Below are 144,179 nucleotides of genomic sequence, written 5' to 3' on the forward strand. Positions count from 1 at the left end.
CTCCCAGCAGAAAGCACAACATGAACAAAGGCCTCCTTGGTAAGACAAAGCTGGGCACACTGAGGAAGGGAAAGCAGGTCAGGGTAGCTGGAACACGGGAGGCGAGGAACAGGATGGCAGAGGGGAGAGGGAGAAACAGGCAGAGCCAGATCACATGGTGCCCTGTGCAAACAAAGATGAGGATTTACACTTTTTTCCTAAGTTCAGTAGAAAGCCACTAAAGAGTTTTAAGCAAGGAGAGACAGAATCTGATTCACGTTATAAAAAGGATGATGAGTTCTTTTAGACTCTTTTAGTATTGAAAAATAGCAGAAAACAGGCTGTTCTGTTCCAGCACCTAGGTTAACTCAGAAGGGAAATGCAGGGAGAAGTAGCCAGAACTCTGCCAGAGTTTCCTCAACTCTTAAGAGCCCAGCCTCTAGGGAGGCTCAGAACATTATGGTAGAGGGCTTTGAAGCACTGGGCAGTGTATTCGTTCTCAACTTGAGAACCTGGAATCTACCCTAATGTCATTTGTGGCCGTCCAGAAGAAATGCAGCTCAGAGTGACTGCCAGAAAACAAGTACAGAGCCACAAGTGGCCTTGAGACTCTACGTGATCTAATTTCTAAAGAGGCAAGCGTTGCACAAAACAAGTGAGAAGTGTCCTTTCTTTCTAGTAATATTTGGAATTGGAGTTGAGGATAAGGTTAGAATTAAGCAAAATAACTAGAATAGAGTTAAGGGAAAAGAGATCTTGCTATAAAATTGAAATTCGATACCAAAAAGGAAATGGGATGAATTAAGAAAATACAAGAAAGGATTAATTACAGGAAGGTCAGCATTAAATAGCTAGACTGAGAGCTAAGCAAGTTTAAGAGGTAATGTGGTGAGGTGTGGAGACGTGGGTCCTACAACTGATAGTATAATAACATTGCAGGCCGTATAGAAAAATGGGAAAAAAGAGAAAAAAGCTACCGATAAGCCTTCCACCTTAATTGGCATTATTATTAATTTTGTGCATGTCTTCTGTTATTTTTCCCTTGCATCTGCTTTTAATATCTTTATTAGATTTTTGTTTAAGTCGTAAGAGCAATACATGTGAATTGCAGAAAATGAAACCTGCTCTGGTCTCCCAACCCAACCTCTCAGAGGTATACAAATGGAATATAGTCTTAAAAGTTAATAGTTTGTTAAAAGAAGTCAAAAGAAGATGAGATATATCTACACACACACACACACACACACACACACACACACACACACACACACACAATGGAATACTACTCAGCCATAAAAATGAATGAAATTTTGCCATTTGCAGCATCATAGATGGACTTGGAGGGCATTATGCTAAGTGAAATAAGTCAGAAAAAGACAAACACTGCCTCATCTCACTTCTATGGAATATAAGAAATAAACTAGTGAATATAACAAACAAGAAGCAGGAAGAAGGAAGAAGAAGGAAGAGGAGGAGAGGGGGGAGGAGGAGGGAGGTGACCGTGCCGTGGCGGAGGAGCAGGAGGGGGGATGGAGAGGAGAAGGCTCCTGGGTGGCATGGCGCACCTGCTCCTCCAGGCGCTGCCCAGCCCCCCATCAGCCAGGGCTGAACCCCTGCAGGATAAGGAAACCCGCATGGGTCCCAACAATCAAAGCTACGTCTGTGACACAGGACACTGCTGTGGACAGTCTCAGTGCTGCAGCTACTACTATGAACTCTGGTGGTTCTGGCTCGTGTGGACCATCATCATCCTCCTGAGCTGCTGCTGCGTGTGCCACCACCGCCGAGCCAAGCACCGCCTTCAGGCCCAACAGCGGCAGCATGAAATCCACCTGATCGCTTACCGGGAAGCCCACAATTACTCAGTGCTGCCATTTTATTTCAGGTTTTTGCCGAACTCTTTACTACCTCCTTATGAGGAAGTGGAACCTACCTCCAACTCCTCCCCCACCATACAGTGCCTTCCAGCTCCAGCAGTAGCAGCTGCCTACACAGTGTGGCCGATCTCACCAGGGGCTCCCAGCGGGGCTCAGAGCAGCCCCTCATCCAGGCCCAGCAGAAGCAGCACGCGACCCCCGAGCATCGCTGACCCTGAGCCCTCCAACATGTCAGCAGACCCAGCAGCCGCCAAAGCCCCTGGGATGGAGCCCAGCGCCTCTGTGGCCGGCCTGGGGGAGGTGGATCCTGGGGCCTTCCTGGACAAGGATTCCAAATGTAAGGAGAAGCTGCTGAAAGGGTGCAGCTCCGAGCAGGGCAGCACCCTCCCTGACAGCAAAGACAAGACACCCAGCAGACGTCGCCGCTTCACAGGTGACTCGGGCACCGAGGTGTGTGTGTGCAACCGGGGCGACCATGATGATGGCCTCAAAGAGTTCAACGTGCTCATCGATGATGCTGACGAGTGCCTGGACTTCTGCCACAGCTGCCACGTGCGGCCCCCTGGCAACGAGGAAGAAGAGCTCTGCCAGACCTCCGAGGAGCAGGCCCGGGAGCCCGGGCACCCCCACCTGCCGCGGCTTCCTGCCTGCCTGCTGCTGAACACCATCAACGAACAGGACTCCTCAAACTCCCAGAGCAGCAGCTCCCCTAGCTAGAGCAGGCCCTGCCTGCACCCGAGAACTTGGCGACGCAACCAGGGTAGGGAACCATGAGAGAAGCATTAAGTGACTGTGTTCCTTTTTTTTTTTAACCCCCCTCTGCTCCTGCATTTTCCTGCATCTCCAGGTACAGTTTGGGGGGTGGGTGCCTCACCCCCCATAGAAACACAGTGTCATGGAGGGCCGAGAAGTTGTTCTGTGACTCATTCCTCATACCCCACCCCGTCCCCCTTTACCTCTTTTCAAGTCACGTCTTCCTATCTGCTTGGGTCAGAGAGATGTGTGTTTCAGAAGCCCACAAGGAGGGGATGAGACTGTGCCCTGAGGTGACTCTTGGTGATGGAGTGGATTCATGTTCTGGTGTGAGATTACAAGAACCTCGCCGTGTCTCAGTCCAAAAGAGGTGGCAGGTCTCAGCCCTGGGTGAAGCCCCCAGAGGTCCGGGAATTGTCGCTTCTCGCTGCCAGTGTCTCTGGAGCTGGAGTTGGGCCCCTCCTGTGGGAGGATGAGAGCTGACCCGTGGTTTCATGGTGGGTTGGTAAAGGGCTTGTGCTCTCAAATTCCAGGTGATGAGATCAAAGTGGCACAATGCATCCTGGAGGGGCCCCTTCCCAGCAGGCCCTGGCTGGCCGCGGACTGGTTCAGTATGGAAGATTACACCTGCCTTCTCTTTGTATTTTTTCTTTTTTAAAAAAACAACAACAACAAAAGCGAGCTGAAAATAAGAACCTGACCAGTGGGCAGGCAAGAATTCTGTTTTAGAAAAGGAAAATTTGTGGCTTTTTCCCAACTTGGCCTTCAAAGAGTCCTGGCTACAGGTGAGCCAGAAGGAGATGTTTTGTGTGCAGGCTTGGCTGGGGGCTATCTCTGGAACTTCTGCGGGTGAGCAGGAGGCCCTGCGCTGTGGCAGCGGATAGAGGTGCAGCTTTCCGCATCTCTGCCCTTTGATCTGTGCCCACAGGTGACCAGAACCCTCCCCCATCCCAAGTACACATCTGCTGGCCTTCATGTCTCACTGTTCTCTACCAACAAATGAGGAAGCTGTGGGTCCTGAGAAAGGGTGGTCCTGTAGCCTGACTCTCACACAGTACTTTCTCTTGATTCTGAATAAGGTGTTTTGTTTGTTTGTTTTTTCAGACTGACCATTTGGAAAAAAATGCCTTGGTTATCTGTGGTTTTCGTGCCCTTTCCCTGCTCCACGCCCTCTTTGAGTGAGGTAACTAATTTTTGTAACCTATGTAAAGTGTCTAAGTGACCCAGGTAAGAGGGTGAAGGCGGCCATCCTGAAGGACCACAGGATCCTTATTACTGTAGTTTGGCTTCAAAAGCCAGTTGAGCTTTGACAGGAATAATCTGAATGGAGAAAGCAAACTGCCGAAACTAACATTCCCTGTCCAGCCCTGTTCATATGAAGAGTTTGGTTCTCCTCCCACTCTTGAATGATGACATTCAGACTAGGCATTGATGTTATGGTAAGAAAGGAAGATATATATATACATATATATGTGTATATATATGAATACACACATATATATGTATATATGTATATATATACACATACACATAATATAGACAAATCCAAGGCTGTGAGGTGAACGAGTGTCTGAGTTTGGAGTCCACAAAACCAAAATCCACGTTGAACAAACTGCAGTCCGTATACAGAGACTTTCTGGATAACCTGTGTGTGTCTGTCCGTTGTGTGTGAGCCCCCAGCCCTGTTTTCCTGTGAATACACTTTGAACAGCAGCCACTCTGCTCACGGTACCCACGCGTTTGGAGCAGGTGCAGCCCTCTCAAGGTAATTTATTTTACACATTTACTGTTTACTGAGCACATGTCTGACTGTGCACTTGGGTGTACTCAGCAGCGCTGTCGGCGGCAGTCCCCACGTTTGCCAGAGAGATGCTGTGCTCCAAGTAGAGGTTTTACTCTACCCATCACTGCCATTTGCACATTGCTCCGTGGACACTCGGAGGCCTGTGTTCTGCTCCCTGTAAACGGAAACGTGCTCTGAGCCTGTCTGCCTCCCTCGGCTGCTCCTGGCCCTCGGCGTCAGCCCCCGGGGGAGGGTGTCCACAACCGCTCGGGACAGAAGGCCAAGGTGGAACCTCAGACAGAAGCTGGACTGGATCTTCAGTGTCCAGCTCGGACTGGTGGTGGCCCAGACGTCAGCCCTGCCCAGAATTGCCAGGAGGGTTTGGCGGCCACCAGAGTGTCGTAGGGCTTACCTCCCTCTGCTGAGGTCCGGCACGTGGCCGGTGTGTGGCGAGAGTGGGCAGGAGTGTGCCAGCAGCCCTCAGGTGCCTTTCCTGCCACTTTGGTTTTTGTTTTTATCCCAAACAACTCACTGAAGTGTCTCAAAGGAGATCAAGTTTTACCAAAATGAACCCTGCTTGAGTTAACTGGTTGAAGGGATGGATTCTGGCCCTCTCAGGATTCCTTCTCCAGCCAGAGTGGGGACCTGGTCCACGTGTTTACTGCTGGGTTTACTGCAGCATCCAATGCGAAAGGCATGAGAAGAAGAAAACCCTGCCGGTGGAGCTGGGCTCCAGTCCAGCATCACAGTCTAGCTCCTGCTATACGAGGCCGCCCTGCATGACGACAGACGGAAGTAGGGAGCTGAAGGACTCGGGAGGGAGTCTGGTGTTCCAGGTGAACGAGAAGAAATGGGTTGGTTGAGGGTTTGGTGCTACAGTCAGAAGATTTGCAAAGGCTAACATATTTCCCTGTGAGGCACATCACCCTTTGTCAGTTACTGCAAATATGTGTATTTTAAGCAATAAGATTCAGCTGGTCAGACTTTTCTGTGCAGTCTCGGTGATGCATTTCCTGTGCTGTGCTTGTTCTGAAGACAGGGGGGCTCTAACCACTGTGAGAAGCCCAAATAATATCGATCCCTGAAAAAAAGAAAAAAGAAGCAGACTCACAGATATAGAGAACAATCTAGGAGTTACCAGTGGAAAGAGGGAAGGGGGAGGGGCAATATAGGGGTAGGGGAGTAAGAGGTACAAACTATTAGGTATAAAATAAGCTACAAGGATATATTGTACAACATGGGGAATATAGCCAATATTTTATAATTACTATAAATAGAGTATAACATTTAAAAATTGTGAATCACTATATTGTACACCTGTAATTTGTATAATATTATTATACATCAACTATACTTCAATTAAAAAGAGTTAATAGTTTGTTGTTAAAAACATTTTTCAAAGGACTATAATTATAGTATATATGCAATTCTATTACTTAACATTCTATAAACATTAACATTATACATTAATATTTCTTTGATCTCCTTGAGTTAATAACAGTTAATGTCAATTTTGCTTAGGTTTTAGTTTAAGTTTCATACAAACCTTTAAAGGAAAAAGCTTTCAAGACCATTATAAAAGAGGAAGATGGTGGCTTATAAGCGCATGAAGAGGAGCTCAACATCAATAGTCATTAGGAAATGCACATTAAAACCAAGCTGAGATATCACTTCGCAGCTGCTAGAATGACTATAATAAAAAAGACAGACAATAACAAGTGTTGGTAAGGATGTGGAGAACCTGGAACCTTTATATGTTGCTCTTGGGAATGTAAAATGGTACAGTCACTTTGGAAAACAGCTGGTAACTCCCTAAAAATTTACACATAAACTTATCACCTGACCAGCAGTTCCTCTTAAGGTATCTATCCAAGAGAAATGAAAAAAAAAAAGTCTATATAAAGACTTGTTAATGTTCATAACAACATGATTCCTAATAAACCCCAAGGGAAAACAATCCAAATATAATGGAATACCATTCAGCAATAAAATGATTGAAACACTGATATACACTACAACACGGATGAACCTCAAAACATTATGCTAGGGCTTCCCTGGTGGCGCAGTGGTTGAGAATCTGCCTGCTAATGCAGGGGACACGGGTTCGAGCCCTGGTCTGGGAAGATCTCACATGCCGCGGAGCAACTAAGCTCGTGTGCCACAACTACTGAGCCTGCGCGTCTGGAGCCTGTGCTCCGCAACAAGACAGGTCGCGATAGTGAGAGGCACCGCGATGAAGAGTGGTCCCCGCTTGCCACAACTAGAGAAAGCCCTCGCACAGAAACGAAGACCCAACACAGCAAAAATAAATAAATTAATAAACTCTTACCCCCAACATCTTCTTAAAAAATTATGCTAAATGAAAGGGGACAAAGGCAATGGACTACATATTGTATACTCCATTTATAAGAAATGTCCCCAAAGGCATACTTATACAGAAAGCAAATCAGTGGTGGCCTTGGTGCTGGGGGTGTTAGTGGGAACTGACTACATACAGATTTGAGGGAAGTTTTGGGGGGTGATGAAAATGTTCTAAAACTAGATTGTGGTGATGCTTGCACAAATTTATAAATTTACTAAAAAAGTATTGAATTGTACGCTTACCAAAAAAGAAAAGTGGATGAAGGAGGGCCTGATTTGCACCATTTTGGGGATAATATTTTAAGACCAGTGACATTTGGAACGTAATACAAAATATGGTACAACCAAAGAATTTGTAAAATCTCTTCACTTTTCCAATTATAACCAGATTTGTCTTTACTATATTCTCATCCTGACTGTGCCTTTATCAAAGTTTAAAATGGTCATATATTTGAAAGGCACAAAATAAAATGAAATCGAATTATCATTACATATCGTTAAATAAAAAGAATGAAAACAGCAGAAAAGGTGGACCTTGTGTTTGGCTTTTATGTTAATGTGCTGCTCCCTAGTGATCATTTATAAAATGGCAGGACTTGGTTTGTTTTTTTATCTTGGATTTGTTGAGCCACGTCTGTATAACAGAAATAGCTGAATGCTTGGCTGTGTGTAGGTTAAATATCTAAATGAATCACTGAATAATTTATGCTTCCTAAAAATACTGTGGTGGCAAGAACTGGATTGGGAGTCCCACCAAAATGGCTGTCAGTCCCTGATCTGTCCAGTGTCAGCTTTCTGACTTTGAGCCAGGAATAGATTAATCTTCTGGTTTCAAAGTTCAAGGAGAAGCTCTGTAAGGAAGTGGCTAATAGCATGGCCTTGGGGCAAGCTCCTTAACTACTCTAAACTTTGGTGTCCTATTTTTAAAATTGGGGATAGAGGAATACCCACTTCCAGGGTACCTGTGAGAACTGCATGTAAGAATGCATATAAAAGCACTTATCTCAAAATATACCTCAGAAGTTAGGCTACAGTGATGTTTCCCTATAGTAATAATGTGCCTCATGGGGACAAAAAATCCTTTATCTACTGTTTAAAATTACTTACCACTCCCCACCCCAAAGCAATTAGCAAAAACCCAGAATGATATAAATTTGAAATATACTTAGATTATCAGCTAATTGGAAAAACATATTTGGACAATTTCATTTTAAAAATAATGAGTAAAGGTAAAGGTTGCATAGAACTTGGAATTTTACAAATAACTTGAAATTTGGACTTGCTGATTATTTTAAAACAATCCAGACAGTGACAGGGATGTCAAGGGGTGACTTCTAGCTGGTACTCTCACCACCAGTACCTTATGGATGCCTGTCGTGTTTGATATATGCCAGCCAGCAGAATTCTGACCAGATAAAATACAATTGTTTCATTTCCACAAGAATTAAAATGAGTGTTTGCTCCACTCTGGATTTTATTCCACAAGTCAGTGAACCATTCTGCTTAAGGATTAATACCATCTAAAACTAAAGAGTTTCTACTATTTACTCCTTCATCCATTAATTTCCTTAGGATGTCAAAACATCTAGGTGATTGATCTTAGGTTTTATTTTCCATACAGATGTTTTGGCATTGCTTATACAGTGTATCTTTGTCTTTAACAGCTTTATTGAAGGATAATTTAGACACCATAGAATTCACCTATTTAAAGTGTACAGTGCCCTGAGTCTTAGGAAATGTATATAGCTGTGCAGCCATTACTACGATCCAGTTTTAGAACAGTTCCATCACATACTTTACGTTTGACCAGCTCCATACAGAAAGAATTTATTGGCTCATTAACCTGTGGATTTAAACCATCTAGCTCTAGGACCTAGCCTAGCCATTCATTAGGAATCAATCAAGTTTTAAAGAAAAACAAACTCAAAGACTCAACTTTACTCAAAATAGGGGTCCATAAAGCACATCGTGTCCAAAGGGCTCTCCAAGAGTCTACAGGCTAGTTACGGATATAAATTTAAAATAAGTTAATATATACATACTAGTGTATGTATTTTGAAAAGTGTATATTGTATAATTCACTATAGTTTATGCCAATATTATGGCCACCTTTCACAAAAAATCTTGTTTGTATTTTCACTCTTATAAATATGATTAAGTGGGACAAACTGTCCAGAGCTTAAACATTTTGTTCTAGCATATCCCAAATTTATGGGAGAAATATTTCCCCTTTCTGTGATTTAGCTGTGCACACTTTCATGGGGTTGGACCTGATACTGGCTTGAATACTTGCAGAAGAAGAGCTTCTTCCTCAATGGGATATTTAAGAGGCCCTAATTTTGTCTTATTTGTTTCAAAAATATATTATTCAAGAAATAATTAAATTATCATCCCCCTTTTCCTGCAAATCCAGTATTCATGGTCCTCTTCTCTTAATACAGCATCTATTAAAAATGTGCATAAAAAACTCTCAATGCAAGAATTACAATCTGGGAATAATGAAAATGCCTCTATTTATTTATTCATTTTTTGCTCCTTTCCTGTCTCTACGTTTATCTATAGGTGTTTCAGAAGGGATAGTTATGTATAAACTAACTCCACTTTGCTTCCAGACACATCTTTATCTAGTCCTACAGAGTTTACTGCTAACTCCACTCATCTTGACATTAAATACTATTTTACATTGTTATTTAAGTGTTCAATATGTGCTAGTTCTGTCTCCTCCAAATACTGAGCGAGCTATTAGTGGTTATAATAGTCATCTTAAACTTTGTGTATGAATAAATGAATTGTATATTTCTCAAGCACCTGGTCCACATTGGGCACACAAAAAGCTATTTAATAAGGACTCATTTAATTAATAAATGATACCTTGGGGCTTCCCTGGTGGCGCAGTGGTTAAGAATCTGACTGCCAGTACAGGGGACATGGGTTTGATCCCTGGTCCGAGAACATTCCACATGCCATGGAGCAACTAGGCCCGTGAGCCACAACTACTGAGCCTGCGCTTCTAGAGCCCGTGCTCCGCAACAAGAGAAGCCAAGAGAAGCCATCGTAATGAGAAGCTGGCGCACCACAAGGAAGAGTAGCTCCCGCTCGCCGAAACTAGAGAAAGCCCGCGTGCAGCAACGAAGACCCAACGCAGCCATAAATAAATAAATAAAATCTATTAAAAAAAAATAAATGATACCTCAGGTTTGTCTCCCCTCCTCTGGAACCCCTAGGGCATTTACGTTTATCATATAGCCCAGATTTCCTAGAATTTGCAGATTTCCTGTCCTACGGTCTCCATAAGTACAGTTGCACATGCCATATGTCTGGACATATGGTCCTCAGTAGTTGTAAGACGAAGCCATCTTTCTTGCAATAAGTCTCTGATTTCTATTCCTCCCTTTTTGTTGACTAAGATCTGATTACGATTTCAAAGTCCCCTTTCTTTTTCTTCACCCTCGATTTTTAATATTACAAAAAGCATACTAGTAGAAAAAGTCTGACAATACAAAGTGTGCAAAATAAAACTCCCTTTCACCAAAGGCAATCTATTTCTCCTGTTGTTTCCACTTTGACATTTCTAACTCAGGTCTCCTACACTGAGCGCCTAGAGAACATTCAGTACACGGAGGAGGCAGCTGCGCTGTCCCCTGGGCACCCGTCGGCAGACGGCCCACTCGCTAATTCTCTGACCTCGGGTGAGTCACTCAAACTTCTATGAGTGTCGGGGGTCCTTAAAATGCTGCCTATGTCACCAGGTTGTCAAGAGAGATATGTATGGGTTAGCGCTTTGTGTTGTGTAGCCCTAGTCTTTATGCCTGCTTTACGATAGATTTGCCAGTTAACCCCGCAGCGTTAAAGGATGCCCCATCGGCCCTCATTCGCGCCCCGCCTCTCTCCCCTAAATTGCAAATCCAGTGCCTCCTCCTGCGGTGGCCGCTTCTCAGGGACTCCTCCCCTCCCCAGTGACCCCTCGCGGAGGCAGAGCGCCCACTAGTGCCAGGCCCCGGCTCGCAGATGACCGCGAAGCTGCAGGCGCTCTTGGCCTCCGGGAGAAGGCAGCTTTCTTTGCAGAGGAGTTTGTAACGTTTGCTTCCTCTAGGGCCGCCTCTAGATCTTAAATGAATAGACGCTAGAGTCGCCCCGCTCACAGTCCCGTTCTTTCGTCTTCCAGGACCTGCAAAACAAAGCTTCCCTCGGCCCGGAAGCCCTGCCAGCCCCCAAGCCTCCCTCTAGCGCCAGCCACGCCCCACCAGCCAGACCTGGTTCCCCCCTCCGCCCCCTCGCCTCATTTTTGATTTCGGCGCGCCGCGAGCCTAGGGCGGCTGTGATTGGTTGGAGGTGAGCACACTTCCCGTCTGATTGACTGATAGTAGGTAGGGTGGGTGGGGCTAAGGCCGCGGCGGTGAATTATGGGGGTTAAGACTACAGGAGGTGGGTGACGATTGGTTCCTGAATGAGGAGGGCGGAGTAAACGGCGGAAGCAGGCGTTGGGGGTGGGGGTGGGGGTGGTTTCGGGGAAGAGGAAAGAAGCAGTGGGATGGAAGTAGTTTGGTGTCCGCAGCACGGTAGGTCGGGGTCCTAGTGTCCTTCGGGATCTGTCAACCTAGCGTGGCGTAATCATTGTCGACCCTTTCTCCTCAGGGACCTTATGTTTTCTGAAGACCGGCGTCCGAGATGGCCCGAATAAAGGAAAGAGCTTCTACGTGTGCCGGGCGGACACATGCAGCTTCGTGCGGGCCGCCGAGTAGGTCTCGAGCTGGGCATGATTCCCTGGGACTGCGTGTGGCCTCCCAGGAGGAGTCTCCGGCTCCCCGCTTCCCACAAGGACTAGGAGAGCTGGGACACCTGGTCTGCGGAGCCAGGGCCCTTTAAGTAGTTGGTAATCCCAGGAAAGCGTGGCATGTTAGGGACACGCTCCGCCACTGCTTCCTATGTGACCCAAGGCTGGTTACTTTCCCTCTCTGGGCCGCCAATTCCCTCACTTATAACATGGAGGATTGGTTACGTCTGTATCCTTCTGGTCCTTTACAGTTCTGTTCACCTGTCAGGCCTTGACCCTCCCTTCTCCTGCTTGAACATTACCCCCTTCCCATTTAAGTGAGGCATACAGGCATAGCAGAAATTAATTGGCGCCAGCTTTGCACTAGTTTTAGGCCAAACTGTTATTTATTTATTTATTTTAAAATTTTTATTTATTTACTTTTTGGCTGCATTGGGTCCTCGTTGCTGCACGTGGGCTTTCTCTAGTTGCGGAGAACGGGGGCTAGTCTTTGTTGCAGTGCGCAGGCTTCTCATTGCGGTGGCTTCTCTTGTTGCGGAGCACGGGCTCTAGGCACGCGGGCTTCAGTAGTTGTGGCGCATAGGCTCAGTAATTGTGGCTCACGGGCTCTAGAGCACAGGCTCAGTAGTTGTGGCACATGGGCTTAGTTGCTCCACGGGATGTGGGATCTTGGCGGACTAGGGCTCGAACCGGTGTTGCCTGCATTGGCAGGCGGATTCTTAACCACTGTGCCACCAGGGAAGCCCTCCAACTGGTTTTTAAATGTTTGAAGTTAAAACACTCTGGTAGTCAGATTAACAGGCCCCTTTAAAAATAGTATTCTCTGCATTTAAGTGGTGAGATTGATATTCCAAAGAAACAAATTACTTTAGGGATTAAAGCTGAAAGAAACATCAGAAATCTGATTCAGCAGTCTAGTTTCTTACAAAGGTGAAAGCTGAGACCCAGAAATATTAAGCATCTTCTTTGAAGTGAGGAAAGTTAATACTGTTCTCATAAATTGTTGTTAATGTTTTCACAGTACCGAGTGTCCACAGTTTCTATGTGAAATTTTAAACTGTCACATCATTATGCGTTTTTCCTGCTTTCTGTTGAACTTGGTTTAGAAAAGGTATTTTTCTACATACGTAAGGCACATAATGGATATCAATACTGGAAAATAAAGTATTTTTTCAACACATATATTGACTTCTCATGTTTCCCCCAAATGATTTAGATGATTTGTGTTTTTGTTATGCTTTGAAACTAAGTGGAAGGTTTTTACACTTTTTCAGATTTAGAAAATAAATTTTTAGAGAAAATATTTTCTTAGCCTTCTAATAAGTTTTTACATTTGAAAGAAATTACTGGGATCCAACTTAATTAAATACAAAGTGACTCTATTTAAATCAGTGTTAAATCTGAAGATAGAAGGGACCAAACAAAAATACTCAAGCTATCAACACCATATCATTATGTCAGAGTTTACTGTTTAATTTCTGATATCTATATGGAGCTTCTTAGGTTCAGTACCTAGCTCAATTTTCATGAGACATGAAAGCACATTCAGATTTATAGGAGTTAAACATTAATAGAAGCATAAGATTTGGTTTTAAGTGAAGAGAAAAATGCCCTTATATATAGCTTACCATTTATAAGAACATATTACTGTACAAACTAGTACAATAATATTTGACATGAAGACGGTTATTTGATAAATTCGACCTCTTTGGAATGTCTGGTAACCAGAATATAAGCAAAAAGACAAAGAAAATGCCACAGGTCATGTGAGACTACTTTAGATCTTCACTCTCAAATGTTATACATAAATTCTTTCATAGTAAGAAGTTGGAAGGGAGGAGTTGAACTTACGCCAACCAAGCATGAAGCAAATTAGTAGAGTGTGTTTGCAGAGTTGGCATGTGAACAACACTGAGTAACAGCTAACAGGTTATCAGGAAAAAGGATGATGGAAGAACCTGGGGAACATTCACAGCTTGGAGGTATCGCAGTATAGTGGTCACATAGCACAGTATCGTTTTAAACTTGAGTCCTCAGGAAAAAGATAGGTATATTTACTGTCATGTTTTATTTGGGGGCATGAGAAAAGATGAAAGCTGTGGGCCTTTTCCCCAGAGGAATGCACATAGACATAAAAATGTGTGGGATTTACAAACCCAGTAGAGGTCATACATGGACCCTTAAGTTTAAAACCCATATTCTGGATTTAATTTTAGGATATTGACCTCTATTCTTTGCCTCCTAAAACAAAATTTCATTTTTTTTTTTCCCTTTAGCATTCCTGTTTCTCATTGTTTATTGCATGAGGACTTTGTGGTAGAGCTTCAGGGTCTGTTTCTATCACAGGGCAAGAATGAATACAGGTAAGTGTCCAAAAGGAACAGCTAAGTGTATTTGTTTTTGTTTTTGTTTTTGTTTTCCTCGGCCTGGTGGGGTTACAGTCAGGTGTTTTCCTAGGATTGACTATTCTTTAAAAGTCATTAAAAAACAAACGGTATTTCAATATATATTGAATATCTTTTGGGCTGTCACTTCCTGACTTCTGAGCTACTGGTTAATGTGAGAAGCCTGACTTCTAGTTAATTTCTGGATAAACTGCTCTACCTCCCTCCTTCTCCAGCTCTCAAGTAGCCAATTTAGCATCAGCCCACCAATGGTCATTAACTTGTACTAACTTGTCAACTTTCTCATTCTGGTAGTACAACGAGGTAATGTGTAAAAATGTCTAATGTATGTTAAGTACTCAATAAATGCTAGTTTCCCTTTTATGGGAACTCAGAGAAAGGGCAGAGAAGTCTATATAGGTGGCAGATATTTGTCATGTGTATTGAAAAATAAGTAGGAATTCTCTAGGGGCAAAAAAGAGGTCATATTTAACCGATCAGTCTCCTGCATTAGTGTACAGGGGCATGAAGTAATTGCAAGCATTTGGTTCAGTGGTAGTTTAGCATATATTTAAGTGGAGACTTCAGAAGATAAGACTGGCCAGAAAGGCAGGGGCCAGATGTAATGTTTTTATATGATATTCCGTGCAGTTTGAAATTTATATATTCTAGATCAAATTTTCCCCCCAAGTATAGGCATTCAAGTACCATCTTCACAATTTTTACATAACTGAAAACTGCCTGTACTACTGTATTTCTTAACTGAGTTTTGCATGCAGTAAGATGCACAGTTCTTTTAAGTGTTCAACCGGTTGAGTTTTGAGAAAGGTGTATACCCATCCTTATAACCAAGATCCCAGTCAAAATATAGAATATTTATTTCTATTACCCCATTAAGTGCCATTGGATCCCTTCTAGTTAATCCCCCCACCCACTGTAGCCAATCATTGTTGTGATTCATACTGTATGTATTCTTTTGTATCTGGCTTTTATGTAACAGTATCTGTAAGATTCATCCATGTGGTTGTGTGTATCAGTAATTCATTTTTTTAAAATAAATTTATTTATTTTTTTATTTTTTTGGCTGCGTTGGGTCTTCGTTGCTACGCACGGGCTTTCTCTAGTTGTGGCGAGTGGAGGCTACTCTTTGTTGCAGAGCATGGACTATAGGGCGTGCAGGCTCAGTAGTTGTGGCATGCAGGCTCAGTAGTTGTGGCTCACGGGCTCTAGAGCACAGGCTCAGCAGTTGTGGCACATGGGCTTAGTTGTTCTACAGCATGTGGGTTGGGATCTTCCCAGACCAGGGATCGAACCCATGTGTCCTGCATTGGCAGGCAGATTCTTAACCATTGCGCCACTCGGGATGTCCCCAGTAATTCATTCTTTATTATTGCCCAGTTGAATTACATTTTATGAATACCATTTATGAAAACCATTTTGTTTCATGTGTTTCTTTGCCATTTCTGTGTATATTCTTTGATGGAGTATCTGTTTAAAATTTTTGCCCATTTTTTAAATTGAAATTTTTAAATGACATAATTGAAGAGTCACAAGCAATTAAAAGAAATATTGATAGTACAGAGAGAGCCTCTGTAGACTTTGCCTAATGGTAACATTTTGCAAAATTTAGTATAATATCATAACTAGGATATTGATATTGATAATCCACTGATCTCATTTGTAAAGATAGTTTTACTTGTACTAATTTGTGTGTGTACGTGTACATTTAGTTCTGTATAACTTTATCAAGTGTAGTTTCGTGTATTCACTACAACAGTCAAGATATTGAGTAGTTCCATTACCAGAGGATCCTTCTTGTTGCCCTTTTATAACCACACCCACCTTCCTCGTTTCCCCCTGTTCACCCCTGCCAATCATGAAGCTGATCTCCAGCTCTAAAATTTTGTCATTTCAAAATGTTACATACATGGAATCATACAGCATAACTTTGGAGGATTTTTGCCTATTTTTAAAATTGAGTTGTCTTTTGTTACTGAGTTGAGAGAGTTCTTTATGTATTCTCTGTAGAAGTCCTTTGGTTGATATATGGATTGTGAATGTTTTCTCCCAATCTGTGGCTTTCATTTTCTTGACTATTTTTTGAGGAGCAGAAGCTTTTCATTTTATGAAGTCCATTTTATCATTTTGTTATGGTTTGTGCTTTTTGTGTTCTCTGAGAAATCTTTGCCTACCTCAAGATCATAAAGTTCTCCAGTGGTTTCTTCTAGAAGTTTTATAGTTGTTTTTTTTTTTTTTAATGGCTTTTTTGTTTAGTCTCTGCTCTCCCTCATATTATCAATAATTTGGGGTACCTCATGAGATTCAAATTGAGGTTCATTTAATTTTTCATATAGTAATGAATGAATGTTATTCAATTGTTTCAGCACCATTTTTTGAAGACTTTCCTTTCCCCATGGAAATGCTTGGCACCTTTGTTGAAAAATGGTTGACCACCACGTGTGGGTCTATTTTTGGACTTGTTAAGCTCTTCCATTGATCTATTTGCCTATCCTGACACTATCAGATAAGATCGTGTGAATCCAACTTTCCTTTTCAAGATTGGCTATTCTAGGTCCTTTACATTTCCATATAAAATGTAGAATTGACTTTTAAAATTTCCTCAGAAAACTCAGTTGGGATTTCATTGAACCTGTATAGATCAGTTTGGGGAGAACTGACATCAATATTGATCTTCCAGTTCATGAGCATGGTATATTATTTATTTATGACTTTTAAAATTTCAGCATTATGGAATAGTTCTCATTATAGAATACTATACCCTTTTGGTTAAATTTAGTCCTCAGTGTTAATGTTTTTTGACACTGTTATAAATGGAAATTTTTTTTTTTGGCTGCACCATGCGGTTTACGGGATCTTAGTTCCCCGACCAGAGATTGAACCCTGGCCCTTGGCAGTGAAAGTGCAGAGTCCTAACCACTCGACCACCAGGGAATTCCCTATATATGGAATTTTTAAAAAATTCACTCTTCTGTTGTTTTCTGCTAGTACAGTGGTGCCAGTAAGCCTCTAGTACGTGAAGTTAGGATGTTCTCCTTTACACACTACTGGGGGCCCTGAATCATACAGAGATATTATTCTATGTGGTAGGAAGATGCCGAAGAATTTTTTATTCAATTTGCATTAAAAGAAGAACTGTGGAAGTTAGATTAGGAAGTGAAGTCAGTGGAGGCACGAAGCCCACTGAACTAATAGCTGCTATTGAATGCCTACTACGTGGCATGTTCTTTACCTCTTATCTTCCTAGAATCTGCTGTGAGAGGTTTCAATATCCCTGTTGTATAGACAGATGAGGAAACATTTAGAAAGGTTAGAAAAGGAATCTGAGGTGCCATGGTTATGATGTGGCATGGCTGGGATTTGAGCCTAGGTCTAACCAACTCCAGGCACACCCACCTTCTCTAAGTAAAAGATGGGTTTGGATTGAAGCCCTGGCAATGGAGTTGGATGCACTTAGACTGGAGAACACTTGCTGAAATGGATATGGCACTTTTCCTGGTAGGGGGTTTAAGCACATTTAAGCATGTTCTTTCCTCGATTTACTCAGCTGGGACAGTGGTCATGGTAGACCCGATTTCACTGGGTTGTGAGGGTTCACTGAGGCCGTGTGTGTGGTGCACTTAGTCTGGCATTTGGCACGTGGTCAGTGCTCAGGAAATGGTTGCCTAGTTGGGTTTATGGATGATGAGTTTACCATTAAGCAAGACAAGGAAGGAAAGGTAACATCAGTAGAGGATGGCTAACACATACAGCTTTGGACTCATTGTGTCTTATGTATGTATGAAACCAGCTAGCAAAGTGAGTGGGCAGCTCTGAAGAAAGGTCTAAGCTGAAGACAGAAGTTTGAGAACTTGTCTCTAATATTCTTCACACTAGGTAGATGAGGCTGAGAGGTGATCATTATTTTAAAAATAGAAAAAGAATGCTTGAATGTATTTCTTTTAGTCCAAATCTAGAACACTTATTAGACGGTACTTACTAGAGCTTTAAAAAGCTTGTTTTAGGACAAATAAAATACGGTTCTACAACACACAACAAATTAAAAGCAAAGCAAGAGAAGCAAAAAATCCAGCAAGTACCCTGATAGGTGGTACAGGCCAGAAATTTAAAAAGAAATAGGTAATGTGTCTGTGGATGATGACTTCCTTAGCAGACAGTAAGGCATTTAGCCAGAACCCCTATACTCTGGAGAACGATGTCAGGGAGTACAGCCTTTCCTTCCCCAAAACTGGGTTTTCTTTTCAGGAACTTAAAGTACTTTACATGCTTGAATTAATACCATTATGTTTAACGCTTAACCTAGCTAGGAAACAGGTGTAGTAGAGTAATGCAGGGGAGGTATAAACCAAAGTAGGACTAAGGTGCCCATTTTTGTTACCTTGGAGTAAAGCCGCTTTTGTGTGTAGTTCTCTAACTAAACACCAGATGGTACCACTCACCAGCGTTTGACTGACCCTTCAGCCATGGGCATTTTTAATGCCCAGTTTATGGGCATTAAAGAAAACTATGGTAGTCCCTAGGTAGAACCAGAAGGAACAACCCTTGCTTTGACGTTAGTGATGTGGCACATGTTGATATACAGATGGTGGACATTGTCATCCAGCTCCTGAGTTCATGTTCTCGCCCCTCTCTCTCTCTCTCTTAGCTTTCATTCTCAAGGATATGGGGTCAAAATGGATGGTAATATTCTTTTGTCTGTAGTTGGATAAAACCAACCAGTTATTTTAGTTCTTTTTTTTTCTTTTTTTTTTGCGGTACACGGGCCTCTCACTGTTGTGGCCTCTCACGTTGCAGAGCACAGGCTCTGGACGCGCAGGCTCATGGCCCGCGGCCATGGCTCACGGGCCCAGCCGCTCCACGGCATGTGGGATCCTCCCAGACTGGGGCACAAACCCGTGTCCCCTGCATCGGAAGGTGGACTCTCAACCACTGCGCCACCAGGGAAGCCCCCACTTGAATCTTTGCATGTCTAGGAAACTCCTTGTATGGTTTGTTACTGGGTAGAATTGACATGCAGGTTATTTAACCCAGTGATGATTACCTAGGCTGATGAAGGAGAGGCATTTGGGCATGAACCAGACCCACGCGGAAGGACCTCAGGTCCAGCAACCCATGAAGAACTCCACTCAATAAAGCCAGGACTTTTACTAGGTGCTGTAGAGTGTCGTGCACTGCACTGTATCATAGAAGTAATCCTTGTATGGAGAGGATATTAACCCTTTTTAATATGTGTAGCAGTTACTTTCCCCAGTTTGCCTTTTGTCGTATAATTTCACCTATAGTATTTTACTATATGGAAGTTTAATACTTTTATGTAGTCAAATTACTAAATCCTTTCTCTCTCAGCTGCAGGATTTTGTCATTCCCTTTTCACTTCAGGATTACAAAAATATTCATCTCCATTTTTTTCCTAGAACATTTACAATTTCATTCTTTTTTTAAAAAAATAAATTTGTTTACTTATTTATTTTTGGCTGCATTGGGTTTTTGTTGCTGCATGCAGGCTTTCTTTAGTTGTGGCAAGTGGGGGCTACTCTTCGTTGTGGTGCGCAGGCTTCTCACTGCAATGATTTCTCTTGTTGCGGAGCACAGGCTCTAGGCGTGCGGGATTCAGTAGTTGTGGCACACGGGCTCTAGAGCGCAGGCTCAGTAGTTGTGGTGCATGGGCTTAGTTGCTCCGCGGCATGTGGGATCTTCCCAGACCAGGGCTCGAACCCGTGTCCCCTGCATTGGCAGGCGGATTCTTAACCACTTCGCCACCAGGGAAGTCCTACAGTTTCGTTCTTTACATTTTTTTATCCATCTTGAATTTTTTTGTAAAAGAATGAGGTAGAAATCCAGCTTTATGTTTCTCCATTGCTGCATATATAGATGTGAACCCATATTTCTAAGGTCCCTGTGACACAATTGGGATAAGAGACACATGGAGGTTGGCGAGCAGTCCAATCTGCACATTAGAGTGCTATATTGGATGTGTTCAAGTGCCAGATGCTTCTGTGACTATAAGACTAACAGTAGGAGATTAAGGCTGATGAAGGTTACTGAGAAAGTGGAGGATCTGAGACTTGGATTTGGCCTTGAATGACCTCTTGTTGGTTTCTTCATCATTATTGTTCATAACCTATGTCCTGGAAAATAATTAATGAATATACTGTAGAAATTATGCTCTTTTTTCATAGTGGAATCAGTATTTGCTTTCTCTATGAGAATATATTTCCACTGCTTTCTCTGTTGATTTACAATTTAATAAATGTAACAAACTTTTTATCCTAAAAGCAGAGAAGCCCACCCAGATTGATTTTAATAAAAATGTAAGTAGAAGCATTTTTTGCACTGTGCCTAGCACATAGTTGATGCTCAGTGTGTGTTGTTTTCTTCCCTCTTTCTCCAAATCTTGCCCTTCTCCTGAAAGTCTTTGAGGCGTGGGCTTTAAAACAGATACTATGAAACATTCTTTCAGTAAAGGTTTCAAGTACTTGATACACTTTCAACAACAGCAGGAATTTGTTCTTGACTTATTTTCATAAGTAGTAGTACTCCCTAATAGTAGCCAGTACTTTGAATTTTTATGCATTCAAGGCATTTCAGAAATTTTCAGAACTATATGTTCAATATAGTATCCTATTGCAGTAAGAAAAATTAGAGACCAATACATGTTTTTTAAAATTGTGAGTTTGAATGGGAAAATTGTGAGTTTGTATGAGAGGGGCTGGTCCTGTTTTCTTTTTAACTTGACGTTTATGGAATACTTGTCCATTTGGGGCATGTTATCTTTGCTTCTATGTCCAAGCAAAGTATGGTGTTGAGGGCTCCTGACCTGCTCAGGATTTGGTTTTGAGTTAGGAATCAGACTGTTGTGATTCCTGTTGTATATCACAGTACTAATTTAAGAAGTTTGAAAAAGAACAAGAAATTAAACGGAAAGAAAGCAGAAAGAATTAGCTCAGGCAAAACTAATATTTAATGAGTTAGAAAACAGCAAAAAGAGAACTAATAAATGAAACCTAGAAGCTAATTGATGAAGAAAAACAGAGAAGGCTCTAATCCACAGTATGAGATATAGATAGTTGGATATATTAAAACACATGTGACATGACATATACAAAAGGTTATTCGTTGTGATATTGCTTTTAATAGGAAAGAATTGGAAACAACCAAACTGTCCCCTTCAAGAGGGTCTGGTTAAATAAATAATGGAACATCCTTATAGTGGAAAACTGTAGCTGGGTAAAAAACTGTGCAGCTGTAGAAAAAAAAAAAAAAATATATATATATATATAAGGAAGTTGTTTATGTATATGTTTTTATAGAAAAATCTCCAAGACATTGTTAAGTTAAAAAAAAAAAAAAGAAGCAAGCAAGGTCTTTAGTACCTTGAGTAGAGAAGGAAGAAATAAAATATTATATTGATCTGCTTTCAAACCGTCTCTGGAAAGGCAAACAAAAAATTAATGAAAATGGTTACTTGGGAGGGATGTGAATGGAACATATGAGGAGGGGGTGCTTTTCACTGCCATTTTACACTTTTTGATTGAGTATATTACCTATTTAAACAATTAAAATATGTATTTTAAAAGCCCTTATTTAACTGATTACATGTTTTTGAGAAGTCATTTGGGGTAAGGAAAAAATCAGTTGGTTCTGTTTAATTCAGCAGTACTTAACTATTATGTACAAAAGGCGAAGCTTAGTTACGAATGAAGAGATCATATATGGTTATAGCCTTCTGGTTGCTGAATATATAGTTGGGCAGACAGGCAGATACAAGTGTAATACAACTATATACAATAAAAATACAGAAGCAGTACAATGAATGAACAGGGAAGGGGATGTGGGAAAACCTTGCAAAGGAGGTATGTCTTGAACTAGGTGTGGAGGGACCTGTGGGACTTTGACAGCTGGTGATGGGGTAATGGTGGGCAAATAGGGATAAGGAGGACATTCGTTGGATGGAGGATGGTACACATGCAAAGTCCAGTAGGATGGAGAGTGTGTGGCTTAGTTGGAGGATGGGACAGAGTAGCCATTTCTGGATAGCTGGAGTATAGGTAGTGTTTGTGTGAGCAGGGACTGTCTTGCACTGGGATGTAAGTCTGTGTTCAGTCTTTTTTTTCTTAAAGGAAGATTGGAAATATATACAAAATTAGGATAGACTAGTACAGCACATGAGCTTCAACAATCACCAATTCATGGCTAATCTTGTTCCATATATCCCCTACCCACTCCACCCCCCAACTCCTGCCATATTTGGAAACAGATCCCAGGTAATGTCATTTCTTCTGTAAATATTTCAGTGTGTAGCTCTAAAAGATATGAATTCTTTTTTTTGTTAACCAGTTGGAGTACAGATTTCCAGTAGATTCATAAATGTTATAAATAGTTTATTTTTTGGTAGTTTTTGTTCATTTGCTTAAGTCAAGATCCAAATAAGGTCCACAGATTGCAGTTGATTGATAGGTTTGTTTAAGTCTCTTAAGTAGGTCCCCCCAATCTTTTTTTCTCCCTTGTGATTTACTTGTTGAAGGAATCAAGTTGTTTATCTTAATAGCATTTCCCACTGTTAAGAGTTTGCAGATTACATCCCCTGGTCGTTTTATGTGTTCCTCTGTTGTTTGTATTTCCTGTAAATCGGTAATTGGATCCAAGTTTGACCAGATTCAGGTTAGTTTTTGTTTGGCTTGTTTTTTTTTTGTTTTTTTTTTTAATTTATTTTTGGCTGTGTTGGGTCTTTGTTGCTGCGTGCAGGCTTTCTATAGTTGCGGAGAGCGGGGGCTACTCTTCATTGCAGTGGCTTCTCTTGTTGTGGAGCACAGGATCTAGGCACACGGGCTTCAGTATTTGTGGCATGTGGGCTCAGTAGTTGTGGCTTGCAGGCTCTAGAGCACAGGCTCCGTAGTTGTGGCGCACGGGCTTCGTTGCTCCACAGCATGTGGGATCTTCCCGGACCAGGGCTCGAACCCGTGTCCCCTGCCTTGGCAGGCAGATTCTTAACCACTGCGCCACCAGGGAAGTCCATGGCTTGGTTTTTTTCTTTGTTTGTTTGTTTTTACTTTATGGGAAGTATTATGGCTTCCCATTCGGGACACATAATGTCTGTTCATCTCCTTTTTTCTGATTTTAGCAGTCCTTGCTGATCAGTGTTCCCATGTCAGTCATTCTGTAGAGTTAAAAGAATAAGTCTATGAATACCCTCTGGTTACCATGACATCTGTATCCTTTCACTTCTCAGCTCTTATAAATATCCTGTGAGATAAAGAATTTTTAAATGTAGTACATATAAGAGAAATTGGTTTCAAGTGACCTTTGAAAGCTGGTATCAAATAATTATAAGGTGTTTTCTTGGGTTAAAAACAAATTTATCTCATGTTTTAATGTATTTTCACAAATTTGATTATTTCCGTTTTATACTTTGTTAGGTTATTCTTCCGATGTGTTAGAAGTAAAACAGAAGGGAAGCAATGGTGTGGAAATGTCCCATGGCAGGTAGGAATTATTCATCTGTTTTCAAATCTGACTATTAAGATTGTTTAATCTGTGGGATCACCTGAAAAGACCCTGAAGTCCAGTATAAACTGGTGTTCATTGTACTATCTCTGAAAGGCAGTTCTTTTCTTTAAACATGGTAGACCTTGTTGGGACTCTCAATTCAAAGGACCATTTGGGTCTTAAATATAGTTAGTATCCTGCTGTTTAGGGAAAAATTTAAATATACTTGACTAACTTCAGCATGTTTTTATAGACTGATATCTATTTGATGTTGGTACAAGCTGAGTATAATTCATAAGTTTCTGGAATGTGAGAATTAGGAGAGACTCTATAGAAATCCAGTACATGAGGAGCTAGACTGTGCAAAGTCATGAAACTTGTTTTTGTAGGGAGATAGCTTGGACTTAAGATTTTGGATTTGCACCGTGAAACCTTCCTAAAGCCAAAATCAAAGCAAGTATACTGTTTAGGTTTGGGGAAAAGTTCATCGTGAGAGAATAGTTTTTCATGAAAAGTATACATTGTGGCTATTGCTATTATCAAAACACTTTGACTTGGTCACTACTGTTCCTTGAGGCCCAGAAAAGCAGTGATCACGGACAGAGAAGGAACCAAGCATTGAAAGTACTGTTAAGAAGCGAATACTTTGTGAGTTTGGCAGTCCTTTCTAGAGGGAGAAATGATCGCAGGAACATTCAGAAAAATTGGACTGCTTTTACTTTGTTTCCATTTCCTCTGAATAAAGGTATTCTAGATGTTAAGGTTGCTTTAATAGTTTATATTAAGATTATTTCCTTTGTCTTTTAGGATCCTACTTCCAGAGAACATTCTGTAACCAGTAAGTCTCAGCATGCCTCTGAGACATCTCGTTATCCTTCCAGCCAGCAGAGAAACCCATTCAAGTTAGTTGACAAGAATCAAGAACCATCCCTCTGGAAGCAGTTCATCAAAGGTGAAGATGAGGAAAAGACAGCTGATAAGAAGCAAAGGGAAAAGAGAGATCCACTCCTGGATCAAAAGAAGGAACAGAAGCCTGAATCTAAGTGCTGCATGGAGAAAGATCTCTCATCTGGCCCGGCGGTAAAGGAAAAACAATCTGCTGTTCAAGAGACGCAGCGAGGGGAGAAGACAGAGTTTCATAGTGCCGCAAAGGAGGTTGAAAGGATGCACAACAGAAAGCTTTTTGAGATGAAATCCAAACAGGTCCGTGGGAATGAGCTGAGAGAACCATCTGCATCTCAGGAGAAGTCAAATGGTGAGAGTCATTCTGTCCAAAAAGAATCAGAACCTCCAAGGGAAAAAGAAACTAAGCCTTTGCCTCGAATTGTTCAGCCCCTGAAAGGGGGACATCTCAGCAAGGAGCACCCCAAGAGCTGGGAGGCTAGAGAAACAAAGTCAAAGAATGACGCAAGCACGCAGACCCTCCAGAAAAGTCTGCTCCAGGGCCATTTGCAGGCAAAGCTGGAGAGCCGGGACATGCCTGCTCCAAAGGGACCGGCTGCTCAGCCTGCACCGCTGGCCGCAGGGCATCCCCAGGGAGAGAGGCGAGATGCCGATACGAGCAGTGGTGACACTGAGGAAGACACTGCTGTTGTTTTTGTTTCCTCTAAGCCAGGGAGGCCCTTGCTCTTTGACTTGACTCTAGACTCGCAGAAGGAAGAGAACCTTAAATTCCCTGGTCAGAGTGTGCAAAGAAAAATTTCTCCTGACTCAGGCGTTTCCAAGAAGGGAGAATCTTCAGACCCAGAAGCCCAACGTGTGTACCTCACAACACAGCTGAAACAAAAGAAGGTACTACTGACCTGTGTTTTGTTTATAAGTTTGGAGCATTGCTTGCTGTGGGCAGATAAGGGACGCCACGAACAAGTTAAATATATTAACGTGAGAAAGGTTTTAGCGGTGTGGATTTTTAGTTTCTGCCTTTTGCTATGTTTATATTTTCAGGCTTGGTAAGTCACCTGGGTTTAGAAAGAAAAAAAGTTTCTGGTTTTCACACATATAGTTAAAAGACCATGATTTCAGAGTTTTAGCATTTTAGGCTATTTTAATCTGAAACTGTCTTTCTAATGACTTGAGAGGAGCGACCCATGTTATAGGATCTGTTTTCCAGAGCACACTGGCATCTGTGAACATCCAGGCTCTTCCAGACAAGGGTCAGAAGTTGTTCAAGCAACTTCAGGAGCTGGAGGATGCGCTCGGTGCCCTGGCCCTCTCCCCAGAGCAAGGTAAAAGGGATTCTGCCCCCAAACCCGCAATTTGCATGAACTTCACGAGACATTGGAGAGGCGTTTCAATAAAGAATAGGTGGACTCATTCACCTGCTCATCTTGTTATCTGTTACTGAGCTTCCTTTATAAGTTACACCTGTGATTTATAAAAACTTCCTCCTATTTCCTGTGGACTCAAGTCTTTTTTCCCCATTGTTTAAGAAACGGTTTAAATGCTGTGCTCTCGCAGAAGTCTTCCCCAGCTCATGGCGATCCCACCTTCTCTTGACCTCACCTCACGCATAGAATTCCTTCACTTTTCTGAAGTGTAATCTGTTCTTCCTTTGTTTTTTGAGCAGGCACGAATGAGAAGGGTAACACTGAAGTACCACAGCAGAGCAACTTCACCAAGACGACCACTGACCCTCCCCATTTGGTGCCTCCCAAACCCCTGCAGGGCCGGGATCTCCAGCCTCATGGTGGTCTAGGACTGAAGGCTGCCCGTCAGGAGGCTGCTGGAGGGATTGATCAGTGCTGTGGAGGTGAGATCCGAGGGCCTGGCCCATGGTGGGAGCCGCTACACCTACGAGTTAAATGCTGCCTCGTAGATAACCTTTGTAACCATGAAAAGGGACAAACCATTCTGAGTTGCCTGTGTGATAAAGCTCGTGATGCTCAGCTAAGTTTATACACAGTGTAATTTAGATCTTTGTGAGGGCAGAGACTGTGTCTGCCCTGTTCACTGACCTTGTTCACGGTCCTTGATCGGTTGGCCCAGTGGTCGCCCTATGGGAGTCATCCACTAAATGTTTGTGAGTGAAAACTTGAACTCATATCATGATGAGGGAGGCAGGCCAGTGGATACGTTTATAGTCCTTCTGTGTGTGTGTGTGTGTGTGTGTGCGTGCGTGCGTGCTGAGGCAGAGCAGGGGACTGTGACCATAACCAGTAGACTCACAGAGAGCAGTACCACCCGATTTAAATGAGTGTTTCCATCCTGAACTCTGCTGAAAACAATGAATTCAGTAGCACCTGCAGAGTGAAGATCCCAGGTAGAGCCTCAACTATGTAATATGATCGGTTGGTTTGCTGACCCAGGACATAGGACCTCGAGTGGGCTGGCAGCGAGGAGAAAAGCTAAAGCCAGTTTTCTCCCAACTGAGAACTGCTCGAGATACAGGGAGGGAAAAGGAGAGAAAAAAGAAAACAGGAGGAAGGGAGGGGAGAAAGGTTGAAGAGCAGTAGTCAACAAGGGGGTAAGGAATAGACGGGGTGCCAGATGAAGCAAAGGTCTCTCTAAAAGGGCCCAGGGAAAACATACTTATATGTATAAAATAGATAAACAACAGGGACCTACTGTATAGCACAGGGAACTATACTCAATGTCTTGTAATAACCTATAATGGAAAAGAATCTATCTGGAAAAGAATATATATATATATAAAGAATATGTATGTATGTAACTGAATTACTTTGCTGTACACTTGAAACTAACACAACATTGTAAATTAACTATACTTCCATTTAAAAAAAAAAAAGAAAAAGTACTTGGTCCAGTGGCACAGCATAGCTGTGCTCCAGACTGTTTGAAGAACATTGCTATGTGACAGTGTCATTCAGTAATCACCATGGTGATGGAGTTGCCTAGAGAAATTAAGTTATGGTGGATTATTAAGGTAAGAAGTTATGTAATATGTTTAGGAAAGAATTCCATTAAAATAGCTTTTCATTTAAAAACATTTTAACATTTAAGTGAGTAATTAATTTTTATCTGTCTTAGAAATCTCTTATTTGGATACTTCATCCCTAAACTTACAACCGACTAAGGTGCTTGTGTTTATTAATGAACTTCAGTAGAAGTTCTCTGTGTAGAATGAGTGGGCTCCAGCACTGAAGGATTATATTCTCAGTGCTGTGCAGGCAGCCTGCGACACACACTGTAGGGGCTGTCTCTCCCTGTCTGCCTAAACTTCCTGTTGCTCAACCTCTTCTATTGCTGGCTTTTCTTTGCATCCAGCCCCAGGGGTCTTCTTTTCTGAAAATTCTCAAGGTATTACCTTCTTCCCTGCCACCTCTTCAAAGCTGAAAGAGAAAAAAATATTATGGGTTATCTTATTTTTTATTATACTTTATTTTGTCCTCTATTAGAACACTTGATAATGTGATTTTAAAAAATAACAGACAAACAAAGACTGGGGATAATGAAGCCTGTGAGTCTAGGAGAATCTGGAGGCAAGAATTTTTAGTCTATACAGATCCATCATCTGGCAAATAATGAACTGCCTTTTTGCAGCTCTGGCCAGGACATAATACTCGCAACACTTTTAGGTAACCTCGATTTGTACGCAGGCCCTAAAGGCCAAGATCGCCTTCGTGCAGTGTGGCAAATCACAAGTGAAGCCATTGATGAGCTGCATCGATCACTTGAGTCACGTCCTGGCGAGACAGCTGTGGCAGAGGATCCAGCTGGGTTGAAGGTGAGCCAGGAAGGCCCACAGGGCAGAGTGTCTTATAACAGTATCCCAGCGCCCACGAGGAGGGGGACCAGCTACTGTGAAAGTGCCCGTCAGAGTGCCATTCTGACATATCTTTTCTACAAATAATGCTCAAGTGGCTTCCCTTGCAGTATTTTCTTTTTTTCTGTTTAGCAGTGAGAAGAAAAAAACAGTGTTTTTTTTCTTAAAGTCATATAGTTATATATGTCTGTAGCAGTAACAGATCCATTTATTGAGCTTCAATAGGTACCACAAGGTTGCAAAGGAATTGCTGCTCTTAGTGGACTAGTTGGGGTGAAAGTGCATGTACAACCTATGTAAGACACCTAGACAATGACTGTAAGACAGAAAATGTGCATTGTTGTGTACTGTGGACTGTAAGCAAAGTACAAAGGGATTCGAAATAAAGGAAAAGTTACTCTAGGTCAGCAGTATTATTTGTGCCTTAAAGAAACTGCAAACCTAGAGATAGGATAGAAACCAAATACTCCAGTTAGAGGGAGTGGTGTTCAAAAGGAAGATACAGAGATTGGTATTCATAAGTGATGGTCAGGTGACATCAGTGCCTGAGCTGGGAGCAGCAGGTGATGTAACTAAGCAGGAAGAGTCCCTTGCTGTGGAGCCTGGCATTGGTGAAGGAACTTAGACTGAAATGGCTCAAGAGATATTATGGAATCACTGTAGAATTTTGAGCAGGGATGTTTTGTGAAGGTTATTTATGTCACAGAGTTCAAGATAAACTGGAGGAAGGAAAGACTAGAAGGTGGGCCCCCAGTTAAAGGGCTATCAATTTATGACCAGCAGTGTGGACTGGGGCATTGCCTACAGAGAGGAGAGGCACATTTAAGAGATAATGAGGAAGAGCCAGTGGAATGGCTGGTAAAAGTCGGGTGACCCGTCAGAGGTCTTGGCTGCAAACAGTAGAAACCTACTTGGGCTGATTAAGCAGACAAAGCAGGACTCTCACTTGAGAGCGAGAGAGGCAGCTCTTGATAGACATGCTGGACAACTGGCATCAATGACAACTGTCCTGGGCAGACCAGGACGTGTGGTGCGAGAGAGTCCAGGACTTCAAGGTGAAACGAGCAGCTGGTCTGACAACTAGAATATTGGGAGGGTCACTTAGAGAAAATAAACAAGTAGAGTATGGAGTCCATGTGGCCAGGCTGCAGCATAGCCGCTTATCAGGAACTGGTACTTAACTTTCTGTTATTACCTTTGTCAGATCCCTTTGCTGCAGCACCAGAAGCAGGCATTAGCCTGGCTGCTATGGCGGGAAAGTCAGAAGCCACGAGGAGGAATTCTGGGTGAGTCTGGTGTTAGGCTAAGAGCCAACAAATGCAGTGCTTCGTTCAGTTCTCTCAACTCTGGGTATGTACTCTAATGCCCCATTGGACAGATGAGGAAACTGCGGTGTGGGAAGTTTAAGCCACGTGCTCCAGACTACACAGCCATAGGATCAGTCAGGTCTTGGTTGCAGGCAGTAGAGAATGACTCTGGCTGATGAAGCAGAGGGAGGGTTTATTCTGTGGTGGCCCACAGAATCTCTGGGAGATGTGGAGGGCTGGGCTGGACTTCTAGGAGCAAGGGCCAAAGCCAAGTCACCAACGGAGTGTCCTGTAAGAACCGTCATGGCTGCTCTGCGCCATCGAGCCGTAGAAGAAAGCACTGCCACCCCAAAATCAAACACTGCCGTCTCCAACCTTTCCTGTAGAAAGTGTTTCACAGGGAGCCTCTTTTCTAAAGTTACTCACATCTGAATCGAAGTCTGGTGTGAGTGTAAGTGCCCTGTAGAGCCAGGTCATGCTGCCGGCGCCTTAGCCGCAGAAGAGGCAGGAAGTGAGTTTTCCAGGCTCTGCTTTGCAGACTAGTCATACTAAAATTTTCCAAGGTGCTCAACTTCCAGAAAGCATGACAGATGTGCACTGTGGCTAGTAAGTGGCTGTGTCTGGGTCTCCAAGACCACCTCCAGGTTGGATGATTTGCTAAGATACACAGCATATAGTCATATTTGTGGGTGTAATTTATTACAGTCAAATAAATTGAATAATAATTGAGCGATTTGATTTGATATAGGTCAAAATTAGCAAAGGAAGAAGGCACTTGGGGCAAAGTCCAGGGGAAACCAGGTTCAAGTTCCAGAGGCCTGTCCCAGTGGAGTCACTCAGTGTGTGCTTAAGTCTTCCACATGTAAAATGTTGCCAACCGGGAAAGCTTGTTAGTGATTCGGTACCCAGGGTTTTTACTGGAGGCTGGTCACATAGGCAGCTTCAGGCTGGCAGGTACTGAAATTTCAGATTCCAGAAGGAAAGCAGGTGTTCAGCATAAACTGTACTGTTGGTACAAGCAGTTTAGGCACAGTGAGACACTCTTACCCAGTCTGGGAATGGGGGGACCCCTCCTGAAATCCAAGTTCCCAGATGCCAGCCAAGGGCCAGCCTTGTAAGCTGGCCTTCCAAAGGAGAGTAGTCAGCTGCTGTGTTAGCTCTGCACAGTGGCAGAACCAGACTGAACCAGAGCCCACGCTGTGACATTTTACTGCTGCTTACGTCTGAACGAGTATTTAAACTGTTAAAAAGGGATAATAATATTTTATAGGGTATAAATAGTAAATTGGATAAGCTCAGTAACCAGCACAATGATGGTACTCAAGAACTGCTAATTTATGACCTTTGATGAATAAATTAAGGGGATGGAGGACTGTCTTGAGTTAACTCTAAATCCAAAAGTGTGGTAGTAAAGTGGGTGGTAGGCTATATCTGCTGGACCTTTTTGCTTTTGCAGGGAAATAAATAAGAAGACTAGGCAACATCATCAAACAGAGGGAGATATCAATGAATGTATTGGATAAGTAACAATATAACACGGAGACTCGAATAAGATCTAAATAATAAGTTTTAAATTTTACAAAAGTCCTAGTAAATGTCTTTGACCTAGATCTCAAAATAAATAGCAAGAGTTAGTGTTCATTTTAATAAGAAAGACAAAGGCTTCAATAGAGGAGACAAAGCATGGTGACTGGAATGGCACTGACAGCAGAGGACCAGGGCTGGTGTCTGCCCGGGGCTGCTTCTCTTGAAGCTGAGCTGATTCTTTGCCCTAAATAATTACCTCTCCTATTTGTGTTTTTATTTTCCAGCGGATGATATGGGGTTAGGAAAAACCCTGACAATGATTGCACTCATCCTGACCCAGAAGAATCAAGAGAAAAACAAAGAAAAAGACAAAACCACGGCTTTGGCTTGGCTCTCCAAAAATGGTATTCAAAAGCCTGCTGTTTCCTAAATGATGTGAGGCAGCGGAGAGTGGAAATTTTTCAGCCATAAAAGGATGCCTTTGGTCATATTTAATTTATTGGAAAACTAGCATTAGACTACTTTCCCATAGTATCATTTCTGACACTGAATATGCTAACTAGAAGTGATCTTTTTTCCTTTTAATATAAGGTTAGCTTGACTTGTGATTAGGAACAATTTTATGGAGAAAGCTAAGGCTCCAGAAAACTTAGTTTAAACCTAATGATTATTTTTGTTAATGTTGAGGATATAACTATAGGATAGATCCAAATTAGTTAATATATGATTTTTTGAAAGAAGATCTGTGACAAATTCAGATTTTAGCCACCATAGCAGACACTGTTTTCCATGTTTCTGAACTTCCAGAAGTTTCCAGATTCTAGACAGTTTCTCTTATTTCAACGTCTGTTTTTAAAATGTAATAACTGTATAAGTACCTTAAAGGTCCTATATATTATGCAGAGCCAACACCACATGTAAATTGCAGTGTACACATGTACATTTCTCAGTTGGTTAGATAGTTAAGGAATCTGTGGCCATCTGCTCTCAGGGCCTCTAGTGACCACTGTTGCAGCTGGACCCTGTGTCCCTGTGCGTAGTAGCAGCATGTGCGCACCTGCACACACACCAAGGATGGGGGGCAGTGGTACAAATACTCCGGCACTAACTGGTTCCAAAGTAATGTTCGCTTGTCCTAGGGAATTTTGTACTTATACTTTAATGTGAATGTAATTAAGTTATGCTTTTCAGAGAAAAGTAATAATACTCCCTTGTAATGAATCCACTCAGGATGAGTTAGGAAATGATCCAGCTTCTACATTCTGGCCACTGTGAAAGCACATTGGGGTTTTTTGGGTTTTTTAAGTGAAGTCATGTGCTACCCAGTTTCCTTGCCCTCTTTAGCCTCTCTCTTCCACTTTTATAGGGGAAAATAAATAATGGTTTTGAGTTAAAAGGTTATTTCTTCCCATTTTCTATTCTACTTCATGCATACTTCATTTTATTGCACTTCACTTTATTGTGCTTCATAGATACTGTTTTTTACAAATTGAGGGTTTGTGTCAACCCTGTGTTGAGCAAGTCTTTTGGCGCCATTGTTCCAATAGCATTTGCTCACTTCGTGTCTCCATGTCACATTTTGGTAATTCTTGGAATACTTCAAACCCTCCACCAGTAAAAAGATTATGACTTGCTGGAGGCTCAGATGATGTTAGCATTTTTAAGCAATGAAGTATTTTTAAATTAAGCTATGCACCTTTTTTAAAAAACGTCATGCTATTGCACACTTAACAGACTATAGTGTAGTGTAAACATACCTTTTATATGCACTGGGAAACCAGAAAGTTTGTGTGACTCACTTTATTGCGATACTCACTTTATTGCTGTGGTCTGGATCCAAACCCGCAACATCTCCAAGGTATAAGCTATGTGTAGAAATAGAAGCAGCAGTTGTTAAAAATATTGATTGAAGGAATAAATGTCAGTCAAGGGAAAGAGGTAATGCCTTTAAGAAGTTAAAACTTTTTAATGAGTGTAACGAGGTGTTGATTTTCTTTTCCCCTCTCAAGACTCCTCTGAGTTCACTTCCCATGGAACACTAATCATCTGTCCTGCTTCCCTGATCCATCATTGGAAAAATGAGGTGGAGAAACATGTGCGCCACAACAAACTAAGAGTCTATCTCTATCATGGGCCAAACCGGGATCAACATGCAAAAGTGTGAGTGCAGAAATATTGCTCTCCCTGACATTTCATTTAATCAGGGCTAGTGGTATTTGTGAAGACCAGAAGCACTCTCACCACCAAACAGACTTCACCTGTGCTAAGAGGTGCATCTTGAGACAGAATGGTGTTCTGCTGCTATATCCTGTCCCTATCCTCCACAAGCTGTCGTGAGAGTCAGCCTGAGATGCCTGTGTTGTCAGCCAGGGAGCAGCAGCGTTCCCCTGGTAAAAGGGGATATGTCACAATTATTTCATGAGTGCTGAATTTCTTTTTTTTTAAATAACTTATTTTATTTTATTTTATTTATTTTATTTTTGGCTGTGTTGGGTCTTTGCTGTGCGCAGGCTTTCTCTACTTGCAGTGAGTGGGGGCTACTCTTCCTTGTGGTGCGTGGGCTTCTCGTGGTGTCTTCTCTTGTTGTGGAGCATGGGCTCTAGGCGCTGCGGGCTCAGTAGTTGTGGCACTCGGGCTTTGGTAGTTGTGGCTCATGGGCTCTAGAGCGCAGGTTCAGTAGTTGTGGTGCATGGGCTTAGTTGCTCTGCGGCATGTGGGAACTTCCTGGGCCAGGGATCGAACCCGTGTCCCCTGCATTGGCAGGCAGATTCCTAACCACTGTGCCACCAAAGAAGCCCATGAGTGCTGAATTTCTGATTCCAAATTCACATTCTTTTTCTGTTAGTGTGAATGGACCCAGCTCAGTGTTGCAGAGCATCTTGATATAATATTAATGATTAGTTGCTATAGCCTAGTTACATTTTTATGGCTGTATTTTTCGTATGTGAACCATCTAAGAAGTTTTAGATTCAAAAGTTTAGGATTAAATGTAAAATAGATAGCTAGTGGGAAGCAGCAGCATAGCACAGGGAGATCAGCTTGGTGTGTTACCTAGAGGGATGAGATAGAGAGGGTGGGAGGGTCACTCAAGAGGGAGGGAATATATGTATGCATATGGCTGATTCACTTTGTACAACAGAAACTAACACGGTATTGTGAAGCAATTATACGCCAATAAAAATCTGTTAAAAAAAAAAGTTTAGGATTAAGCCTAACTGAATTCCTGAAGGGGGATGATCAGGAAGGAGGAAAGAAAATGTTTCTCCAAATGGTGATTATAGTCCTAGTCTTTGTGTTTTGGTTTTAAAGGACTTGTTTTTTGTTCTTAATTGTGATATGATGGTCTGGGTTGAACACTTGCTGATCTAGTCAAGAACTAAGTTGTTTCTGTTTCTAAGTAATCTCTCTCCCCAACCTCTGATACTGGATATTTTATCTTTTAAAGAACAGGGCAGTAGTCTCTCACGGGTAAATTGCCAGCTTGGTGACCCTCAATCTTAAGGGCACACCAGCTCTCATGACTGATAGTCATTTCAGCAGACGAAAGCTATTAGGGCAGCAATGGCTGTCCCACATGCTTTCTTTGGCATGGAGTACTGTAGATTTTTATTTAGAAGTCAATTGCATCTTACATGATTTGCATTTTGATCATACTGGTTTTGATGTTCAGAGTGCACTAGCTGACTGATTGGAATCACTCTCAATTATACATTTTTATATGATGGTAAGGCAACGTGTAGACATCGCTGCCTCTCCAAATACATTTTATTTTTATTTTTATTTTTATTTTTCAGTACGTGGGCCACCCACTGTTGTGGCCTCTCCCGTTGGGGAGCACAGGCTCCGAACGCACAGGCTCTGTGCCATGGTTCACGGGCCCAGCCGCTCCACGGCATGTGGAATCTTCCCGGACCGGGGCACGAACCCGTGTCCCCTGCATCGGCAGGCGGACTCTCAACCACTGTGCCAGCAGGGAAGCCCTCAAAATACATTTTTATCAAAAGTGTTTATTGAGGGGCTTCCCTGGTGGCAGAGTGGTTGAGAGTCCGCCTGCCGATGCGGGGGGACACGGGCTCGTGCCCCGGTCCGGGAGGATCCCACATGCCGCGGAGCGGCTGGGCCCATGAGCCATGGCCGCTGAGCCTGCGCGTCCGGAGCCTGTGCTCCACAAAGGGAGAGGCCACAACAGTGAGAGGCCTGCGTACTGCCAAAAAAAAAAAAAAAAAGTATTTATTGAAGTTCTCTCAGGTACACAATATTAAGCTTCCTTGGAAAAAGAATTGTGCTTTTCATTAAGAATCTTTACATGTAAAGAGTGTAGGTGAGGTAAACTGAAAATGTATGACATGTATTTTTATGCCCAAATGTCAAAGCTAGATGAATGGGTTTTCACAAATCCATTACAGAATGAGGAGGAGAAAACACCATTGCTGTAAGATGAACAGTACTTCGAGGGTTTCTTACTTCCTTGGGACTTTAGTGTCATATATGTCAAATTAACTAAATATTAACTTCCAACCCTATCCGACTTCCTGTTCTTGCCAGATCACTTCAAGCTTAATATGACCCCACCAGAGATGATCTTTTCTGACTTGGCTGGGAAGAGGGAGGCTGTTCTAGTTATAGCGAATAATCTGTAAAAATGACCAGTGGTAGGTAATAAGGAAGTCAGGTGTATAAAATTTACCTCTCCAGAGTCATGTGTGTATGAATTAAGGACATAAATTAATGAGTTCTGCTGTCTGTCCTTCCAGCCATAGGCATTTTTGTGAAGGAATCAACTCTGTCTCTGATTGTCAGAGTCGTGGCGGGATGGTTTAACTTTTGCTCTGTGTTATATCTATGCAGCCTCTCCACATATGACATCGTGGTCACTACCTACAGCCTTCTGGCCAAGGAGATTCCCACAAAGAAGCAAGAGAGAGAGATGCCAGGTGCAAACCTCAGTGTGGAGGTGAGGCGTGGGTGCTGCCAGGGAAGTAGGGTTGGAACCGCGGATCGTTTAATAGGAGTCTTTTCACAGCATTAGAGATGGCAAAGGTACCCTCCCGTAAGGTCATGAACATTCGAACTGTTTCACCTGTGGAAACAGAGTTCTTTCCTCTGTCCCTTCTCTTTTACTCTACTAGACAACCTCCTCAGTAATAAAGGTGGAGATGGTACAGTAGTTTGCTGTGTTTTAGAAACAATAACTACATTGCAGTTGTGGTGGTGGTCATATCACATGAATAAAGGAAAGCTTCAGTTGTTACAGTGTTTATTTGAGAGTTCTGGGGGTATATTCTCAGGATGTGTTTTATATTTCGTGTTAGGACTAGTATTATCATATGAAGCCATTATTCCCTGCATTCCTCCACTTTCCAGGAAAAGGGGTTGCAAATAATAAGGCTACAGTGGGCCAGAGGCTAAATGATAACCAGGGGGAAAAACCTGAATGTTTGTTGCTGTGTCCAGGGTAGTCTCGGTTACATAGAGTAGAGGATTTATTGCACAGATATTGTGGGCTTTTTCCCCCTGAAAATACAGTGTTGTTCCAAGAACTACCCTTTTGCATATGCTTTTATTCTTAGAACAGTAGGATATTCACAGCTATCTGTATTTGGGGAGATCTCTAGAATGCTTCTCCATCTCATGACCAACTCTGCCTTCTCTCGGATGATTAACTTTTTTTTTTGTGCGGTACGCGGGTCTCTCACCGTTGTGGCCTCTCCCGTTGCGGAGCACAGGCTCCGGACGCCCAGGCTCAGCGGCCATGGCTCACGGGCCCAGCCGCTCCGCGGCATGTGGGATCTTCCCGGACCGGGGCACGAACCCGCGTCCCCTGCATCGGCAGGCGGACTCTCAACCACTGCGCCACCAGGGAAGCCCTGGAATGATTAACTTTTCAGATTCCTCAGTAATTCCTCTTAGCTTTGAGGCTAAAAACCCTCATCCCTTTAAATGATATATTAGGCCTGTTACGGTCTTGCCCTGCCTGTGTGGCCTTCTTCCCCCACACCCCAGCCCTCCCAGTGGCACCCCACGCTCAGCTGTACCAAGGAGTGTACTTCCGTCCATGATCTGTCATGCTCTTTTGCCTTTGTTCTCCCTCTGAATGGAATGCTTTGCCACCCCCTCTGGTTAAATGCATCTCCTAGCACCTTGTGCTTGCTTATGTCACCGCACTCCTTTAATTCCCCAAATATTGAGTATCTACTGATGCCAAAATCTTGGCTCTCTGTGCACTGATGTCGAATAGGAGTACGCAGACAGAGTCTGGAGGAGAAAATAAAGGATAGTCTTATTCTTTGCCAGGCAAAGAGGGAACACAGCAGGCCAGCACCTCAGAAACGCTGCCCCCACCCCGCCAATCCCTGGGGAATCAGGAGAAGTCTTATAGGTGGGGCTTGCAGTCTGAGGTAGGTGATAAGGATCAAAGTAGTGAAGGTCTTGCATTTTTCTTCTTCCTGCATTGTTTCAAAACAGTCGCAGCTGGCATCAGTCAACCTGGTAATTGGGTCAGTTCTTCCTCTCCCAACCTGGTAATTGGGTTAGTTCTTCCTCTCTGGGTTATCCCCCTGCAACCTTCTTTCTGAAATGCAGAACTCCAGAAGGGGTGATTTGCTACAAGGGAGTGTAGGGAGTGTGAACACCAGGTGTAGGATGTAATTCACACGGAGATGGAGAGTGTTAGGTGCAGAATGTAATTCACACAGAGTCAGAGTGTTAGGGGCTAGCTTTGTGAAGGACAAATCTAGTTAGAGACACTACAGATTAGTAACAGTTAAAATAAAATTAGGATTGATTAACTCTTTCAGACCAGTTTATGCTCCTTCTCCACTCTGTTCATTGTTCCCTTTATTTTCCTTGTTATCCAGAGAGGAAAAACCTCATTTTTATTTTTGTTGTAACACTACCCCATGCCAGATGCTATTTCAGGTATTAGGGATACAGCAGTGAACAAGACCAACTAGATTCCTACTGTCCTGTATTGAATTATCCAGTGGGATTTACTATATATACATTGTGTGTAATGATCTTTATGCTTATTTTTTCTCCCCTGCTAGATTGTGAGCTCCTTGAGGGTAGGAAATGTTCTTTGTGTCTGGCTTAGTATTTTATATATAAAAGTAGACTTTTATGTGTGCACCATATCTTCTTTATCCATTCATCTGTTGATGGACACTTAGGTGGCTTCCATGTCCTCGCTATTGTAAATAGTGCTGCACTGAACATTGTGGTGCATGTATCTTTTTGAATTATGGTTTTCTCCAGATATATGCCCAGGAGTAGGATTGCTGGATCATATGGCAACTCTATTTTTAGTTTTTTAAGGGGCCTCCATACTGTTCTCCATAGTGGCTGTATCAATTTACATTCCCACCAACAGTGCAGGAGGGTTCCCTTTTCTCCACACCCTCTCCAGCATTTATTGTTTGTAGACTTTTTGATGATGGCCATTCTGACCGGTGTGAGGTGATACCTCATTGTAGTTTTGATTTGCATTTCTCTGATAATTAGTGATGTTGAGCATCTCCCCATGTGCCTCTTGGCCCTCTGTATGTCTTCTTTGGAGAAATGTCTGTTTACATCTTCCAGCCATTTTTTGATTGGGTTGTTTGTTTTCTTGATATTGAGCTGCATGAGCTGTTTGTATATTTTGGAGATTAATCCCTTGTTAGTCACTTTGTGAATATTTTCTCCCATTCTGTGGGTTGTCTTTTCATTTTGTTTACGGTTTCCTTTGCTGTGCAAAAGCTTTTTTAAGTGTCATTAGGTCCCATTTATTTATTTTTGTTTTTATTTTCATTACTCTAGGAGGTGGATCAAAAAAGAGCTTGCTGAGATTTATGTCAGAGAGTGTTCTGCCTACGTTTTCCTCTAAGAGTTTTATAGTGTCCAGTCTTACATTTATGACTTTAATCCATTCTGGGTTTATTTTTGTGTATGGTGTTAGAGAGTGTTCTAATTTCATTCTTTTATATGTAGCTGTCCAACCACTCTTGGTTTCTTAAGCTTAATTCTTATTTCAGTGTACCTGATCTAAGCCCTCAAACTTGAAGGTAAGAGCAGGTCTTTGATACTTGCTTCTTATTTTCCCTTATCTTCTTGATGACATGCACGTTTTCCCGTACTCTTATTGGATTTCACCTGTGTTTCTTCCAGGGTATCTCATCACCTTTGCTTCGAGTAGTCTGGGCTCGAATCATATTGGATGAAGCTCACAATGTTAAGAATCCCCGAGTGCAGACTTCCTTGGCTGTGTGTAAGCTCCAAGCCCAAGCCCGTTGGGCTGTCACTGGAACCCCCATTCAGAACAACTTGTTGGACGTGTATTCACTGCTGAAGTGAGTAAAACTCTTTGGATTATGTAGATGTGAACCCGGTCGGTAACGCTTCATAATTATTTCATATCTCATATCTCCAGTGTGTACCAGACTATCTTGTGTAGCAGATGGCAAGCCTGTCAACCTTTGAAGGGCAGAAGAATTAATATTTATGAGATATAATCTGTGGATTGGCTGATATAGGACTTTGATGTATATGGAAAAATAAGGGACCAATTAAATTAGAGGAAACAACAGTCAACTTTCTTCAGTCCCAGGAATGTTTTGGGCTTCTGCTTTAAAACATATGGCCTGGGGACAGGACTACAATTTATTTGAAGCAAACAGAAAAGAAGGCTGATTTTAAAATACTTGTTTTAATTCAAGTCAGCTCATAAGAGGATACTGAATTTCTTTACTAGCCTTTGAAGTTTTAGGAATGAATGCTAGCTATTGGTTATATGGCCTGTTGTGACGATATAGACGTTGTTAATGGGAAAATTCACATTTTTATAATGTGGTTATTGACTTGGATCCTTTTGTTCTGTCTAGCAGAGTTTTGCTATGAAATTGACGTTTACAAATGATTGGATGACATGTAAAATCTGATTTGCTTTTCACCTTATGTCTGTCTTTGAACCTTTCCTCCATCCTCCCATGCTTCTTTCCCATTCTCTATCCTCCTTCTCCAATGAAAAAGATTTCTCCGTTGTTCACCATTTGATGAACTCAGTCTGTGGAAGAGTCAGGTTGACAATGGTTCAAAGAAAGGAGAAGAACGGTTAAATATTTTAACCAAGAGCCTTTTGCTGAGGAGAACAAAAGACCAGCTGGACCCCACCGGCAAGCCCTTGGTAATCCCATTGACACATGTCCCTGGGGGAGGCCAGGAAGGAGGGCGACCATGTCCTTGACTCGGCTTGAACCACCATCTGCTTTGCTTCAGGAGCCTCTGAGTCTCCCATTTTCCTAGGAGGAGGCCCTCGGGTTGCTGTCCTGCCCCTCGTGTCACAGCAGTCCCGTGTGCAATGTGTGAGAGCAGTCCTGTTTTCAGGGAAGGGTGGGAGCTGCTGTCCAGAGCCTGACGAGATTTCTGGTGCCAGCTCTGGGGAGTGTGCTCCCTAATGTTCAGTTAATTTGTATAACTTCATCCCAGCTGCTTGTTTCTTTTACTCTTCCAGGTGGTGCTCCCCCGGCGTAAATTTCAGTTGCACCATTTAAAGCTTTCTGAAGATGAAGAGAATGTTTATAGTGTCCTTTTTGCAAGATCAAGGTGTGTGCAGTGAAGAAGCACCTTCTCACATCTATTTTATTCTTGTTCTTGCTTGGGAGTGAGTCGAGGGTCAGGGTTCCTCTAACTGTAATTACGATATTGTTGACAAGTTGGATGTCTGTGTTACTTTTTTAAAAAACCTCCCTTTCTCTCTCCTCACCTCTCCTCAGCTCGCCTTTGTCTCATATACACATTGAACCTGTCCTCCATTGGCTTCCTTGCATAGAAGGTCTAGGGCGTGTACACCAGGTCTTTCTGTTCCTCATGGGGCTGTATTAGGAAAGTATATCTCTTTGACCTTTGACCTGTTACCCAGACTCTCATTGGGACTTTTAAAAAACTGCTCAGTTATCCTTCTTGTCATCTGTCCTTTGCACTTGCTCTAAAGCTCTTATCCTTCCCTGAATTCCAGATTTCTACTCTCCTATTTGGTACCTCTCACTTCCAATGTAAATAAGTTTTTTCTCTTTGTATACCTTATATTTATTAATAAATATTATAATAGTATATTAACTTATACTAATATGTTACTGTATTACATGTTAATATTAAATTGATATTAAATATAATGTTTGATATTAATCTTTGTTAATATTTATTAATCATTTTTAAGTGGTTTGGCTTTTAAAGTAATTATTTTTTATTACCTTTGCCCAATGCTTGCTGTGAGCCTACCTTCATTTAACAAGTTCGCTTTTATAATTTTTCAAGGTCCTACCACAAACACAGTTAAACAGTGACCATTGTAAACCTGTTTGGTCTTAGCGACCATTTTATGTGCATTTTCATTTTCAATCTGAGGCAGGTCAGCTCTGCAATCCTATCTAAAAAGACATGAAAGTGGGGGCAGCCAATCTAGAAGAAGCCCTGATAATCCATTCAGTAGAGGTAAGCAGTGGGACACTCATAAATACAGAAAACTCATGAAAATGTGGATGCAGATTTGGTAAACTTAAAGAAATGGGGGGCGGGGGTCATGAAGTCTTGATTGCAGAGACTTGACCTTAGCTTGGAACCTCAAACCGAAGTAAAATCTACTGACGTTCAAGCACCAAACCTGGTGATCTAAACTTCTTTTTAGTTATTTTCAAAATCTGTTTGATTAAAATACAAGTAGGTCTATAAAGAAAACCAGTATTTCGTACTTCTCTAATTGGTAGAGAAGTGAGCTAAAACTATATGATTGAACCTCAGATCAAAGAAGTTTAAAATCTCCTCATTTAGTTCACGGTTCTTCCCCATATTTCTGTTTTAAACCCTGTACTGTCTCCTGTGTCTGTTTTCCTTCTTGGAAGTGGCCCAGGAGTTTGGGTCCAGTGGGCCTGGGCTCTCCGTGGCAGCAGACTCGCAGCCATCTAGCGCCGCCCACATACTGTCACAGTTGCTCAGACTCCGCCAGTGTTGTTGTCATCTTTCTCTACTGAAGTCGGTAAGCAAAGCCACCTGTGTGGGACCCCAGAGGGGCTGTGGAGAAGTCCACCTCAGTCTCCTGAAACTGGGATCCAGTCTGCTGGATCAAGGAAAAACGGGGTTTGAGTGTGTTTTGTTTTCTGGTGGGATAGGAAAGAGAAGACTCTTTATTTTACTTTATTTTATATTAATCTTTATTGATCTTGAGATAATTCCCATGATGTTGAGAACAGTTTTTATTATTTATTTTGTTTATTATTTTTCTTTAATTAATTAATTGGCTGCATTGGGTCTTATTTGCGGCATGTGGGATCTTCGTTGCGGGGTGTGGGATCTTGGCATGCGGGGATCTTTAGTTGCAGCATTTGGGATCTTTAGTTGCGGCAGGCGGGATCTAGTTCCCTGACCAGGGATCAAACCCAGGCCGCCTGCATTGGGAGCATGGAGTCTTAACCGCTGGACCACCAGGGAAGTCCCTGGTTTGTTTAAATAAGCTTTATTTTAGAATAGAAAATGGCATCTTGTTAAAAAGGAAGCCATATATGAATACTTTGGTATTTTAGGATGTCATAAAGCTTATTTAGCTACTAGTGTTAAGTCTAGGTATGAAAACTCAAGTATTTAAAGTTGTCTTGATATTGGATAGAGGCACATCTGTAATTAAGAGGAATATGTTATAGGCAGAACACTGACATAAATTGCAGCAATATTTTTTTGGATCTCTCTCCTAGAGAAATGGAAATAAAAGCAAAAATAAACAAATGGGACCTAATTAAACTTAAAAGCTTTTGCACAGCAAAGGAAACCGTAAACAAAATGAAAAGACAGCCCACAGAATGGAAGAAAATATTTGCAAACAATGCTACCAACAAGGGATTAATTTCCAAAATATACAAACAGCTCATACAGCTTAATATCAGAAAAACAAACAACCCAATCAAAAAATGGGCAGAAGACCTAAATAGATATTTCACCAAAGACATATAGATGGCCAAGAGGCACATGAAAAGATGCTCAGTGTCACTAATTATTAGAGACACAACCATAATGAGGTCCTCACCTCACACCAGTCAGAATGGCCATCATTAAAAAGTTGACAAACAATAAATGCTGGAGAGGGTGTGGAGAAAAAGGAACCCTCCTACACTGTTGGTGGGAGTCTAAATGGGTGCAGCCAATCTGGAGAACAGTATGGAGGATCCTTAAAAAACTAAAAATAGAGTTACCATATAATCCAGCAATCCCACTCCTGGACACGTATCTGGAGAAAACTAATTCAAAAAGATATATACACCCCAATGCTCATATTCATTACAGCATTATCTACAATAGCCAAGACATGGAAGTAACCTAAATGTCTATCAACAGATGAATGAATAAAGAAGATGTGGTGCTTATATGTGTATATATATACATATATATATATATATATGTGCATACATATAATGGAATATTATTATTACTCAGCCATAAAAAGAGAATGAAGTAATGCAATTTGCAGCAACATGGATGGGACTAGAGATTATGATATTAAGTTAAGTAATCAAAGACAAATATCATATGATATCACTTATTTGTGGAATCTAAAAGAATGATACAAATGAACTTATTTACAAAACAGAAATAGACTCACAAACATAGAAGACAAACTTATGGTTACCAAACGGGATAGCAGAGGGTGGTGAGGAAGGGATAAATTAGGAGTTTGGGATTAACATATACATACTACTATATATTGAATAGGTAGACAATAAGGACCTACTGTATAGCACAGGGAACTAAACTCAATATCTTGTAATAACCTGGGAATTCTCTGGCGCTCTAGTGGTTAGGACTTGGTGCTTTCACTTCCAGGGCCTGGGGGTTTGATCTCTGGTCAGGAAACCAAGATCCTGCCAGCCACATAGTGTAGCCAAAATTAAAAAATCTTGTAATAACCTTTAATGGAAAAGAATCTGAAAGAGAATATATATGTGTGTGTGAGTGTATGTATGTATAAGGGAATCACTTTGCTGTACACCAGAAACTAACACAATATTGTAAATATACTTCAATTTTTAAAAAAGGGGGGAATATGTTATTTTTTTTTTCTCTTGGCAGTTAAAATTTATTTTCTCCTTGGTTATCAAGGATTCTTACTTTCTTTATACTCTTCTGAACTTTTCCAGATTTTCTAAAATGAGCATATGTTATTTTATGAACAGAAAAAGAACTACTCCTGGTATTTGAAAATTTTTTCTTTTATTAAAAAAATTTTTATTGAAGTATGTTATTCTTTAGAGGTGCTATAGTAATGTATCTTTTTTTGGTAGTAAATTGCATCTTGATTATCAATAGCTTAATTAACTGTACTATTCTAGCTGGGGAAAATAGAATGATCTTGCAATCTGTCAATTTTCTAAGAAGTTCCATCATTTGATTGATTGATTGATTAAATGGATTCCTTTTTTTTTAAAATTATTTTTGATTGCGTTGGGTCTTCGTTGCTGCGCGTGGGCTTTCTCTAGTTATGGCGAGCGGGGGCTACTCTTCATTGCAGTGCGTGGGTGTCTCATTGCAGTGGCTTCTCTTGTTGTGGAGCATGGGCTCTAGGCTCACGCGGGCTTCAGTAGTTGTGGAGCATGGGCTTAGTTGCTCCGTGGCATGTGGGATCTTCCCAGACCAGGGATTGAACCCGTGTCCCCTGCATTGGCAGGTGGATTCTTAACCACTGCGCCACCAGGGAAGTCCCTTGATTTATTTTTGATCTGGTGAAAAAAGCTTGCAAGATTACATTTTAATCTGGGTTTACCCGAGGACATACTGATGGTAAATTATGAGACATTTTGCCATGTGCTGTGTTAAACAGTTAGCACTTTGGCAGGTCACATGCCTCGCTGCCTCAACCACCCATCTTCTCTGTCCCCTGTCTGATTCTGCTCAGGTCCTGGATCCAAAAGAGCTGAAGAGTGAAGGCCTGGTCCTTTCCCTGGAAGAGCACCTCAGAGACTTGACCTTGTCTGAATTCCATAACTCAGAGCCGCCTGCCTCCGTTTCCCTTAATGGTAAATGCTTCAAGGTGGAGCTTTTTGACGACGAGAGAGAGAGCACCAAGGTAGTATGATCACCTCTATTCTAGCAGAAAGACTTAGACTCCTCATACATTTCCCTGACTGAGAGCGCCACATTTGTCCAAGCGAGTCCAGCCATTTGACAGCAGAGCTGGAGCTGTTAGATGTTGGCTAGTCAAATTCTCCCTCCAGTCTTAAATTCTAGTTTGATTTGACAAATAAAACTGAAGTCTTACTACATAGTGGGCTTTCAGAGCGTGGCTTGGACCGACCTGGCATCAGGGCAGATTTCTGGCATGGATTCCTTGGGGAAGGAGCCTGTCAGGTGTATGCCGGCCACAGGGCCCAGGCAAGTGAGCAGTTTGTTTTGGGAAAACAGTGAAGGCCTGAGCCTCGAGTCTGATCGCCAGTTGCTTTGCTTTGTTGAGAGGCTTCCATCTGCCGGGTTTGTTTCCTACCAGCCTCTCCTCATTAGTCACTCTGTTCTGTTTTCATTGAACGTTTTAAGGACTGAAGGGTTCTATCAGAGGAAGGTGGGGGTGTGTGTCTTGTCTCTCCACTGGCTGGCTTGGAACCTGCCCATTGTCTCGCCTGCCCTGAGGGCTGGGTTCTCTCTCTACTGCTTTCTGAGGCTGCCTCAACCTCTCTTCAAAGGATTTAAAAGATGTAACTGGAAAGGAGGTCACTGCCAGGGGAACGGTTTTACCAAAGAATTACTTTTTCTTTTTTTTTTTTTTTTTTTTTGTGGTATGCGGGCCTCACTGTTGTGGCCTCTCCCGTTGCGGAGCACAGGCTCCGGACGCGCAGGCCCAGCGGCCATGGCTCACGGGCCCAGCCGCTCCGCGGCATGTGGGATCTTCCCAGACCGGGGCACGAACCCGTGTCCCCTGTATCGGCAGGTGGACTCTCAACCACTGCGCCACCAGGGAAGCCCCCAAAGAATTACTTTTAATTAGATTTTTAAAATATTTACCTAGGTCTTCACCATCAGTAACAGAGAGAAACATAAGAATGGCACCACATGTGGCTGGACTTCAGGCCCTAGCACCCTCAGTTAGCTATTGGGTTAAAATTCATGTTCCTAATAATTTGTGCTCCTAACAACTTGTCTGACACTCAGGTCATCGTTCACAAGGTTCTTAATGTGAACCCATTAATCGTAGTTCAAACCACTTAAGGTGGTTTCATGTGAGGAAGGGAGTTTTGTTTGGTAGCACAAACCTAAACTCATACAGAATGTTATTAGAATTTGGCCCCAGCTCACAGCCCATGAATCCTGCTCTCCCACTGCATTTTTTTCAAAATACCTATCGCCGGGTTTTTCATGAGGCAGTTTGATGACTTTCCACAACCTTGAGTTGCCAAGACACCAGGCACTTCGTGTACCTGCTTTTTTCCTTCCTACTAATTCAAAATGGTACAGTCCTGTGACTGTCTTCCTGCCTAGGCATCAGCGTGTTTGTTCAGGTGGGAGCACAGCCTTACCTGGGGCCCTCCACAGGTTGCCACTAGCACCACGACGGCGTAGAATGGAAGAGCTAAGGGCACCTCAGTTCCTCTGGCTCAGCCCCTTTTTACTGATGAGGAAGCTGAGCTCTTAACTGGGAGTTCCAAAGTGATCCAGCCCTGTGATGGAAGAATAAGAACTCTCTTATTAATCTCCTGATTCTTGGTCTAATTTTCATCCTCTTCTGCCATTCTGGGGATGAACTTTAGAGCCTTTGGAAAGGTCATTCACATTAGCAGTCAGGAAGAATGAGCCCAGCTGCTCTCCAGAGTCCTGCCCATGTGTTCTTATCGCCGGGTCCCTCATAGACTTGAATATGCCCTGAGCAGTTATGGTAAATACCCAGAGAGCTTGTCGTGAAGCTTGAGCAAGTAATCCTCAGTCTGCACAGGTTCTCTTCTTCAACACCATTTGCAGCAGGCCTCAAACTGGGTCAAGCTCTTTCACTTTCTTCTTCTGCAAATGTTAGGATAGTATCTTCTCTGGTCCAGCAATATGCTGAGTGCTAGGGGTGCAGAAATGAACCAGACATACTCTGGCTCTGCCTCTTCGGAGCATCTCCGGCCATGAAAGCAAAAGATGACTAATAAGGAATTAATATACAGTATGAAAAAGACCATGATTGGGCTTCCCTGGTGGCGCAGTGGTTGAGAATCCGCCTGCCGATGCAGGAGACGCGGGTTCGTGCCCTGGTCCGGGAAGATCCCACATGCCGCGGAGCAACTAAGCCTGTGAGCCATGGCCGCTAGGCCTGCGCGTCCGGAGCCTGTGCTCCGCAACGGGAGAGGCCACAGCAGTGAGAGGCCCGCATACCGCAAAAAAAAAAAAAAAAAAAAAAAAGACCATGATAATAGAAAGAAAAGGTGGTATAGTAGCGTGTACGCAGTGGGCTCTTGGGATTGGAGAGGACTTCCAAGAAGCTGACACGTAAGGCTGTCCTAGGCAGAGGGAACAGAACGGACAAAGATGAGACAAAGCATGGCTTAGTGGAGGGAGAATGTTGGTATAACCCGAGCATCATTTGAAGAGCACGTAGTGAAGGTTGAGGCTGGAGATGTGCACGGCAGGCAAGGTAGCAAGGATCTGGGAGACCACTGTAAGGAGATTGGGCTTTATTCTCAGAGGGAAGCCACTGCAGGGGCTTCAGCCAGAGGAGGAAAACAAGAAAGTGACATTTTGGAAATAGCACTCTGGCTGCAGAGAGGAAAGGGAACTAGAGAGGATTAAGACCAGAAGCCGAGAGGCTGTGGAGACCGATTCTTTAATTCAGAAAATGGAGAAGAGCAAATCTGCTTAAACCTCCATATGTTAATTCCACCTTTTCCCAGATTTCATCTCTGTTGGCAGAATTGGAGGCAATCCGAAGAAATGCAGGGTCCCAAAAGAGGTAAATGTGTTATTTCATTATCCAAACATTTGCTTATAATTACGCTAGAAAATTTAATGTTGCAGATAGTTATAAATCTTCGCTTTTTATATCAAGGACCTGAGTCATGCTTAGCTGAAAGCACTCAGGTTACAGCACAGATTCCCTTTGATTTCTAATTAAAATATTTGTGGCACTGGTTGAAAAGGCAATCCCTAGAGGATTTGAGTAAACTGAGCATCTGAAGAAGTGTTTAAGAGCAGAGAAGAAGCATCTCAAGAAAAGCAAGAGAGCAATAGGTGGGCGAGGGAGGGGGAAGCATGGAGTCAGACCGGGAGCCCCCATGGTGCTGGGGATGTTCCTAAGCTGGGGACGTGGATATGGGAGGTTCATTCGTTGTTTGACTTTACTGTGTGCTATTCAGTGCATTTGTAGATCAGAAATATTTTCATCTAAACACATAAAACTCTAATGAAAGCACAGCATGGGGGGAAGAGAGAAGCCCTAGCAGCTTATGGTTCTCACTGGCAAAGGGAGGGCCTCTACCCCTTGTGGGAGCGCAGACCTCCTCTGGATAAGCACTAGGCCCCAGATAATCAGAGGCTGCAGCCAGTGCTTTAGCTTAGCCACCGCTTTATTCTGACTTCATTTTGCACAAAATAAGTTGTAGACTGGATCTAGAAATAGCTGGAAATACTGTAATCTTATAATGTCACTGAAGTGTGCATGCTTAGGTAGCAGAAGGCCTTTCCTTGTCCACATATGATAACTGAATTGTAGAATAACGGGCGTTAAAGCCCTGCAGATGAGTTTGTTTCACCTATTCGGGGGCATTAGTTTTCTGTTTTATCCTTCCTTCCAGTGTCATCGTCTCTCAGTGGACCAGCATGCTGAAGGTTGTTACCTTGCACCTGAAGAGGCATGGACTGACTTACTCCACCATCGATGGCTCTGTTAGCCCCAGACAGAGAATGGACTTGGTGGAGGCATTTAACAACTCCAGGGGCCCTCAGGTACAAGCTGATCACAGCAGAGCTCTGTAATCAAGAGCAAATTGTTCCCAATTATACAGAGAAAATTTTAACATAGCTCGATTCAAAAATATTCACGGCTTTGATCCCTCCAGGTGTTTTTGATTCCTTCGACATTTATTGGGGGTACATATCAAAGTGTGCAAATACTCTAAGAGAATAAACTATGAGGGCTGAAAAGAAAGTAAGAACATAACTGGTTAGGATCGAGAGACTCTGTGGAGGAGGCAAGCCTGGAAGGATGGGTGGGATCTTGATATGAGGCAAGACGGAGGGAAGTGGGAGAACAAAGGCATCTAATTATGGATAATGCGAATTTGGAAGGCACTAGTTGAGTGATGGCCGGAGAATCGTGGCAGTGGTTGGGGGACTGATGGAACAGGCAGAATCCAGCTGATGGAAAGTTTATTGAGCTAACCACCCCCGGTGCTCTAAATGGTAGTATTCATATATTTCGGCAGGCGCACAATTAATGTTTTGAGAATGACTCACCAAAAAAAGGTTAAATGAGAACTTTCTCAAAGGTGAGGAGGCATGGGAGATAGGATCTCAGAGTTTCGGAACAGTGCCTTTATGACAGCAGAAGGAAATTTGATAAGAGCATGTTGCTAAGAAGGAGAGGTGATTTATGAGACCAAGTCTGTGTAAAGTTAATGGTGTGCTTCCTTTTGAAGGTTATGCTAATCTCTCTCCTGGCTGGAGGTGTTGGTCTAAACCTGACCGGAGGAAACCATCTTTTTCTTCTGGACATGCACTGGTAATGATTCTGGATTTTTCTTGAGTTGTCACAGCATAGCAGGGAGACCAGAGGGGCAGTAAGGCCTGACTTCTTTTTTTTTTTTTTTTTTTTTTGTGGTACGTGGGCCTCTCACTGTTGTGGCCTCTCCTGTCGCGGAGCACAGGCTCCGGATGCACAGGCTCAGCGGCCATGGCTCACAGGCCCAGCCGTTCTGCGGCATGTGGGATCTTCCCAGACCAGGGCACGAACCCGTGTCCTCTGCATTGGCAGGCGGATTCTCAACCACTGCACCACCAGGGAAGTCCCAGGCCTGACTTCTTATATTGAGTGTGTTCCTTTCATATTATGGAGCTGCCTCTGTGCATACATGTGTATAAGATACAGATCAAAATGGTGTAGGGCTAGGGACTTTCCTGGTGGCGCAGTGGTTAAGAATCCGCCTGCCAATGCAGGGGACATGGGTTCGATCCCTGGTCCGGGAAGATCCCACATGTCACAGAGGAACTAAGCCCGTGCACCACAACTACTGAGCCTGCGCTCTAGAGCCCGTGAGCCACAACTACTTGAGCCCATCTGCCACAACTACTGAAGCCTGCGTGCCTAGAGCCTGTGCTCCGCAACCAGAGAAGCCCCTGCAACGAGAAGCCCACTCACCACAATGAAGAGTAGTCCCCTCTCACTGCAACTAGAGAGAAAGCCCGCTCAGAGCAACGAAGACCCAACACAGCCAAAAATAAATAGAGTAATAAATACATTTTTAAAAAGAGAGAGAGAAAAAAAATTGGTGTAGGGTTAGTTGCCGGCCCTGAATTCCTGAGCAAGCAAGGCTTCAAATGACTATTCTGTTCACTATTTATTGTTAATCTAACATCTGTTTCCATGGGAACTGGGAGCGGGGTGGGGGGTGCTTTTCCTTATGGCCAAGAGCGGCTTCACTCAATGAAGAATTTTATCTCTTCAAAATAGTGTATTTCAGACATACTTGTTGATGTCCAAGGAAATCTCAGCCTTGGTGAAGAGGGAGAACTGTTGCTCCAAAGGGAAAAGGCAAAGGAATTTTCTAATTATGTTAGACACACACTTAACACATAGCCTTGGACTCACTGTACATAGTGTCAACACTGGGAGTATGGCAGCATCCTTCCTAGATACGAAGTGAATGACTCATGTGTTGCTGGGAGAAGGCGTCATAATTTGTCCCTGTTTTGAGTTTTCAGTGATGCCAGTTAGGGATTGCTGCACCAGGCACTGGTGCCAGAGATTGTCATTTGTTAATTCTCCAGGCAGCCCAGATGGGCAAAAGCAGGCCAACCTGTTATTATCTTCCTGGAAAATGTGGTTAGGTCTTACTTGGGACTCCCCTATACTCGTGAGTGAGGAAAGCAGGGTGGGGATCACACTGGTTTCTGAACTGGAGCAAAATGTTATCCAAGATTTTAAAGAGGTAAGATGAGAAACTAGTTTGGAATTGATAACGAGAATCTAGAAAGAATGAAAAAGTTAAGTCTCCTGAGTTGAATCATAGAATATTAAAGTTGCAAAAGGCATTAGAGATCATTGGCCAGCCCTCCTGTTTCTAAGTAGCCATCTGAAGTCTGGAGGGTTGTGGTTAGATGACTTGCCCAAAGTCACTCAGCTAGTTAGTGACAGCATTTGAGCATTGGTTTAACCTCTGTTACTTAAGAGTTTCCAGCTGATGATGGTGGTGCTAAGAGTTCCTATTAGCAATCTGATCCCAGTTTCTCAGGAGAGGGCGAGAAGACATCTGGGGCTTTCTGAGTCCCACGTAGACTAGACAGAGATCTACAAATTTTTTTCTATAAGTATTTTAGGCCAGATAGTAAATATTTGAGGCTTTGCCAGCTACATAGGTCTCTGTTGCATATTCTTTTTTTTTTTTTTTTTTTTTTTTTTTTGCGGTACGCGGTCCTCTCACTGTTGTGGCCTCTCCCGTTGCGGAGCACAGGCTCCGGATGCGCAGGCTCAGTGGCCATGGCTCATGGGCCCAGCCGCTCTGCGGCATGTGGGATCTTCCCGGACCAGGGCACGAACCCGTATCCCCTGCATCGGCAGGCGGATTCTCAACCACTGCGCCACCAGGGAAGCCCGTCTGTTGCATATTCTTTGTTGTAGGTTTTTTTGTTTTGTTTTTACGAACCTTTAAAAATGTAACAACCATTTTAAACACGAGAGCCATACAGAAACAGACTGTGGGCTGCATTTGGCCCATGGGATTTGCCCACCCCTGGTCTAGGATGTCAGTACCTTTGAGCTTTACTTGTCTTCTAACAGGAATCCATCACTTGAAGATCAAGCTTGTGACCGAATTTACCGAGTAGGGCAGCAGAAAGATGTTGTCATACACAAGTAAGTAAAGGTCTGCTTTCATGAAAATTTTTCTTGGGTAATGTTTTAACAGAATGTGTAAAGTATTTGATGATCACTGTACTAATGGTGCTTGTGGTACATCCTTGTTGGTACTCACAGTCAGGAAGGGAACACAAGCAATTTGTGGATAACCTTGGAGTTGGTCCTGCAGAAGAAGAAAAGCTTATGAACAATGCTGAGCCTTAACTCAGTCAAGACTGCCCATGAAAGGACCCTCCTCCCTCCTCCCTCTCTTCCTCTCTTCCTCTCTCTTTTTCTTTTAACTTTTATTTTGACATAATTCCAGACATAGAGAGAAGAATGTAAGAATTCTTACAAGAATACCCCAAAGTTCTTGATTGCAAGAATAATACCAAAAGAATCCTGTGCACTGTGACACGTGTGTGTGTGTGTGTGTGTGTGTGTGTGTGTGTGTGTGTGTGTGTGTAAGATTTTTTCTGGACCATTTGACAGTAAGTTGCAGGCATGATGCTCCTTTACCTCTAAATAGTAGGAAATATGCATTTCCTAAAAATGACATTCTCTTAAATAACTATAATAAAGTTATCAAAACCAGGATGTTAACAATGATACAATACTCATATCTGATCTATGGACCTTATTCAGTTTTGCCACTTGTCCCGGTGATGTCCTTCTCAGCCAAAGAAGATTTTAGGTCCTGTCTAGCATTTGATTGTCATGACTCTTTCGTCCCCTTTAACTGGAACAACACCTCAATCTTTCTTTGTGTTTTATGACAGTGACCTTTTTTGAAGTGCACAGGCCAGTTATTTTGTAGAATGCCCCTATCCTTGAGACCCTCTTCTCTTTAAAAACAACAACAGAACCTGCCTTAATGGTACAATACAGTCTAGTTATGGACCTCTTTTTCTCCTTCCTTTTCATGGCTACGTTTTCTGAATAATTAGAAATCCTTGTCTATCTTTACTTACTTCCCATTCATTCCTCAACCTATACAAACTGGCTTTCACCCCCGCCACTCCATTGAAGCTACTCTTGCTAAGGGACACCAGTGAATTCCAAAATTCACCAAGTACAGTGATTATGTTAGTTGTTTTGTCTTTAGCTCTCTTCTCAGCTCACTTTGTATGCACCTCTCTTAATAAACCCGTCTACTCCAGTAAGTCCAAAATATACCCTTTGTTCCAAGGTTTCCTAAACTTCAGGCCCAGATATCCAAATCCCCACGAGATATCTGAATCTGAGTGTCCACATCCACACCCATTATTCATTCACTCATGCATTTGTCTCATTCAACTCAAAAAACGAATACCTGTTGAGGAGTCCCCATGTAGCAAGTACTGTTACGTGCTCCAGGGACTCACAATGTCACAAGCTGAGATTGTTTCTCCCTGTTACCTCATATCTACTGATTCTTCTGAATTCCTTTTCTTTGTGAATAGCATCACTGTTTATCTAATCATGGAGCCAAAACTAGACTCCCCCTTCTTGCTCACGTTTCACAAACCAAGTCCATTCATTTTATTTTCTAGGTGTTTCTTGTAACCATCCCTTTCTTCCCATCCCACTGCCATTTCCTCCTTTCAAAACTAAGTTTCTTAGCATCACAGGCAGAGTCACTCGTGATCCAGCCCCTGCCAGCCTCTTGAGCTTCTGCTGTTGTAGTACAACATAGTTTTTGACTTTTGCCCTGGCCAGACTCTACGACCGCTGCAGCAGACCGTGTTCCAAAACTAAGCCATGGTTTTACACATGTTCCCATTCTCTGGGATGCCTTCCCCACTGTTCTATCTGGCAAACTCTTGCTCATCCTACAAGTCACACTAAGAGTCAAGTTGTCAGTGGAGCCTTCCCTGAAGACCCCAGACAGATTTCTTTTCACTCCTCTTGTACGCTGGACATACTTCCGTTATAGTGCTTTCCAGGTCATATTACTATTGTTGCTATTTATTTTCATGTCTTTGTTTTGTGTTCTCTTTGACTGCAAGACCATGTTCAAATCTCCATTCCTACACCTAGCATAGTGCATGGCATATAGTGAATCTTCATCAGCACTTGTTGAATGAGTGAATAAAGGACAACAGTGGTATTTCCTCAGTTTGTAAAACCTGTTTTCAGTGTGAATTTGCCAAGAGATAAGACCTGTACTTAAACCAGCACACATATTCCTAGTAGAAACTTGATAAGCTTTAGGCCTTCTGACCTTATCAGGATGGAGCTTTTTGTGTAAAATCTGGATCTCTACACTTTTTTTTGGATCAGGATATCTTTTGCTTATTTTGGCACTTCTCAGTTATCTCAGCTTCAGAAAGAAATAAAAAGTAAACTTGAGGTCAGATCACTTTATTTTTAAATTTTTATTTTATTTATTTATTTTGGCTGTGTTGGGTCTTCGTTGCTGCATGCAGGCTTTCTCTAGTTGCGGCAAGTGGGGGCTACTCTTTGTCGCAGGGCACGGCCTTCTCATTGCGGTGGCTTCTCTTGTGGAGCATGGGCTCTAGGCATGCGGACTTTTGGTAGTGTGGCACGCGGGCTTCAGTAGTTGTGGCTCGCGGGCTCTGGAGTGCAGGCTCAGTAGTTGTGGCGCAGGGGCTTAGTTGCTCCGCGACATGTGGGATCTTCCTGGACCAGGGGTCGAACCCGTGTCCCCTGCATTGGCAGGCGGATTCTTAACCACTGCGCCACCAGAGAAGTCCAAGGTCAGATCACTTTAAATGAATATATATTTAGTCTAAGTTGTTTAGATCTCCTAAACATAGAGTTCTTAATCAAACCTAAGAAAAAATAAAGGAAGAAATCTTATTTAAAAACTAAAGCATAAATAGACGTTTGAATATGTCATTAGATATGCTGCTTTGGGTTTTTGATTATTTGCTTATCTATTTTTCAGATTTGTTTGTGAGGGAACAGTGGAAGAGAAGATCTTGCAGCTCCAAGAAAAGAAGAAAGATTTGGCAAAACAGATTCTATCAGGAACTGGAGAAGTTGTCACCAAGCTCACCTTGGCCGATCTCAAAGTCCTTTTTGGCATCTAACTTCCTGTTTCTGGGGCTCAGAATAGTGCCATTGTTGGTTTGTATTAGGATCTGGGGAGAATGACCTAACCCTGGTCCTTTGAGCTCTCGCTGGCATTCAGTTTCACCTGCAAGCTCTCCTCAAAGTGAGGATCAGTTATCATGTTAACCACTTGGTTAACCAGTCATGTTAATCAATCAACATATTTAATGTGTGATGTAGAAACCAACAAATTACTTCAGATAAGAGAAAATGCTTTACAGTTAGAGAATTTGGAAAACAGCCCTGGGAGAGTTGTATCTAAGCTTCAGTAAAAGCTCAAAAAGCCCTCTGTTGCTTTTCTCTTCTCAGCTGGTGGGGACCCAGTGTTACTGCCTTTTCTAACACAGGCTCCATCCCATCTCTTCATCTCCTGCCAGCGAGGCTGCTCACATAACCATCTCTTTCTGGGCTGAGCAGAAGTAGGTCTCTGCGTAATATGTAGATGGTTAGTATTTGTATCATCGTATTATTTAGAATTTGGTATCATATCATTTAGTGTTATTATATCATTTTATATTGCTATCATATAATGTAGTATTTGTCATAAAATTTAATTTTTGTATCATTTTTCTAGTATTTGTATTTTTACAAATTTACAGTATTTGTAGCACTTAGTATCATTGTTTCATTTAGTATTTGTATTATCATTGGCATAATCCAATAAACATGTGTTTGACAGTGTAGCAGAGATAATGCTTTGTGTTCACTAACCCCCATTTCCTTTTCCTCCTGGCCACCAGACACTACATTTCCTAGTCTTCACTGCAGTTACATGGGTCCATATTACTGAGTTCTAAGTCAGTGGAATATGGAGAGAAGTGATGTGAGTCATTTCTTATCTGCCTTTCCAAAACCTTGCAAATGATTCTTTGTGCTGTTTCTTCTCTTGTTGGCCCACTGAATACAAAGGAACTGATGGACGACTACAGGGCCCTAGAGACTTGTGAAGCCACTAGGTCAGAGATTCTTAACCTACTGCTGGCCGTGGACCCTTTGTCAGACTGGTAAGCCTCAGTTCTTGAACGACATCAGAACAAAGCCTCCTGTATGTGCCTCCCTTCTCACCATAGCTCACCTACATTGGACTATGACATGATCAAGCAATAATTTTTTTTAAAACCATGAGACTTGGGTGTTTATTTGTATAGCAGTTTGTATCCTGACTAATACAAACTCTTAAGAATTTCTTACTTTGGGAAACTCTTCAGATTCCCTTCTTCCCGTTGGCAGTCATTTCCAAAACACTTACTCAGCTAATTTCTGCTAGAAAGAACTGTATTTCTTCCTAGATAGAACTGTTGCCCTCCTTTGAGTTAGGATTAGGTGACAAAGCCCTGTGTTAAGCCAGTCACAGTATGGGCTGAGGCACTGGGGCCTGTTTAAGCAAAGGTGCCTTCTAAGGACATGGTTTAAAGGCCCACAGAGGCAAAGACAGGTGGCCTGGAAGGAAGAGTTCTGACTTAACTCTACTTCCAGGTTCACCTTAGCTGGGGTGTAGCCTTGAAAAAATCATTAACTTCTCTACACTTCGGTTTCCGCATTTGTGGTGGGCATTGTTTTTAGAACTTTGGCAGCTATAGTGAAGTCCCTGATAAAATCGGGAAATGGAGGATGTAAGATTACCCTTCGGGAGTTACGCTGTAGGATCAACACACCAGGGCAAAGGGAGTGTCACCTGAGAAGCAGTGGCTCCCAGGCCAGCAAGAACGTACAAACCCTGCCTCTGCTGTTTGCTGACGGTCTGGTATTCAGCTAGTTGCAGATTCCCCAGGCACCTCAGTTCTTTCATCTGTAAGATGTGAGGATTAGCATACAGCTCACCTTGCTCCACTGGGAATTTAGCAACACACATACACACCATACCCCATTCGACCAGATTGACAGATGGGTCATGTCAGTCAGAAGGCGTGGTGGGTGAACACTGTCAGTGTCCTTTCCAGGTACTGTTTAGGAGAGAGGCAGCGTCAACTTTGAGGTTCAAGTATTCTCGCTTTTAGTCTGAAGATGGATGCAGGGATTATAACCTACAATCTTCATATATTCAGAGCCCACTGACCAATGTAATCTACTCTAATATTCCTTCTGGTATCTTAGTTTCTCTAGTGTTCCTCATTCTGATTCTAAGCTAGCAAAGCCACTCAGTCTTGTCCTGGGTAGGTGTTCCTATAACAGGGAGATGCTATCGATGTGAGGCGGATACAGCAAAAATTGGAACCACTGTCATACTAGACATGCATCCTTCAGTCCTAGCCCTGGAAATGTCTCATGAATTAATATAAGTAGCATTCTGGTGTCTGTGTCAGGCTCACGTTCATTTTAGTTACTGTGAGTCCATTTCTTAAGGTCAAGGCATGACAAGGTGGGTCTCTGCACCCTCTAGCAGTGGGCAGCATCCCACAATGTAGTGACCTAATTGAGGTGCTGCCCTATGAGTTCTGCCAGTGTCAACCGGCCTTCCTTTATGTGACACCGTAACGGTCAGATTTTCTTTTTACATCTCTCTGCCTACCTCAGCAGACTTAGGCAAGAACAATAAATGCCTTGTTAACCATGAAGTGCCATCCAAATGCTAGTGTTATTGCTGTGGGACCAGGTCTTGGAATATGAGAATAAAATAGAAGCATGGGTGCAGCTGAAAGAGCCAGATGGTGAACATCTGTCACCAAAGTGCAACATTGCTGAGCACCCAGTTTACAAGGTACTCTTATGTGGCAGAGTTGCCTTCATGGAAGGTTTATAGTTTGACTTCTCTTTGGCAGTGTTAATCAAAAAAGGGCATCGTGCGTGCCATGGCTGGATGGAACCTGGGCCCTTTAAAGCCTTACCAAGGACTCCTGCTGCCATCCAATTATTATGAACACAATAGGTAGAATGATGTCTTTGTGGGATATGACCCCTTCCTCTAGCAGTCATGTATGTGATCTGGAATGGCTATGTATGAATACTGGGCTCTTTCCTCTCTCTGATTGTCTTGCGCAGTGAAGTAGCTTCTGCACGGCTGAAAGCTGAAGCCAGATTATCCTGCACAGATAGTCATGGAAATGCCAGTGCTCGGTGTGGTGGCCCCTCTGGTGTTCTGAACTCTTGATATCTACCATAATGCCTTGAGAGAATTTGGGTTTACAGAGTGGGATATGGTACTGCTATTTGCTATGTAGCATCTGGCCCTAGAGAAAGCCAGAAAGAATTAAAAGGCATTCCTTCAAGCACAAAGAGAATTACAGTAAGAATTTAGAAATTTGTAGGCATATGACCTCGATTAAAATGTTTTCATAGGTAAAAATGAAATTAGCATCAGTTATAGTACAAAGTACCACCGGAGTGAGTAGCCAGGGGACGGGGATGGAAATGAAAGAACAGCCTAACCCCTAGCGGGGAACAGGGAAGATGATGTCTTCGCTAGCTCGAGTCCTTTTTACCAGAATGCTTAGCTAAATCTGAGTGTAGGAGGAGATTACATATGAAAGGAAGGATGGGAAGAATAATTTTACTGCTTAATGATTCATACATTAATTTAAAAACATATATTAAACATGCCAGGGCACTCCTGGGCACTGAAAACGTAAGGATAAGCAAAACCAAAAACAGTCCCTGTCCTCCTGAGGCTTCCAGCCTAGAAGGGGAGACAGGCATTAATCAGATCATCACGTGTGGCTGCGAAGTGGCCATTGTGATGAGTGCTACAGTGGCGGGGGAGTCCGCATGGCTGGGGGGCGGTGCTTAGAACAGGGATTTGACCTAGTTAAGGAGGACTTCTCTGAGGAAGTGTTGAAGAAATTGAAATCAATACGTAGAAGCTAATAAGGCAAAGAGTGAAACGCCTCTTCCTATATTCTGCTTTTAATTAGCATTCACTTCACCCCACCACCTCTTAATTGAGAAAAACCTAACACACAGGTATACATCCTCTGGAGTAAAGCTGAGTGACTGCTGCATTTTAGAGATTAGAGAACGGGTGGGCTGGCAGGTATGTGTGTATGTTTGTTATCCAAGATGGCCCAGGTGTTTACCCAGGGGACAGAGGCTATAATTTGCAGCCCGTTTTCTCCTACCTGTAACACCAGCGATATAGCTTACATCATGCTGCTGCACCTTGTTGATGCTTCAGTGCTCACAACTCAAAGGTGGTTTCTGAAGCACTTTGTTACGCTGGGGACAGTTCCTAAATCCTGAGACTTCTTTTTGTCCTCACCTTGGAATCTTGGGCTCTGCAGATCAGTCTTGCTTTGCCAAGTCTTTCAGCTAGGTTTACACTCCACTGTAGCACAGATCAAATAACAGCCCCACTCCACACCCCCCACCCCGCCCCGCCCCGCCCCGCCCCGCACCGCCCCGCCCCGCACCGCACCGCCCCGCACCGCACCGCCCCGCACAAACTTTATATATTTATTTTTTTTGTGTGTGTGGTAGGTGGGCCTCTCACTGTTGTGGCCTCTCCCGTCGCGGAGCACAGGCTCCGGACGCGCAGGCTCAGCGGTCATGGCTCACGGGCCCAGCCGCTCCGCGGCATGTGGGATCTTCCCGGACCGGGGCACGAACCCGTGTTCCCTGCATCGGCAGGCGGATTCTCAACCGCTGCGCCACCAGGGAAGCCCCCGCACAAACTTTAAATATCTGTAGTGGAACTGTTACCATTAATATTGCTTAAAGGCTAGGGCATTTGCCAGAACCTAGGTATCTTACAGAAATTTTCTGTTGCAATAGAACTTCATCTACAGTAGAGTTATCCACTTACCAAAAGCTTTTTCCAACTGAAATAAATGATAAGCTTTTTATCCTCAGTTCTGAAATTGGATTCATTAAAAGACACATGGGGCAAAATGATGTAAAACAACAAGCTTCTTCATGGCAAGCAATTCCCTAGATGTCTGAGGTAATTGGAAAATTCAAGGCTGGTCCCTAAGGTGCATATAATTTATCCAATAGTTTTGAGAGAAGGCTGAGGTTTTTTTTCCAAGTGGTATTTGGTTGAAAGAAAAATGTCAGTCTGAGGGAAAGGAAGTCTGGCCTGTAGAAACAGACACCAAGGAGATCCAAACCAAAAATTCTACCAATTAGATCTTTATTCATTCAACAAAATATTGATTAAGCCTCTACTATGTGCCAGGAACTGTCTTCCATCGGGATAGTATAGTGGTCAATAAATGTCAAATCCCTGCCTTCATAGACCTTACAGTCTAGGATAAGAGGACAGACAATAAAGAAATAGAACATATATGTTAGATGGTGATGAAGCAGACTAAGGATGATACAGTCTGGGGGGGGGGGAGTTGCTATTTTATACAGGGTAGTTAGGGACCTCTCCAATAAGATGGTGTTTGACAAAGGAGCAGAGACCTGAGGAAAATGAGAGTGAATCATGTAGGTATCTGTGAGCAGGGCATTCCAGGTGGAGGGGCAGTGATTGTAAAGCCTTCAAGACAGAGTTTGAGGGGCCCCAGGCAGGCCAGTTTGGCTGGAATAGAGTGCTGGGGGTGGGGGGATGGGTAGGAAAGAGAGAAGAGCAAGGATCCAGGTCCTGCAGGGTCTTACATGCTGATGTAAAGGCTGTTCTGAGTAAGATGGGAGGCCTCTGGAGGCTGTCGAGCAAGATGAGTGACACGGTCTGATGTATTTTAAAAGGGCTATTGGGTGGAGAATAGACTGTAGACAGTGGAGAGTGAAAGCAGAGAGACTAGTTAGAAGGCCATTGCAAAAGTCCAGGTGAGAAATCATGGTGTCTCAGACCGGTGTGGTTAGCAGTGTAGGCAGAGAGCAGTGCTCAGCAGATCTATTTTGAAGGGATGGCAGATAGGATTTGCCAGTGGGTTGGACGTAATGCCTGAGAGGGGAGTCAAGGATGTTTCCAAGGTGACTGGCTCCACCCACTGTAAGAGTGGATTTGGACATTCAAAGAGATGGAGAAGACTTCAGGAAAAACACTTTGGTGCTGGTGGTCAGTTGGGCAGTGAGAATTGGAAATTGAGAGTTCTGTTTCAGACATCTTAAAGATGAGGTGCCTATGATACATCCAAGTGGAGATGTTAAGTAAGCTCTTGGATATAATCATATGGAGTTTGGAGCTGGAGATAAATTTAGGAGTCATCAGTGTATAAAAGGTACTTAAACTCATGAGAGGATGAAATCACCTAGGAAGTGGGGGGAAGATAAAAATGCAGGAACTAATCCTTGGAGCTCTTAAATGTGTAGAGACTGGAGAGATGAGGAACTAGAGAAAGGAAGTCAATGAGATAAGTGATTAAGAAGAGTGATGCGGGACTTCCCTGGTGATGCAGTGGATAAGAATCTGCCTGCCAGTGCAGGGGACATGGGTTCAATCCCAGGTCTGGGAAGATCCCACATGCCGCAGAGCACCTAAGCCCGTGCACCACAACTACTGAGCCTGTGCTCTAGATCCCGCGAGCCACAACTACTGAGCCCTCGTGCCACAACTACTGAAGCCCATGTGCCTAGAACCTGTGCTCCACAACCACAACAAGAGAAGCCACCGCAATGAGAAGCCTGTGCACTGCAACAAAGACTAGCCACCACTCAGCGCAACTAGAGAAAGCCCGTGCACAGCAACGAAGACCCAACACAGCCAAAAATAAATAAATAAATAAATAAATATTTACTTGTTTATTTATTTAAAAGAAGAAGAAGAAGAGTGATGCCAGATAAACCAAGTGAAGAAGATCTTTCTTGGAGGAGAAAGTGATCAGCTGTGTTAAATGCTGTTGATAGGTCAAAGAGGATAAAGATCAAGAACTGACCATTGGATTCCATAACATGGATATTACAGGTGTCCTTTACAAGAGCTGTTTCAGTAGAGTGGTGAGGATTAAAGACTGGATTAGATCCAAGAGAGAGTTCAAGGAGGGGAAGTAGAGATAGCAAACAGGTTTATTTTGAGGTCTTTTTAAAGGGAAGCAGAAAAACGGAGCAGCTGTCAGAGGGGGATGAAAAAATTGTTATGGACTCATCTGTGTTCCCCGCAAATTCATAGATTGAAGTCCTAGCCCCCAAAATGACTGTATTTGGAGACAGGGCCTTTAAGGAGATAATTAAGGTTATCTTAATTATCTTATTATTATAATTAATATATTATTATTTATTAATATAAAAATTAATTATAATTATTATCTTAATTATTAAGATAATTAAGGTTAAATGAGATCATATGGGTGAACTCTAATTCAGTAGGACTGGTGTCTTAATAAGAAGAGGGAGAGGGCTTCCCTGGTGGCGCAGTGGTTGAGAGTCCGCCTGCTGATGCAGGGGACACGGGTTCGTGCCCCGGTCCGGGAAGATACCACATGCCGCTGAGCTTGCGCGTCCGGAGCCTGTGCTCCGCAACGGGAGGGGCCGCAACAGTGAGAGGCCCGCGTACCACCAAAAAAAAAAGAAGAGGGAGAGACATCAGGGATGCATGTGCAGAAAAAAGGCCACATGATGACACAGGAGAAGGTAGCCATCTGCAAGCCAGGGAAAGGGCTCAGGAGAAACCAACCCCGCTGGCACCTTGGACTTCCAGCCTCCAGAACTGTGAGAAAAGAAATTTCTGTTGTTCAAACCACCCAGTCTGTGGTATTCTATATGGCAGACCTAGAAGTCTCATACAAAAATCAAGGGAAAATTGTTTTTTAAGATAGGGAATATTGTAGCATGTTTATTTTCTGAAATTAGCAATCCAGTAGAGGGGAAAATTACTGGAGCAACGTTGCTGGGTTGTAGAGATGGAATGAGAGCTCATATAAAAGTTTGCTTTTGGGGCTTCCCTGGTGGCGCAGTGGTTGAGAATCCGCCTGCCGATGCAGGGGTCACGGGTTCGTGCCCTGGTCCGGGAAGATCCCACATGCCGCGGAGCAACTAAGCCCGTGAGCCATGGCCGCTAGGCCTGCGCATCCGGAGCCTGTGCTCCGCAACGGGAGAGGCCACAGCAGTGAGAGGCCCGCATACCACAAAAAAAAAAAAAAAGTTTGCTTTTGATAGGCATATAGGTAGATTTGTAGATATGGTGGGAGGGTCAGGAAATTCTCTTCTGAATTCTTTTGTTTTCTTGGTGAAATAGGAAGCAAGATCATAAGTGGAGAGGGGAAGTGGAGTACAAATTGCAATTTGAGGAGAAGAAAGTAGGAAATATAATTGTCTAGGAGAGTGGAGAACAAATGGACTAGAGACATGTCAGACTACTGGGCAATGCTAAGAGCCCATCAAGATCAGTGGTCATAGATTTAAAGGGAGACTAGTCATCATACATTCGTGTTTTTCTCCAGGATCATTCAGTTGGGTTAGATGGAGATCTGGATCTAATCTAGGGTTTTGCCAGGCAAAAAGGACAGAGGGAGACTACATGCAAGAGTGTGATGATGCTCTGTAGAATCTAAACTGAGTGAGGATGAAGGAAAGGACATGAGGCCGGGGAAGGAAATAGTGGGAAGGCGGCCACTGCACTGGGGATTCTAGGGAGGTAGAATTAGTAGAGTCAGGTGGGTGAGCTGGAAAGATGGGAGGTCATGGATGCAGGATGCTTGAAGTTGAGATTATGCAGAGGGAGCAGCTGGAATCAAGGTCTAGGGTATGACTGTTGGGTGAGGGAAAAAAAGAACAGAGTCATGGAGTCGAGATGTCTTCGTGGATATTGAATTATTCTAAGACTGATGAGGAGTAGTACTGGAGTAGCAGCAAGTTTGGTGCTAAAATCTTCAAGGAAAAAGGGAGAATGACTCGGGGCTCTGCAGCTGGCTGAACCACGTAGGGGTAACAGCTTGCATAAAGGCCTGAGCTTCAAGGCTAGCCATTTTTAAAGGAGGCGGAATAATGGTCTAGAACGGGATTTCTCGACAGCAGCGCTATTAACACTTTGGACTGAATAATTCTTCATTGTGGGCAGCTGGCCAGAACTGAGCATAAGCAGCATTTCTGACTTCTACCCAAGAGATGCTAGTGGCACCCTGCCCCCAGCTGTGGCAAGGAAAAATGTCTGAGACTTTACTAAACATCATTGGGGGACAAATTCACAACATCAGTTGATAACCACTGATCTTAAAGCAGCACTGCTGGGCTAAAGGACTCCTACCTGACCTCTGGGCCCAGTGATTATAAGGAGTGAGGAAGAGCAAATAATAATTTCAGAGGGTTACAGGGCCATCAGGTTCTTCTGGGAATATCAGATATTGGTCAGAGAGAGGGCTGAAGGGAATCTTTCCAGAAAAGGGAGAAAAGATAGTAAATATCTTCGTATTTACAGCTACAATGTAGCTCACGTCTATCAGCCTCAAGGAGGAAATTTTTCCAGGATGACCTGACTGTGTTTTGTCTAATTATTTCACTTCCTTTGCCTGACCCAATTCACCATTCCAATGAATTACTTCTTAATGGATCTTACATTGCAGATTTCAATAATTATATTTAATACATGCTGAGTTTCTGCTATGTAAGAAATCCAGTGTCCCAGAAGAACACACAAACTATATACAGTGAAGACCACGGCAGGGCTGGGGCACCAGTGCTGTGTACTTCCTCTCCCAAGAATTCTCTTCAGTTAAGCAGGCATGCTGTAGGAGTCAAAGCTTCTAGTTAACGTCCTAGGTATACAGACAAAACTGAAGATGGTTCTTTAAAAGACGAAGAGGGTAAGAGATGTGAGGAGGATGAAGGTATCTGGATCGCCTGGCATGAGTACATCTGCAAGGAATTTATGAGGTCCTATTTCAACAGCATTCCCCTTTATTTACTGACTACGTGTCTGCCCCTAACCAAACAGTAATCTTCTAGGCTCTGGGGTTATGAGGTGAACGTGGTGTAGAGGGGAAGTGGCGGCCCTCCACCTAAACAGCAATATCACATTATAATCCATTTAAAGTGTGCTAGCAACAAGTGGATAGGAGGAAAGGAGGTTTTTATTCTCTGAGGGAAATATCTAAATGACACGTAGCTCAGGGAGAAATAAGAAAGTTATACATCAAAAAGTGAGGAGCTAAATTACCCCCGTGAGTGCTAAATTCCAATGGCATGGGTACCTCCATGTCTGTACAAAACAGAAAGGAGCCTCCTTGGTACAGAAAGGACATTTTTTCTTTTTTTTGAGGGGGTGATACAGAGTTTATTCAATCAGATTTTTCTGTTTACAGCTGAGATCACATCTACATACTATATTGCTAGTCTACCCGAGTACATTATTTCTAACGCGTTTATTAGACTTAACAATGAATGGGCTCAGTCATACAAAAACATGCACACACTGACACTATTTTAAAACAGTAATGCATACATTTTACTCCTATAAAGCCAGCTTTGATTAACAACCGCTAGTTTCAAAGATCTGTCTGCTTTTGAAGATGAACTAAGATACACACTATGATTCTAAACTCTATTTTAGCCATTTTGTACAGTTTCTCTCCTACTGGACTACAGTATATATGTTTTAAAAGGACACTAATCAGGGGCACCATCTGGTATTAACTTTAACCAGACAGCTGACTGCCTCCCCTGCCCCCAAAGACCTTTGGCCAAGAAGAAGAGAAACGTAGTGTGGTCTCTGGTGCTCGACCACCTGCACGTACAATCGGTGAGTAACTCACAAAAAGGTATTTGGACTCAAGGGTATAACATAAGGCACTTTGTTTTAAATTCCATCAGTTTCTTCAGAATTAAGGTCAGGGGTCCTCTGGTGATCTGAAGCTGTGCTGGCCGCAGATGTGACCACAGACCCAGGAAGCCATCAGAGGGCCACTGTCCTCAGGAGACTCCTCGCTGCGCTCTGCCCACCTGCCCACGCGCATTCTGACTTCTCGGTAAACTTCCCACAGCATGACCAGTGGGGGCGCCCCGGGTGGCCTTTGTGTCCGTGGCCACAGCCTAGGTACCCACCTGCATGGTTCAAAGAGGAGAGGGGAGAACCACCATTAGAGGAAAGTCCAGCGGTTACCACGGAAATTAATGCTCCTGGCGACATTCAGACTCATGGACGTGAAAACGTCTAATAGAAACCCGGCAAGAGAAGAGTGTTATTTTAACACTCTTCTAACTCAGAAGGACTGGTTTGGATTTTTTTTTTTTTTTTTTTTTTGCGGTACGCGGGCCTCTCACCGTTGTGGCCTCTCCCGCTGCGGAGCACAGGCTCCGGATGCACAGGCCCAGCGGCCATGGCTCATGGGCCCAGCCGCTCTGCGGCATGTGGGATCTTCCCGGACCAGGGCATGAACCCGTGTCCCCTGCATCGGCAGGTGGACTCTCAACCACTGCACCACCAGGGAAGCCCTGGTTTGGATTTTAACTGTAACATAATCTAGATGAAAGAGAAGGACAGAGTGGTGGAAAGTAAATAGATTCTGAAGTGTTTATATGAAAGTTTACAAGAGCCTATCTTAAGGCCCACTTTTGGAGTAAGGAAACCACAGAATACTGAAAATAATTAGATCTCTTGCCTGAGCTGACCCTCTTGCCCACCCTCCCTTCCCCCAAGAAAAAAGCCAGACCTGGTTCAGTTAATGTATTCATCTGTTCTCCCATCCCTGCCTTGTTTGGAATTTCTGTAAGGTTTTAAAAGGAACGGAGCGGGATTACATCTTTGACACTGCTCAGGCTGTTGGAAAGGGTACAGGCTGAAATCGAGCATTCTAGGAGCACAGGGCTCCTAGGATTGGTGGACTGTATCAAAACTAAAAAACTCAGAACTTTGCAGCTTGCTATTTCAGTTTCCAGAACGAAGAAGCTTTAAATGAAACTTTTAGAACTGTGATATATTTATATGCACAGACTGCATTCCTAAAAACAAAGCCTAAGTCTGAACACCCCGAAGCTGGTCGCTGTGGTAGTTGATCCCGCCGCCGGGAGACAGCAGCAGAGGGACAGCGAGGGATTTCAGGAGTGACTAGTTCTCCTTACCCGGCATGGTGCCTCCACATGCACAGCGAGCAGTCTTCTGGCCTCCGCTGGAGCAGAACGTGCAGCAGTGAAACACGCCTGGGTGTGAGCGGTGCCGTTTCCTCACGGTCACAGTGAACGGTGAGCCCTTCAGTGTTCAGACCAAGAGCAAAGAACAGCACCTTGTGAGTCAACAGGGGTGTGCTGTGCATCACACACTAAACGGAGTGTAAGTCGCAGGGCCTGTCCCTGGAGGGACGAGGACAGCAGGAGGGGAACAGCGACTGGGGGACAGCAACCAGCTGGGTGCTGAGCTGGACGGGGCCAGATACAAATGCAGTGAGACGGGGAGTCAAGGAATCCGTGCTGCTCTTCCAGCACGCAGACCACCTGACACACTAGGAAACCCAACTGTGCTTTCACGTCACTGACCTTGGTCTCTATCTCCTCCATTCCTGAGCAAGCTTGGGTAACTATAGAGCACACAACCACAAGGTGAGGACATCTGTGGTCCTTTCTCCAGTTTCTCAGCCACACACCCCTTCCCCTCACATACTGAGCCAGCTCCTCTCCTTCCATCCCTCCATCCTAGACACAACTGCTTACCCATCCCCTCACTCTGAGTTGGTGAAGATAGATGGAAGGGAGGAAGGTCAAGAGCCTGTGGTTAATAATTCTCAGATTAGAAACTCTCCTGCCTCTTTTCCTTCAAGGATAACTTCCATTCTCCAATTTCGACCCTATGTTAAACAGTAAATATATAAGTGTTGCTATGTGCCTATCCCTGCATGAGAACCACACGTTCTGCAAAAGCACAAAGCAGAGAGGCTGGCACCTTAGAAGCCTTTCAAATGTTAAATCTCCCTTCCTTTAAAGAGTTTACAATCTATTTTAAAAACAACCTGGAGTTCAAAGCTATGGGTTCAAATTATGATTTTGCCACACAGGTACTGTGTATTGTGGCAGGTTTGTTTTCTCGGTCCACTTGGATGATGATCCTTATGCCTCAGTGATTTGGAGGAAAAGTGAAATAATGTTTGTAAAAATACCTAACCCGGGCTTCCCTGGTGGCGCAGTGGTTGGGAGTCCATCTGCCAATTCGGGGGACACGGGTTTGAGCCCCGGTCCGGGAAGATCCCGCATGCCGCGGAGCGGCTGGGCCCATGTGCCGCAACTACTGAGTCCGCGTGCCACAATTACTGAGCCTGTGCGCCACGACTACCAAAGCCCGCATGCCTAGAGCCCATGCTCTGCAATGAGAAGCCACTGCGATGAGAGGCCCGCGTTCCACAATGAGGAGTAGCCCCCACTCACCACAACTAGAGAAAGACCGCACACAGCAACGAGGACCCAATGCAGCCAAAATAAATTTACAAATAAATAATTAATAAATTAAAAAAAAAAAACACCTAACCCGTCTGACATCCTGTAATTAGGCAAGCAGCAAGTGGCTATTGAATATGAGTCTTCCTAGGGCGCAGACCACAAGCCTAACACATCATGATGCTCTATGGTGTTTTATTGTCCGTCAGTGTTGATTTTTGGTTGGGGGAAACCTGACAGCTCGAATGTCAGCAGAGATTCTGCTGGACATGTTGAATATTACCCAATTTTTTTTTTTTTTTTTTTTTTTTTGCGGTACGCGGTACTCTCACTGTTGTGGCCTCTCCCGTTGCGGAGCACAGGCTCCGGACGCGCAGGCTCAGCGGCCATGGTTCACGGGCCCAGCCGCTCCGCGGCATGTGGGAATCTTGCCGGATCGGGGCACGAACCCGTGTCCCCTGCATCAGCAGGCGGACTCTCAACCACTGCGCCACCAGGGAAGCCCTACCCAATTTTTAAAAATTCATAATCTCTAAACCAGAAAGTGTTACATGTATCTGTTACATGTATCTGTGGAGGTAACAGACAAGCATATACATATAAACAGAGTAGAGAATTATCTGAGCAGATGGTTAGGCAGATAGATGACTGGTCAGTCAAGAAGAGAGGGCATAACTCTCCCAATGGTGTTCCAGTAAGTCCATGTCTGGTCATAGTCTGAAAAAGCTGGAAAATCCTGAGCTAGATTATATTGCTCGAACGTGTATATGCTTGTCCACTGGTAGATTGGCCCCTCTGATGAAGGCATCTTTCCCAAATTAAAAATTCCAACAAACTGGGAGAATGATAAAATACAAGCACAACTGCCAGGAGGTAAAGTAGGGATAGAGAGTTCTTATGGTCACCAGCATCCTCTCGTAAGAATAAGAGCTGCAAAATCTGGGCCATTTCTAAAGCGAGGTGAAGTAAGAAAGAAGAGACTCCTGTTCAAGCCCTCTGTACAGCTGATCCTGTGAGAAATGTCTCCACATACTAAGATGACAAAACCCAGGGGGGCCAGGGTGAAAGGAGGTCAGGGAAGCACAGGTAAGGTCTCACTCACCTGCACGTGTTGTTCCTTGACACAGACGAACACAGTATAGATGCCAGGTTCCTTGGGGGTATAGGAAACGTAGTATGTCCCATCCTTGTTATCGTGGACCATCGTTTTGACTGGACTGGATGGAGGTGAGAGTTAAAAAATACCACTCATTCTCACAAGCCTGCTTCAGTTGCCCACTATTTTAGGATGTAAACGCTACACCAGTGGTCCCCAACCTTTTTGGCACCAGGGACTGGTTTCGTGGAAGACAATTTTTCCACGGATGGGGTGGGGATGGGGGGATGGTTCAGGCGGGAATGTGAGCGATGAAGAGCTGCAGACGAAGCTTCGTTCGCTTGCCTGCCGCTCACCTCCTGCTGTGCGGCCCAGTTCCTAACGGGGCTGCAGACCCCTGCCCTACACCATAAATCCAGTATTAATTTTAAATGTCCCCCAAGCAGCATGTATCTTCTACTTGTCTTGGAAATTAATTTTACAACAGAAGGTAAGCAACATAAATGCTAATTTAATCTGATGTTCTGATGAATTCCTTGAAAGCGTCACTGTTCTCTCCCGTCAGCTTCTGTTGTACCCTCCTGCTCTTAGTCCTCCCTCCTCCCTCCTCTAATTCCAGAGATGTATAACTTTGCTCCCAGCACAATTTAGTAGCAAAGTGAGGCTGAATTTTGAGAAGGGAACCATGCAGTCTAACACGGAATATTTTTCAGTCTATTCGAAGCTTGGGATGAAGACAGTCTGAGGGGCAGATCAGACCTTTGGGAGAGAACTGAATACAGGCCTAAAACCCACACAAGGAAACACATCTGGTCCACTTGGTCCTATTGCACTTTCCATTGGCATCATGGGGAGGTAGGCTGGAACTACTGCAGTTACAGCCCCACTACTGCAAAGGACCTCGGGTTTCCATTCACATCACCGCTCATTACCTGTGACGCCTGAGTATATAATACAAACCTGTCTTTCTTATCTTTAGGGACTACTGCGACTTGAACGTTCTCTCCTCCCCTGCCCATGCTCTCTCCTGCTGCATCCTTACAAATGACGGTGAAAGAGGCTGTCTGTTTCTCACGGGCTCTGTGGAGATCTGCGGAAGATAAACACTCCTTCCTCACCTCAAAGGCCAACTGTGTGACTGTATCCCCAGATCAGACACCATCTTGCCTTTTCTCTTTAGAACAAAAGGTTGTGTTTCCAGTTTCCTCCCTTTCTTTTCTCTCCCCCGCATACCTCTTGGGAGTCGCTCCTGGTGAGCCTGCTTCTGTCTCAGCCAGCAGCTGCCAGGATCCTGGACCTTAATATCAGCCTTAAGGAAGCTTTGAACATACTCAGGCTTGATGTATGTATTCAGAGAAAAAACCTCTAGACACCGTGAGAGAGGCTGGTAACCCCAAACTATCCTCTCTGAGCTGCAGATCCTGCTGGAAGAGGCAGGGGGTACAAGGTGACCACCTGGGACTCTTCATGCTGTGAAGTCCTCCACAGCATGGTAGCTGTGCCATGGTGTTGGGAGCATATTCAATAGCTACAGCCTCTGGTCCAGAAGTCAGATGAAACAGGCTTCTTAACCTGGGGTTTGTGAACTATGAGGCCTTATGAAGGGTCTAAGAATCTCCTGAAATTGTATGCCTAAATTAATGGGTGTTTCTTGGGGAGAGATCATTCTCAAAGGGATCTGTGACCTCCGAACAGGTAAGAATTCCAGTGCCAGTTAGGATGACTCTACAATAGAGTCTTCCTGTGAAGACTGATCTGTGAAATATATGTTTGATCAATGTGCTTCCTTTAGGAAGAGAACAATGTGGTCAAAAGAAATTGTTTTTCCCCTCTACTGACTGAAATGCCTACCATATTCCTTCAAATGCCAACATGTGGCTTACATGAACCAAAAAGGGCATAGAAGAGAGCAAACCATAATCCTGTCATCCTCACTCCTCAAAAACTCTCTTCAGAACTTGGTACAAGACATCCTCTCTGAACAGGCAGGATTCTGCCCTGCCCTGAGGTCTATGCTGTAATCTCCTATGGGCACTGCCTCTGTCCTGTCATCTAAGAGAAACAGCATGATCCTTGAGTTCCTTGGTAGTTACTACTTCTCCACTGGAAAAGGGTCAAGCTTCACCTCTGTAGGGATCTTAACTGTACCCTGACCAGAACAAATCAGAAAGAAAAGGACAAGGGCGGGGTCACCATCCATTGGATCCATATGTCTCTCTCCCTAGCTAAATGAAGGCCATGGCTTTAAAAGCCACATGTCTTTAACACCATGTCCTGTCCACTGTCCTCTCAATGCCAGTGGGAAACGCCTTCCTACCTTCCCCTTGAAGGACACATTTGGCTGGATTGACCTCTTTGGTATTGATGGCCCCATAAACTTCATAGCCACGGCACAGGCCTGCTTTCTCCTTAGGAGAGAAGGTGATCTTCTCGTTCACTCCAGGACGGGCACTATATGCCACTTTGTTCAACTTTGTGAGCCGTTCCATGACCACCCCTTTGGTGATGAGGATCTCCAGGTCGGAGCCATTGGTCAGCAAGCGCTCGGTGAACTCCACTCCGGTCCGCATGTCCGCCAGCAGCTGCTCCAGCTGTGCCTTCTGCAGCTGCAGGGAGTTTTCCTTCTGGATCCGGATGTCTTCCAGCTGCTTCAGCAGCTTGTCCCGATGCTCCTCGATGGCCTTGATGTAGCCCTCGGAGAAGGTGCGGACGTCGGCGGCCACAGCCTCCACCCGTTCCTGCAGGGCACTGTTGGCCCCTTTGATCTGTGCCAGGGCCTTCTCCAGGGCCTCCACGTGGGGCTGGGTGCCTTTGAGGAGCTCCCGCACGGAGTCCCCGTGCTTGTGGACAACGTTGCTGGTGAGGTCGCAGGGGTGCTCCCGGTGCTCCCCCACCATGCAGTCCCGGCACACGGGCTGGTCGCACAGCTCACAGAACAGTCTCAGCTCCTCCGCAGGGTGAGCGGGACACGGAATGGGTTTCCCAATCTGGCTGTAGCCTTTCAAGTCTTTCAGGTCCACCATGGGATGGTAAGTCGTCTTCTTCTGCCGCCTAGGGGCAAACAGAGTCGGGGACGGGAAATGAGGGGACAACTCTACTTGGGAAACAGTCGGGCAGTTTTAAGAGCACGGACTCTGAAGTCCAACAAATCTGGGTTCGGTTCCTCATTCTAATCTCTTACTAACCACATGACCCTCTCGGATTCCAGTTCCTCTTCCGTACCGTGGGGATAATACCTACCTGAAAGGGCTGTTGTATAGGATTAAATGACAGTAGGCAAGGGCTCTCTGACTCGGCACCTGACTTTGCCAGAGGTTGCAATGCTAAGGCTACATACTGGAACTTTCCCCAAAGAATTAATTTGTCAAGTTTAGGCAAGAATCCACAGCCTACTCCTGCAGCAAGCTAAAGGGGAGAGCACAGTGGAGACCCAGCAGCAAGAGACCAGACCTGTGCCAGATGGCACAGCAATAAACCTCAGGCAATTAAAAAACAGCTAGCTGGCCACGACAGTCTCCCTCAGCTTCTACCTAACACTCTGGTAAAGCATTTCCTTTGACTAGTGCCTACGTCACCCAAAGCAGCAAGCTAGAATTTTCCTGAAGAGTCATCAACATTATTAGAGAGAGCAAAATCAGTGGTCAGTAAAATCAAACCTCTAATTCCCCTTTTCTGTAGCCCTCTAGAGATTCAGGGAAATCCCTAGGAAACCATGGTAACTGTTCAGATTTTCCCCGTTAGCATTATAGCAACATCAAGCTTACATGACTATTCCTGCACCAGAAGAGTGGCTGTAGACAAAATAGGGTCAGCTGTTTAGCTAGCAGCAAAATAGTCAAAATACAAGTTAAAAATAGAAAGAAGACTACTAACTTGTTCTGTTGGTGAAGCCAGAAAACACATGGAAGGCAGAACTTAAAAACTAGGGTAGGCTAATCCTAAAACCTTGGCCATCTTACATTGTGATGTTCTGGAATGGGGGAAGGGGGTCTGAAAGGGACAAAGTGATTTATGTGACAAACTGTTCACCAATCACCCTAAAAGACATAATCTGCACCCCAATATGCACCTACCAGCCCACCTCACCAAGTTCCAGAGTAACACTAGGGTACAAGGCAAAGGCTGAGCTTGTGCCCCACTAATCAGCACCTTATACTGGGAAGGCAGCAGAGATTAGTAGCAAGAGTATAGAAGGCAGTCAGAAGATCTGGATTTTAAATTCAGTTCTGTTATACACTACTTACCAGCTATGGGACCTTGGCAAATCACATACTGCTAAGCTTCAGTTTCCTCAAATAATAAATAGGGATGAAAACATTGCCTGCTTTTCTATGAATTGGAAGGATCAAATGAGATCGAGGGCAGGGGCTTTGTCATTATACTCATTCACTTTCTCTAGCAACCAGTACAATTATTCACTATACAAATGATTGATGATCCAAGGAAAGTGTAAATGTGCTTTGTAAACTGAAAAGGACTCTGCAAACCTTTGATGCTATCATTATCATGGGTATTATATAAAGGCTGCAGGAGTTAACTACTGTTCTGGAATATCTGTAATCACATTGTATATTGCTCTCTGACCTTCCATGGAATTCAAGCTTTCCTTTTCATCTGCTCACCAAGGTTATTTCTCTGTCTTGACACCTCTTCGTACTCCATTCTTAAGCCACACCAGGTGGGGTATCCCATCTTTACCTATGAGCCTGGCAGCAGAAGTGGCAGAGATTGGCTTTGCAGGTCTGACACCTCTTCTCCACTTCCCTGTCGCTGCACAGGTCACACACCAGGCCCTGGCCTTCCCCACGCAGACTCTCCAGCATCACATCATTCATGGCCAGGTGGTCTGTGGTTAAAGCCTTCACTCCACCCATGGGCAGGTCCACCTGAGCATCACATACCGGACAGAGGATGCCAATCTGCGGCTGCAGAGTGCGTGGCTTGAGTTCCTGGAATACTGACCCCTCAGAGCTTGTGTCTGAGTCTCCCCCTCGTATGTCCACTACTGAGAAGGGTTTCAGCTGCTCCAGACAGGTGGTGCAAACTGTGTGCAAACAAGGCAAGAGCCTGGGGGCTTTGAAAAGCCCCATGCACAAAGGGCAGCGAGTCTTGCCTGAGTTTCCAGGTGTGGTCCCACTGGGGAGTTTGCCCACGAAGCCCAGCAGCGGCTTCCTTTTTTCTGCCATATTCCCTGCGTTTGTGCTCAGTATCAGAAAAGGCCCTGGGCAGTTCTATACTGAAGTAGTATGTGATTAGGCCCACCCAAAGAGAAAGTTTCCAAAACTTGAACAGAGACCATGGGGACTCTCCCTTTTGGCAAATCAAAGGGCAAAAAGGAAGAAAACGATTCCTCGAATGAACCACCCACAGGTCTCCGCAAGGCCCCCTCCTTTGCAAGGCATCCCATACCAGACACGCCCACGCCCTCCTCTGTCTCCCCAAGTCCTCCTCCCCGGAAGCGCTTACAGATTTAGGTCTCCAGCTAGTCCTACTGTCGACTCCTGAACCCCTGCACCTCCATCACCCTCCACTACCAGCCCCCTCCCACCGCCCGCCCCACTGGTCCCGCTCCCGACACCCTACAAGTGACACCCCCGCCCCCGCGTGATGAGGTAGGGGGCGCCTCCCACTCCTTCCCTCGACTGGGCCCTCCGCGGAAGGCACGCGGCGCACGAGGGACCTACGAGACCCCGCCGGCTCCTCGGTTGCCACCGCCTCCCCACCCTTAGTTCCAAGGTGCCCGACGGCCCCGGCCCCTCCTCGCACCAATCTCAGCCCGGGGCTACTCAGGCGAGCCCAATCACCGTCCGAGAGGGGCGGCCCTTGCCGCTGCGGGCCCCACCACCCTCCAGAGTAACACCATGTGCATCCAATAAGCTTTGGAAATTCCACATCTTCGCCTGTCCTCTCCGGGGAGGGGCGGGATCAAACTAAGGGCCGAAGGCGGAGCGGCATGAGGGCTTGGGCCCCGGAGGAGAAAAAGAGTAACGCTGGGAGTGAGCGGCATAGTATAGCCAGCGTCACCATTTCACGGCGACTGCCCCCCTCTCTACGGCTGTGGCGACCAGAGAGGCCAGAGTACCACTTAGAAAGCCGCGCTGATGTGCCACGGGGACGGCCTCCTTTGCGCCCTCGGATTGGTCCCACCAACCCAGCCTGCGCCCTCTCATTGGTGGGTGGCGCTGTCAGGTGGTCCCGAGCTCTGCCCAGGGCTTGCTGGGAGTTGAAGCGGGGGAGATTTCCTGTTTCCCGAGGCTTCGGACCTCGCGACTGGCGTTTTTTCCTCGGCACGGCTGAGAGCCTGCGAGTTCCCCTCTGGGCCTCCCAGCTTATTTTAGTTAAGGAGTCCCCGAGGCCTAGCGTGCTGGTTACCAGAGCTTCTAGAAGCGGCTTGCCGGCTCCTGGCATTTTCCGGGCCAGACTGGTTCTGAGGACGCGTCAGGGAGACCGTTGGACCCAGGTCTAGCGTTGCCTTCGTTCGGCCAGCGCCCGGGAGCTCGACTCCAGATTCCCTGGGGCTTGAGAAGCCGTTGTTTCGTCCGTCGGGGCCAGAGGTGCAGATGACTAAGGGGTTGTTTGTCATCCAGAATTCTACAGTTTTGTGTAAGAGAAGCAGGGCAAGTTTGTCCGCTGTTTTTATCAATCAGGGGCGGCCCGTGACCGGTCACAATGGGATAGTGGAAGGTGTTAAAGAGGGATGAGTCCTTTGTGGGCTCACAAACTAATGGGAAGATGAACACATCAGGCACTCTTTCCTTCACAGTTTCTTTGTCTTCTTATAGTGGCCTTACGAGGAGTCTCCTGATTTGGCCTTCTGGGGGATTTGCTACACCTGGGATCTAGGACTTGTATCTCTAGAATTACAGAAATGGTAACGCTCTGGCTCCTTACCCTCCACTTGTTCTCCTTATCTTAAGCCTGTGTAGGATGTCTGATTATCTATCTCATTGCTTGCTTTGTTAATGACTTTCCCTACTTGATTTGGACTCAATGGGCAACTGTCTCATTGATGTCTTCACTATCCATTTCATGCTGTAGACACAGAGCCTAGAGCCTAAGCTTTAAGAAATATGGAATCTGAAACAAACGAACAAAAACTTGACTCTGAAATATGAAAAGAAACTATAAAATAAAAATTGAAATGTTTGGCCATATCCAAAATATAACATGTCAGTGAGTCAAATGCCACTTTTATATGTAAATTACATGTAATTTCCAAAAGTGAGCATGCCTACAAAGGTCTTAAAATAGTCCTTACCTAGATTTCTTCAGCTTCTTGTCCTTCTCCATACCTGCTGGCTCAGAATCTGCTTTCTCCTCTCCAGTATGTTGGGGTAAGTCACAAAAACTGTGCAGACTTGGGTTTGCTATATATTCTTGCTCTGAACTTCACCTCAACCCTCCCTGATGCCCAGTCATGCTTTGCTTCATCTCTTATTTATGCTCTATCATATTTCCCATGGTAGATGTTCCAAGCTTCTCTTGTTTAAAAAGTGCTTTATAATTTACATGTTTATTATCTTACTTAATCTTTGAAAAACTCTCTGAGGGAAGTCTCAAGTTTGGTGGCCAGCCCACGGTAACACATCTGAGACTTGAACTCTGTCTTATGACGCCATGTTTAAGATTCTAGCGCAACCACCTCTCTACCCTTTCCTTCCCCAGCTTCTTAAGCATTGAATCCTTTATATACTCAGCAAGTAACTGCCTTTAATTGAGTAAGAAAAGCAACTCTCTCACTTTTTACTAAAAAAATCTATGATTCATCACACCTCCTTTCAGACCTCTCCTGACCGCTTTTCTTCTATTCCAAGTTTAACCCCACAGGACTTTTGCTCTTGATTCCAACCTTTCCTGCCTTCTCAAAACCTTACTATTCCTACATTTTCAGTCAGTCCTTTACTAGCATGTTCTTCTACCAAATCCTCCCTTGACTAGGCTGCCTGTCAACTTACTGACCTTTGTGACTCTCACCACTACATTTTGGAAGAGTAATCTCACTTTCTGCTTTCATCATGGTCTTCTCATTATCACCATCGCCACCCATTTTTTTCCTCCCCCAAATAAACTGACTCCTCTTTCCTGTTGAGACTTCTCTTGTGGGTCACAAGTGACCATGTCACTGGCCTTTTCTCACAACAGTCTCTTTAGTATTCACCATTGTTATGTACTTCTTCATGCTTAAAACTTGCTTTCCCCCTTGCCTTCTGAAGTACTCTCCTGGCCTTCTCGTCTCCTGGACTGCTTCTCACTTTCTCCGTCCTCCACTTTACCTTTTCTTCTTATACAGATGATCCTCAGATTCACATTTTCAGTACTGACCTCTCCTGAGCTTTGGTCACAGCCATCTGTTATAAACCTGTGCTCAAATGTGGCCCATCACCTTAAGCACTGCATATCTTAAACTTCATTGAGCTTCTTTATTCACCAAACTATGCTCTTTGAATTTTCCTATTTTATTCTCTCAAGGATATCATCCTTCTCCCTTCCCTCCAGTTTGAAACCTTATAGTGCTCTTGGCCTTCTTTCTCTTTTTCCATATCCAGGCAGATACCTTTTCCATCCCCACTGCCAATACCTTACTGTGAAGAATTTTCTGAGGATAAGGACATTATCACCCTTACTTCAAGTATTAGACTAGTCTCTGAATCATTCCTGCCCTCCATTTTTTCTCAGTTGAATTTATAGTTTTTCCAAATTAATTGTAAAAATATGATACAAATCAGTCTTCATTCTAAAAGCTTCTGTAGCTCCCAATCCCCATAGAATAAAATCTGGATTCCTTAATAGATCCGTAAATCTTGCCTTTTAGTTTACCTAAACGTTGCCAAGAACGCTTCTTGGCCTTATCCAATTTTGTCTTCAGAATTCTTCCACCTTTATTATTTAAACATACCTTCTCTTTTTCTTTTTTTTAAATTAATTTTTATTGAAGTATAGTTGCTTTACAGTGTTGTGTTAGTTTCTACCATACAGCAAAGTGAATCAGCTATATGTATACATATATCCCCTCTTTTTCGGCTTTCCCATTTAGGTCACCACAGAGCATTGAGTAGAGTTCCCTGTGCTATACAGTAGGTTCTCATTAGTTATCTATTTTATACATAGTATCATTAGTGAATATATGTCAATCCCAATCTCCCAATTCCTCCCACTTCTTTTTTTTAATTGACTTTTTCTTTTTTTAATTGAAGTATAGTTGTTTTACAATGTTGTGTTAAATTAAGCTGTAGAGCAAAGTGATTCAGTTATACATGTATATACATTCTTTTCCATTATGGTTTATCACAGGATATTGACTATAGTTCCCTGTGTTATACAGTAAAGACCTTGTTGTTTATCCATTCTATGTATAATAGCTTACATCTGCTAACCTCAGCCTCCCACTCCATCCCTCCCCAACCTATCCTCCCCCTTGGCAACCACAAGTCTGTTCTTTATGTCTGTGAGTCTATTTGTGTTTCGTAGATAAGTTCATTTGTGTCATATTTTAGATTCCACATATAAGTGATATCATATGGTATTTGTCTTTATCTCTCTGACTGACTTTACTTAGTATGATAATCTCTAGTTCCATCCATGTTGCTGCAAATTGCATTATTTTGTTCTTTTTTATGGCTGAGTAGTATTCCATTGTGTTATATATATGTACTGCATCTTCTTTATCCATTCATCCGTCAGTGGACATTTAGGTTGTTTCCATGTCTTGGTTATTGTGAATAGTGTTGCTGTGAACATAGGGGTGCATGTATCTTTTTGCATTATAGTTTTGTCTGGTTATATGCCCAGGAGTAGGATTACTGGATCATATGGTAATTCTATTTTTAGTTTTTTTGAGGAATCTCCATTCTGTTTTTCTATAGTGACTGCACCAACGTACATTTCCACCAACAGTATAAGAGCATTCTCTTTTCTCCACACCCTCTTCAGCATTTGTTATTTGTAGACTTTTTAACAATGGCCATTCTGACCAGTGTGAGGTGGTACCTCATTATAGTTTTGATTTGCCTTTCTCTAATAATTAGCAGTGTTGAATATCTTTTCATATGCCTGTTGGCCATTTGTATTTCTTCTTTGGAGAAATGTTTATTTAGGTCTTCTGCCCATCTTTTGATTGGGTTGTTTGTTTTTTGTTGTTGTTGAGTTGTATGAGTATACTTTGGAAATTACAGAGATTTGGAAATCTCTTGTCTGTTGCATCATTTGCAAATATTTTCTCCCATTCGGTGGGTTGTCTTTTCATTTTGTTGATGGTTTCCTTTGCTGTGCAAAAGCTTGTAAGTTTGATTAGGTCTCATTTGTTTATTTTTGTTTTTATTTCTATTGCCTTGGGAGACTGACCTAAGAAAACGTTGGTATGATTTATGTCGGAGAATGTTTTGCCTATGATCTTTTCTAGGAGTTTTAAGGTGTCATGTCTTATTTGTAAGTCTTTAAGCCATTTTGAGTTTATTTTTGTATATGGTGTGAGGGTATGTTCTAACTTCATTGATTTTCATGCGGTTGTCCAACTTTCCCAACACAACTTGCTGAAGAGACTTTTTTCCATTGTGTATTCTTGCCTCCGTTGTTGAAGATTAATTAACTGTAGGTGTGTGGGTTTATTTCTGAGCTCTCTATTCTGTTCCATTGATCCATATGTCTGTTTTTATGCCAGTACCATGCTGTTTTGATTATTGTACCTTTGTAGTACAGTTAACAATTAACAGTTAAGTCTGAAGTCTGGGAGGGTTATGCCTCCAGCTTTGTGCTTTTTCCTTAGGATTGCTTTGGCAATTCTGGGTCTTTTATGGTTCCATATAAATTTTAGGATTATTTGTTCTAGTTCTGTGAAAAATGTCATGAGTAATTTGATAGGGATTGCATTAAATCTGTAGACTGCTTTGGCTAGTATGGCCATTTAAACAATATTAATTCTTCCCATCCAAGAGTGTGGGATATCTTTCCATTTCTTTGAATCATCTTCAGTTTCCTGTATTAATATTTTATGGTTCTTGGCGTATAAGTCTTTCACTTCCTTGGTCAGGTTTGTTCCTAAGTATTTAATTTTTTTTGGTGCCATTTTAAAAGGTATTGTTTTTTTTACATTCCCTTTCTGATATTTCATTGTTAGTGTAAAGAAATGCAACCAATTTCTGAAACATACCCTTCCTTCTATGTTACGCTGCTTCACACTACTTCCGTGAAACTTTCCCTGTTATTTCAGAGCTCCAGATTTGACTCCAATAGCTCTTCTCCGTATACTTTCCACTTTTCAGTTTGTGCTACATCTGGTATTAAACCTTTTTATTTATTATGCATGTATTGATATATGTATACATATATATACACATACACACATACATTCTTTGTCTATTAAGATGAAAAACCCTTGGCAACCAATCCTGTGCCTACACAGTAGACATCTAATAAAGACTTACTAGTGATGAGGCAAATAAATGATCTCAAAGTAGAACAAATGGGATGACCTGCAACCAAGAGTTTTGTGGATAATGCAGACCATAAATGATATGGGGTGAGATTAAGGGAGAGGATTATATAAGTATTCTACTTTCCAAGAATTAGTGTTTTGTTCCATGCTCACATACTGCTTCATCTTTCTGGGGACCCCAGGCAGAAAATAGTTATAGGGAAGTGCAGTCATGGGATCAGAGGAACAGGACTGATGTAAGTGACCAGGTCCATCAAGGTGTCTAAGGAGTTTCAGCCCACTCCTGTAGCCCAAGACAGGGAATGTACCAAAGACAAGAAGACTAGGAAGGCAAGATGACCCATCAGGAAACCAGGCAGGTCTGGACTAGACAGTATGCCTGATCATCACCACCAGCCATGGAGTGAATGTATAGAAAGTGAACCAGAGAGCCATGTCGGACTTATCTTTCAACATTATAGCTGTTTCTGTCACTCACCATCCTTCCTCCTTCCTTATTTCAGAGCAAGGACAGTCCTTTCTCCTAAGATCTGTGTTCTGAAGCCCAGTCTCATCTGCCTCCTCCTCCTCTCTCTTCATACTTCCTTTTTTAAAAAATTAAATTAAAATTTCTAGCTTCATTGAGATATATTTGACATATAATACTGTATAAGTTTAAGGTGTACAACTTGTTGATTTGATACATTTATGTATTACAAAATAATTACCAACATAGCTTAGCTAACACCTGCATCATACCACATAATTACCATTTCTTTTTTGTGGTGAGAACCTTTGAGATCCACTCTCAGCAACTTTCAACTATACAACACACTATTGTTAACTGTAATCACCATGCTGTACATTAGATCCCCAGAACTTATTCCTCTTATAACTGTAAGTTTGTACATTTGATCACCATCTCCTGTTTTCCCCTGCCACCTACCCCTAGTAACTACCAGTCTAGTCTGTTTGTATCAGTTTGGCTTTTTCAGATTCCACATGTAATTGATATCATACTTGCTGGTGGATTTTCTTTCAGCTCATACCCATGCTTCACTCTCTTCTTCTACCCTACAACCTGTCTTGAGCTCCTGATTTTGCTCTGCCTCTTAAAAAGAATAGTCTACACTTGTTTCTCTAATTCTCCTCACATTTTACTCCTAAACAGAGTACAGTCTGGCTTTTCCTCTCACCATTCCCTGAAATTGCTGTTGCCAAAGTCTCTGATAACTTCCCACTTGCTGTATCCAGTGGATACTTTTCAGCTATTATCTATAGAATTTGCTCTAGCTTTTGACATTGACAATTTCTTCTTGAAACTTCCCCCTGTTTGGTTGCTGTAACACTCTTCTTGATCTTCTCTCCTCTTCCTGCCCCTCTAATCACTCCTTTTCTTTCTCCTTGCGGTGTACTACTTCCTCTATGTGACTTTTAAACGTTATTTCCCAGGGCCCTTTAGCCCTCCTCCACTGTTTAAAAAATAAAAATAAAAAAACTTTTCATCTTCCCTTGGTTGTTGTGGGATTTGCAGGTGAAAGCTCCAGCCCACTTCAGGGAGCAGCTCCCTCCCTGCTCTTCCTGCTTTACTTCAAATTCTTATCATACTTTGTTTGGATTACAAATTAGTGTTTCCAATCCATTCGCTATAATCCTGTTAGAGATCTTTCTGAAACTACATTTTGATCATGATCTTCATTGGCTATTCAGTACCTTCATTTATTCATCAAATATCATTTAAGCACCTGGAATATGTTTTCCCCAAATGTCTTCGTGGCTTGCTCTCCACTAGAATAATCAATTCTGTGAAGGGAGGGACTTTTGACTCTGCCAGGATTTATCATTGTGTAGAACAAGCAAAAATCCCTGCTCTCATGTGGATTATCTTCTAGTAGGGGTTTGACTCTACCTCTGCCAGCCCAGCCAAGTTCATTTCTTGCACTGCCCCACCCTGATCTCACCATGCACCCTGAGCTTCTGCCTCTTTTATAATTGTACAAGCTACTTGCTTTGCTTAGGACACCCTGCTCATTCTCCTTGCCTAGTTAATTCCTACCCATTGGTCAAAGCTCAGGTTTCAGACGTCAGCTTTTCTAGGAATCCTTCATTGATCAAGTCTTTATTACGTGCTGCTCTATGTGCTACCCTTGGTACTCTGTGATGACCTCTAATAAGCCTTTAACATTCTGCATTTCAATTATACTTGCTTGTCCGTTTCTGCCCGCTGCCCTCACTACACCCCACCCCTCCCACACTAAGAACAAGGGACAGTGTTTTATTTCTGCATTCCCAACATTGGGCACATGTCTCATAGTATGGTTTACTAAATGTTCCATATGTGAATAAATGGCCTAGATTCATGTTTAATTTCTAAGAAACTGATCATAATGACAGGATAGATGATTGGAGAAATTTATTGTTTATTTCAGTAGGTCATTTTTGCTTTCTGATTCTTTTTTTCCAAGAGGCTGAGTCTTTAGTGCCATCTAGTGGAAGTAGCTGCAATAAAAAGCTATGCTACTGGTAAAGCTTGGACAGTGCACGCTGTTCTATCTCGTTTATTTTGAACAGAGACATAGAAGGTAGAACTTGGTCGCATTGCATTATTGGCGCTTTGATTTACATCTAGAAATTCACTGTACCCTGAGATTATTCTAATTGTGAGATCTAGCAAGTATAAATACTCCCTTATACTGGATATTTTCTGATAAATGGGAAACTCCTCAACTTTGAGGTGTACGATGCAGTGGCTAGAATGATCTGAGCTTTGAGGCTCTTCTTGTGTAACTGCTTTTAGGTCAGACTGGAAGTAAACAAGAACTAAGTTCCGTTATTACTTAACTACCTACCTTTTCAGAAAAAAAATTTTTCGCTGTCTTATCCAAGATCTTCTGGCTCTTCTCACTTGACTCCTAATCATCTGACCAAATTCTCTGCCATTACCCCAGACATTCTATAGTTGTTGTAGTCAGGAAGCTGCATCCAGTCTTAATTGGTTTGGCATAAATATTAACTATTCTTAGACTATTTATACAGCACACTCTATTCATATCTTTATGTAAATTCCTTTGCTATATTTATCATTTAATAAAACTCATTAACCATTTAAAACGCATCCGATACATTATATTAAATTAATGTGGATAAATGCTTTGTGATCATATCTCATATAAATTTATCTTCTATATAAAATATACATGATTAAATCAGTAATAATATAAAGAAAATGGCATATTTGGAGATTAGTGATGATTCTCGTGATTCAAATTAGAGCAGCAGTTGTGGAGTGCTTATTCTGTTATATTAGAGAATGGATCATAAAAGTCATGCTTTGCACTCTTTATAATGTTGCATTATAATTTAACATATGCTATTTCTTTTTCCTCTTAGGATTCTTTTGTGATTTATATTTAATGAATGTGTCAACTTCCAAGATTAATCATGAAAATTTTGATTTGGAAGAGACCCTTTGTTTGGAATATGTTTGCCCTAGGTATCTTTATGGTTCTCTACCAAAATGGTAAGTCTTTGAGGGCAAGGACTATTGTCTATTAAATTCTATGTCTATCCACAGTATCTAGATGCATGCCTGTCCCATAGTTGGAGCCCAATAATTATTAATTGAATGGATGTATGAGAAAATTGAGGCATGGCTAGGTAAAGACATTGGCTTAAGGTCACACAAGAAGTTAGTGGTAGGGCTGGGCAAGAGTCCATGTTTTCTGACTGCTACTCTGTTGAGTGATTCAATACAACACCTCGTCTCTAATCAGTGCTGCTTTTAAACCAGGCCCCTGGGTCCCCCGCCCTGGGTCCTTTGCTTTGAAAGGACCCACTGTGACCATTCTCCAGTTACATCCCTTCCCAGGGGCCAAGATATTCTAAGAGTACTCTCCCCACTACTCTCCACCTGCCCCACCACCCATTGACACACACACATTCCAGAGGATACTCTAGCTACCAGGGTTTCTTGAAATTCCCTGACAGATAGCTGGAAGCCCACTTCCAGGGCCTGTGCTGGCTCTTCTTCAGTTATAGACAGGATAAGTGTGCCCACACCTAGGCCTCAGGAGTGGTAAAGGCCAGCTGTTGTGGGTGGTGGAGCTTGATCAAGTTTGTTGGGATAGCCACACAAATGTGTGTGAGGCCCTCTGTTGGGTGGAAGGAGGAGAACAGATCATGGGCTGTTTGCATCTGTTTCTCCTCTTGCTCATGGTCCCTCAAATGTTAGGGGCAGGCCTACCTCCATAATAAATATGGTTCTCCCCACATATTAAATGTCATTTAAACCAGCACTGAGTGAATACCTGTATGGTGCCAGACGCTGCGCTAGGCATTTTCAAATGTATTTTCTCATTTATGCGTTACTCTTAGGAAGACTCAGAAGTGACTTGCCTAAAGACCCACAGCTGACTAGGTGCAGAGCTAAATGCATAGCAGTATCTTCAGGAAGAGTTAAATGCTCTGTACTTAACAAGACACACACACACACATGTGTATATAATGTAATTATATATATAGTTATATATTTTACATATATATTATATTAAAATGTATATTTATCATATATATGCACGTGTATGTACATGTCTGGGGGTGTATGTGTGTTACATACATACATACATTGTGTGTATATAGATTTTTTTCATTGATAAAACAATGTTTGATAAAAACACTTGAACAATTTAAGAAAGTGTAAGTAAATAGTAAATCTCCCATGCCATGCCTTGAGTCAGAGACAACCAATTAACTTTTCTGTTGTTGTTGTTGTTAAAGATAATCATATATTTAAAAACTTACCACCAACAATTTTTTTTTTTTTTTTTGGTACATGGGCCTCTCACTGTTGTGGCCGCTCCCGTTGCTGAGCACAGGCTCCGGACGCACAGGCTCAGCGGCCATGGCTCACGGGCCCAGCCGCTCCGCGGCACGTGGGATCTTCCCAGACTGGGGCACGAACCCGTGTCCCCTGCGTCGGCAGGCAGATTCTCAACCACTGCGCCACCAGGGAAGCCCCCACCAACCATTTTTGAACTTTTTTTATTTGGACAACTTTAGATATAAGCTGTGTACAAGTTGAGAGAAAAGTATAACACAGTCCCAAGTACCCATCATTCAGCTTCACCAGTTAATGGCATTCTGTCATTCTTATATATTTCTCCAACTTTTATTATCATTTTTCTTTTTTGGAGTATTTTAAATCAAATCCCAGGTAATCATGTCATTTAATTAAATTATATTAAGATACTTATTTGAAAAGGTTTAGATATAAAGATGGAAAATTTTTGACTTTTCATGTAGACTTTTTAGTTTTAAAAATGCCATATACAGGTAAATACCAGTTTTATATATTTATTTTTAAATTTCTTCCTTTATTTCAAAGAGGACTCAGATGGGAGTTAGACATTTAATAATGATTTTTGTAATTATAAATAAAGCTTACATGATATGTGTACATTCTGCTTTATGTTATGCTCTTTTCTTTGCAGGATTCTGTGGGACTGCCCTTTTATTCTGTTATAATTGGTCCACTTTCTGGTTTTTTCCTTTCCCTTCATTTGGAAGAGCTGTTAGAAATGGTAAGCAAATAAATGCTTTTTTTCCTCATTTCTGTGAGTGATAGAACTTGAAAGTGATGAATATGAAAAGGCAGACTCATTTAACATAGTGCCTTTTCTAATTCAAATGACAGCTAACTTTTCTGAGCTAAAGTGCACCCACATCTTTGCAATAGCATTTAGAGCACGAGTAGATTATAATGTTTCATGGCATGCAGACAGGTCTGTACATTAGTTCTAGGAATGTTGCTAGGAAATATAAATAAATAATGTTTCTAGTTGCAAGGAAATGTAAATATTCCCCACCAACTGAGGCAAAGGCTAGTTATTTATTTCCATAATGACAAAACTACTTTTTTCTTAAGTACCTATTTTCTAGGTAGCATTTAAATCTGCTGTGCATTTTAATAAATTCTTCATTTTCTTGCACAGTGTACAGGACTTGAAAGCTTTTTCTCCTGTTATTAATGAGGAGTACACCTAATATTAATGAGGTATTTTCAGGAAACTCTGGTGTGATAAATTCCTTCTATTCTTCAGTGTTCCATGCCTCTCTTTTAGACAGAGTCCCATAAAAGAAAGTCTTTGGAGTGATACTGCCTGGAGGGCTGGACTGGGGAGGGGACTCTCTGGCAAGATGCTCCTGAATATCTATGTGAGAGGAGCTGAGAGCCAACAATCTGGGTGGAAGGAAGATTCAAAGGGTTGTTTGGAAGCTGCAGTTGCAGAGCAAAACATTTTTTCCTTATATGTGTATCCAGTGTGGCTTGGTGCTGCCACTGCTTTAGACTTACGCTATCCATAGCTATAAGTGGCTTTTGAGCACTTGAAATGTTGTTAATATAAATTAGAAATGGTGTAAGTGTAAAATACGTGCTGGTTTTCAAAGATTTACTGTAAAAAAAAATGTAAAATATCTCATTTAATAATATTTTATCTTGATTGCACATTAAAATGTTATATAATATATACTTTATATATATACTTTAAATAAAACTACTTTTTAGAGTAGTTTTAGATTCACAGAAAAATTGAGCAAAAAATTTGGAGAGTTCTATATGTCCCCCCCACCACCAGCCTCCTTTACCATCAACACCCTGCACTAGGGAGTTACACTTGTTATAACTGATTAGTTATAATTGATACAAATTATCACCCAAAGTCCATATTTACATTAGGGTTTACTCTTGGTGTTGTACACTCTATAGGTTTTGACAAATGTATAATGACACGTATCCACTATTATAGTATCATACAGAATAGTTTCACTGTGCTTCACTTGTTTATCTCTTCTCCCCAAACTGCTAACAACTTTTTATTGTCTATAGTCTTGCCCTTTCCAGAAAGTCATACAGTGAGTAGCCTTTTCAGATTGGCTTCTTTCACTTAATAATATTCATTTAAGATTCTTCCATGTCTTCATGGCTTGATAGCTCGTTTCTTTTTAGCGCCGAATAACATTCCAGTGTATGAAATGTACTATAGTTCATTTATCTAAAAGTGACAATATTTTAATTAAAATCTATTATTAAATTTATTTTCACTTGTTTCTTTTTTACTTTTTAAATGTAGCTTCTAAAATAAAATTACATAGACTGCTCACATTAAATTTCTACTGGACAGCACTGCTCTAGACTGTGGTAAAACAGTGTTACTGGTAGAGTTTTTCTTCAATACAACATTCTCATTCAAACACCTGTCTAAGTTTCTCTGCCTCCTACGAAGAGCATTCTCTTTCTCCAGCACTTGCCTTGATTAGGTCCTTCTGTTGCCCCCAAACTACTTGGGATTGCAATGCTCCTCCCCTAACGTCTCCCAACAGGGACTTATGTTATTTAATTCATTTTTTCAGGACCAGATGATAATTGACTTATTAGGTCTTTTACCACCATACTAGGTTCTCTGGAGCATATAAATATGGGGTCTATGGCCAAGTGGCTTGCAATTAAAAAAATTTTCTTAGAAGAACTGAAATAAAACATTAGGAGTTAACTTTTTTGTTAGAAATCTTAGAGTTTATCTTACTTTAATTTATATAAGTGATTCATATAATAATATTGTTTCTAAAAACTAATTGAAATAGGAGTTTATAATCTGATTTATTCCTCTTTTGTGTTCTCAGTGGTAGTGACATTGCCTGTAAGTGGGCAGTTTTTTCATTCTTGGGATATTAAAAAATCTTACTCTTTAATGTGTAAAGAGAAAGAGAGAGAGAGGGACCAGATATATAGTATATCTGTATATTAAAATTTCCTGAGGGAGGCAATTAGAAAATAAATGTCTGAAAATGTTCCTTAGGGGGTTGGTCACGAAAAACAGTTTGAGACACACTGGTTTACTGGACTAGGTATTCCTAGAATATGCATAACAGAATGTTTTTATAACCAGTTAATCTCCAAAGTTTCCAAAGAGTAGAGAGGAGGAAAAAATAGAGGAAAGATAATTGAAAGATGTACATTTATAGGTTGGGGGAAAAGGAGGATCTCAAGAATGTTAGAATTCTCTACCACTAATTGATTATTAACATTTTGCCAAATTAATTAGTTCATTCATTCATTCTCTCTTCCCCCACCCCAACCCATATTATCTAGGTGAACAGAATATAGACACTCATTGCACTATTTTCTCAAGTGTTTTCTAGGTGTGAACATTTTTGAAATAAAAGTTGGGGTTTAATGCTATCATCTCCACATCCTATCTCTGTCACTCCTGTACCCTAATTCTACATTGGGGCCCTATTGAACCACAGTTTCTTGGTAACATGTTTTCTCTCACCTTTGGTCTTTTGCATGCATTGCTCCCTCTGCCTGGAGATATCATCTGGCCTCCCCATCTTCCTTCACACACAGCCTTTCCCTGGATAACTTCCAGAAGTCTTCTAAGGTTTAACTTCCTCCGGGAAGCCCTTCCTGACTACTCAGCACCACTCAAGCCTAGGTTAAGAGTCCTGCATTTATTCCCTTTGTTGTGATTGTCCTTATTATTTCCCTTGCCATGTAGTATTATACCTGTGCATTAAACTTAATCTGTCTTAATTGCACTGTGAGTTCCTTAAAGGCAAGGATTATGACTTATTTTATTCATCTTTTTGTCCTCTGTGGTTATTATGGGCCTCACATAATATTTATTAAATAAAGCAACAGTTAATTTTTCTATGAGATGCATACTTGTTTTATATAATTCCATTTAAAAGGAAAATAAAACCAAGAAATAAAATCTTCATGTTTTATTTATCTTGTAAAGCTTTACTGCTGATAACAGGATAATTTCAGGTTAGATTTTTATAAATATTAAATATAGCTCCCAGATCCCCATTATTACCCCTGTAAAACTCTTGGTAAAATGTCCCTGACAATCCCAGGAGAAATTGGTTTGTTATTTCTCTCAGCTTCAACAGAACTGTCTTTCTGCCTCTGTATTATAGCATTGCGGGGGTGGGGTGGGGTGGGGTGGGGAGATACCAAGATAGGAAGTTTGGAGTTTGGTGAGAGACTTATGAGTGATACTAAGCATTTTTCCTGACATGTGTATCATTTTTTATAGTTTACAGTGCACTTACTCCTCACAAAAGCCCTGTGAAGTAGACATTATTAACTCCTTTTTAAGGATGCTGCTAATAAAAGCCAGAATGTGTTATGAAGGTAAGAGTCTCTTTTTTTATTTTCTAGACTTTAGGCATTTCCCCCAAATCTGGGGTCCACTAATTTTTAATCTACAGCACCTTACCAAATTCTGCACTTCTCTTTTGTATAATATTGTGTAGGTACAACTCAAGCTGCAACTTCACTCTTCAGCAGCAGGAACTACTCTCTAATGAATGATGTACCCCAGATTGAAAATTCCTCAAGTGAAATGCTTGAGATTAAGTAAGGTCAGTTGTTTTTCTAACTTATCAAATCTTGTGGTATATAATTCTATATATTTACCCAAGATGAAGGCTATGATTGCAGCTGTGTGTGCAGTGGACAGAGACTGGAAAGGGCATGCACAGACATAGTAATCATTATTAGGGTGGTGGATTTAGGAGTAATTTTTTCTCTATAAGTTAAAAATTGTGTATAATTTTTAGAGTAGGTACATACCCAAGTTATTTTGCACATTAAGGGAAGCTAATAGCCACCCATTTTGAATCTTATTAGATTCTTAGCTAATTTAACTCACTCGTTGAGCAGCCATTTTCCCTCTGTCTTTCCATCTCCCATCAAGAAATCTCCCTCCCTCTCCTCTCAATAACATGCGTAGTACTCTGCCAGAATCATTGGATCAAACCACAGCATCATGCCACATTGACCCGGAAAGACTTGTTCCTCTATTTCTTAACTCTATCGTTCCTCTGTTTTGAATCAGGCCTAATGAATTCTTGCTTTTCTCCTCCTGAAGCAAATTAGTTTGTTCAGAAGAAGTCAGTCTTAAATTCTACCATGCCTCAAAGGGGTGGTTCTTGGATCAAAAATTAAAATGAAACTGGAGGCAAGAGGATTAGTTTAGAGGCTGGGCAATTGTTCACTTAAGAGAAGATGCTGAATTAGGCAGGAACAATAAGGATGAAGAGGAGTAGATTGATTATAGAGGCATTTGGGGAGTGTAATTGACAAGAATTGATGACCAATTAATAAGGATGTGTTAGGGATCAAAGATGACTGAGACCTCTAGCTTGGATGACTTAAGTAGATACTGCAACTCACAAAAATGAGTTTGTTTTGGATATGTTTAGAATGAAATAAATTCAGATGGAGGTAGTCAGTAGTTGGGAACATGTCTGTCTGTATCAAGAGAAGGTGATGAAAACTGGAGATAAAAATTTGAGAATTATCAGATTTTTTTGGTAACTACCAAAAATGTATGTGATCTTTCAGTTAAAATGACCCTCTTCCTTTAGTGTAAATTATATAATATATGTTTGAAACATCTTTACTGTTTTCATACTGTTAATGATAGGATTCTGGACCATCATTTGCCCAGAGAGCAATTGAGTATCTGAAGCAGAGAGGAAAGTCAAAGGGAAGGAATTGTTCATTTAGTGAACTCAGAAGCTATCTGTGCTCTGGGAATAAGAGACTGTGGGTGGTCTTCCAATGACAAGGAACTTAGAGATCCACTTTCATGGCCATTTCTGGCAGTCTAACTCCAGAGGGGTTTTTTTTTGTTTGTTTGTTTTGTTTTTGTTTTTAAATCACAGCTTGGGTCCTAATACAAATCTGAGCAGAGTCCTGTAGGCCTCTTCTTTCCACACCTGGCAGGGAGCTGGCTCAGTGTGGCCACACCCATGTGAAAGCTCTTAAACAAAGTTGGTCACCCTTTGTGCTGCCATTTCAGCTGACCAATAGTCCAATGACATTTATGCATACTGAGGATTGCCTGACCCCCCCTACAATGGCTGATAGATAGGTAATGTGATTATTCTTTTTCCTTGACTGAGCCGGCTATACCTCTGGAGGGCCCTGGAAGCCCTTGACAAGAGAATGACCTGGTACAAGCTTCTGAGCTTTGGAGGATACCCTTCCTAACAAGGCCATTTCCTCAGGGGTGTTCCATAGCATCATAGTTGCCTGCTCTGTCTTTTCCTACGAATTATATAGAGCATTAGTGTGCAGAAGTGTCACTCTGTATTGTAATGGGAGTTGGGTGACTACTCTCTACTTGAATGCTTGGCCCTGATGAGTCCAGTGCAGCTATGCCCAGCCTAAGCATTCTACTCTAACAGCAGCTCAGAGGATTGCTCTGTTCCTTCAAATCTGCTTGGAAGTTTTTTCCCCAAATAAGCCCTCTTTTTTTTTAATTCAAAAAATTTTTTAAAAATTTAATACAATTTTTAAAGGTTACTTTGCATTTACAGTTATTGCAAAATATTGGCTACATTCCTCATCTACAATACATCCTTGAGCCTATCTTATACCCAGTTGTTTGTACCTCCCACTTCCCCACCCCTATATTGCCCCTCCCCCCTCCCCACTGGTACCCACTAGTTTGTTCTCTATATCTGTAAGTCTGCTGCTTTTTTTGATATATTCACTAGTTTGTTATATTTTTTAGATATACAACACTTACATATATAAGTATATATATATATAACTGATATAAGTGATAGTATTTGTCTTTCTCCAACTTATTTCACTTAGCATGATGTCCTCTAAGTCCATCCATGTTGCTGCAAATGGCAAAATTTTATTCTTTTTTATGACTGAGTAGCATTTTATTGTATATATATACATCACATCTTCTTTATCCAGTCATCTATTGATGGACACTTAGGTTACTTCCATATCTTGGCAATTATAGATAATGCTGCTGTGAACATTGGGGTGCATGTATCTTTTCAAATTAGTGTTTTTGTTTTTTTCCAGTACATACCCAGGAGTGGAATTGCTGGATCATATGGTAGCTCTATTTTTAGTTTTTTGAGAAACCTCCCTACTGTTTTCCACAGTGGCTGCACCAATTTACATTCCCACCAACAGTCTACACGGGTTCCCTTTTCTCCACATCTTCTCCAACGTTTGTTATTTGTGTTGATAGCCATCCTGACAGGTGTGAGGTGATATCTCATTGTGGTTTTGACTTGCATTTCCCTGATGATTAGCAATGCTGAGCATCTTTTCATGTGCTTGTTGGTCGTCTGCATTTCCTTTTTGGAAGAATGTCTATTTAGTTCTTCTGACCATTTTTTAAATTGACATATAGTTGATGTACAATGTTTTGTTAGTTTCTGCTGTACAGAAAAGTGATTCAGTTATACATATATATGTATTCTTTTTCATATTCTTTTCCATGATGGTTTATTACAGGATATTGAATATAGTACCTTGTGCTATACAGTAAGACCTTGTTGTTTATCTATTTTATATATAGCAGTTCATATCTGCTAATCCCAAATTCCTAATTTATCCCTCTCCCCCATCTCCCTTTCCCCTTTGGTAACCATAAGTTTGTTTTCTATGTCTGTGAGTCTGCTTTTGTTTTGTAAATAAGTTCATTTGTGTAATGTTTTAAATTCCATGTATGAGTGATATCATATGGTATTTGTCTTTCTCTTTCTGACTGACTTCACTTAGTATGATAATCTCGAGGTCCATCCATGTTGCTGCAAATTCTTCAGTGTGTTTTTTAATTGGGTTTGGTTTTTTTGATGTTGAGTCGTATGAGCTGTTTATATATGTTTGATATTAATCCCTTATTGGTCATATCATTTGCAAATATTTTCTCTCATTCAGTAGGTTGTCTTCATTTTGTTGATGGTTTCCTTTGATGTGCAAAAACTTTTTAGTTTAATTAGGTTCCATTTGTTTATTTTTGCTTTTGTTTCCTTTACATTAGGAGATGGATCCAAAAAGATATTGCTGTGATTTATGTCAAAGAGTGTTCTGCCTCTGTTTTCCTCTAGGAGCTTTATAATATTTGGTAGTACATTTAGGTCTTTAATCCATTTTGAGTTTATTTTTGTATGTGGTGTCAAATAAGCCCTCTTATATTTACATTCTGTAGCACTAGAGTTAGTGCCCCTTTTGCATGACTTTGACCAACACACAGATGTTTCACTCTACAAGGACTGCAAAAAGGATTTTAGTGAGAAGGATAGAAAAAAAAAAAAGCTGTTTTCTATCCTGAGAGCCCCAAGACACAAAAGATTGTAGTCTACCTCTAGCCCAAAGACAGCCTTAGTTCTCAGCAATTTAGTTTAGTCACATGGAGCCAAACTGCCCTGTCACTCAATTCTACTTGTTTGAAGGTTGGACCCACACTGGTTTTATTTTTCATCTTTTCATGCTCTGTGGTCTTTTGTGACATTTAAAATAGTAACCTGTGGTTTGCGGAGGCCATTAGCCAATTCAGTTCCCTTAACAGCATCCACCTGCTGAGCCATTGTGCTCTAGTCTTCAAGTGTCCTCTGACCTGGTTTGAAGCAGTAGCTCTTTGGACAAGGCTTTCTCTTGTGTCCCAACTGTTCAAACATTAAACATCTATTCTTGGTCAAATAGGGGGAAAAAAGCTAAGTTGGTCACATTTTTCCTATTATGGTTGCCTTGATATTCAGTTGCTCTGCCCAACCCATATTTAATACTTAATAATAGTTAATTTTATTAGTTGCTTCTTCTGTGCCAGTGTTATGGACTGAACTGTGTTCCCCACATTCATATGTTGAAGTCCTACCCCCCAGTACCTCAGAATGTGACTGTATTTGGAGATAGGGCCTTTAAAGAGGTGATTAAGGTTAAATGGAGTAATATGGGTGGACCTTAATCTGATATTACAGGTGTCCTTATAAGAAGAAGAATAGACGCCAGGGATGCATGTACACAGAGAAGAGACCATGTAAGGACACACTGAAAAGGTGGCCATCTGCAGGCCAAGAAAAGAGGCCTTAGGAGGAACGAAACCTGCTGACACTTTGATCTTGGATTTCTAGCACCTGGAACTATGAGAAAATAAATTTCTGTTGTCTGAGCCACCCACCGCCATCTCCAGGGAATAGCTGGGTGAATATATTTGCAAGTAACTATTCTTTTTCCTTTCCTATATATACTGGTTAAAATTGTAGGTCTGACAGGTTACCAAAGTTCAGAAACAGATATAAGTATACATATACGAACATACAATATAGTAAAATATTTTAAAAGTCAGTAGGGGTAAGGATGAGTTAATTAAGAAATAGTATTGGAGAATCACTTGAAAAAACAACATTTAACTCCCTTACCTCACAGATAATATAAAAAATTAACTTCAGATGGAATAAAGATTTAAATGTTGAAAAAGAAACATGGAAGTACTAAACTATAAAGATTAATATTTTAATGTAATCCAGGGTACAGAAGGCATATTTAAACATAAGTACTAAAAGAAGAAACAAAAATGGAAAAAATTGATAGATTTGATTGCATAAAAAGTGTGGTTGGTCCTGGCAAAGTGGACAGGACCATTTGTGGTCCAGTGCTCAACATTTGTGAATTCAAGGAAGAACTTACAGTAATTAAACATGTTCTTTCCAGGTATATTTGATGCCAAAAAACATGGAACATATAAACCGGTCTCAAGAGACATTTTGGATCATCTGGTAAAGACAATTATAGCAGATTACAACCATCTTCTGAAGTCTTGGAGACGGTCCCCAAGGAACTTTTGGGAACACATGAAGGTGACGTTAGAGTAAGTTAGGAGGAGGCTTGCAATTTCACTGCCAGGCCCTTTGTGAGTTAGGGAAGGGCTTTGGTTGGAAATGCCCAAGTGTAATTTAGGAATCATTGCACTCTTCTCCAGAGGGAGGGGCCATCTTCCTTACAGATGGCTTCAGATCTTCATGAGCAATGAAGCTGAAAGCTCCCAATGAGTCCTTATAGTTTAATATATATAATAACACAATAGCCAATATTAATATAATGTTACAAATATTTATAGCACTTTTACACATGATTGTACTTAGAAATAGTATGGGTTGTGATGAGAGATTTGAGTTTGAATGCTTTTTCAACCTCTTGGTTTATATGATCTTTGGTAAGTTACTTAACCTCTCAGGACCTGTTTTCCCCTCTGTAAAATGGTGATGGCGATGGCGCTAGGGTCAAGGTGATACCCACCTTATAAGATAAGGACTGAATGAGACAAATACCTAGTATGATGTTTGAGACCTAGGAAGCACTTGATTTCCTTTCCTTCTCTAAAGATGGTTATTTGCGTCAGTAGACCTCACATTTCCACAGTAGTTATATGTTTATGAAGGTAACATATTCAAATATGTCTCACGTTACACAGTGATTCTTAACTCCAGCAATGGGGGTGGAAGTGGTGATGCCTGTATTGTTAAAGAGCACCCCTGCACCCTCAGTGAGAGTCCTTGGTCTACACTTGATACCCCAAGGATCTCTCACTAGTTGGATATTTTTACTCCTGCTTTACTTCAGTGAAGTGAGAGTTATTTACCTCCGTGGGAAGACAGTACATTAAGCTAATGAAAAAGGTAGTCGAGAAATTACCTTCTCATGTGTGGCTAGATGCCAGGAAGCATTGTTTTCTTGGGGTGAGGGGGTGCCTGTGGGGAAGTTGTGATGGAAAGAATGGTGGAAAGACAGAATACTCAGGGTCTAGGGGACTGTTGATTGGGCTGTATGGGAGAAAATGGATAAAAGGGAAGGTGAGAGGAACTGAAGACAATTGTCATTTTTCTCATAGATCCTCATTTAGCAGTCTGTGACTTGGCTTCTTCTGGGGTACCTACTGCCTCTTTATGCTGTAAACTTGTCGCATTTCCAGTCTCACCTACCCTAGGTATGAGACCTAGACCTACCACTTGAGTCGTATACGGTTATCTGACTCATCAAAGTCATATTAAGTACCATAAGATCCTGGAATTTTATCTGTCAAAGCCTAATAGTTCTCCTTATAATGATACATAATGGTTACAAATAAATTTGGGGAATTGCAAATATGGAAGGCAAAGAGAGAAAGGAAATGGTTTCAGTTTGCTATGAACTGCTCACAGGCTAGATTAACTGAGCATCACTTTTGGCTTATTCTAAAGAAGGGATATAGGACTAAGGTATCCATAAAGTTCTTATTCGAAGTATCCTTTGAGTTTTGGGTAAGGGACCTTATAATTGAAAATGCTAAGGATACTTCTTAGGCCAGGCAATTAGATTTGAACTGAAGAGATAAGATAATGCTGCAGGTGAAATTATGACTTTGAGAAGAGAGAGGCATATCATTATCTGGGGGAGCCATGCCATTCAGTAGACACAGAGGCTTCTATAGTGGTAACTACAGACACCACCCCCCTTCTAAGTTGTGACTTAACTGCTTTGGCCCAGCAGATGCTATCAGTAAACAAAACTTCCTGGGAGTGTCTGCTTGATCCTCTTTTAAGAGCAAGTTTCCAAAGACTGCCTAGGCCCCCATCCTTATTTTGTCATCATCTTCAAACTGCCCAAGTACTCAGCAATGAGGAGCAATAGACAAAAACAACGTGTGATTTTGTGTTAAATTGCATGTATAGACTAGAGAAGAGTAAAATCATAGTGCGCAGGACCACTCAAAGACAGCTTCATGGGAAAGAAGAATTTATGCTCGAGAGAGAGAATTTAGAGAAAGACAAGAGAGCATGAGCATCTCTAAGGTTCTGTTTTTGTGACTTAATTTTTACTCATGGCTCCCATTCTGAAACTCCTGGAGATGATTGATGTGAAAGAGGAAATAAGACAGTGTTAGAAGGGGCAAGGTGCTCAGGCGTATAGTAAGACAGTCTGAATTAGAGCAGCTGGTTGGATGTGTGGAGACTTTACCAGCTGGGGGGAGATTAGGAATTACAAATTGCATTAATAGAACCAAAGCACATCACAGATGCCATCAGGCAGAAGCCTTATTATGCAGTAATGACCCCCTGCACGCGCCATCCCCCAATTGACAATGCACAGATTGCGGTCACTGTACACTTCCAACAAATCTGGGTATAGCTGGTAGCCAGTACTTCTCCTTGAAGTTTGACTTGTTCCCTCAAATTGTTAATACTTCTGAAATGTTTTAGCTTTTGGTATCCGGATTTGAGCTTCCCTAGATGTTTGTGGTGTACATCATATTCTCGTCTTTGTACTTCAATTAATATGGTGCGTCTGGTGTCTAATGCCTCTGCACATGTCACTGTGTGGTCTTGGACAAGGCCAAAGAATTAACCTGGGTTGGGAGTCGTTATGCTTTCACGGTTTACTTTCTCAGTTTGGTTCAGCATTATTCTCTTGCAAAAGGCCAATTGGGAACAAGCTGGGAATGCAGCAGTTATTTCAGAAGTCCCCTGGGAATTTGCTTTTTAGCAATTAAATTATCTTTAGACTTTATTCCTCCACCAACTACCAGTGTGATTTTGAGCAAGTTATATAGCGTGAGGATAGCCAGTTACCCACACTTCACCCTGGGCCTCTGGGTCTTCATCTGAAAAGTGAAAGGACTAGGAAAGAGGATTTTGAGGTCCTTCCACCTCTAAGATTTTGAGAATTTGATAATTCCTGACTAGTAAGAATCAGATTTTTTTGATACTAGAGCAATGGGTTTGTCCACCGTGTGTGTTCTCCCACATTCATCTGCCTCAAGTCTACTGTCACCACTTATTTTCCCAGATGGAGATTTGGCAGGCTGGTAAAACCTAATGTAGTTTTCTTAAGAAACTAGACCCAACCACCTTGCCCATACTCACAGGCTCCTATCATTCCCTCCCATTCATTTATCCATTCATTCATCCATTTATTCAACAAACATTTATTGAAGGCCCGTTATGTGCTATGTACTAATCTTTAGAACCTGATATATGGCTTTTTATCCATTTTCCCTTATACTCATGTTCTTTGACAAACTAGGCAGACAACAGCATAGGAAAAGTATATTTAATCGTTCTGTTGAATGGTCAGAACTCTAAAATCAAGTTTTCTATAACAATATGTAATACAGGCACATAGGTCCAAAGTGCTAGGGAGGCAGTGGTAAACATGCAAAAAGTGTGGGAAGGGGCCTGGAAAGAAAACATTCTTTTCCATCAAAGTTTCATTCCTCAGGGCTTCATTTCAAAGGTTCATTGCCCCCTGCTTTCAGAAATCTCTGTTTCAAGGAAGTTACATGTTTTTGCTGCCTTAATTTGAATTTTGACTAGGCAGAGTCCTGAGATCTAAATTCAGACTGAGAGAACTTGTGATGGAACTTAGGCAGCTCTCTCACAGGACTTGATTTGTAGAGTAGAAAGAAAGGAAAGGAACGTAGAAGCTCAACCAGCTGAAGATAATCCATCAGGAATTCCTGGTTGCCTGAAACTGAGTTCTGGCTCTCTGTGCTGAGGCAGCAGCCAAAGAGAGAGAAACTAATGCCTAATTTTAGGAAGCAAACAGGTTTGTTTGCTCCCCTGTTTTCTAGATATTTTTTCTACTCTACATCAGGGTTTCTTAATCTCAGCACAACTGACATTTTGGGCTGGATAATTCTTTGTTGTGGGTGGATGGCCTGTATGTTGTAGGATGTTGAGTAGCATCCCTGGGTTCTATCCACTAGATGCCAGTAGCACCTCCAAGTTGTGACAACAGAATTGTCTCCAGAATTTCCAAGTGTCCCCTGAGGTGGTGCAAAATCACCTGGTTGTGTCCCACCGCTCTAGATGCTGGTGAAAGCTGAGGTGATCGCTGTCCATGCAGGATATAAAGTAGAAGCCTCAAACCTTGTGATGGCATAATATCACACACAGTCAAGAAGAGAGGTCTTTTCCTGGACCATTCAAGGATGAACATTATCTGAGAAGTAAAATAGCATTAGTTTGTTTTAAAAATCAGGTGTTCACATAGTTTAGAAAATCAGTGTTGCCCAACTAAATTTTTTATATTAAAATTATGATGATTTTCCACATATCTTAAGCATGTGTCAGGTGGGAGGAGATGCCAGGGCACTTTTGCATTGTAAATGAAAAGTGAATCATTTGACCCATCACTAAAATACAGCTACCTCTGAATTGTGAAATGGCAGCTGATTAGCAGCTTCTTACTGAATCCACCACAGTTTAATTTGTGGATTATAAAATGTGGATATACTGCAATCAAAACTTTCTAGAAACTTCCTCAGAGCAACATTACAGCAATATAGCTAAAGATTCTGAGACAAATGAGATGCAATATCCCATTCTCTCACTCCCTGGATAGGGATGGGGAGGTCCCTGAGATATGGGGATATACTTGTCTGCACATTCACTTTACTTCAGAGTCTAATACACTTCTCAGATGAATTATTTCCCAACTTTTAATATATGTCTGAAGATAAATTTATCTTGTTCATATTGAAGTCTTCTGTGGGTTGCTTTTGGCTTCTTCTCCCAAGTTCTAGACATAAATTCATTTCTCCCCAGAACTATAAAACTAGGTCATATCTTGTGGTGAAATAGTTCTGCAGATTCCTGGAATTCTGAAAATAACAGCAATAGGATACCATTACAGCCATTCAACAAACATTTATCAGGAACTGAAAGTCTCCCTTCCACTGTATGAGTGTACTTCTTGTTCAGAAATGGGCTTGTTTTTCTGTATTTTGATGATATTCTATTGAGGCCACATGGTATCATGGGTTGCTAGGGGAAAGGAGATGGCTTGAATCTTCCCTTAAGGAAAGGGCTCATCCTCAGAGCAAACAGGAACTGAGAGAGGAACTATGGGCAGGCTCCTAGATAGAAGTGGAAAGGTGGCTTCTATCTGAGTTCTCAACCAGGCAATGTGTGTGATCTAAAGTGTCATGATCAGTTATAATATGTATCTCAAGTAATGATCTTTTCATTTATTTTTTAGAAATTGATTTGAGGTTATCCCTCTATAATTCTAGAGAGAAAGAGATGGAGCTACAGCTAACCAGGTAACAGTATATAACCCTTTGTGTACTGCATGTGAACATGTATGTCTTGGTTTATTTAAAAAAAAAAAAGACTGAAAATTTTACTGCTCTAAGGGAATACAAGATAAAGATGAATAAGCTATAATTTGTAGGTCAGATTATCTAGTCACAGTATATTAAAAACTCATTTCCTTGTGGGAATCAAGGAAAGAGAAGGGGCTCCTTCTACTAATGAGATACTCAAAGGCTAGTTTCCTCAGGGAAATCTCCCTCCAGTGACAACCATGAAGGTCGGAAATGATGGAAACTGGCAGATTTCCTTACAAAGAATCTGTTTTGTGCACTGCAGCATAGTGTTTAGAGAACAGGAGAAAGAATGAAAAGCAGATCAAGAGATCCCTAGCCAAGATGGTGGAGTAGAAAGACCCTGAGCTCACCTCCTTTCACAGACACACCAAAATCACAACCATTTGCAGAAAAACCATCGATGAAAAAGACTGGAGCCTACCAGAAAAGATCTTCTACAACTAAAGACATAAAGAAGGAACTACAATGAGACAGGTAGGAGAGGCAGACTCAACAATATAGTCAAGTCCCGTACTCCCAGGTGGGTGACCCACAAACTGGAGGATAATTACATTGCAGAGGTTCTCCCAAAGGAGATATCTGAGCCCCACATCAGGCTCCCCAGCCCAAGAGTCCTGCACCAGGAAGACAAGCCCCCAGAACATTTGGCTTTGAAGGCCAGTGGGGCTTACTTTTAGGAGAGCCAAAGGGTGGGAGGAAGAGAGACTTCACTCTTAAAGGGTGCACACAAAATCTCACATGCTCTGGAACCCAGGGAAGAAGCAGTAATCTGATAGGAGCCTGGGTCAGACATATCTACTGATCCTGGAATGTCTCCCAGAGAGGCAGGAGGCAACTGCATATCACCCTAGGAACACAAGCACTGATGGCAGCCATTTTGGGGAGCTTCTACCATGTGGACACTGGTACTGGCAAATGCCATTGTGAAACTCTTCCTCTAGCTCATCAGGACCAAGACCTGGCCCCACCCAATAGCCTATAGTCACCAGTGCTGGGATGCCTCAGGCCAAGCAGCTAACTGGGTAGGGACACAGCCCCACCCATCAGCAGACTGGCTGCCTTAAGACCACCTGAGTCCATTGCTGCCTCTGGACATGGCCTTACCCACCAAAGGGCCCAGGACCCAGCTCCACCCACCAGTGGGCAGGTGCCAGCCCCAGAATCCCCTGGACCCTGATGCTGCCCTCCAGGAAGCCTATTCTAGCCTCTGGGCCAGCTTCATCCACAAGGGGGCAGACATTAGATGCAAGAAAACCACAATCCCAGAGCCTGCAGACCTAGCCTGCCACCAGCAGGCCAGACCCTGCCCTAACCACTAGCAGGCCAGTGCAAACTTTGAGACACCCCAGACCCAACTGTGTCAGGAACTGTGCCCACTCCCCCACTCCCTCACCCCTTGCCCCCAGCAATCCAAGACCAGTCCTGGGACCCCTGGGCCCTGCAGCTGGACTCCAAGACATGGCTTTGCCCGCCAGTAGACCAGCACTAACACCCTTGCTTCACCCATCAGTCGGTGGACAATATTACCAGAGTTTTCTGGACCCTGACTCCATTCACCCATGACCCAGCACTATCCCTGGGTCCCCGTGGGGTTCCGCAGTCAGCTGCCTCTACAGCCAGCAGCCTCCACATGAGACAGGGCCTGGCAACGTTGGACCAAGGGCTAACCAAGCTTACTAGACTTCCCACATAGTCAGCCTGTGACAACAGGAGGACCCATGCAATCCTCATATGAAGAACTCTAGGGCATACAGCTTGAGTGATGAGAGAGGAGTGTGCTGTTGGGACGTATAGGAGGTCTCCCACAAAATATAACTTCTCCAAGGTCATAAAATGTAACCAACCTACCAGATACATAAAAATACAAACAGCAACGTAGCAAAATGAGGTGACAGAGGAACATGTTCCAGATGAAGGAACAAGATAAAACCCCAGAAGAACAACTAAGTGGAGATAGGCAGTCTACCTGAGAAGGAGTTCAGGGTAGTGATTGTAAAGATGATCAAAGAACTAGGGAGAAGAATGGATCCAAAGAGTGAGAAGTTAAAAGTTTTTAACAAAGAGTTAGAAAATATATATTGATAGAACAACCAAACAGAGATGAAGAATACAATAACTAAAATGAAAAATATACTAGAAGGAATCAACAGTAGACTAAATGGTGGATCAGTGAACTGGAAGACAGTAGTGGAAATCACTGATGCTGAACAGAAAAAAAGGAATGAAAAGAGGACAGTTTGAGGCATCTAGGACAACATCAAGTATACTAATGTTCACATTAAGGGGTATAAGAAGGCGAAGAGAGAGAGAAAGGAACTGAAAACATATCTGAAGACATAATAGCTGAAAACTTCACTACCCTGGGAAAGGAAATAGACATCCAAGTCCAGAAAGTGCAGAGAGTCCCATCCAGGATTAACCCAAAGAGGAATACACCAAGACACATTGTAATTAAAATGGCAAAAACTAAAGATAAAGAGAGAATATTAAAGGCAGCAAGGGAAAAGCAACAAATAACATACAAGGGAACTCATATAAGGCTATCAGCTGACTTTTCAGCAGAAACTCTGCAGTTCGGAAGGGAGTGGCACAATATATTTAAATTGATGAAAGGGAAAAACATACAACCAAGAATACTCTAGCCAGCAAGACTCTTGTTCAGATTTGATGGAGAGATCAAAAGCTTTACAGGCAAGCAAAAGTTAAGAGTTCAGCACCACCAAACCAGCTTTACAAGAAATGTTAAAGGAACTTCTTTAAGTTAAAAAGAAAAGGCAAAAACTGGAAACATGAAAATTATGAAAGGAAAAAGCTCATAGGTAAAGGCAAACATAAATGTAGGAAATCATATCATGCACAAAGCTAGTAAGAAGGCTAAAAGACAAAAGTAGTAAAAATCATCTATATCCTCAGTAAGCAGTTAAGGGATACACAAAACAAATAGATGTAAAATATGATATCAAAAACAGTGATCATGAGGGAAGGAGAGTACAAATGCAGGGTTGTTAAAATGCATTTGAAATTAAGAGATCAGCAACTTAATACAATTATGTATATATATATATATAGATTGCTATATAGAAACCTCATGGTAACCACAAATCAAAAACCTATGCTAGATACACAAAAAAGTAAAAGGAATCCAAGCATAACACTAAAGATGGTCATCAAATTACAAGAGAAGAGAACAAAAGAAGAAAGGAACAAGAAAGACAGAAACAAACCCCAAACAATTAACAAAATGGCAACAAGAACACATACATATCAATAATTAAATTTAAATGGACTAAATGCTCCAGTCAATAGACATAGAGTGGCTGAATGGATAAAAGAACAAGACCTGTATACATGCTGCCTACAAGAGACTCACTTCAGATCTAAAGACACACAGACTGAAAGTGAGGGGATGGAAAAAGTTATTCCATGCAAATTGAAATCAAAAGAAAGCTGGGGTGGCAAAACTTACATCAGACAAAATAAGCTTTAAAATAAAGACTGCTATAAGAGACAAAGAGGGACACCGCATAATGATCAAGGGATCAATCCAAGATGAAGATATAACAATTGTGAATATATATGCAACCACCATAGGAGCACCTAAATACATAAAGGAAATGTTAATGGACGTAAAGGGAGAAATCAACAGTAACACAATCATAGTAGGGGACTTTAACACCTCACTTACATCAATGGACAGGTCATCCAGACAAAAAATCAGTAGGGAAACACTGGCCTTGAATGACACATTAGACAAGATGGACTTAATGTCTATATCTATATCTATCTATACCTATCTATCCATATATATATTTATATATATGTATCACATTTCATTCAAAAGCAGAATACACATTCTTTTCAATTGCACATAGAACATTCTCCAGGATAGATCACGTTCTAGGCAACAAAACAAGCCTTGGTAAATTTTTAGAAATTGAAATCATATACAGCATCTTTTCCAATCACAGTGCTATGAAACAAAAGAAGTCAACTACAAGAAAAAAGACTGCAAAAAAAAAACCACACCGAAACATGTGGAGGCTAAACAATATGCTACTAACAACCAATGGGTCAATGAAGAAATCAGAGGAAATTAAAAAAAAAATACCTAGAGACAAATGAAAATGAAAACACAATCCAAAAATCTACGGGACACCGCAAAAGCAGTTCTAAGAGGGAAGTTCATAGCGACACAAGCTTACCTCGGGAAACATGATCTGACCTGATCCCACAACAGCCCCATAAGAAAGGGTTTCCTCTGATTTCGGTGTTTGCATACCACCTTTGCAATTTTTATAATATCCATGTACTACCTTATATCTAAGTATACAACTTTATATTTGTATTTCAACCACTTTTTAAAATACATCTTTATTGGAGTATAATTGCTTCACAATACCATGTTAGTTTCTGTTGCACAACAAAACGAATCAGCCATATACATACACATGTCCCCATATCCCCCTCCCTCTTGAGCCTCCCTCCCATCCTCCCTATCTCACCCCTCTAGGTCATCTCAATCACTATTTTTTAAAATAAATGTAAAATTTTTTTTTACCACACTCAAAAAAGCAAACCAGATCAACAGATTTTTGTCTGCCCTTGAGGACTTAACAATCTAGGCAAGGAATATATGTGCCTTAGAGAGTGTAAGATATTATAAATTATACATGCTCATCAAGGGGATGTGAGATGAAAGGACCAGCAGGAAATGGGTGAAGGAAGTATGGATCTGAATTAGCATAGAGTAGAGGAGATTTCCAGGAAGGGGCAGAGAGAGAGGGAGCAAGGCCAGAGAGCAGTAGTAGGTAGCTGAGAGGAGGAGGAACCTTAGGGAGAGAAACTTAGAGAGCTGTGACTGCATAGCTGAGGACTTTAACTTTGATATAATAGTGCCCAGAGAGTCACTTTAGGTTGCAGAGTAAAAGACTGCTGTGATGAAAATCGCATTTGAAAAATTTTATTCTGGCACCTTGTTTCCTATCACCTGAAACAGAGGAAGGAGCAAGTACAAGGTTTTAGAACTAGTTGGAGCATGAGATGATTAGGGTCAATCTGAAAGATAACATGGGCAAATACTGTAGAGCTTGGTAACAAATTGACCTGAAGGACAGAGGGGGACAAAAGTAGCTCTAAGGTTGTGAGCCCGGTGCATGGTGGCAGTGCCACTGAGTAATGTGGTAGTGTTGACTATAACTTCACAAGCTCAGTTGTGTACAAATTCCACATGCAGAAGAATATTCAGAAAGAGATGTCCTACTCGTAATTAGAGCCAGAGGACTGAAGTGAGAGTGGGAAGTCTTAGCAAGAGGGCTAGTTGCTGAGTGCTTTGTCAAGTCTCCAGTCAACAGGGGCTTTGTTGAGGGGGGCTGGGAGGAGGCCACTTACGTGAGCGATTATGCGCATGTCATGATGTTTCATTGTGAAATCCAGAGTAATGAGTCAGGGCCAAGTATCTCTTTCTCTTCAGTAAGATATGCTTGTCTTCAAGTATGATTCAATAAATGAAAAGGTGTTTGAATTTACACAAATATTTGAATTGCATAGAGTTGTTTTTTCTGTAAGTCTGTCAATGAGGTCTCTACTCTTTGTTAACAAATGCTTACCTTTCACACTGGCAGTGGAAATATGAATTTACACAAATATTTGAATTGCATAGAGTTGTTTTTCCTGTAAGTCTGTCAATGAGGTCTCTACTCTTTGTTAACAAATGCTTACCTTTCACAATAGCAGTGGAAATAGTGCCTACTGCCCTGACGTTATTAAATGTTTCTCTCTGAGGCTGGTGCTGGGAGCTGCTTGATTCCTGTTAGGAACACAAACACACACAGTGGCTTCCCCACACCATTCGTGATTCACCTCACCTGTCATACCAGTGACTCTGCATGTTTCTGTGTAGCCAAGGTGCATTATTTTAGCATCAGGTAAGGGCAGAGAGGCAGGAGTACCCAGCTGATGGCAACAGAAGAGACACACAGGGAAGCCTTTGAGTTCAGCAGCTGGAGGTGACTTCACCTTTTAATCTCAGAGTCTGTAAAGGGAGAGAAAAAAGTTCAGGGTCATAGAGGAAAAGCTGGATGTCTTCTTCACATGGCTGGTTAGCAAAGAAAAATACCCCCAAAAAACAGAACAGGTTGTTCCTAGTATAACTTGTCCCCTAATTTGAGGGCAATTTTGTACCCCATTCTCTACCTTTCTGTAACTAGCTTAAAGGCAGAGCTTTCCCTTTCTGCAAAGAAGTTCCATTCTCTCGTCCACTCCAGTGAGCACTCAGCCAAATGAAAAATGATTCCAATAAACACATTGCTATTGGTTACCAAAGAAAGAATAGGCTAAACCAACAGCCATGGCCAGTCCTTGGTGTCAGACACATTTTTTTCCCTCTAGGCAGTGACCTTTACAGGTTCTGTGTCATTTGTTTTCATCACACCACTACAGAGTAATGAGAAAGTATTGTTCTTATTTTGAAGTAGAGAAAGGCAGAAGTGAAGAAATTAAATTACTCTTTACTCTATTTTCTCTCTAGACAGTCCAATGTCATTTAGCTCATTTCAGCTCTGATACTTAATAGCTGTGTGACTTCAGGCAAGTTTAGGCAAGTTACTCTATATGTGCTACAGTTTCTTCATCTATAAAATAGGGCCAAAATAATAATAATCAACTTCATAGGATTCTTGTGAGGATTAATGAGTTAATACATGTAAAGCACTTAGAACAGAACTTGGCACCATAGTAAGCATTCAGTAAGTATTAGCTGTCAAGACAATAACAGTTACCCCACTCAAGCCTAATAAACATTACTTCCATTAAGCTGATCATTTTCCAAATCCACCTCCTTAGCCCGAATTCTGTCCTAAATTCCACATCTGTATTTACAGTTGCTACTACATGTCAGTTAAAAAATATAATTATTCAGCAAATATTTTTGAACACCTGTTGTTTGAGTTCAAAGGAGTCCAATAAACACCCTCTCCCCAGCTGAGTTCTAAACCAGTTAAAGAGCAAGACAAAGTGAGGCAACTGGAAGGCTAAAATCACCTTTATTCCTGATAAATCTGATAATACAGGATTAAGCTTTGTCTGCAGGGAAGTGGGCTGCAGCCCAGACTTCCCCAGTGACAGGCAGCACAAGACTGGGGCAGGCTTCCTCCCACAAGGGCAGATTCTACCCCTGAAAACTGTTGGCTTAGAGGAGAGGAGTAGAATGTATACTTCTGGTTAGCTAGAGAGAAAAGGAAAAATGAGGAGCTGAGCTGTTTATACCCAGCTTCTCCTAATAAACTCACTAATTGGGTAAGTTAATTTCTTTTTCTCTGGGGAAGAGTGAAAGAGGGGAGAAGAGAGACTAGAAGGGTTACATTGGTGGGGATCTCTTCCCATGGAAGGAAATATGTGGAGTAGGGATGAAGCAGTCTCCCCCAGACTTGGTGTATGCTGGGTAATGTGCTAAGCATTGGACATCTCTACCTTTGTACATAGTGGGCACTTTCAACTCAACAGCTCTAAAATCTTTATCTTTTTACCAGACATGTTGCTTTTCCTACATTTTCATTTTTGTTGTTGGTAGCATTACTAACCTCCTAAGCAACCTGGATAGCAATATCAGACCCCTTTTGACTTGTTCCTTCTCTTGTCCTTCACCTTTGTGTCACCAAGTCCTGTAGATTATTTTCTTCATTAACTTTTGATTCTCCCACTTTTCCTTCCCATGGTCGCTGCCCCAGTTAAGGCCCTCATAATTTCTCCCCTGGACATTGACATAGGCTTCTGACTTCATGCCTTCCTAGTCTATCAAAACCATTCTTTTTCTTCAGAACCCAGCTTGAACTCTTCCTCGTCTATTGAGCCACTACAGTCATAATTAACTGCTCTTTCCTGTGGGTACCGTATCCACACTGATTAACTTCTCTTATGACAACTGTGCTATTCATCTCAGTATTTCATGGGACTTACAAATTACTTTGTATATATTTGGCACTAAATAGATATTTGTTGAATGAATGACCCAAATTAGCAGTATAGTTAGAGAACACAGGATATAAACCCTATGGCCTCATTCAGTTGTTTAAAAACTTACTTTGTGCATGGTAAGAAGGAATTACGTTATTTTATCTTAATTTTGAGCTATGTCATGCATCTAAAAGTTGGATATAGTCCTAGTACTTGTACATGGAACACTTGTTCTGATGTATCCAATAAGCATGTATGGAAAAAGAGCCTGCTCACTGAATAAAAGCTGTGCCCAGTTTCTGTGGTTTGTTCAGTTATTGCTATTTCTATTAGAAGACATTAGTTATATAGTTTGGAGCTTTTAATTCAGATCTAAACTGAAATACTGTTGTTTACACTCATTGTTTTCAATGCCTAATGCTTCATTTCCCCCTTCTCTTCTGTGAAGGCCTTCCATCCAGGTACTGCCCCATTGGTCTAAGTATGGGCGGCTGACCCAAGTTGAGCTGTTCTGGGAATATATTCAATAGAATCAGACTGAGGGATTGAGCTTCAGTCTAGTTACTCTCTTGAGTGAAAGAGACTTTTAAAGGTAGGAGCTCTTGGCAACCATATTCTGTCCTATAGACTAAAATGAGACAGTAAATTAAAGAGCAAAGAGAATAAAGTAGAAATGAGAGACAAAGAATGGAATTTAAGTTCTTGGATACAGCTGTTCTTGAAGCCACACTGTACTTTCTGTCCTTGGTTTCATGAGACATCCTAATACCCTTCTAATAAATTCCTTCTTTTAGCTTAGGCTTCAGTTGGTTTTGTTTTCTGTTATAGGCAACTAAAAGTGTTCTAACTGGTACAGTCACCAGTTTGTTTCACATGATAGTAGAAGAGCTCTCTCTTATATATATGATTTTTTATTACTTTTTTTATTGTGGTAAAAAATGTAATATAAAACTTAATATCTTAACCATTTTAAGTGTACAGTTAAGTAATGTTAAGTATATTCACATTCTTGTGAAAAAAAATCTCCAAAACTTTTTCATTTTGCAAATCTGAAACTCTATACCCATTAAACAACAACTCCGTATCCTTTCCCCTTGGCCCCAGCTCCTGGTAACCATCCTTGTACTTTCTGTTTCTATGAATTTACTTCAGATACTTTACAAGTGGAATCAAATGGTAGAATCAGACAATATTTATCTTTCTGTGACTGGCTTATTTCACATATAATATCCTGAAAATTCCAGCCATGTTGTAGCATACGAAAGGATTTCCTTCCTTTTTAAGGCTGAATAATGTTCCATTGTATGTATACCACATTTTGTTTATCCATTCATCTGTTGGTGGACATTGGGGCTGCTTCCTCCTCTTGGTTATTGTGAATAATGCTGCTGTAAACATGGGTGTGCAAATATATCTTTGAGACACTGCTTTCAGTTTTTTTGTACATAATACACAGAAATGGGACTGCTAGATCATTTGGAAGTTCTATTTTAAGTTTCTTGAGGAACCTCCCATACTGTTTTCTATAGTGGTTGCACCATTTTACAGTCTCACTATCATACACAAATATCCAATTTCTTCTCATCCTCACCAACACTTCTTGTTTTCTGTTTTGTTGTTGTTGTTAGTAGCCATTCTAATTGGTATGAGGTGATATTGTGGTTTCCGTTTACATTTCTCTGATGATTAGGGATGTTGAACATCTTTTCATATACTTGTTGGCTCTTTTGTATATCTTCTTTGGAGAAATGTCTGTTCGGGTCCTTTGCCCATTTTTTAATCAAGTTATTTGACTTCTTCATTGTGGAATTATAAAAGTTCTTTATGTATTCTGGATACTAATCACTTATCAAATATATGATTTATAAATATTTTCTCCCATTCCATAGGTTGCCTTTTTTGTATATATAAATTTTAATTAAAAAATAGCTGATGAGGGACTTCCCTGGTGGTGCAGTGGTTAAGAATCCACCTGCCAGTGCAGGGGACATGGGTTCGATCCCTGGTCTGGGAAGATCCTACATGCTGCGGAGCAACTAAGCCTGTGCGCCACAACTACTGAGCCTGCACTCTAGAGCCTGCGAGCCACAAGTACTGAGCCCACGTGCCACAACTACTGAAGCCCGTGTGCCTAGAGCCCATGCTCCGCAACAAGAGAAACCACCACAATGAGAAGCCTGTGTGCCACAATGAAGAGTAGCCCCTGCTCACCACAACTAGAGAGAAAAGCCCATGTGCAGCAATGAAGACCCAATGTGGCCAAATAAGTAAATAAATAAAATTATTTTTTAAATAGCTGATGAAAACATGGTTTATTCAGTTAAATTCGGCAAACATTTAAAGGGCACTTAAAACGTGCAAGGTATTCTGTTCGGTACTAGGCTTGATATAAGACAGTGGTTCTCCTGATATAGTCCTTCCCCTATAGCTTGAATTCAATTTAACCCCAGCAGGGATGGTTTTAAAATTCATAATTCAGTCTATGCATTTCCTTGACACTAGCTCAACCCTAGGTTTTGTAATATACTAAAGCACTGCAGGGAGACTAGGGTGTTGAGCCACCCCGGCTCCTGGTCTTCTCAGCCTGGGAGGCCAGCTTAATCTGGAGCTTTCAGATTAATCTTGTGCCAATATTAGTGGGATCTTGAGCAAGTCTTGGAAGGACTGAATAAGAAAGACTAAGGCAGACTCTAAGACCTTTAGTCTTCAAATCAAAAGTCTTCTCAAAGGCAGGATAGACCCAAACCAGTTTTGGGGGACTCGGGATGTAGATCACCAGCTGAATATATCAAAGATTTCAAATAATCATCACTTCTCCACTGCTTTACCAAACCTCAGTCCTTCTGAGTTAGGGCCTCAGAATCCTAAACACTGCTCTCCAGACAGTAAGAAGGTATACAAGATGAAAACTAATTGCCACCTTTGACCTCTATGCCCTAAATATTGTTTTGTATTAGTTTTCTTCTTACATAATGCAATCCCAACTGGAATTGTGATCGAGATCTCTGTGAAACTCTGTGCCCTGGTACATAATATATCTGTTAAAGAAATTAGATTTTAGTTTACACTAGATTATAACCCCAATAAACCCATACCAAACGTGTAAAGGAACCCACCTGTCACTTTGATATCCCCTGTGGCTTTGGCAATGTTGTTTTCAATCATACAGGAGTATGTGTTGTTGATCGTGACATTGTAGAGTACAGATACAACCTTCATGGTCACATTCTCAGAGTTCAGCTCAAAGCTGGTGTAGGAGACTTCTAAGAAGTTGGCTCCCTGGTCAACTTGGGATGCCCAGACCACTGTTGGCTGGGGAAACCATCGGGAGCCTCACATCGTAAGCACTCTGAAGTGGCGTTACAGTCTACATTCACTTCTGGGATGCTGAAGGCTGCAGCGTTGAAGGTCAAAAAGGGGCAGGGGTCAAGGTCAGACAGATAAGACAATATAGCCTTTGAAGTGCTAGGTCTTAAAAACACATTGAAGTGACTCAGTACTTTCCCAGTGGGCTGTCTGTGTATGACCCATTGTATTGTAGATGCAAAAAATGATTTGCTTATAGTATTGCTATACATCACAACACTTTGGACAATATCACAAACTCCAAGGACCTAAGTTCTAGGTATAATTGTTACAACAAATAAATTTCTCCAAGTAAGAGGAGTTCCAGTGATCACACAAAAAAATTATCAATTAGGGAAACTGGGTATTTATTTTCCTAGGCACCTATGAAGCCTCCTGAATTTTATGTAATTTTTCTGCCTGGAGGGTGAAATGGTGGGGAGGGAGAAGGAAGAAACAAACAGCATTCACCTACCCACAGAAATTCCATACACAGGCCTTGTCATCATGGAGATCTGAAGTTTGCCCGGGTAGAGACTGCCCAGCCCTGGTATCTATGAATAAAGACAGGTATTTGTTTTCTTTTAAGATAATTCTCCTCACTGGAGAGGCAAGTACATTTTGAATTTAAGACTAACTTCCTCCTCTAGGCAGAGAGACACTTACAGAAAATGTTAAGGCCTGGACTTTGGCCTGTAAAATGTTTATTATGCCAAAAGGGCAAGATACAAATTATTAATCTATTTAGCATCTTCCTTTGCCCAGGACTGTGCTAGTGTGGAGTGAGAAGTGGAAGGAAAGCCTTTGCCATGCGCTTCAAATGGCTGCTGCCTAGCAGGAGAGACGAGACTCACATACTTGGAGCAGGAACGGCACAAGCTCCTAGGAGATGATGTGGGAACCTGAGTGCACATGACAATGAACCACCATTTATTGAGGGTGTGCTCTGTGCTAGGGACCAAATTCCAGACATTATTTTTTTTTTGTTCCTCACAACAGTCCTAGGGATATCTATTATTGTGCCCATTTAACAAAATAAGCTTTTAATTTTAGAATAACTTTAGATTTACAGAAAGGTTGCAAAGATAGTACAGAGTTCTTGTTATACTTCTCACCCAGTTTCCCCTAATATTAACATCTTAAATAACCATGATGCATTTGTCGAAACTGAGAAACTATCATTTGTATATTACTATTAACTAAACTCCAGCCTTTATTTGGATTTTACCAGTTTTTCCACTAATGTCCATTTTATATCCCAGGATCCCATCCAGAATACCACATTGCATTTATTTGTCATGTCTTTTTAGATTCCTCTGGTCTGTGACAGTTTTTCAATCTTTCCATGTTTTGCATGATCTTGACAGTTTTGAGGAGTACTGGCCAGGTATTTTGTAGAATGCTCCTCTATTGTAATTTGTCTGATGTTTTTCTCAAGATTAGACTGAGGTTATGGGTTTTGGAGAGGAAAACTATAGAAGTTAAAGTGCCCTTCTCATCATGTCACATCAGAGAGTGCATGCTATTAACATGATTTATCATGGGGATGTTAACTTTGATCACCTGGCTGAGTCTGTGTTTGCCAGGTGTCTTTGGAAGCTGGACTTCACTAAGTCTAACAGACCCTAAGTGTGGTGGTCGGGGAGGGGGAAGTTCTAAGCTCCACTTCCTGGAGGGGGAGAGATCTAAATACATTATTTAGAATTCATCTTTAAAGAAGATTTGTTTCATCTCCCTAATAAGTATGGACTCGTGTATTTATTTTATGCTTAGTTAAAATTTAATTCTATATTGTTTATTTTATTGCTGAAATGGTTCCAGCTTTGCCATTGGAAGCCCTTTCAGTTGGCCCCAGTGTCCCTTTGACCTGACTTTATTAATCCCTATTTTAAGATAAAGAAGCTGAGGCTCAATGAGGTTGCCTTGCCCAGGCCACTGTATATGCCTAGGTCTGACTAGATCTATGCTTCAGACCACTACATACACATATTATGAAGGGTCCAAGAAAGATCTGTGAATGCTAGCTTAGCCTGGGATGCCTCAGGATACTTTCTGCCTATCCTTCAAGGCTCCTCCCAAATGTCAAATTCTCTCCCTGGGGGCCTTCCTGTCCCTTTCCTCCCTATGCATTTGGATATGATCTCTTTCTTCCTCTGAATCCCCAAATCACTCTATTTATATTTTCTCTTAAAGCATTTAATACACTTTACCAATTATTGTAGATATGTTTCTTATTTACATATGTTTCTCATCTCTGCCCTGACCCTCAACTCTATAAGCTCTACACTTTCAGCTCTACAGAAGGAAGTACAATTATCTTTGTTTTCTTTTTTTTTTTGCGGTACGCGGGCCTCTCACTGTTGTGGCCTCTCCCGTAGCGGAGCACAGGCTCCGGACGCGCAGGCTCAGCGGCCATGGCTCACGGGCCCAGCCGCTCCGCGGCATGTGGGATCTTCCCGGACCGGGGCACGAACCCGCGTTCCCCGCATCGGCAGGCGGACTCTCAACCACTGCGCCACCAGGGAAGCCCTATCTTTGTTTTCTTAATCATCTTTTTACTCCTTCCAATATCTGAGTCCCTTGTACATAAATGCAGAAAATATGTTAAATTTAGTGGGTAAGAAAGCGTGGATTTCGTTGGAGGAGGATTAGTGAGTTTATAGGCCAATATTGTTTTGGTCAGTTACCTTTGAACTTCTCCTATAATGGGTTCCACTGTCGTGAGTCCCTGGAGATACTGATTTCAGACTTGGGCTAGGGCCTACTTAGCACAGAAAAGTCTCAGACCAGATTTTAGTCTTCTCTCACTAGTAAGACCAAAGGGAAAGAACAGAGAGCTACTGATGGAGAAAACATATTCTGGCAAAATACTTCAGGGAATATATGAGAGAATTCAGAAGAGTCCCGAACAAAAGATTTTAAGACCTAATATCATAGTAGGTTACTTCCGGAGTTGGTGTGGGTCTTGGACAGCAAGGATGGCTGCTAGCAGAATTTGGATGGTCTTTGTCTGATATTAGTCACTCATGAGCATAATATGACATTTCATCAGCAATTCACACTCTCTAGTCTCAAATATCTTCTGGCACCTTCTTTCCCTCTCTTCAAAAGTAACTTACCTCCAGTTTTATACTCGAGGTTAGCATTCCCCTTGCCTTTAGAAGTGATGATGTAACATTTATAGGTGCCAGCATCTGTGAGTTGCACATTTTTCAGCCTCAGAGAGGCATTGTCAACTATTACTTGATCAGCCAACACTGCTGTCTGACCTCTGAACATTTCATCCTGGTCCAACAGGTCATCTTTGCCTTCTTTGAACTCATGGACCAAGCCCATAACACCTTCCTTCAGCCACTGTATCACGATATCAGAAAGTTTGATGTCAGGTTCAAAAGTGCAGCTCAGGATTCCATCCTCCCCAGTGTTCCCAGCTGAGGTGAGAGTAGTGACTGTGATGGAGTGTCTCCCTACAATTCAGGAAACAAGGGTCAATGCCAAGGGAAGCTTTGGAACATCTACAACCAAATCCTTCATTACTAAAAAGCCAAACAGGGACTTCTGTAATAAATTAGAAATATACAAAATAGGAGAGGCATGAAAAAAGAAGACATAAGAATAGAAAGAGTATTAAGACAATACTTTTGATACCTACAGCAGATCTGCCAACAGCAGATAAAAAAGCTACACTTTTTGAGACCAAGCAACTGAAATCTTGAGACCAAATAAGAGGAGAATGTATCGGACTTGGGTTTTGAAGATGGGAATTCAGATCCTGGTTTTGTCACTTAAGAGCTACGTGACCTTGACTACATCTCTGGGTCGCAGAAAAATGGAGGTAATGATATCTGTCTTACCTACCGTAAAGAGCTCCTGTGAGGATCAAATCAAATGGATGTGAACTTGATTTGCAAACTGTAATTACACATATAAGGTATTGTTATTCTTAGTTAACCAGAAGTGGCACAGATGTGAAACCTCACGTTAACTAAATATGGCTAATAATTCTGAAGAATGCTAAATTCTAAAGTGTTGTTACTTTTATCTCCACTTGAATGATGAAGAAACGAAGGCATAGAGAATAGAAGTGATTTGGTCAAGGTCAGAGTGCTAGCTATGGCATAATGAAGAATGATACTTAATTAAATTGATTTTTGGCCTAAGAGAGAAGTCACACCCTTCTCTCCAAACATATAACAAGTACTAGTATTAATTACGGTGACAGCCACATCCACTGCCTCTTCCCCTCTTGCCCAGCTGACAGCCCACTCGGTCTGTAAAGGATTGACCAGCTCTTCTCTCTATACTGGAGGCTGCTGACTGGGGATGCCTACAGGGGTGCTTTAATTAACTGAATATTCTTGAGAGCCTCCTTCTGTGGTTTGGATGTGAAGGTAAGGAGAGGATGGGTCTTTGAGTCCAAGAAGAGAGTGGAACAGACCCAAGGAAGTGTGGGGGAGAGACCAGGAGAGGAAAAGGTAAAGAAAGTCCCCCATCCCCAGAGCTGCCTTAGATCCTGAGGGTTTTGCGGTCTAGTTCGTGTCGCACTGTCTGGGTATCCTTTAAACAAACACCTGATATTTATAACGGTATATGCACAAACCTCTCTTTCTTATAGTCAAGAAAGTCCAACATGATGGATGCCGAGCACTTCTCAGCTGGACTTCTCAGCTTCCTTATTGGTACTCCTGCCTCTCATCTTTGCCTCCATCTAACCCATTTTACATGCATCAATCTTACAGGTAGACCTTAAAGTACAATCCGAACATGTCAGTTTCCTAATCACTAATCTTCCACTGCTCCCAACGGCTGTGGAATAAACTTCAGACTAACAGCATGGCCTTCAAAGTTAAATATTGCATGGCACGTAGGAAATGCCCGTAGATATTAGCCCTTTCCAGCCAGACTTCCCACGACATCCTTTCAAAGTCTATACTGTAGTCTTTGCATATCAAGTGATTTATTGATTTGCTGCTTTCAATGAAAAAATACATAAGCAAAGCACACTTGCTATTTTTCAAATGTAAGAGGTAAACGTTATGAACATAGGGGATATCTTTGGCATCTTGCGTCTTCCAGCCCTTAAGGGGTTGGAATTGTCTTATTAGCTCCTATGCTTTTATAAAGTAGATGAAAGTAATGGATTAGGGACAGAACTGGAGAAGCGAGCTACATGAATTTATATTATAAAGAACAGAGGGTTACTGATGGAAGAAAAGGTACCAGTAAAAACGAGGCAGAGGAAACAAAAACCTGTGCATAGGCGGGGTTGGGAGGATGTTTTGGAGGTTTTAGAGTATAGGAGAAGAGAGGCTTTGGAGTAGCTGCCATGCATGGTCATTCATGTGGGAGATTTGGGAGAAAAATTATGAAAGAAGGTAGTATGAAGTTTAGCTGTGTAATATGAATGCAACACACCCCATCCCCTGCCTTGGCATTTTATTGAACACTGCTTTAAAGATTTAATTTGCTTTTTAATTGTTTTTACTTGACAGATTGATATCCAAGACATTGCAGGCTAGTACTGGTTATAATTATACTATGCATCTTCACACACTGTGCATTGTGCACCTACGATTTATAGTTCCCTCCTCTCCTTTATCACCAGTTATCCAAATTCTACTTATATTCAAGGCTATTCAGATGGCAGGACTGGCATGAAACTCCCTTTTGATATGCCAAACCAAAATTAAAAGATTGTCTCTTTCCTCTTCCTCAACAGGTTTCTTTGCCTTTATTATAGCATCTGTCTCCCTCTACCTTGTCTCTAGTGTGTCTCTGGCACTAATTTGTAACCTTTTCAAGGGAAAAAAAATGTCTTATGTAAGTCCTATAACGCTTTGATGGTTAATTTTATGTGTCAGCTTGACTGGGCCACAGAGTGCCCAGACATTTGGTCAGACGTTCTGGGTGTGTCTCTGAAGGAGATTAATATTTGAATCAGTAAAACAGATCACCCTCCTTAATGTGAGTGGGCCTCATCCAAGCAATTAAAGACCTACATAGAACAAAAAGGCTGAGCAAGAGGGAACTGGTTCTGCCTTTGAGCTGGGACACAAGTCTTTCCCTGCCTTCAGACTTGAACTGAAACACTGTCTCTCTTTGGATCTTGAGCCTGCCAGCTTTGGGGCTGGAACTATGCCATTGGCTCTTCTGGTTCTCAAGCCTTTGGACTCAGACTGGAACTAAACTGTCTGGGTCTCCAGCTTGCTGCCTGCAGATCTTAGGACTTCTCAGAGCCCATAATCATGTGAGTCAATTCTTTCTAAATCTCCCTCTCTCTCTGCCTCTCACTCCCTTTCTCCCTATACCTCCACCCTATTGGTTCTGTTTCTATGGAGAACCTGACATATAAATTCTGGTACCAAGAAGTGGGGTACTGCTGTAATAAGTACCTAAGCATGTGGAAGAAGTTTTGGAACTGGGTAATGGGTAGAGGCTGGAAGAGTTTTGAGGTGCGTGCTAGAAATGTGGATGTTAAGGGCGATTCTGGTGAGATCTCAGATGGGAAATAAGGAACATGTTATTGGAAACTGGAAGGAAACAATCCTTGTTAGAAAATGGCACAAGAATTTGGCTGAATTGTGTTCTAGTGTTTTGTGGAAGGTAAAACTTGTGAGTGATGAAATTGGATATTTAGCTGAGGAGATTTCTAAGCAAAGTGTTGAAAGAGAGACTTGGTTACTCCTGACTGCTTATACTAAAATATGAGAAAGGAGAGAGATGAATTGGAAAAGGAATTGTTAAGCAAAAAGGAACCATAACTTGAAGATTTGGAAAGTTCTCAGCCTATCCATATTGCAAAAAATGAGAAGACTGTTCTGAAGATAGCGCTCAGGGTGTGGGTGAACAACCATTTAATAAGGAGATCATAGGTATGACTCATGAGGATTTTAACAGCCACCTCAACAGAAGCCAGGAATAGAGATAGGATTAGATACTGCCAGCTTGGTACAGAAAAACTAAAGGGAATAGAAAAACGAGACAAAATGAAAGAAAGCTGTCAGACTTCGTAGATCTTGCAGAACCAGACCATGGAGCTATTCAGCTCTATGCTTCAGCAGGCCAACGGCCTCTATTTCAACAGGCTGGAAGGCCTCTAATGGAAGCCTTAGAGATGGGGCCATCTGGAGCCTGGGGTGGGGGACGGCAGTAGGACTTCTCAACTGCTAGAATTGTGAGAAAATAAATTTCTATTGTTTAAGCTACCCAGTGTATGGTATTTTGTTATGGCAACCTGAGCAAACTAAGACAAGTACCTAGTGCTATGTTTCTACAGAGAAAAATAATATTTGTTGAGTGAAAGAATGAAAATCAGTAGAAATCAAAGCACTGTTTGAGATAATGATTCCATCCAAAATGATTGTAGGAGTAAGGAACATTTGGCTAGATTATCCCACCTAAATTTTGGGGAAATGTGAGTCAGTGAAAAAGAAAGCAATGAAAATACACCATGATTCTCAATAAAATCATAGAGCAAGTGTAACTATGTTAGAGCAAGGGTAAATTTGATTGTAGTTTATAAAGTTCAATTAAAGTTGAATTGAAAAATTACTTTTTAGAAAAAAATACATGATTAGCACAGTTTATGGAGAGAATGAAATGGTAATGACATATCTTAGTTGAGTAATTATGTTACTGAATTAATTCTAATGTGTTGGCCTTGAGCCCACAGGTGTAGAATTAGTTGAAATATCTCCTAGAAAACTTAATGATTAAGAGTAGGCAGCTGGGGCTTCCCTGGTGGCGCAGTGGTTGAGAGTCTGCCTGCCGATGCAGGGGACACGCGTTCGTGCCCCAGTCCAGGAGGATCCCACATGCCACGGAGCGGCTGTCCCTGTGAGCCATGGCCGCTAAGCCTGCATGTCTGGAGCCTGTGCTCCGCAACGGGAGACGCTATGGCAGTGAGATGCCCGCGTACCGCAAAAAAAAAAAAAAAAAAAAAAAAAAGTAGGCAGCTGTGGAGTACCCCAGGGACCCACCGCAGGCTCTAGCTCATTTAAGGTTGCATTAAAGATGTGGCAGATGGAATGAGTGTAATGTTGATGAAATCCCCCCTCCTTGTAGCAAATCAGGAGGAGGAATAAAAGCCAGTGAGAATTTAAGAAACCATGAAGACCTGGCCATTGCTTTGCACCCAGAAAGCAGTCAATAAATACTTATTTGTTAGGTGAATAAATGATGGTTACAAGTGATAAAATGAGATTTAATTTGCAAGCAACAGTATATAAATATTGCTTCCCTCAAAAAGAAATCTGTTTTCAATTTTGCAAACAAATATTGGCTCAAGGAGCTATGTTCTAGGAACCACAGTCTGGCCTAATACAACTCTCCAGACCTCTTAACCACCAGGGGCTCTTGTGTGGTTTGTTGAGGGTAAAAGGGCTTTAAGAGATGGTTAGAGGGGTTTCCCTGGTGGCGCAGTGGTTGAGAATCTGCCTGCCAATGCAGGGGACACGGGTTCGAGCCCTGGTCTGGGAGGATCCCACATGCAGCGAGCAACTAGGCACGTGAGCCACGACTGCTGAGCCTGCGCATCTGGGACCTGTGCTCCGCAACAAGAGAGGCCGCGACGGTGAGAGGCCCGCGCACCGCGATGAAGAGTGGTCCCCGCTTGCCGCAACTACAGAAAGCCCTCACACAGAAATGAAGACCCAACACAGCAAAAATAAATAAATTAATAAACTCCTACCCCCAACATCTTCTTTAAAAAAAAAAAAAAGAGATGGCTAGAGGCAGCTATCTACTGATATAGAATTTTGTTAAACAGGCATGGGTTTCAAGAATTCCATTGGTCTCTAAGATTCCATCAAACCTCTCTAAAGTTAGAATTCCCAACCACTTACTGAAAATGAATTCTCTAGCTCATGAGGGCTAATTACTATCACAGCTCTGGTCTGCATGGGAAAAGAGGAGCTGTCAAAGGGCAGGAGCAAGCTGAAATTGGAACCATTTTGTTTTCACACGAATGGGCACTATTCAATTGCCCTCTGCAGTTGGAGCAGGAATCTCTTGGGAAGTGGGGTTATAGGTAACACAAGGCAAGGATTCTTTATAGAAATTACGATTCTGGGTTGCCCGACACCACTGGGTGAAACCTGGGAAATGAACTTTCCTTTGAAATGACTCATTAAGACAAGTTCTGTAGATTTCAGTAGCATAGAGAGCATCCTCAGCTTCTGCTGCAACCCAGCTGTCCAGATGGGCACCATAGCACATGGTTTAAAGGTGGAAACACATAGGCTTAAGCCTGCACCAGAACCTGTGGTGGCACCTGTGGGTGCCACTCTTGCCAGAGAAGAGGACGGGGTTGGGGATAACAGTTGTTCTTGTGAGAAGACAGCAGAAAGGGTGCTGGGCCAGTCTAGATAAAGGAACAATGCAGGGAGGCAGCAGCAGAGCATTGGCCTTTAAGAACAGGTATCAGGCTGTCTGTGTTCAAGTCCCAGCTCTGCCACTAACTGGATATGGGACCTTGGGCAAGTTTTCTAACTTCTCTATTCTATAATTTTTTTCATCTGTAAAATGGAGATGCTAATAATAGCTTCCTCAGAGGGCCCCTGAAAGGACTAAGTGATACAATACAGGTAAAGAGCTTAACATAGTACCTGACTTGCCGCATGTTAAACCTTAAATCAATGATATTGATAACCATTATTAATCAGAATCATTTGGAAAGATTGCAGATCAGAGCACCGGGAGGAAATAAACACTTTACTAAATGCTTATAGTGACTCATTTTAAGTCAGATAACCACCTTGAGAGGTAGGAATTACCGTTCTACCCATTTTATGAATAGGATAAAGAGGCTCTGGGGGACTAAATGGCTGGCCTAAAGCCCTGTATCTAGCAAGCAGTGGAGCCAGTATCAAACTCAGTCTTGTCTGAGTTTGTCCTAAGCCTATACTCTTTCCACCACATTTTGCTGATATCCAGGGCCAGACTGAGATATATAGAGAGCCTATCCACTAAAACAGTATCCCCACCTCATGTAAAAATAAAAAACAATTAAAAACCATAAAACAAGTGTAAGAAAGGCCAACATCTGTCTATTTTCTCAGATGACTACAATGACAAAATATGTATCAATTTCTTTCCAAACAACTTCAGTGCTTCTGTTTTGGTGCCATAAGCACATGCCTGATTGTCTTATCCAGTGACCAAAGATGGAGCATAATTAGGAGGCAGTGTCCTGTGGCTTCCTGCCCTGGCTTCTGTAACTTCAGAGGAGCTTCTGGGTGTGGCCAGGAAATAGTACAAGTTTTAGGAGGTGCTATGTGAATGCATTAATAATAGCAAATTATTATTAATGGCACTGATGGTATCAATGAAAACAATAATAGCAGCCATTTATTACACACATATGTGTCTGGCACTTTATAGACACTTTCTCATGTAATTCCCACAACGACTTTATTTTACCAGTGAAGTTCTGGAAAGTTAAGTTATATCCCAAGGGACACACAGTTAATGTTAGACCTGAGATTAGAACAACTCTGATCCCTAAATGTTTCTACTATACAGAGCTGTTCAAAGTCACCCAATGGGTGAGTGATAGCACAGGGACTGGCAAATTATAGTCAGGGACCTTTCCACTGCATCTCCCTCCTTCTCAAAGGGTCATCCACGAAGGCTGCCCTAATACCAGCCTAATGGGAGCTGCTCAGCCTCTCTTCCAAACAACCCACCTCAAATGCATTTTATGTTTTATGGAGTCCATATTTAGAGTTTGTAAGGAGTGGAATGGCTATGAGAAGGTGACATACACAGCCTCAGGAGAGTTACAAAGAAATAGATTCTTTTCTGTGTTTAGGAATATCTTTACATCTTTAAAATCTGTGGTCTCAGGAATATTGCCTGCAAGGCATACCAGAAAACACCCTTCTCTGCCACAACTCTGCATGAATGTTATCACTGGTATGGAGTGACGGGAAGGAGTGATGGGAAGGAGTGTGGGTTCTGGAAGCAAATTTCCAGGGTTTGAAACACAACTGCGCCTGCTTGCTTGCTATGTGCAACTTTAGGCAATTTTCTAATCAGACATAATAATATTTATCTCCTATTTGTTGTGAGTGGTAAATCAGATAATATATGCAAACTTATTTAGCACAGTGAGGTGAACACAAAAAGGATTCAAAAGATATCACCAGGCTTCCCTGGTGGCACAGTGGTTGAGAGTCCGCCTGCCGATGCAGGGGACACGGGTTCCTGCCCCGGTCCGGGAGGATCCCACATGCCACGGAGCGGCTGGGCCCGTGAGCCATGGCCACTGAGCCTGCGCGTCCGGAGCCTGTGCTCCGCAACACGAGAGGCCATGGCAATGAGAGGCCCGCATACCACAAAAAAAAATTTAAAAAAAGATATCACCATCACCACCATCATCATCTAATTAATGCTATTTGCTTAATTTCACTGTCTTGTGTATTAATCCAGCTAACATTTTATCTAATTTACTTAAAGTGTGACAATATAATGCTCTCGGGTAAGAGTTATGGTCCTCTTAATAGAGGCAATTTAGAAAAATCCAACTAAACAGTGTTAAAGTAATGAACAGCCCACTTAATCCAAAATAACCAGCTTTTACCTTATGAAATAAAAAGAAGGCAGAAAACCTTTCATTGGTGGTAGGGTTTTAATATTATTGGTGGTACATTGCTGAACTGAGTGAACTGTAACTTTTATCTATGTATTCACCCCTCCAAGCCTCCGTCTACTTGTCTATTCAAAAAGCACTTAAGGAGTACCCTCTGTATTCAAGGAACTGAGCTCAGTACCATAGGTCACTGTAGCTATGCCACAGAAAAAGGTATAAGTAGCAAAATGTTGACTGTCACAGGGAAGCTGAAGTTATAACTAAAGAAGAGGAGTTAAGGATTAGTGAGGAAGGTACCAAAATGTATGTATTGATATCTTTTTTTTTTTTTTTTTTTTTTTGCGGTACGCGGGCCTCTCACTGTTGTGGCCTCTCCCGTTGCGGAGCATAGGCTCCAGACACGCAGGCTCAGCGGCCATGGCTCACGGGCCCAGGCGCTCCGCGGCATGTGGGATCTTCCCGGACCGGGGCACAAACTCGTGTCCCCTGCATCAGCAGGCGGACTCTCAACCACTGTGCCACCTGGGAAGCCTGATATCTTTAAAAGTCCAAAATATTTGCTTTACTAGTCAATATTTTATTTCCATATATATAATATATTATAGAAGATATAGAAGTAAAACATACATACATAAAACATACACATAATTGTGCAGTTTGAAGAATTATCACAACTTCTCCCCATGTACCCACCACCCACGCTGAGAACTAGAACTTTACTATCCCCCAGAAGTCCCCTCATGCCCCCTCCTAATGGCTGCTCTCTCACTCTTCCCAGGATAATAATCATTATTCTGCCTTCTCATAGCGGAGGTTCATTTGCCTGGTTTTTATACAGAATGTACTGTCTTGTGTCTGGCTCTGTCGCTCAGCATTATGCTTCTCATATGAAAATGCACCCAGTCTCTCAGTCACCAGGAAATATTTAGAAGTTAAAATCACAACAGTGTCCCACAAGATCCAGTGAAGGTGAGGACGTGGAGCACTGGGTCTCTCATACACTTCCTGTGAAGAGGGACTTGGTAAATCACTTTGGAAAACTAAATGGCAGTATCTACTAAGGGCTGTTTATTGGCTTTCTGGACATACTGTTTTGTGAAGTGCTTATTTTAAGATATTAGAAAAAGAATTAAAAGACAGCAACAACGAGGTCCTACTGTACAGCACAGGGAACTCTGTCCAGTCTCCTGGTTTAAACCATAATGGAAAAGAATATTAAAAAAAAAAAGAATATATATGTGTATAACAGAGTCACTTTGCTATACAGCAGAAATTAGTACAACATTGTAAATCAACTAGACTTCAATAAAAAAAATTTTTTTAATGGATCATCACTTAAAAAAAAAAAAAAGAATTAAGGGACTTTGCTGGTGGTCCAGTGGGTAAGATTCTGTGCTCCCAATGCAGAGGACCCAGGTTCGATCCCTGGTCAGGGAACTAGATCCCATATACATGCTGCAACTAAGAAGTCCGCGTACTGCACTAAAGATCCTGTATGCCGCAACTAAACATGCTGCAACAAGGATCCCGAGTGCCGCAGCTAAGACCCGGCACAGCCTAAATAAATAAATAAATACTTTTAAAAAAGAAAGAAAAGACAGCTAAACAAAATGGAAAGGGGGACATTAATAAAGATAAAAGCCAAAATTAATTAAATAAGAAAATCAGAGAAAGTAAAAAGAAAACCAAAACCTGGTTCCTTCAAAACTATTATAAAGCTAATTAACACCTGTAAACCTATTTTAAGATATGAGAGAAAAAGAAAAGATATGAGAGAGAGAGCACCCAAGATTAGGAATAGGAAGAGATAAAATAAAGAGAAAACAAATTATAAAAGAATATTAGAATGAAACAGGCTAGTGAGCTCAGAAACAGATCCATATGCATTTGGATACTTGATTTATGACAAAAATGGCACTAATGAGAAGTAGGGGAAGGATAGTATTTTGACCTATTTTGCCACTGTCTTTGCCCATGCACAAAATTATTCTAGATAGTTGTATATATAAATGTGAGAAGTTAAACATTAAAGCTTCTACAGGATAACCTAGAAGAAAATGTTTATGACCTTGGGATAGGCAGACTTCTTAAACAAACTGGTTACAAAAAACTCCTGGTATAAAGGAAGAGATTGATAAATTGGACTATGTTAAAATTAGGGACTTTGCTCATTGAAAGCCATCATTATGAGAGTGAAAAAAAGCAAGCCACAGAGTAGAGGAGATTTTGCAATACACATAACCAAATTGCACCCAGAATATATAAAGAGTTCCCACATATCTAAAAGAAAAAGATAACCCAATAGAAAAATGGATGAAAGACAAAATATACATTTTTGTTGATAAAAGAAAATGGAGAAGGATGCTTATGTCTTTTCTAGGCAAACATATCTACAGCGAGTTTTCTTCATTTAGGCCTTGTGATTACTATTTAGTGGCAGCACACACACTGGAGGAGAGTGACACAGAGAAAAGACAGCTGGAAATGTAAAAACTAAAGTTATGAAGTAACAGCTTTGGCCATAGACTAAGTTAAAATAAATGTGTTGTCCTGAGTCAGGCACTTTAAGGGAAATGAAGCAAACGACTTGCTTCAGAGAGGACAGCTGCTGGTCTAACTCATCCAATGTCTTAATTAATCTGGCATCCATAATAGATGGCTTCTGAGACATGGTGTCCACAGAAGAGAAGACAATTCCCGCAGTTGACATCAGTTAGCAGCATTCAGAAACTCACCATCCATGCCGCAATGGCATCTGTTTCCTACATGGAACGGCAGTTATGACCAGGATAAGGATTCTCATTAAGAACCCTGTGTACAAAGACTTGATATTCTTTAACACTTCTGCTGAAGCTTCATTGCAAAGGAACCATCTACTCAGGCCAGCCATTGATAGAATGGCTCAGCCACAGCACTTTACCTCTGATCCCAGAGCGATATCTTCATCACTACCTGGTAGACAGAACACTCTGATAGACATTCCATTTGATTCTCTCAACTACCTGGTGATGTAGACATTATTTCCTCCACACCATACTGAGGTCCAGGGAGTTAAATGAATAAAGTGCAGAGAACACAGTCAATAAGTAGAAGAACCAGTTCTCTACTCTGAAGTTTTCTTTGTCCAAGATCTGTGCTCTTGCCCTTCTACCACACTGGATGATTAGGGACTTAGTGACAAGGGGGGTGAATGGATCAATGATAATGCAATAAATCACATACCTGAAATACCAAAACCGATGATAAGTGCAATTGCTCCAGCCAGAATAATGATGATGCTAATAATACTGTGGAGAGAGAGAAAAACAGGAAATTACTTCTTCATTCCATTTAACGTGCTGCTTTGCAACCTAGGCTCATACCTGTCATTTGTAAGAGGTGTAACATAAAGAATCTCAACTTTTTCTTCAACATAAGCTCTTTCCTAGAAATAGGTACCTTAGAAAGGAATCTAAGCAATCCCATCCCTGTCCCCCTGGGGTGCTGGGATAGATTAAAGGAGTGGCTCTTTTGTCTGGCTATGTGTGTCATCTTTCCTATTTCCAGGTCAGTGAAGACCATGCACAAAGACTGCTGGGGAAAACCCGATGGCATTTCTGTAATGCCAGGTGCCACTTGAGGGGGGACTGGTTCCATCCCCAGCCCACCCTGAGCATTACTGCCCATCCCTCTTACATCATTAACCTGTTTTGTCTCCTTCCATAGACTTTAAACTCCTAAGGACAGTGGTCATGTCTTCATTTTGTACCCACTCATCTCTAGTCCACTTCACCCTGCAGATCCTTGACAGGAGTTTGTTTACTCCTATTAAAAAAGTAAGACAGGGCTTCCCTGGTGGCGCAGTGGTTGAGCGTCCGCCTGCCGATGCAGGGGACATGGGTTCGTGCCCCGGTATGGGAAGATCCCACATGCTGCGGAGCGGCTGGGCCCGTGAGCCATGGCCGCTGGGCCTGCGCGTCCGGAGCCTGTGCTCCACAACGGGAGAGGCCACAACAGTGAGAGGCCCACCTACCACAAAAAAAAAAAAAAAAAAAAAGTAAGACAGAAAGTTTAGAAAATACAAATAAGCAAAAATAAGACAATAAAGTCACCTGTAACTCCACCATCCAGACATAACAACCACTAACTTCTTGATATGTATCTCGCCAGTTTTCAATGAGCAGATTAACAAATGACATTTGGGAAATAAACAAATAAGGAAGTATTGCTTACATTTACTGAGTGCTAGAATTACATAGCAGACATGTTGCTTTAGGCACCATTTATGGATTATGTCATTTATCCATGTTATAACCTTATGAGGTAAACAAATTTATTATGTCCATTTTACAGATGAGGAATGACACAGGGAGGTCAGGCATCTTCCGTACATTCACACGGTTGGTAAGTGGTAGGGCTGGGATTAGAACCTGTCTCCAGAATCTGCACCTGACTACTTCCTACGCTGCCTCCCAGGGGTGAGGGCTCACAAGTGGTCTGTCCCTCCTCTCTGCCCAGCGGGGCCCATGAGGGGATACCGGCTTTAGCTGGTGAGAGTGACTCAGGCAGAACAGAAGGTGCAGGTCAGAGCTGGCATGGGGGCAAAGCAGTTCCTGGGAAGCTTGCCCAGTGCTGCCTGCTCTGGTGCATAAGTCATCAGGCAGGTGTCCTCGGCCACACGTTCACTGCTGGCAACTCATACCCTCCCCACACCCATGCTGATGTTACGCAATAGGCACGACAAAAGACAGGCACAGAGAGGCAAAGAATGATCCTACAGAGAGAAAAGGGAAGCACGGGGCATTTTACTTGCTGCCCTGAATAGGCTCATTGTACCCAGCTCTCCTCAGCTCAGGGATGGGTCCAACAGAGAGAAACAACAGACTTACAAGAAACAATTTGAGTAAACAGTTACCCTGGAGGATAAACCCTCATGAGGTACAGCCATAAGGGCAGCAATTGAATAAGCAAAATGAACCTTTTAATAATAGGGTATCTGCAGTTGATTCCAAGAAGAGGCCACATTTGACCACTTCCCCTCTCTTTACACATCCAGGTGTGGCCTCAGATCTTACTGGTCTAAGTCTGTGAGAACAGGTGGAAAAACTCATAGCAAGAGGTATTATTATACTATCTGGCTCTCTTTGACTACTGAGCGGGACAGCAGAACTTGCTTTTGTGACCCAGGAATTCACTCACCTTGGGTGAATTACTTCATCTCTCTGAGACTCTGTTTATCCTTAGAATGGGAATAAGAGTAATTCCTGCTCTACCTTGTATAAATGTTACAGGTTGATGTGTGTCCCCCTCCAAATTTGTATTTTGAAGTCCTAACCCCCAGAACCTCAGAATGTGACTTTATTTGGAAATAGTCATTGTAGATGTGATTAGTTAAGATGAAGTCATACTGGAGTAGGGTGGGACCCTAATTCAACATGACTGGTGCCCTTATAAAAAGGGGAAATTTGTGCTCGCCGGGAAAGCACCATGTGAAGATGAAAGCAGGGATCTATAAGCCAAGGAGCACCAAAGATTGCCAGCAAACTACTAGAAGCTAGGGGAGAGGCCTGGAACAGATTCTCCCTCACAGCCCTCAGAAGGAACTAACCCTGCTGACACCTGGACTGCTAGTCTCCAAAATAGACGATATTTTTTTCTGTTGTTACCCAGTTTGTGGTACGTTGTTACCCAGTTTGTGGTACTTTGTTACAGCAGCCCTAGCAAACCAATACAAATGAGTTGTTTTAAGAACAAAACTGACAATGATTGTTGCATATTCCAAAAAGAGCTATTCATATGTTACTTTTTACTATAAAAAATTTACGTGTGGCTTTTTGCTGCAAGCTTATTAGCAAAAGCTAGGACTTAAATCTGGAGAATAACCCAACTGGTGATAATGAAAATATCATAGTAGTTTGATATATCAAAAAAAGCATGTACTAGGCTTGGTGCTAAGCAGTCAATGCGCATTTTGTCATTTGCTTGAATTACCAGATCCTGTTCTCCTTAATTTCTCTCATATTCCTCCATTTCTATTTCTACTGCTCCTGGTCACCATCATGTCTCACCGGCATCGTTGCAACACCCTCCTGACAGCCCTGCTTCTAGTCTAGACCTCTCCAACCCATTCTTCACACTGCCAGAATCAGTGGTGACCTCAGAATTTCTGTATCAGTGTGGCTTAGGGGAGATAACCTAGTTGGAAGCAGGGCCGAGGGTGATCACTGAGGCAGTATAATGCTGTAATCACAAGCATGGCTTCTGGATCCAGCCTGTATAGGTTCAAGTCCCAGCACCACTACTTACTAATTGTGTGACCTCAAATTTCCATTCTTTCTTGTGAAGATTGAGTTAAACACTTTTTTTTTTTTTTTTTTTCTCTACGCGGGCCTCTCACTGTTATGGCCTCTCCCGTTGCGGAGCGCAAGCTCCGGACGCTCAGGCTCAGCGGCCATGGCTCACGGGCCCAGCCGCTCCGCGGCACGTGGGATCTTCCCGGACCGGGGCACGAACCCGTGTCCCCTGCATCGGCAGGCGGACTCTCAACCACTGTGCCACCAGGGAAGCCCTTAAACACATTTTAAAAGATCACCTAGAACGGCGTCTGGCACATAGGAAGCTTTAATAATATTTATTAGCTATTATCATTCTTGTTTTTCTGCTATGGTTATATAACAAGCACATGTTTCTAACAAAGCATATATTTTCTTGGTGGTGCTGATGGAAATGGTTGTGAGGACTATCTGTTACCCGTTGGTTAGCTACTGAGCTATTGGTAAGAATGATAACAAAACTAATCATAATAGTCCTCTGCTTAAAACTTCAAGTGCTTTTCCATTTCCCTCATGATAAAAATCCACTTTTTGATGTAGCCAGCATGGCCTTCCAAAGGGGGCCTTGCCCTCTCTCTCCAGCCTTGCCTCTCCCTGCACTGCCCCTAGGGTCCTGCACTCCAGTCACACTGAACCATCACAGATCTCCCTGCTGCAGACCTACCCTCTCTAAGGAGGGGGTTGGACAGCAGAGACACTGAACAGACACCTGGATACTCACCAACAGGAAGGGGACAGTGGAGGTTTTAGGTTTCAGTCAAAGCAGCTGAGCCCGTCTTCCTTACCCCCAGGCCCACATGCTTCACTTGCTGTGGAAGCAGAACCCTGCTGTCTGTCAGCAAGTTGCCTATCTAAGAAGAAATCACCTTGAGGTTTGTTCTGAGCTGGTATTCCCTTGGGAAACCACTCAACCTCCAGAGCCTTGGAAACAGAAGCAGGAACTATCAGAGCAGCCAAATGAAATAATTCTTGTCTGCTGCTTATTAATTTTTTTAAAAGATAAATAAGATATTTCACATAAGGTGTTCTTACATTGCTTTTTGGTTTTTACTTCCCCAGAATAATTTCCAATAACTACGCTCCAGGAAATTTTTAATGCAAAACTATGTCTTCTAACCACTGCACTGGAATTCACAGTGCACATTTGTTAGACCCTCCTGACAAAAGAGCCCAGATGAAAGTCAATGCCTTTGGAAGATTTGCTCACTTAATAAACATTTATTAAGTACTTACTATGTGAAAGACATTGTTCTGGGCAATATGAAGAAAGTATAGAGATGATGTAAACAAACTGCCTGCCCTCAAGGAACTTATAGTGTAACTGAGGTAAAACACACACACACACACACACACACACACACAAATAAAACATACACAAACATACATATGCACACACAGACACACATAACACACCACTGTAATAAGACATAATGTGGTGAGGGCTTCAGTAAAGAGAGGAACAAGTTCTCACAGGAATTCTGGGGAGGTAGGAAATATTTAAATCTGAGAGAAATAGGGAGAATCCAAGTGCAGTTTCGTGACCAAATTTCAAAGAAAGTAAAGAGAAAGCCTTTGTTCAGAGATATATTTAGCTAATTCATGCTGCAATACAGTCTCTCTCCAAGGCAGAACCAAAAAGAAAAGTGGTTGTTTCTGCTGCACTGCATGGGGTCAGGACCCAAGCATCATCACACTTTAGTGCTCTGGGCCAGGAGAAGGTGATTTCAGTGACTGTAGAGCTCTGCCTTTCAGGGGAGGGACCAGCCTTGCAGCCTGGGAGTCTGCAAACACATCCATACTACCCAAGGATGGCCTTGCTCAGTTCCTTCACATGTCTTTGCTCCAGCTGCGGCCGCTCCCTGTGGCACTTGAAAGCAATGAGGCATTTCTGTTAAGACATGTTGTGTTCCTGAAAAACCTCACATTCTACAAAATCACACAATGAAGGTAACAGGGCTTATGGGAAAAAATAGGGTTAAGAGCAGACTATTCAAAGTCTATGTGACTTTGTAATTGGTCTCTAAGAGATGCAGTCATAGGTACCTTGGGAGGTAAATTGGATGGCCAAAGCAGGCAGCTCAGTAGGCCCAGAAGCTGCTTTGGAGAAAATTTAAAATGTGCAGAAATAATTGAGTTGAAACTCTGCCTTAAGGTGCTGTGAGCCAGTGAGACTGCTGTGAAGGTGAGTGTGATGGGGGGAAGTGGAACCTGGGAGGTGCAAGGCCGGGATATGTGTCTCTGGGGCAGGAGCCCCAAGGGCAGGTGTTCATTTAAAATTAAAAGAAAAAAAAGAACAGAAAGCCACACTGAGTCCTTCCCACTGAAGCTGTCATTCTTTGCTATTTCAGCTCCCCTTGCCTTGGAAAAAGTTGCATGTGAACCAATACTATTTCCATGTTAAGCCATTATTGTTCCCCTATTTTCCAACCACATATGAGCTAATTAGTGCTCTAGAAATCTATATAGCAGCAGACAGACCGTATTAACAAATTACCAAGAAATAAACCGGGATAGAGATACCTACCTCTTAAGGACAGATTCTCACTGTATCAGAGGTCCATGAGGGTGATAAAACAATAGCTAATTCTTATTGGTCATGTTCTGTGTGCCAGCGCTATGCATACAGAGTCTCGTTCATTCCTTACAACAATGCTATGAGGTAAGTACCACTATCTTTACCTTTTTACACGTGGGGAGACTGAGGCTTAGCTTAAGTAAATGACCAAGCTCTCACAGCTAGAAAATGGGAGAGCCGGGTCTTAAACCCAGGGAGTCCAACTTGTGAGCCTGTGCTCCTAAGAGCCACACTTCTAGAAAAAAGTGCCATATGGCAGGAGGCTACAAGTTTGGAAGGCTCCCTCGGCCTCACTCCTGCATATCTTCTCTCGCTCCATTTCTGAAAACAAGGCCTTCCTCCATCTGCTACACCATTGTGTAGAGCACTCATCCCAGAAGACGTCAGCTGCTCTGTTTTATTCAAACATTAATGGTTTCTCTGTTGTCCACTTTCAGCCTCCTTCTCAAATACTTAGAAGCTGAGAGATACCACATTCCTTATAGATCATCAGCTTACCTCCACTTGTGTAACTGGTAAATGATTAACACTCTGAAAATTAGATTAAGTTAGCAAACGTGGGATTAATCTGAATAAATTCTACTCTTAAATATTACAAGCAGAATATTTGAGTAAATCAGGTAAATATTTGAATAAATCAAACATATTACTTTGTTCATAAACTAATAAAGTAACTAGGTTTATAAAGGAATGCTGAAATCGAAGACATTTATTTCAGCCTATCCAAAAACTTTCTCTTTCTCTTTTTTTCCCCTATAAAAGGATAAAAAGAATTATTTTAAATACTATATGAAGCACTGGGCTTCAAGGTAAAATTATGTAACCGTTTTCTAGATATTGATTAGTATAGGTTTTAGGTTTCTGAGAAGTTTAGACTGCCGTGTACTCAAGTTCTCTTCTTCCCTGAAGAATCCAGGATGTAGAGTATGTTTCCCTAACTCTAAGTGCCTCTCCATCTCTTTATATTGGGAAAAGCAAGGCCAGCGTGGATCCAGGGAACCCAGACCATGAGCATCAAGAGTGGGGAAGAAATTGGCAAAGAGGAGGAGCTATTCCTTGGGGCTTGAGGAGCGCGTGTGGAAGAGGGCGCCTCCTTTCTGGGCAGGCCTGCTCTGTCCACACTGCTGCGGTCAGCATGGCTTTGTGTTCGGGAAAGGGATTTTAGGAAGCCGCGTATGAGAGACTTGGGTGCTCTCAAGTGTCAGGTTGAGGCATCCTTTCTTCTTTCAAGCTGCCACTAGGGGTCGTGACACAGAATTGTGGGGTCCTCCAAAGCACAGGCCCCAGGATTATATCATATGTGGGCCCCAATGCCACAAAACCAGGGAGACATGACCAGCAAATAGATTTCATCTCACACACCAACTTCTTTTGAATGATTGATGGTGGTGGCCTAGGATATCGTGTTGGAAAAGATTGCAAGTCTGCCTCGGGGCTCAGCAAGAGAGAGGGCCACCACTCATTAGTGATTTCCAAGTGAGCATTTCCAAGTGAGTCCTCTCCCTGGGTTAGCAGCAACACATGAAAGGGAGCTTTGACCGATTACTACAAACTACCTGAGTCTCAGGCTAATTTAACGGCAAAGTAGGGCAGTGTTAGCTGACACTCCAATGTCAGCGAACAGTCCAAAGGCAGTGTTAGCTGACACTCCTGTGTACATTTTGGGCCCTAGGCTTTAAGAAGAACACTGATTAACATGTATCTTTAGGACAGTGTTTCTCAAGCTCAGCCCTATCGACTATTTGCGCCAGATAATTCTTGGTTGTCGGGCTGTCCTGTGCATTATAGGATGCTTAGCAGCATCCCTGGCCTTTAGTTAGGATGCCAGTAGCACCCCTGCCCCACTTGTGACAACCTAAAATGTCTCCAGATGTGTCACCCCAGTTGAGAATCATTGATCTAGGAGTAACAGGACCAGGGTGGTGAGGTGATTAGAAGACAAGTCTTTCGAAGAATAGTTAGGGAAACCAGGGTAGTTTAACGTAGACAGGACTAACTGTAGTGATGGTCATTCCAAAACTTGAAAGGTGCTATACGGTCCTATTCTCCATCACTCTGGAAGCAATGAAACCAGTAGGTGAAAGTTCTAGGAGGTTAGGTTTAGATTTGGCATACAGAGAAACTTTCCAACAGAGCTTTCTGGCGCTGGCCTGAGACTGCAGTTTCCCATCACTGTGTGTGGCGTACAAGCAGGGGCTGAGTAGCCACTTAGGGAGAGAAGTCGGAAGGGAAGAGTTTCTGGTACCAAACAAGGGTGGGAACAATTCTGAAAGTCCCTTTCAAATATAGTATTATAGTTAAATGATTCTGTAATTTGATATTCCCTGGGATTTGCTCTGGCCTTGCCGTTGCCACAGTTACGTATTCTGTATACACCTCCTAAAACGTTTGTTAACAATGATAGCTGATATTTACTGAGTGCATGACCTCATTTATCTCATTTAATCCCCACAACAACCCTATGAGGTAGGTACTATTATCTTTGTTTTACAGGTGGGGAAACCGAGGCCTAGTATTAAGGAACTCATCCAAGGGCTCATGCCCGGGGAATTAAGACTCCACTGTCCATGGCCTTCATTATTATACTCTATTTTATATAAATCCAAAGTTTTGAAAATCCCAGGGTTCAAATCCATGTCCAGGCTCATGTTTTGTACAGTTGTAACCTATGGAAGGACAACATGGCCAGGTTTACATAGATTGAAGGAGTCCCTCTCTCTCAGGAGCTATCTTTTGTCTGAAACTCTGAAAGGAAAACAGGAAGGGGGAGTGTCAGGTGGAAAAATACAGAATGTTCATAACTAGACATCTTTCCCTAAACAATGCTGGAGTTTGCAGCGAAGCCATTCTATTTTATTCTTAAGCTGGCTCTATTTATAACCGTCCCCCTGATTGCCCACGAAGCCCACATTAGCATTTCATCAGGCGGGTGCACAAGCAGAGCGAGACAAAAGTCAATACAAGGTTGATTACTAGTCCTTTTCCTAATCATACCTGTATTTTCCGTTCCTCCTTATTCTCACCGCAGAGAAAAAAACATTTCCAGAAGATTCCTTCAGCAGCATAACCGATCCCATTGTGTTTAATAACAAACACACTTCAGACTTTTACGAACCTCGATGGCAGCAGGGAGCTTGAATCACTGAGGATGCTGCCATTCATCCTATACCAGTGTCCAAATTAAACACTTCCACCTCCACAGGATTCTTGTAAGGGTCCAAAGAAACAAACCATGCTTAGTAACGTGTAGATATTAGCTATTATATTAAAATTCTAAAGGTTAATTTTAATTTTTTACCCCTTCTTAGTATCCCCTAATTTAAATGACTTCTCATTGCTGTAAAGTTCAAACTGAGCCTAGAATTTAAGACCATCCTAAAAGGCCATGCTGTCTGTCTAACCCTTCTCCCCATCTGGAGCCCTGTGTTCCATCAGGCTGATCTCCCCGTTGCCCTCTGCCTAGCACATCCTTCCACTTCCTCTCTGATTATCAAGAGAGGGTCCCGTTCAAAGCCCAGCTCAGCTCTGTCTGTCCTCTGGCGTCTTTCCTGGAGGGGCAGCCCAGAGCAAGCTCTCCTTTCTCTTTCCTTAACAGAGTTAAGAGAGTGGGGCAGGAAGGTGAACCCCAGAACCCGTGAGAGAGGAGGAGGGCCAGGCACTGGCATCAGGGTGGGAGGCAGAGGCAGGGGCTGGATCTGAGGCTGTCTGATGGGGAAGCACCATGCAGTCTCCCTCCACTAACCCTTCCTCCCCTCAGTCACTGTGGTCCGGGCCTTGGGCAGACGGAGGGTCCACAGAGCATGAAAGATCTAAGGACTAGGCCACGTGTGCAGCTCCCTAAAGCCACATGTGACTGTCTGGCTTTTTATTCCTTGACCTGCCTTCAGGATCATGCACTGTCACTGAAGAGATTCAGAGCACTGCCTGGAATTCTGATTCCCCCTCCCCCCAATTTATTGTTTCCCAGAAAAATCTTAATTCCTTTTATTTATAGAACACATGTCTTTTGTGTTAAGAAACCAAAGAGAAATAAAGAGTACACTCCTAATTTAAAAAATCTAACTTTATAAATGCTGAATAAAACAAACAAAGCAAAACCAGACACATATTTTTGAACACTTCATTTTGCTGGCAAGAAAAAGAAGAGAAATGTGCAGAGGCTAAAAATGAAGGAGACACGTGAATCCAGACAAGAGAGTGCTGAACAGTGGCTATCTATGCTTCCCAGTGACCAAAAGCTTCTGTCTTAAGAGCCATGCAGAACACAGAGACAAAGCTAAGGGGCCACATAAGCTAGGGACTGTAATTGGAGACTCACATAAGCTAGGATCCCTACTTCCCCAAAGGACAATAACCTCACTTGGTCTTGGTTCTGAGTGAAGAGAAAAAAATACTCCCCTGCGAGTGTGTATGTACCAGCCAGTCGTCATGCAGGTTTGAAGCCTGAATTCACAACACATCCAGCCCCAAAGAATCCTAAACCAAGAATTAAGTTTAAAGCATTCCTAGTTGGTAAAGTCCCAATGCTTAATAGAAATAAAAGGAAATAGTCTCTGAAGAAATGTACTCTCCAACAGATGAATGGATAAAGAAGATATAGTATATATACCCAATAAAATAAGAATGAAATAATGACCATAAGTAAGGATGAAATAATGCCATTTGCAGCAACATGGATGGATATAGAGATTATCATACTAAGTGAAGTAAGTCAGAAAGGGAAAGACAAATATCATATGATGTCACTTATATGTGGAATCTAAAAAATAAGAATGAGCTTATTTACAAAACAGAAATAGACTCAGACATAGAAAACAAACTTATGGTTACCAGAGGGGAAAGCAGTGGGAGGGAAAAATTAGGAGTCTGGGATTAAAATATACACACTACCATATATGGAGTAGATAACCAACAACGACCTACTATATAGCACAGGGAACTCTACATAATATCCTGCAGTAACCTATAATGGAAAAGAATCTAAAAAAGACTATCTATATATATCTGTGTGTGTGTGTGTGTACATAGTTTTATATTTACAACTGAATAACATTGCTGTACACCTAAAACTAACACAATATTGTAAATCAACTATATTTCAATAAAAATTTTAGAACATAGAAAATAAAAATGGTTTTCCCACCTCAAAAAAAAAAGAAAAAAAAATGTCTCAACCCAGGGCTCAATAAATTTCAGCAAATGAAATTCCCCAAAATACAAGCTCATAATAATACAAAAAACCACACTAAGTACACAGAGAAATAAGTACCATGAATAAAAGTTTGTAGAAACAAGCAGATTTGGCATGAAGAGACTTTCAGTATTGAAACCATTAGATACAGAGTATAAACTAAGATTTTCAAATTTGTTAAAATAAATGAAAGAGGGAATGGAAAGCCTGAGTAAGGAACAAGAGACTAAAAAAACTGATCAGAAAAATTTGAAAAAGAACTAGACAGAATATCTAGAAATGAAAAATAAATAATTGACTTTTAAAACTCACTGGACAGGTTAAGTAATAGATTGGGTACAACTGGAAGAGAGAATTAGTCAATCAGAAATAAGAGTTGAAGAATTACACATGGTATAGTATAGAGAAACAGGTCAAAAATATAAAAGAGGGAGAGGAGGGGGATCAAGATGGCAAAGTAGGAGAAGCTCACCTGCCCCCACAAACATGTCAAAAACACTCTACATGTGGAACAATTCTCACAGAAAACCAACTGAAAACTGGCAGATTTCCTATACAACCAAAGCTGCACATAAGATCTTCATATAACTAGATAGGACAGGAGGAAAAAAAAGGCAAAATAGACTTTAAAATGAAGTCCATAAAGAAAGACAATGAAGGACATTATATAATGTTAAGAGATCAATACAAGAAGAGGATATTACATTTATTAACATATATGCACCCAAGAGAGGAGCACCTAAACACATAAAACAAATACTAACAGACATAAAGGGAGATATTGACAGGAATACAATAATTGTAGGAGATTTTAACACCTCACTGACATTAATGGACAGATAATCCAGACAGAAAATCAATAAGGCACAGTTTCTAAATGACAAACAAACCAGCTGAACTTAATTGATATCTACAGGACACTATATCCAAAAAAAGACCCAGAATATACATTCTTTTCAAGTGCACATGGAACATTCTCTAGGATAGACCACATTCTAGGTCACAAAACAAGGCTCAACAAATTTAAGAGGACAGAAATTATTTCAATCAACTTTTCTGACCATGACAGTATGAAATTACATATTAACCACAGGAAAAAAAAAAACAGGAAAAGAATGAATACTTGGAGACTGAACAACATACTACTAAAAAACCAGTGGCTAGGGCTTCCCTGGTGGCACACTGAATAAGAATCTGTCTGCCAGTGCAGGGGACATGGGTTCGATCCCTGGTCGGGGAGGATCCTACATGCCGTGGGGCAACTGGGCCCATGTGCCACAACTACTGAGCCTGCGCTCTAGAGCTGCCAGCCACAACTACTGAAGTCTACGCACCTAGAGCCCATGCTCTGCAACAAGAGAAGCCACTGCAATGAGAAGCCTGTGCACTGCAATGAAGAGTAGCCCCCACTTGCCGCAACTAGAGAAAGACCGTGTGCAGCAATGAAGACCCTACACAGCCAAAAACATTTTTAAAAAAAGCAGTGGCTCAATAATGAAATCAAAGAAGTCTGAAAATAACACAAGACAAAGGATAGTGAAAACACAATGTAACAAAGCATATGGGATGCAGCAAAAGCAGTTCTAAGGAAGTTCATAGTGATATACAAGCCTTCCTCAAGAAACAAGAAAAATCTCAAACAATCTAACCTACCACCTAAAAAAATTAGAAGAAGAACAATCAAAACCCAAAGTTAGCAGGAAGAAGGAAATAATGATCAGAGAGGAAATAAATAAAATAGAGATTAAAAAAATAGAAAGGATCAATAAAACCAAGAGATTTTTTTTAAGATAAACAAAATCAACAAATCTGTAGCCAGGCTCACCAAGAAGAAAAGAGAGAAGACTCAAATAAACAAAATAATAAATGAAAGACAAGAAATAAAAACTGATACTGCAGAAATACAAAAAATCATAAGAGAATATTATGAACAGTTGTGTGCCAACAAATTAGACAACTTAGAAGAAATGGACAAGTTTCTAGAAACATACAGCCTGCCAAAACTGAGGCAAGAAGAAACAGATAATTTGAACAGACTGACCACTAGAAGTGAAATAGAATCTGTATTTTTTAAAAAAGGAAAAAGAAAAACTCCTTACAAAAATAAGTCCAGGACTGGATGGCTTCACTGGGGAATTCTACCAAACATACAAAGAAGAACTTAAACCAATTCTTCTCAAACTCTTCCAAAATACTGAAGAGGAGGGAACACTCCCAAGTTCATTCTATGAAGCCACCATAACCCTGATACCAAAACCAGATAAAGACACTACAAAAAATAAATAAATAAAATAAAATTACAGGCCAATACCTTTGATGAATACAGATGCAAAAATTCTCAGCAAAATATTAGCAGATTGAATCCAACAAGACATAAATAGGATCATACACCATGATCAAGTTGGATTCATCCCAGGGTCACAAGGATGGTTCAACATATGGAAATCAATCAATGTGATATACCACATTAACAAAAGGAAAGACCAAAACCATATGATCATCTGAATAGATGTAGAAAAAGCATCTGACAAAATTTAACATTCATTCAAGGTAAAAACTCTCACCAAAGTGGGTACAGAGAGAACATATCTCAACATAATAAAAGCCATTTACATCTGTTTGTGTCAACTTTGATTTCTTTCATCAGTGTTTTATACTTTTCTGAGTAAAGGTTTTTACCTCCTTAGGTAGGCTTATTCTTAGGTATTTTATTTATTTTGTTGCAATGGTAAATGAGATTGTTTCCTTAATTTCTCTTTCTGATTTTTCATTGTCAGTGTATAAGAGTGCAAGAGATTTCTGTGCATTAATTTTATATCTTGCAACTTTACCAAATTCATTGATTAGCTCTAGTCGTTTTCTGGTGGCATCTTTAGGATTTTCTATGTATAATATCATGTCATCTGTAAACAGTGATAGTTTTACTTCTTTTCCAATTTATATTCCTTTTATTTCTTTTTCTTCTCTGATTGCTGTGGCTAGGACTTCCAAAACTAACAGGACAGCTACATGTAAAAGAATGAAATTAGAACACTCCCTAACACCATACACAAAAATAAACTCGAAATGGATTAAAGACCTAAATATAAGACTGGACACTATAAAACTCTTAGAGGAAAACATAGGAAAAACACTCTGACATAAATCACAGAAAGATCTTTTTTGACTCACCTTCTAGAGTAATGGAAATAAAAACAAAAATAAACAAATGGGACCTAATGAAACTTAAAAGCTTCTGCACAGCAAAGGAAACTATAAACTAGACAAAAAGATAACCCTAAGAATGGGAGAAAATTATTGCAAACGAATCAATGGGTAAAGGATTAACCTCCAAATAATACAAACAGCTCATGTAGCTCAATATCAAGAAAACAAACAACCCAATCAAGAAACGGGCAGAAGACCTAAATAGACATTTCTCCAAAGAAGACATACAGATGGTCAACAAACACATGAAAAAATGGTCAACATCACTAATTATTAGAGAAATGCAAATCAAAACTACAATGAGGTATCACCTCACACTGGTCAGAATGGCCATCATCAAAAAATCTACAAACAGTAAATGCTGGAGAGGATGTGGAGAAAAGGGAACCCTCTTACACTGTTGGTTGGAATGTAAATTAATACAGCCACTATGGAGAACAGTATGGAGTTTCCTTAAAAAAATAAAAATAGAATTATCATATGAGCCAGCAATCCCCCTACTGGGCATCTATGCAGAGAAAACCATAACTCAAAAAAACACATGACCCTAATGTTCATTGCAGCACTATTTACCATAGCCAGGTCATGGAAGCAATCTAAATGCCCATGGACAGACGAATGGATAAAGAAGATGTGGTACATATATACAATGGAATATTACTCAGTCATAAAAAGGAATGAAATTGGGTCATTTGTAGAGATGTGGATGGACCTAGAGACTGTCATACAGAGTGAAGTAAGTTAGTTAGAAAGAGAAAAACAAATATTGTATATTAACACATATATATTGAATCTAGAAAAATGGTACAGATGAACCTGTTTGCAAGGCAGAAATAGAGACACAGACGTAGAGGACAAACGTATGGACACCAAGGGGGGAAGTGGGGGGTGGGATGAATTGGGAGATTGGGACTGACATATATACACTAACTAATACGTATAAAGTAGGCAACTAATGAGAAACTTCTGTACAGCACAGGGAACTCCACTTCGCTGTACAGTAGAAACTATCACAACATTGTAAAACAACTATACCCCAATTTTTTAAAAATGCCATTTACTATAAACCCACAGCCAAAATAATACTCAACAGTGAAAAACTGACAGCTTTCCTGCTAAAATCTGGAATAAGACAAGGGTGTCCACTCTCACCACTTCTATTCAACATAGTACTGGAAGTCCTAGCCACAGCAATCAGACAAGAAAAGAAATAAATGTCATCCAAATTGGAAGGGAAGAGGTAAAACTGTCACTATTTGCAGATGCCATGATACTCTATATAGAGAACCCTAAAGTATCCACACAAAAACTATTAGAACTAATAATCGAATTCAGCAAAGTAGCAGGAGAGAAGATTAATATACAGAAATTTGTTGCATTTTTTACACTAATAATGAAATATCATAAAGAGAACGTTAAAAACAATCCTGATTAAAATCATATCCAAGGGCTTCCCTGGTGGTGCAGTGGTTAAGAATTTGCCTGCCAGTGCAGGGGACACGGGTTTGAGCCCTGGTCCAGGAAGATCCCACATGCTGCGGAGCAGCTAAGCCCATGGGCCACAACTGCTAAGCCTGCACTCTAGAGCCTGCGAGTCACACCTACTGAGCCCGTGTGCTGCAACTACTGAAGCCCGTGCGCCTAGATCCCATGCTCCACAACAAGAGAAGTCACCACAATGAGAAGCCCGTGCACCACAACAAAGAGTAGCCCCCACTCGCTGCAACTAGAGAAAGCCTGCGCACAGCAACGAAGACCCAATGCAGCCAAAAATAAATAAATTTAAAAAAAAAAAAAAAAAAAGCAGCAGCCAACCCACAGCAGTAGCCAGTTTGAAAAAAAAAAAAAAAAAATCCAAAAAAAACCCCTAGGAATAAACTTAACCAAGGAGGTGAAAGACTTGTATTTTGAAAACTATAAAACATTCATAAAGGAAATTGAAGATGAGTCAAAGAAATGGAAAGGTATCCCACGCTCTTGGATTGGAAGAATTGATATTGTTGAAATGGCTATAATATCCAAAGCAATCTACAGACTTAATGCAATCCCTACCAAAATACCCATGAGATTGTTCACAGACCTAGAACAAATAATCCTAAAATTTATATGGAACTGTAGAAGATCCAGAATTGCCAAAGCAATCCTGAAGAAAAAGAACAAAGCTGGAGGCATAACCGTCCCAGACTTCAGACAATACTACAAAGCTACAGTAATTGAAACAATGTGGTATAAGCACAAAAAATGGCATATAGATTAATGGAACAGAATAGAGAGCCCAGAAATAAACCCACACATCCATGGATAATTAAACTATGACACAAGAGGCAAGAATATACAATGGAGAAAAGACAATCTCTTCCACAAGTGGTGTAGGGAAAGCTGGACAGCTACATGTAAATCAATGAAATTAGAACACTTCCTCACACCATCTACAAAATTAAGCGCAAAATGGCTTAAAGACCTAAATATAAGATACGACACCATAAAACTCCTAGAAGAGAATGTAGGCAAAACGTTTTTGGATATAAATCATAGAAATATTTTCTTAGATCAGTCTCCCAAGACAAAAGAAATAAAAGCAAAAATTAACAAATGCAACTTAATCAAGAGCTTTTACACAGCAAAGGAAACCATAAACAAAATGAAAAGACAACCTAGGAGAAAATATTTGCAAATGATGCAACCAACAAGGGGTTAATATCCAAAATATACAAACAGCCCATACAACTCAATATCGAAAAAAGAAACAACCCAATCATAAAATGGGCAGAAGACCTAAATAGACATTTCTCCAAAGAAAGCATACAGATGGCTAACAGGCACATGAAAAGATGCTCAACATTGCTAATTATTAGAGAAATGTAAATCAAAACCACAATGAGGTATCACCTCAGACCGGTCAAAATGGCTATCATCAAGAAGTCTACAAGTAATAAATGCTAGAGAGGGTGTGGAGAAAAGGGAACCCTCCTACACTGTTGGTAGGAATGTATATTGGTGGAGCCACTATGGAAAAAAGTATGGAGATTCCTTAAAAAACTAAAAGTAGAGCTACCGTAGGAGTCAGCAATCCCACTCCTGGGTATATATCCAGAAAAGATGAAAACTCTAATTGGAAAAGATACATACATCCCAGTGTTCATAGCAGCACTATTTACAATTACCAAGATACAGAAACAACACAACACAAGTGCTCATCAACAGATGGTCAGCTTAAAAAGACGTGGCATACAATAGAATATTATTCAGCCATAAAAAAGAATGAAATAGTGCCATTTGCAGCAAAATCGATGGACCT

At 41.9% G+C, this 144,179-nt stretch overlaps 3 protein-coding genes, 1 long non-coding RNA gene and 1 pseudogene across 9 annotated transcripts; 3 read left to right on the forward strand and 2 right to left on the reverse strand.

Moving 5' to 3' along the window:
* Window positions 1-1,508: 1,508 nt before the first annotated feature.
* On the forward strand, window positions 1,509-2,615 carry LOC131756682 (WW domain binding protein 1-like pseudogene; annotated as a pseudogene).
* An 8,614-nt stretch (window positions 2,616-11,229) lies between these two features.
* On the forward strand, window positions 11,230-55,625 carry TTF2 (transcription termination factor 2). Of its 4 annotated transcripts, none has more exons than XM_059041327.2 (23): window positions 11,230-11,312; window positions 11,389-11,491; window positions 13,804-13,890; window positions 23,346-23,412; window positions 24,223-25,206; window positions 25,526-25,640; window positions 25,982-26,164; window positions 27,972-28,099; window positions 29,343-29,424; window positions 31,257-31,376; window positions 32,982-33,132; window positions 35,821-35,926; window positions 39,118-39,299; window positions 39,979-40,132; window positions 40,460-40,551; window positions 41,357-41,439; window positions 41,847-41,980; window positions 44,885-45,055; window positions 47,847-47,905; window positions 48,747-48,897; window positions 49,590-49,672; window positions 51,947-52,021; window positions 54,894-55,625. In XM_059041327.2, the coding sequence occupies exons 1-23, from the start codon at window positions 11,285-11,287 to the stop codon at window positions 55,036-55,038; spliced, it is 3,483 nt and encodes a 1,160-aa protein (XP_058897310.1). In that variant the 5' UTR covers window positions 11,230-11,284; the 3' UTR covers window positions 55,039-55,625. The 4 variants fall into 4 exon arrangements, with proteins under 4 accessions (XP_058897310.1, XP_058897301.1, XP_066890100.1 ...); XM_059041318.2 differs by having other exon boundaries at window positions 11,236-11,312; window positions 27,951-28,099; XM_067033999.1 differs by lacking the exon at window positions 13,804-13,890 and having other exon boundaries at window positions 11,243-11,312; window positions 27,951-28,099.
* Window positions 55,626-64,925: 9,300 nt separating this feature from the next.
* Window positions 64,926-74,725, reverse strand: TRIM45 (tripartite motif containing 45). Its single transcript, XM_059041391.2, has 6 exons — window positions 74,025-74,725; window positions 71,644-72,377; window positions 70,287-70,416; window positions 69,333-69,447; window positions 66,929-67,055; window positions 64,926-65,911 (listed from the first exon to the last, which is right to left on the reverse strand). The coding sequence occupies exons 1-6, from the start codon at window positions 74,510-74,512 to the stop codon at window positions 65,763-65,765; spliced, it is 1,743 nt and encodes a 580-aa protein (XP_058897374.1). The 5' UTR covers window positions 74,513-74,725; the 3' UTR covers window positions 64,926-65,762.
* An 845-nt stretch (window positions 74,726-75,570) lies between these two features.
* Window positions 75,571-110,957, forward strand: LOC131742963 (uncharacterized). Of its 3 annotated transcripts, none has more exons than XR_009331624.2 (9): window positions 75,571-75,929; window positions 84,127-84,256; window positions 86,226-86,315; window positions 89,838-89,935; window positions 90,058-90,165; window positions 94,546-94,784; window positions 95,279-95,435; window positions 100,583-100,646; window positions 110,552-110,957. It is a non-coding gene; the product is annotated as an uncharacterized lncRNA (long non-coding RNA). The 3 variants fall into 3 exon arrangements; XR_010840671.1 differs by having other exon boundaries at window positions 95,279-95,424; XR_010840669.1 differs by lacking the exon at window positions 110,552-110,957 and adding an exon at window positions 100,975-106,253 and having other exon boundaries at window positions 95,279-95,424.
* On the reverse strand, window positions 106,617-115,286 carry VTCN1 (V-set domain containing T cell activation inhibitor 1). The gene is given in 4 exon segments (XM_059064073.2): window positions 106,617-106,743; window positions 111,779-111,988; window positions 111,991-112,056; window positions 115,127-115,286. Coding segments are annotated over 4 exon segments (558 nt in total). The 3' UTR covers window positions 106,617-106,621.
* Between the last annotated feature and the right edge of the window lie 28,893 nt (window positions 115,287-144,179).

Source organism: Kogia breviceps, chromosome 1 (genome assembly GCF_026419965.1).
Source record: "Kogia breviceps isolate mKogBre1 chromosome 1, mKogBre1 haplotype 1, whole genome shotgun sequence".
NCBI classification, from domain to species: domain Eukaryota; kingdom Metazoa; phylum Chordata; class Mammalia; order Artiodactyla; family Physeteridae; genus Kogia; species Kogia breviceps.

Excerpts from the sequence above, each read along its gene's own strand:
- TTF2 (XM_059041318.2), top strand. The coding sequence starts at position 11,285 with ATGGAAGTAGTTTGGTGTCCGCAGCACG. Across the intron at positions 25,641-25,981 it reads GGCCCTCTCCCCAGAGCAAG|GCACGAATGAGAAGGGTAAC; the intron begins GTAAAAGGGATT and ends TTTTTTGAGCAG. Across the intron at positions 52,022-54,893 it reads AAAGATGTTGTCATACACAA|ATTTGTTTGTGAGGGAACAG; the intron begins GTAAGTAAAGGT and ends TCTATTTTTCAG.
- TRIM45 (XM_059041391.2), bottom strand. The coding sequence starts at position 74,512 with ATGGCAGAAAAAAGGAAGCCGCTGCTGGGCTTCGTGGGCAAACTCCCC. Across the intron at positions 72,378-74,024 it reads TTCTGCTGCCAGGCTCATAG|GCGGCAGAAGAAGACGACTT; the intron begins GTAAAGATGGGA and ends GTTTGCCCCTAG. Across the intron at positions 67,056-69,332 it reads TCAAGGAACAACACGTGCAG|GGCTCACCGTTCACTGTGAC; the intron begins GTGAGTGAGACC and ends TGAACACTGAAG.